Here is a 144179-nt window from a genome sequence, read left to right as displayed (position 1 = left end):
ACCAGTACTGAGTCCATGATAACTTGGCTGTATACTCAGGGTACCAGTACTGAGTCCATGATAACTTGGCTGTATACTCAGGGTACCAGTACTGAGTCCATGATAACTTGGCTGTATACTCAGGGTACCAGTACTGAGTCCATGATAACTTGGCTGTATACTCAGGGTACCAGTACTGAGTACCTGTATACTCAGTACTACTGAGTCCATGATAACTTGGCTGTATACTCAGGGTACCAGTACTGAGTCCATGATAACTTGGCTGTATACTCAGGGTACCAGTACTGAGTCCATGATAACTTGGCTGTATACTCAGGGTACCAGTACTGAGTCCATGATAACTTGGCTGTATACTCAGGGTACCAGTACTGAGTCCATGATAACTTGGCTATATACTCAGGGTACCAGTACTGAGTCCATGGTAACTTGGCTGTATACTCAGGGTACCAGTACTGAGTCCATGGTAACTTGGCTGTATACTCAGGGTACCAGTACTGAGTCCATGATAACTTGGCTGTATACTTGGGTACCAGTACTGTATGACTTGGCTGTATACTCAGGGTACCAGTACTGAGTCCATGATAACTTGGCTGTATACTCAGGGTACCAGTACTGAGTCCATGATAACTTGGCTGTATACTCAGGGTACCAGTACTGAGTCCATGATAACTTGGCTGTATACTCAGGGTACCAGTACTGAGTCCATGATAACTTGGCTGTATACTCAGGGTACCAGTACTGAGTCCATGATAACTTGGCTGTATACTCAGGGTACCAGGGTCCATGATAACCAGTACTGAGTCCATGATAACTTGGCTGTATACTCAGGGTACCAGTACTGAGTCCATGATAACTTGGCTGTATACTCAGGGTACCAGTACTGAGTCCATGATAACTTGGCTGTATACTCAGGGTACCAGTACTGAGTCCATGATAACTTGGCTGTATACTCAGGGTACCAGTACTGAGTCCATGATAACTTGGCTGTATACTCAGGGTACCAGTACTGAGTCCATGATAACTTGGCTGTATACTCAGGGTACCAGTACTGAGTCCATGATAACTTGGCTGTATACTCAGGGTACCAGTACTGAGTCCATGATAACTTGGCTGTATACTCAGGGTACCAGTACTGAGTCCATGATAACTTGGCTGTATACTCAGGGTACCAGTACTGAGTCCATGATAACTTGGCTGTATACTCAGGGTACCAGTACTGAGTCCATGATAACTTGGCTGTATACTCAGGGTACCAGTACTGAGTCTGTGTATACTCAGGGTACCAGTACTGAGTCCATGATAACTTGGCTGTATACTCAGGGTACCAGTACTGAGTCCATGATAACTTGGCTGTATACTCAGGGTACCAGTACTGAGTCCATGATAACTTGGCTGTATACTCAGGGTACTCAGTACTGAGTCCATGATAACTTGGCTGTATACTCAGGGTACCAGTACTGAGTCCATGATAACTTGGCTGTATACTCAGGGTACCAGTACTGAGTCCATGATAACTTGGCTGTATACACGAGGTACCAGTACTGAGTCCATGATAACTTGGCTGTATACTCAGGGTACCAGTACTGAGTCCATGATAACTTGGCTGTATACTCAGGGTACCAGTACTGAGTCCATGATAACTTGGCTGTATACTCAGGGTACCAGTACTGAGTCCATGATAACTTGGCTGTATACTCAGGGTACCAGTACTGAGTCCATGATAACTTGGCTGTATACTCAGGGTACCAGTACTGAGTCCATGATAACATGATAACTTGGCTGTATACTCAGGGTACCAGTACTGAGTCCATGATAACTTGGCTGTATACTCAGGGTACCAGTACTGAGTCCATGATAACTTGGCTGTATACTCAGGGTACCAGTACTGAGTCCATGATAACTTGGCTGTATACTCAGGGTACCAGTACTGAGTCCATGATAACTTGGCTGTATATACCAGTACTGAGGATAACTTGGCTGTATACCAGTACTACTGAGTCCATGATAACTTGGCTGTATACTCAGGGTACCAGTACTGAGTCCATGATAACTTGGCTGTATACTCAGGGTACCAGTACTGAGTCCATGATAACTTGGCTGTATACTCAGGGTACCAGTACTGAGTCCATGATAACTTGGCTGTATACTCAGGGTACCAGTACTGAGTCCTGAGTCCATGGCTGTATGATAACTTGGCTGTATACTCAGGGTACCAGTACTGAGTCCATGATAACTTGGCTGTATACTCAGGGTACCAGTACTGAGTCCATGATAACTTGGCTGTATACTCAGGGTACCAGTACTGAGTCCATGATAACTTGGCTGTATACTCAGGGTACCAGTACTGAGTCCATGATAACTTGGCTGTATACTCAGGGTACCAGTACTGAGTCCATGATAACTTGGCTGTATACTCAGGGTACCAGTACTGAGTCCATGATAACTTGGCTGTATACTCAGGGTACCAGTACTGAGTCCATGATAACTTGGCTGTATACTCAGGGTACCAGTACTGAGTCCATGATAACTTGGCTGTATACTCAGGGTACCAGTACTGAGTCCATGATAACTTGGCTGTATACTCAGGGTACCAGTACTGAGTCCATGATAACTTGGCTGTATACTCAGGGTACCAGTACTGAGTCCATGATAACTTGGCTGTATACTCAGGGTACCAGTACTGAGTCCATGATAACTTGGCTGTATACTCAGGGTACCAGTACTGAGTCCATGATAACTTGGCTGTATACTCAGGGTACCAGTACTGAGTCCATGATAACTTGGCTGTATACTCAGGGTACCAGTACTGAGTCCATGATAACTTGGCTGTATACTCAGGGTACCAGTACTGAGTCCATGATAACTTGGCTGTATACTCAGGGTACCAGTACTGAGTCCATGATAACTTGGCTGTATACTCAGGGTACTGAGTCAGTACTGATACTCAGGGTACCAGTACTGATAACTTGGCTGTATACTCAGGGTACCAGTACTTGGCTGTATACTCAGGGTACCAGTACTGAGTCCATGATAACTTGGCTGTATACTCAGGGTACCAGTACTGAGTCCATGATAACTTGGCTGTATACTCAGGGTACCAGTACTGAGTCCATGATAACTTGGCTGTATACTCAGGGTACCAGTACTGAGTCCATGATAACTTGGCTGTATACTCAGGGTACCAGTACTGAGTCCATGATAACTTGGCTGTATACTCAGGGTACCAGTACTGAGTCCATGATAACTTGGCTGTATACTCAGGGTACCAGTACTGAGTCCATGATAACTTGGCTGTATACTCAGGGTACCAGTACTGAGTCCATGATAACTTGGCTGTATACTCAGGGTACCAGTACTGAGTCCATGATAACTTGGCTGTATACTCAGGGTACCAGTACTGAGTCCATGATAACTTGGCTGTATACTCAGGGTACCAGTACTGAGTCCATGATAACTTGGCTGTATACTCAGGGTACCAGTACTGAGTCCATGATAACTTGGCTGTATACTCAGGGTACCAGTACTGAGTCCATGATAACTTGGCTGTATACTCAGGGTACCAGTACTGAGTCCATGATAACTTGGCTGTATACTCAGGGTACCAGTACTGAGTCCATGATAACTTGGCTGTATACTCAGGGTACCAGTACTGAGTCCATGATAACTTGGCTGTATACTCAGGGTACCAGTACTGAGTCCATGATAACTTGGCTGTATACTCAGGGTACCAGTACTGAGTCCATGATAACTTGGCTGTATACTCAGGGTACCAGTACTGAGTCCATGATAACTTGGCTGTATACTCAGGGTACCAGTACTGAGTCCAGTACTGAGTCCATGATAACTTGGCTGTATACTCAGGGTGGCTGTATACTCAGGGTACCAGTACTGAGTCCATGATAACTTGGCTGTATACTCAGGGTACCAGTACTGAGTCTTGGCTGTATACTCATGTACTAACTTGGCTGTATACTCAGGGTACCAGTACTGAGTCCATGATAACTTGGCTGTATACTCAGGGTACCAGTACTGAGTCCATGATAACTTGGCTGTATACTCAGGGTACCAGTACTGAGTCCATGATAACTTGGCTGTATACTCAGGGTACCAGTACTGAGTCCATGATAACTTGGCTGTATACTCAGGGTACCAGTACTGAGTCCATGATAACTTGGCTGTATACTCAGGGTACCAGTACTGAGTCCATGATAACTTGGCTGTATACTCAGGGTACCAGTACTGAGTCCATGATAACTTGGCTGTATACTCAGGGTACCAGTACTGAGTCCATGATAACTTGGCTGTATACTCAGGGTACCAGTACTGAGTCCATGATAACTTGGCTGTATACTCAGGGTACCAGTACTGAGTCCATGATAACTTGGCTGTATACTCAGGGTACCAGTACTGAGTCCATGATAACTTGGCTGTATACTCAGGGTACCAGTACTGAGTCCATGATAACTTGGCTGTATACTCAGGGTACCAGTACTGAGTCCATGATAACTTGGCTGTATACTCAGGGTACCAGTACTGAGTCCATGATAACTTGGCTGTATACTCAGGGTACCAGTACTGAGTCCTGTATGACCAGTAAGTCTTGGTATGTACCAGTACTGAGTCAGGGCTGTATACCAGGGTACCAGTACTGAGTCCATGATAACTTGGCTGTATACTCAGGGTACCAGTACTGAGTCCATGATAACTTGGCTGTATACTCAGGGTACCAGTACTGAGTCCATGATAACTTGGCTGTATACTCAGGGTACCAGTACTGAGTCCATGATAACTTGGCTGTATACTCAGGGTACCAGTACTGAGTCCATGATAACTTGGCTGTATACTCAGGGTACCAGTACTGAGTCCATGATAACTTGGCTGTATACTCAGGGTACCAGTACTGAGTCCATGATAACTTGGCTGTATACTCAGGGTACCAGTACTGAGTCCATGATAACTTGGCTGTATACTCAGGGTACCAGTACTGAGTCCATGATAACTTGGCTGTATACTCAGGGTACCAGTACTGAGTCCATGATAACTTGGCTGTATACTCAGGGTACCAGTACTGAGTCCATGATAACTTGGCTGTATACTCAGGGTACCAGTACTGAGTCCATGATAACTTGGCTGTATACTCAGGGTACCAGTACTGAGTCCATGATAACTTGGCTGTATACTCAGGGTACCAGTACTGAGTCCATGATAACTTGGCTGTATACTCAGGGTACCAGTACTGAGTTGATGTACAGGGGGATTTTCCCATAAAGGGGAAATTGCAAAAAACATTTTTTTTCCCTTTGTGAGACTCAGAACCCAAACTGGTGTTCAGTGGAGTCACCAGGATGTCGGGAGCACGGTGACCTATTTTCCCCTCCAGCCTGGTGGGTTGGCAAGGTGTAGTCTGCCTCTCCTGCTGCGTGTGTGATGACGAGAGGGGCGGGCCAAATACCTCCGGGTCACGAATCAAAGACACTTGGCGTGGTAGGGGACAGTTGGCGTGTTAGGGGACAGAACCTCTCTCCCTCTGCTGGCAACACTGCTCTAATCTGGAAAAATGTGGAAATAGCTATGAAAACACATTTCTTATCGGTTGGTTATCTAGATATTGCACTGGAGTGAATCACTGATTGACAGCTTAATGAGAAAAAACATTGATGCGAGAGAGAGAGATATTTAGAGAGCGATAGAGAGAGAGACAGATCTGAAGAAAAAAAACATCCTCAACAATACCACTTAATGCCCTATTCCTATCCAGAACCCAACAGGGGTCAATAAAATCTGATGTAATGCTTGTTGGAGTTGTGTGTAGAGGTGGCAAGCGGTCACCCACCCCAGGTTCCCAGGGCCCTGCTGCAGCCGAGAGGCAGGATGAAAGCGGGAGGCCCACGCCGTGGCCTGGGCCACATGTTGCCTTCACCTCTCCAGGTCACGCTGGATGTTGCTCCCGCTTCACGGAAATCAGTGCTGTCAGCTCCCTGACAGACAGGCCCCAGCCCTGACGCCATTGGCCAGTCCCCGGCAAAGTGGGCATATGATCAGAGAAAGGCCTTCCAAGGCCTGGCAAGTCTGGTATCATCTGGTCTGGGTCAGTGGGCTGTGTTTCCCACATCCACTCCATAAAGCCTCAGAGACTGAGAAAGAGAGAGAGACTGAGAGTCAGGAGACGTTCACAGAGGGCAGGTGCAGAGGTGAGACTGCTCTACCACTCTTTTCCAGTTTATTTGTCTTCACATGTGATCTGGATTACATGAAAACCGAAAAATATTGCAAAATCATTAAACATCCTGAAAATGTTTGACACGTCACCCTGGATTTTCTATTAGAACAACATCGCTGATAAACGTCTCTTCTAATAAGCTGACCGACTGTGACCGTTGATTTTATCAGCCGCCTGATAGACATAGTTGTATATCTAAATATGACGTTGGCCGACCATTTTGGCCATTGTCAATTTTAGTCAAAACTCCCTCTCAAAGTTATTGCTCGCCGGTTGGCCTGTTATCCTTCCCTGTTCTCTGATTAGTCACTGGATTCAATTATTTGCATGTGTGGCAAATGGCTTAATTTGTAGGTTGGACTCTTTCAGCATCCTTCCCCCATACCAGTCATTTACACGAGTACATGAGCTTTGCAGGCACGTCCCAGGTAACTATTGATTAATTCCATTTAATTTCAGCAACCCATGACACCCACCATCTCAGAAATTGTTCCTGTCGTGAGAAACAGGTAAGATTGGCATTACTGAAACTTTATTTTGTTTAAATGTAATTTGATATTGGAGAAATTAAGCTAATTGGTTGCACACAAATTGGCCATTTTATTTGATAGGATTCAGACAATATTCAATAAATATAGTACCAAACATCCGATTTGGACCAAACTTCTTCCTAACCATCAGTAAGACAATAATACATTTTAAAAAGCCACCCAAGGATCCCCCACACCTCACGCCAATCCCACCCCAACAACCAACATACAGTATCAGTTCTCTATGTTTAAAGACGTGGCTTGGAGTATTGCTTCTTCATACTATATAATGTATTCCCTGTGAATCTGGCAATGTTTTTTTTCCCACTGTTCAGAGAAATTTGTAGTTGAAGTCGCTTGCATTATTTACCAACAGAGAGAACTTTATAAACATAGAGAACTGGTAGTTATGTTATACTGATAATAATACTTCAACAATATAATGTTTCAGGAATTACCACCACCACCAATCATCACCACCACCTTCATCCCCTCCTTACATCCCCTTACCCTGAACGTGTGGTGAGATAAGAGAGAGAGAAAGTGAGAGAACAAGAGGAGAACGTGATGGAGATTTGACACGTCTTCTCTCTCTCCCTCTCCCCCTCCCTCCCTCCCTCCCTCCCTCCCTCCCTCCCCAATGTCCTGCAGTTATGAAGACAAGGTCATGAGGAGAACGAAAGTACTGATGCAACACTCATGAGGCTTCCTGGGGGCCTCCCAGTGTGCCTCAACCAAATAGTTCTCCCCAGAGCACTGGTGATTAGTTGCTTCCCCTGCCTTAATCAGAGGGGTTATTAAACTGCAGTGATACCACGCCGCAAAGCATTGGATTGTTTTTTAAAGGTCATTATTATACTGAGGTGATGGAAAGCAACCTGCTTTGAGATGCTAAGTGCTGTGTTTCTAGAGGGGGGTGTAAGGGAAGCCCCTTTTGGTTTGTTGTTCCCAGGTGCATGTGAATTCTAATGTTTCCATCTCTGTGTATGGCTCGTTATGGGAGATGCCATTTCCATGTTTTAATTGTTCCTGTGCTGGGTCAGTCAAGTCTATAAAAAGGCCACATGTTGCATTTTTGGTTAAAAAACTGTGAAAAACGGCTACCTCACATAAACCTACAGGCCTGTTCTCATGAACAAGGCCAAAACACCTTTCGGGGGGATATTTGGCTTGGGCAGCAACTTCTAGTTACTACCCTTTCGCTCTACCAGCACTGTAGCAACTTTACAGCGCAAGCATTTCATTGGCTCTCCTACACTTGCCACGCATGTAAGAGCCTCCTCCCAGCATAAAAAAGGCCCAGGCAGCTATTAGTCAAACAAGGCCTCCTAATTAAGTGGAACATATTTTTCACTACTTTTGATTAGGTTAGAGAGCCCAGGCTCCCAGTCCCTCTCAGCTGCAAATCATTCTTCTGATTTGGCAGTACGGGCATTATACCATTCTAATTATATGATGTACTCCAATTCTACAGCTGAGTCACAATGCCATAATTCTCTTTACGATACCCCCAAATACCTACTGCTTTCCCATTTTCTCAATGAGACTCATTTATGTGTGTCTCGCTTTGCCAGCGTGTAAAACTGAAGATGTTAAGGTAATTGTAGGGGTCGGGAGAGGGAAACAAGGGTGCAAAGTTAAGCCGGGTGAAAGTGTTAAGTACTTAAAAAAAAAACGAATAAAACTTCTTCTAATAAGGTGATGTCAAAATGACTAAATTGTCCGAAAGCCTCGCAGACATTTCTTGCTAGTCTTTTACACGTCATCTAGGGTGCCTTTAAAAGAATACCACCACTGCTGCACCCAAATATTATCCTTTAATATATGTTAATGGGAGAGAGCATATTTGGGATTTTCACTTTGATTAAGAGGTTTCATAGCTTCCTGCTTGGCTTTAACCCACCTGCCCCTGCTTTTTACATGTCAAAATCATTCCAATCTATTACAGATACTTCTAGCCCAGAAGTAGAACACATAGATATGTCCAGTGATGACTATTCACCGTTACAAATACAAATGTCTACACAGTCATGTCATGTTGTCCTATGTCTTGCAGAGCTACCTCGACCCAGGAGACACGGCACACAGTGACAGTGATGCCAGCCTGACTACAATATTGTCCCTAGTTAATTGTCAGCGGGATTGGAAAGGTCAGGCTGCTGGAATCACACAGAGACCCTCGCTGCTTTGATTGAAGCATTCGTTCCCAGCTCATGTTTTTCCTGGAAGTGTTTTTCAAAGCTTCCCAGTCAGATTAACTAGGTGACTTTCTCTCTCTCCTTCCTCCTAGACCAGGTTTAGACTGCTGTCAATGATAGATAATAGTCACAGTTTACTGTCCGAGTAGACAGTAAATCCTACTCTATTGCATGTGTGTGTGTGTGTGTGTGTGTGTGTGTGTGTGTTCGAGAGAGTGAGTGTGCGCGTGCACCTGTGTTTGTTTTGCCATGAAAAGTAGCCTCAGTGGTTTGAGGAGTGTATGCACCCTTCACTATGTGACGACCCTTAACTTCAGGAAAAAAGCCCATCAGCCGACGAGGAGGAGACAGTCATGCCTTTTCTCTATCTCTTACTTCAAAGACCTAGACCAGCGCGGTGCAGCCAGTCTGTGAAATCCTCCTTGAAGTTCAGGCACGCTTTGGATGTGTTGTGTAAAACACAGCACTATAAAGAAGGCATACACTGTGATATTGCTAATCCCGCCATTTACCATCAATCACCAACAAAGCACGGCTTTCTTTCCAGTGCTCAGCAGCTTGCCACTTGCGTTAAATGAGACTGCTTGAGTCAAAAACATGGAGACTGATCAATGCTTTCCAATGCTTGAAAACTGGGAGTTAGAGAGATACTTTCCAAGGGGTACTATGACAACATTGCCATAAAAACTTGTCAAGTTGACATTTTAGTCATTTAGCATAAGCTCTTATCCAGATCGACTTACAGTACCGAGTCCATCCGTTTTCATACTGGTATCCCTTGAGATACAAACCCACAACCCCTGGCATTGCAAGCACCATACTCTACCAACTGAGCTACACAGGACATCAGCACAAAAGGAGCTGAGCTGCTGCACCAGTGGAACATTAAAGCTCTGGTGTTAATTCATGCATTCTCTAATACACAGCAGTAGAGCAGCAAACCCCTGTGTACTGTAGCTGTGTGTTTGGGCCCTTAAAGCTGCAGTATGCATAAATCGCTCCGCCATTTCCTGGTTGCTAAAATTCTAATAGTTTGCTTAATTTCAAGACAAGCAAGTATAGTGCAGAGAATCATTCTACCAACTAAACTGCTGTGAAATATATTTTCATAATGAAAATATTGTATTTACAGCTGTTTGAAGCAGGTTTACAAAACTGAAAGAAAAAAACTAAACCTAAGAATACTAAGAACGAGAAGAATAGAAATAGCTCACATAGAATAGATCTACCACTTCTTAGACATACTTTCAATGAGTGACAGATCTATAACTAACATGTCTATGTGAATTTGGTCGGGTCACCCAAAAAGTTACATACGGCAGCTTTAAGTGGCACAATACGTAGGTTCCATGATTAAATTAAGTACATTTTTAATCGTTTTTGACTCAGTTACCTTTTTAAATCATGTTGTTCTTGATCTTAAAAACTATTTTGAAGGGTTGCATGGTTTCTAAAGTGGGGTCCTCGGTTGTAAGATATAGACGCTGTAGTTGATTGTAAACCTGTCTGTATACTGTATGGTGTGCCATTACATCAGACATACCTTCTGAAACGGAAAGCAAAAACATTTGCCCTGTTCTGGCCTCGTTTTCAGAACGTAGAATGTAAATGAAGATGATATTTCTGTGTCAGTCCCATCTTCGCACTTCGCTGAAAATCTACTTTCCGACACCGATAAGCATTCAGCGTGTGAAGAAACAATAACATTATGGGGCGTTCGGAGAAGCATTTACAAAACAATGCCTGTGGCAAGAAAAGAAAAGAAAAGTGAAGGCAAATAACTTAATCTTCCAAATAAAGGATAAGTCTGGTCTTTAAGTGGGCCCAGATTTAGAGCCTTAACCGGAGGGGGGCGGGGGGGGGGGTTACCTTCTTTACTGCTCCCACCCCTGCAGACATCTCCACTCAGCTTTAAACTCCACGGCCCGCTATCTCCCTGCAGTACTGCCGTCAGTACCCATGCCAACTTAAAGGCTTAATACGTATCACTACTCACTGCTTACTTTATGCTATTTAGCTATTTTTAAAGACCAAAGCTTCCATTGGTATGTAATGCTCTCTCGCAGCACTCTCCCGGAGAAAAGCATGTTGCACGCTATTCACATTTTAGTTGAAGCTACAGGAAGTATATTATTTAATTTATGGATAGTTGACAACCCTTACAATGTAGACTTCAAGAGTTGGCTACCTCCTTGACCAGGTTTACGGTTGAGTCTGATTTTTGGTGAATACAATGCTAATCTTATTTGACAACTGAGAAATTAACTACAATGAACTTCAATTGAAATGATATGGAACATATACACTACTGTATGTCTACAGTACAGATGTAGGATCTTCATTTGAGCCAGCTTGCTACATCAGGAAAATAATCCTGCAGAAACAGGAAATGTAAATTATTATGTGGATTATAATTAATGGACATTTTTGTAGGGGTTGCTACATTTTTTGTGAGGGCAAATCAAGTCTGACATTTTTAAGGGGAAATGACAAACTTTAGAACCCTTTTTAAACCTCAAATACACTACACTTTTGCATTTACTGCTATGCAGGGAAATTCATTCTCAGCAACAAAAGAATGATCAAATGAAGATCCTACATGTGTATGTCTCTTTGAATCTATGGTGAAAATCCTTCTTCACATCACATACAAGCCCACTCCACCCCCTCTACTTGCTATTTAGATATTGTACTTCTTTCTGGTAATCGGAGGTGCCACAATGAAATCAATTCAGCAGGTGATAACAGATTTCATATCACGTTATCCAATTGGCTTTGAGGAGCCTCCTTGTGCGAAGACAGCAAAAAACCTTCCTATTCATGCATCATCTATATATGAAAGATGGGAGTCAGGTGTTATATGGAGTTCCTCCATAATGCCTCTTGACAGTGTAGCATCTTGCATCTGTCTGTGACACATTGCTTCTTTGTCTACAGTGCCATTTCACTTTGCGGAAATCCTTTCTACATGTACATTTTAGTCATTTAACAGACACTCTTATCCAGAGAAACTTACAGGAGCAATTAGGGTTAAGTGCCTTGCTCAAGGGCACATTGACAGGTTTTTTCCACATAGTTGTCTTGGGGTTTCGAACCAGCAACCATAGGCTACCTGCCCCACTATAACACACCAGGAAGGCATACTCGTTACAAGGCCTTGAATGATACAACTGTCTTTTTTCCAATGACAAAACAGCAAGTAGAGACAATGCTAAAAACTCACAGCATTTAGCATATAATTAGGCTATAACACACTTAACATACAATATCGAAATCATGCATAAGGAAATAGAGAGCATCCTGTGCTTTGTCTTGTCTATCAACATTGGATACTATTGTACTTAACGCAACCACCAGTAATTGACTTGTGCGCTGAGTAGTTTATCACTGTACCAATTTGTTTCAGAGCGCTGCATGAATATCTATCTACCGTCTTTAACTGTTGACTGGGCATTTTCTGGATGAAAGCGAGCTCTCCCACGTGGAAAGAAGAACTTGAAGCGATCTCTCGTGTTTATCTGTGAGAACCTGAGAACTGAACGCAAATAGTTTAAACACTTCACATAGTGCGTTCATTCCCCTGAGGTTTGGTTGATGATGACTTTTAGTTTATTGTGACTTGATGTAGGAGATTACCGGCAACATTCTGAGACTAAATCTTTGGCGAATTACGCTCCACTCTACTCAAATCTAACAGTACAGGGGAGGGGAGGGAGAGACAGACTGGAAAGAAAAAGAGAGAAACAATTGATTATTTTCATGTTTCCTCTTTAGGCATTATATGCATGCCATTTCCCTGGGTACACACTACAAAGTGAATACCAAGCATCTTTGAGAACAGAAAGATGGCTAGACTTGTCCACGGGCCATTGCCTGGAGAAATATTAGGATGCACCTTCTCCCTGTTGTCTGACTCTTTTCACACTGACAAAGAGACACGTTATGTATTTAGTCTTTGTGTGTGTGTGTGTGTGTGTGTGTGTGTGTGTGTGTGTGTGTGTGTGTGTGTGTGTGTGTGTGTGTGTGTGTGTGTGTGTGTGTGTGTGTGTGTGTGTGTGTGTGTGTGTGTGTGTGTGTGTGTGTGTGCTGAGGTATGGAGAAGGTCGGGGAGACTAGAGCCCTGTTGAGAGAGGCTCTTATGTTCTCAGTCTTGTCCTAATGTGACGTTCCAGCATTCCATGCCAGGTCATTACTGGCCCAGCAGCCACTCTCTCCTCCTCTCCATCCAAACTTTCCATCTGTGCCCTTTACATGAGAGAGAGAGAGAGAGAGAGAGAGAGAGAGAGAGAGAGAGAGAGAGAGAGAGAGAGAGAGAGAGAGAGAGAGAGAGAGAGACCTTCTGTGTGTTTTGTTTCCAGGCCCTGAACTCTCCCGCTGTCGTCCTTCGTTATCTCTCTGTGTGTGTTTCCCCGAATATACAAGTATATCCTGTATATGTATATATACATGTTGTTGTTTCCAGGCCCTGTCCTCTCTTACAGAGGCCCGGGCGGTGGTAGTGGTGTTGGGGCTGATGAGGGTACACATTTGGCTCCCCCCATGCTCCCGTCAGAGCTGTCACCGCGGCGCTGGGGCAGGGGCTAGCACTCCTCCTCATCAGAAGCACAGCTCTGCCTCATTATGCCGCTACTGGCTTTGATCTGGTTTGCGAGGCTCTACCTGCATTACTGCAGCCAATGGCTCTTCCTTCAGGCCATCGTAGTTCCTGTCAACAAGTGAGTGTGCTTCCTTTGATATCCTCCTCTGTCCGAGGAGGTGGTGAAGCAGGAGGAGGAGGAGGAGGAGGAGGAGGAGGAGGAGGAGGAGAGAAGTGCTTGTGTGGAAAATGTGAAGGGGAGTGGAGAGAGGAGGTGTGTATGTGGGAGGGGGGAGTTTGGTGGGGTGGAGATGCGCGTGCGCACACACCCACCCACACACACACACACACCCACACACACACACACACACAAGCATACACACACATTCTCTCCCGCTACATACTGTATAACACCGTTATCAGTAAAAAAAATGTAAAAGAATCTGCCCATTACCAGTTTAACAAGTCTAAGCATTAATGGAACCATGTGGGAGTATACATTGATTTCAACATGCAATCTTGTGGTCCCTGAACGTGTGCATTATTTGGAAAGAATGTATTGTTTGTTTTTTGTAGACAGCATTCCGTAATAAACAAAGTAGGATGCCATTGAGAGGCTCTTATATCTCAATAGCATATGGTGTTGGTTTAATTTATCACATTAAAAGCTGTAAATATGTTTGCAAGTCTACTTTTACATCGGGGGAACAAACACGAGCATTAAATAATGGAAAAGCCATCTGACATAACATGGAAAAAATGTGCATGAGTAAAAAAGGGATGGAGGGAGGAGAAAATGTAGATTATGGAGGCGGTCACCAGCCACTAAAGGATGACAACACCATGTCCGGCCGCTTCCTCGTCTGAGCGTTTCTCCCTGTAACTGCCAGCTAGCTTTCTGTCTCTATCTCTGACAGACCAGTGTGCTGACAGCCCCCCCCCCCCCCCCCCCCAGCCCCTCCCCATGTGTCCAACCCCTTGTCTTACCCGATGCCACACCATCTCCTGCCTCCTCCCCATAGTGACATCATCAAAGCGAGCCCTTCAGGAGACTCTCACTCAGGCCCCACGCGGCTCTCCCATAACCCCCAGCACACCACTTACACATTAGACATTACACCACTCTGTGGCCCCCACTCTTCCCATTTTATATGGAAAGTACTTGTCAGTAATCAACAATCTACATTTTCTGCAAAGATTTAATTTGTAACACCTGGTACAAACTGCAGCTAAGGTATATCAGAATACTGGGATATGGGTAGAGTGACTGTTTATGATCACAGATACACCTGTCCTGTAAAGTTGTTATGGAATTGGAATTGGACACAATTGTAGACAAACCAAAATACACGAGTGTAGAATATAGACAAATGAGTTGTTGAGGAGACAGAAAGCAGAAGATTAAATCATAGTGTGGTGTTGGATCAGGAGGAGTACAAATGGGCCGTCAGTGGGAGTAATGGAGAGTGGCTGAGAGTGGGTTCCTTCTCTTAGTGGATCACATGGGAATTAATGGACAAAACAGCCACCTCTCCACTTACACAACCGCAACTTGCCAATGGTAGATTAAGAAACTCATGAGCCTTGATGTAAACTGTTGAGCGACAGTACGTCTTCTCTTACCGTTGTTGTTGAAACCACAGTTTTGCATCTCTTGAATTGCATGCTCAGTTGTTGTGAATGAACTATTCATTGGTTGGTAGATCCATCATATTGTGTCCCAATGTCCTTTTTAATGTAATCCCCACCAAAAACTGAAATGAACAATGATGTTGGTTATGATGCGCATGAAATCACTACTAGTATGTTCTTTATATATATATTCTGCATAAACTAAGTACCAGTCAAAAGTTTGGGTTTTTCTTCATTTTCACTATTTTCTACATTGTAGAATAATAGCGAAGACATCACAACTATGGAATCATGCAGTAACCAAAAAAGTGTTAAACAAATCAAAATATATTTTAGATACTGGGGAGCCGGGGTCCAATGATAATCCGCTTGTCATCGGTACCTGGAGGTGGTCTTGAGGAGTGCCGACCGGGCTCATTACCGGAGATAAATAACGAAGTACGCGCCCTCACCGGAACGCGCTACAAACACTACACCCAAAATGGGAGCCACTTAGAAAAACTACAAATTCTAGCTCATTTTTCAAAAAACAAGCCTGAAACTCTTTCTAAAGACTGTTGACATCTAGTGGAAGCCCTAGGAACTGCAATCTGGGAGGACTTCCTTTTATATTCCCATTCCCAGCCATTGTAATCAGAGGTGAGCTGGAAAAAAAAATTCTGGATGGATTGTTCTCGGGTTTTTGCCTGCCATATCAGTTCTGTTATACTCACAGACATTACTTTAACAGTTTTGGAAACTTTAGAGTGTTTTCTGTCCAACACTACCATTATAAAATTACTGCAATTATATGCATATCCTAACTTCTGGGTCTGAGTAACAGGTGGTTTACTTGGGGCACCTCATTCATCCAAACTTCCGAATACTGCCCCCTAGCCCGAAGAAGTTAAGGTCCAGGGCAGAACATTGGGACAGGACACCCCCCACTCTGACATCCAAAGCATAGGCCTCCACCACAAACTGACAGGAAGGTTCAAGATGAACCAAGATAGGAGCAGTGGTGAAGCAGTATTTGAGGTCCCAGAACTCCCCGAACCTTGATAGAGGTGAGTGCAGACAGGGGGAAAGCCAGGGTGCTGTAACCCCGGATAAAGTGGCGATAAAAGTTAGCCAACCCCATGAAACATTGCAGCTGCGCCCTGGATGTAGGCTGAGGCCAATCCACCACTGCTCTCACCTTCTCGGGATCCATCTGGACACACCTAGCAGAGATGATGTAACCCAGAAAGGGGATAGTGGAAAGATGGAACTTCTTCTCTTTCACAAACAGCTGATTCTCCAGAAGGTGTTGAAGAACCTGCCATATGTGGAGCAGTTGTTCTTGGGGGGAGCGGAAGAAGAGGAGGATTTCATCAATGTAGACGAGGTTGAACCGGTTCAACATGTCACGGAGAACATAATTTACCAGAGCCTGGAACACAGCAGGGGCGTTGGTGAGGCTAAAATGCATGACCAGATTCTCGTTGTGGCCGCTCGTCCCCCTCTCATATCCGTACCCGGTGGTAGGTGTTCCGTAGATCCAGCTTGGAAAACACGGTGGCCCCCTGGAGGAAATGAGTGGTAGCGGGTAACTGTTTTTAACAGTAATGCCATTGAGTCCCCGGAGCAGGGTCTTGTCCTTTTTCTCCACGATAAAGAACCCTGTGCTGGCGGCGAGGAAGAGGAACGTATAAACCCTGCAGCTAGGGAGTCCCCAATGTAGGTCTCCATAGCCTTAGTCTCTGGTCCCGACCAGAGTACAGACGTCCCCGGGGCGGCGAGGTGCAAGGGAGAAGATCAATCCAACAGTCATAGGGTCAGTGCGGCGGAAGCGAAGTGGCCTGGGGCTTGCTGAACACCTCCCGGAGATCCAGGTACTCCATGGGGATGTTGGAGAGGTCCGGGGCACCTTCCAAGCCCCCCGGAAGATGTCCCGGGGCAGGTTGCACTGACTTCAGACAATGGCCGTGGCAGAACAGACTCTAGCCCATGATGGCACCCGTAGACCAGTTGATTAGGGGATTGTTTCGCTGGAGCCAGGAGAATCCCAAAACCATGGGAATCTGAGGAGATAGTCTCGTTGTGATTCCCTGACCCCCCTGCTGGCGACAGCAGAGCTCCACCTAGTTGCATAGGCTCGGGAAGCGGTGACTCAGCCGTCTTCGGCGACTCTCGGTGGAGGTCAGGAGGCCTCTGGTTCTCTCGGCACCGGGACCGTCAGGGACTTCCAGGATGACTCGAAGGCAAGGGGCTTCCGGGATGACTCGAAGGCAAGGTGGAATCTCTGAAAGTGCGAGCAAAATTGAATTTCCTCTAGATATGGATAGTCATCGCGATGAGGGAATCGAGATCCGTAGTTAACACCCGGGCAGCAAGCTCATTCTTGTCTTCCTCCGAGATACCGTGCAGGAAGATACCGAACAGCGCTTCCTGGTTCCAAGCACTCTCTGCTGCCAGCATTGGAAATCCACCGTATAGTCTGCCACACTGCAGGAGTTCTCCTGAAGTTGAATTAGTTTCCGGGCAGCTTATCTCCCGGAGAACAGGGCGTCAAAAACCTTGTTGACCTCTCCCACAAACCTCTCCAGACTAGCACATATGGCCGGCTGTTGTTTCCTTACAGCAGTAGCCCAGGTGAGAGCCCATCAGCGTGATGAGGTAGGCTATCTTGAAGCAACCTGAGGGGAAAGAGGAAGGCTGAAGCTCAAAAACAAGGGCACACTGAGCCAGAAACGCCCGACAGTTTCTCAGGTCTCCATTGAAGAGTTCTGGAAGAGGTAAGCGGGGCTCCAGAGAAGTTGTAGTGAACGATGAGACAGCGCTGCTCACAGCTGAGTTACTGAGGGGCTGTAACCACTGTAACCCCACAGCCCAAACTCCATCCCTCCTCTCTCTCTCCCGCTCCTCCTCTCTCTCTCCCTCTCTCCCTACCACACCTCTATCTCCCTCTCCCCCTCTCCCTCCCTCCCTCCCCCTCTCTCTCTCCCTCCCTACCCCATCCATCCCTCCCTCCCTCTCCCCCCTCCCCTCTCCCCCCACTCGCTCCCTCCTCCTCCTAACCCCTCCAGATTCCAGTCTCACGCTCATACCGTGGAGCTGGTCTTCATTCCCGTGAGGAGTTTGCCCATGGTCGTGGTGGGACCTCTGACCTTGAACGACATAACGTTGCTGCTGCTCCTGATCAGATGAGGCTGTCAGCTAGTGTTTTGCTCACTGCCCTCCTTCACGTCTAACTTGATCATGGCTCTGGGAGTGTGGACAGTATTGGACCCGCTGGCCGTCTTTGTAGTGGGTGCCATCCTGGGGGTAAGTCACTTAAAATAACTTGGACACCCGTGCTCTCTTTAAATAGGAAGTTCACTTTATCTTGGCAAAGTGACTTTAGAAGTTAGAAAACACACACAGAAGGATCTGTATCTTTTTGTGGATCCCCTTGTCTGTCTGAAAGAACGCCACCGTCAAATGACTTTCAGTTGATTATGAGGAATGTGAAAACCACTGCATAGAGGTTGATAAAGGGTTCTTTGATAGCCACACAGTGTATTATGGTGTTTTATTAGTCATCCTGGGTATTTGCTCTTGAATTTCAATAACCACCATGCACCGTAAACAAACATAATTTATCATCCAAAGAGAACTATGTCTAACACACACATGTACTGTCCAATTTGATCCTATGGTTAATCATCATATTAATGAAGAGAGGGTAGCACAGTGTTGTATTTCCTCACATAATGGAATACCACAGAGGTCCTTGACAAATGCACGTCCAACCAAACCCTTTTACCAGGTTTCCTGCAGATTTCACTGTAGATGTACTGTCCTTTGCTTCAATGTATTTCATCTCGTATGCACAGTAGTATGCCCTATGTAAAATGTATGCATGCATTACTGTTGCTTAGGATAAAAGTGTATGCTAAATACCAAATATGATATTATATTTTACAGTAGATACAGACTCAGTTGATGATGGTGTGTCCAGCGTCTGTCCTACAGTGCAGAGTCTCCCATCAGTTGATGGTTGTATTATGGCAATGTGGTTGTATGGTGATGGTTTTCTGTCTGTCCAGCGTACAGTGCAGATTCTGGTACTGGTACTTCTACCGGACTGACCGTTCGGGCTGGTCATCACCCTCTTCCTCTACACCGTCCTCTTCCTCGACACCGTCATCTTCTTCGACAACGTCGTCCTCCTCCTCTCCGCCGCCACCATCCTCTACCTCTACTTCCTCAGGTCAGCACACTCAGTTCACTTCAGTTTAATTTATTGAATCTTTTCAGATATCTTTAGCAAAACATGTTTGAGGCATAACACTAATATAAATCAAGATACAGTTAATTTAGATGTTGAATTTGGCCTTCAGTCATAGATGCGTGACACATATGACACCATGGATGAATGTGTATCTTGCCTCCTCTACTGACAATGTCAGATGAAACTAGACATGTGTTTCTAATGTCTAATTTCATCTTTCACCTGCTTTTAATGATATTATGCTGTGTTTCTAATGTATAGTTTAATCTTTGGCATTATCAATAGAGGAGGCAAGATATACAGACATCCATGCGGGCATACATTATGGCTACCTAGTGGCATAGTGGTCTAAGGCACTACACATCAGTGCAAAAGGAAGTCCCTGGTTTGAATCCAGGATGTATCAAATCTGGCTGTGATTTGGAGTCCCATAGGGCAGAGCGCAATTGGCTGGGCTAGGCCGTCATTGTAAATAATAATTTGTTCTTAACTGACTTGCCGAGTTAAATAAAGGTAAAAAAAATATATATGTGCCATGAATCTATGACTGAAGGCCAAATTCAAATGATGATGTTTCAAATTAACTGTATCTTGTCACTACTTCGATTGATATGAGTTTAACATGTTCACCTCCGCAGGGCTAGGGTTTTCATGTAGCTTAACATCCACAGGGCTAGGGTTTTCATGTAGCTTAACATCCCCAGGGCTAGGGTTTTCATGTAGCTTAACATCCCCAGGGCTAGGGTTTTCATGCAGCTTAACATCCACAGGGCATGGGTTTTCATGTAGCTTAACATCCACAGGGCTTGGGTTTTCATGTAGCTTAACATCCACAGGTCTAGGGTTTTCATGTAGCTTAACATCCACAGGGCTAGGGTTTTCATGTAGCTTAACATCCCCAGGGCTAGGGTTTTCATGTAGCTTAACATCCACAGGGCATGGGTTTTCATGTAGCTTAACATCCACAGGGCTTGGGTTTTCATGTAGCTTAACATCCACAGGTCTTGGGTTTTCATGTAGCTTAACATCCCCAGGGCTAGGGTTTTCATGTAGCTTAACATCCCCAGGGCTAGGGTTTTCATGTAGCTTAACATCCCCATGGCTAGGGTTTTCATGTAGCTTAACATCCCCAGGGCTAAGGTTTTCATGTAGCTTAACATCCCCAGGGCTACGGTTTTCATGTAGCTTAACATCCCCAGGGCTAGGGTTTTCATGTAGCTTAACATCCCCAGGGCTAGGGTTTTCATGTAGCTTAACATCCCCAGGGCTACGGTTTTCATGTAGCTTAACATCCCCAGGGCTAGGGTTTTCATGTAGCTTAACATCCACAGGGCTAGGGTTTTCATGTAGCTTAACATCCACAGGTCTTGGGTTTTCATGTAGCTTAACATCCCCATGGCTAGGGTTTTCATGTAGCTTAACATCCCCAGGGCTAGGGTTTTCATGTAGCTTAACATCCCCAGGGCTACGGTTTTCATGTAGCTTAACATCCCCAGGGCTAGGGTATTCATGTAGCTTAACATCCCCAGGGCTAGGGTTTTCATGTAGCTTAACATCCCCAGGGCTAGGGTTTTCATGTAGCTTAACATCCACAGGGCTAGGGTTTTCATGTAGCTTAACATCCACAGGTCTTGGGTTTTCATGTAGCTTAACATCCACAGGGCTTGGGTTTTCATGTAGCTTAACATCCACAGGGCTAGGGTTTTCATGTAGCTTAATATCCACAGGGCAAGGGTTTTCATGTAGCTTAACATCCCCAGGGCTAGGGTTTTCATGTAGCTTAACATCCACAGGGCATGGGTTTTCATGTAGCTTAACATCCACAGGGCTTGGGTTTTCATGTAGCTTAACATCCACAGGTCTTGGGTTTTCATGTAGCTTAACATCCCCAGGGCTAGGGTTTTCATGTAGCTTAACATCCCCAGGGCTAGGGTTTTCATGTAGCTTAACATCCCCATGGCTAGGGTTTTCATGTAGCTTAACATCCCCAGGGCTAAGGTTTTCATGTAGCTTAACATCCCCAGGGCTACGGTTTTCATGTAGCTTAACATCCCCAGGGCTAGGGTTTTCATGTAGCTTAACATCCCCAGGGCTAGGGTTTTCATGTAGCTTAACATCCCCAGGGCTAGGGTTTTCATGTAGCTTAACATCCCCAGGGCTAGGGTTTTCATGTAGCTTAACATCCACAGGGCTAGGGTTTTCATGTAGCTTAACATCCACAGGTCTTGGGTTTTCATGTAGCTTAACATCCCCATGGCTAGGGTTTTCATGTAGCTTAACATCCCCAGGGCTAGGGTTTTCATGTAGCTTAACATCCCCAGGGCTACGGTTTTCATGTAGCTTAACATCCCCAGGGCTAGGGTATTCATGTAGCTTAACATCCCCAGGGCTAGGGTTTTCATGTAGCTTAACATCCCCAGGGCTAGGGTTTTCATGTAGCTTAACATCCACAGGGCTAGGGTTTTCATGTAGCTTAACATCCACAGGTCTTGGGTTTTCATGTAGCTTAACATCCACAGGGCTTGGGTTTTCATGTAGCTTAACATCCACAGGGCTAGGGTTTTCATGTAGCTTAAGATCCACAGGGCAAGGGTTTTCATGTAGCTTAACATCCCCAGGGCTAGGGTTTTCATGTAGCTTAACATCCACAGGGCATGGGTTTTCATGTAGCTTAACATCCCCAGGGCTAGGGTTTTCATGTAGCTTAACATCCCCAGGGCTAGGGTTTTCATGTAGCTTAACATCCCCAGGGCTAGGGTTTTCATGTAGCTTAACATCCCCAGGGCTACGGTTTTCATGTAGCTTAACATCCCCAGGGCTAGGGTTTTCATGTAGCTTAACATCCACAGGGCTAGGGTTTTCATGTAGCTTAACATCCACAGGTCTTGGCTTTTCATGTAGCTTAACATCCCCATGGCTAGGGTTTTCATGTAGCTTAACATCCCCAGGGCTAGGGTTTTCATGTAGCTTAACATCCCCAGGGCTACGGTTTTCATGTAGCTTAACATCCCCAGGGCTAGGGTTTTCATGTAGCTTAACATCCCCAGGGCTAGGGTTTTCATGTAGCTTAACATCCCCAGGGCTAGGGTTTTCATGTAGCTTAACATCCACAGGGCTAGGGTTTTCATGTAGCTTAACATCCACAGGTCTTGGGTTTTCATGTAGCTTAACATCCACAGGGCTTGGGTTTTCATGTAGCTTAACATCCACAGGGCTAGGGTTTTCATGTAGCTTAATATCCACAGGGCACGGGTTTTCATGTAGCTTATCATGTTCACATCCACAGGGCTAGGGTTTTTATGTAGCTTAACATCCACAGGGCTAAGATTTTCATGTAGCTTAACATCCACTGGGCTAAGGTTTTCGTGTAGCATAACATCCACAGGGCTAGGGTTTTCATGTAGCTTAATATCCACAGGGATAGGGTTTTCATGTCATTTCATTGTATACGTACTCTAGTTTATATAGTGCTCTAACAATATTGGTATATTCCATTGCTTCAGAACCCATGTCATAGTTGAATTCGGAATTATCATTGAGATATTTTGGGATGGACCAGCCTATGGGGACACCCTGCCAATGAAGACTAAAACCTCTCTGTAACACTCACACTCTTGTACCCACTCCAAGATAACTCCAACCCCCAGAACCATTCAATTGGTGTGTGCGCTTGTGCTTATGTGTGTGTTTTCCCTCAAACAAGTGTTGATCTAAATCGGTTTTGATTTTAGAGTGTTATGCTTAAAGCGAACTGCCACACACGGTTGTCAAATGAAACGGAGCTCCGTAGTCAGTCAGGGAAGATCTGAAGCATGGCTAATTCCGAACTAGGTAGATTTCTTTTTACATAGCGTGAATATGTAAAATCCTTCTATCACGCGATTAGTTGATATGGTGTGTGGCTATGCATGGTGGATCTTTGTGTGAGATCCATATTGAGGTGCCTTGCTGCTACAGTAGACGAACGGTGAACGTTTGAACAACGTTTGTGCTGCTCGTCAGATGAAGTCTATCAGATTGAGGTCACCCATGCTGGAACGTTAGCAGAACGTTAGCAGAACGTTAGCGCAGAACATCAGCCATTGAGAGTGGTGCCTTTCAATATATGTTTTACTAATTGAAGTTAGGGCTAGATGTCAATTAGTGGATGTTACACCTGAGGAGGTCAAAGTGAACCTGTTTTATACAACATGTAGTGTGGAATTGTTCTATTTGGCTCTCCTTCAGCCATTCATTTGTTCTCTGGAAGTGAGGCAACACTCTTTTACACAATGGAAATGCTTTCTGTGTGTGTGTGTGTGTGTGTGTGTGTGTGTGTGTGTGTGTGTGTGTGTGTGTGTGTGTGTGTAGTAAAATACTGTTTCATGACCATCCTCAAAGTTGTGTGTTTTCATACCCTGAAATTAGACCGAATTCCATTAACATCTCAGCATGTAAGATATCCTCGATTGAGGGAATCAGGTTGGAATCGGGTCCGAGGAAGAAAAAGAGGTTACCATCTAATTTTCATGTAAGCGGCCGCTTATCGGCTCGGTACTAAATGGACCAGCAGCCCATAATAATGATTTCTCAGTCGCCAGGCGGATTGTATTGAATGTAGGGCACGAGGCCGAGGAGGGCTGATCATTTTATGGGTTACACGTTATTATTGGCTGTCAGAGGGAGAGCTCTGACACAGCTCGTGACCTATATATTTTTTAAAAAGGCCTGGAGCTATATGTATAGATAGAATGAAATGTTTTCTTAATTACATTTTAGGCAGCCTTGATACATTAGCTGCAAAAAAAACATTATTATTATTATTTCTTTGTATTATTTTACACCAAAACTTCACAAATAGAGAGGATGTGATATGACATTGATAGTGCTGCAATTACATTGGAATGATTACAAGGTAAAGAAGAGGGAAATGGTCTCCCTTTTTGTATTGGTATTGAGAGGGGTCCTTTGAATGACCACTGACTGACTGTTTGTTTGTGTGTGTGTGTGTGTGTGTGTGTGTGTGTGTGTGTGTGTGTGTGTGTGTGTGTGTGTGTGTGTGTGTGTGTGTGTGTGTGTGTGTGTGTGTGTGTGCTAGGGGCTGAGACACACACACACACACACTGAATGGGCTGAACCATCTCTGCACCTCCTCTCTGGTTAGAAGGCTAACAGGGCAGGAGGTCAGCTATACTGTATGACTCCCTATGTGGGATAGAGATATTATAGAATTTAATGATTTGATCTCTGCACACATGATTTTTTTTAAACGTATATAATTTACATGATTGATACATATTAATTAGCAGCTACCATTTAACAGATAAGGCCCATGTTGGACAGAAGTTCTGCCAAACATATTGTGCATATCCAAGGCATTCCCACAATGAACCATGAATCCCTCTTAGAAAGAGGCGCATAAATGAATGAAAAGAGCATGTCTGATGAATGCAAGCTATTCTTATGTCTGGGATCAGAGAACTACAGATGAGTAGCAAGCTCTCCCCAGAGCTCTGGATAGGACTGATGCTGGGTTCAAAGCTCTATCTATCCAGTATCCTTGTATACAGCTAGCTATCCTTGATGTTAGTTTATTTGAGAACTGATTACCCCTTGACCGCAGAGAATCTCTCTAGTACGGGTAAAGGTTTTGCGCTTTTGATGATTGGCTGTTGTCTTTGTGGGCTGTCGGTTGTGGAAATAGCTTGCCGTGTGATGCTCTGTCACCTAGAGACCCTGATCAATACGGCTTCTGGCGTGGTCATATGACTCAGACCACCTCATCAGACGAATGCTCAATCAGCAGCCAATAGCAACCAATCCTCTGGCCGCCATCTTTGAAGTGCCTTCCTCTAGAGTCTCCTGTGATCTTGATTGTTCCATACCGCCCACTCACCCCTTAACCCCTTCTAACTAACAAGTAGCCTGACTCCCACTCACCCCGTCTAACTAACAAGTAGTCTGCCTCCCACTCACCCCCTTCTAACTAACAAGTTGCCTGCCTCCCACTCACCCCCTTCTAAATAACAAGTAGTCTGACTCCCACTCAACCCCTTCTAACTAACAAGTAGCCTGCCTCCCACTCATCCCGTCCAACTAACAAGTAGCCTGCCTCCCACTCACCCCCTTCTAACTAACAAGTAGCCTGCCTCCCACTCACCAAGGCTATGCCTGCATTCTGATCTTCTCTGTTCTGCATTGGATTCTACTGACAGATCATACTAAGTGTAGAATGAGATGCTTAATGCAATTAATCAAATGTTTTCTGCTACCCTGGTCGCCATGGCTTTAGATATAAGCACTAGATAACATAGAAACGTCGAAGCTTCATTCAATAGTGCCAAGGCTCGTCACATGAAATGGAACGTTGTTCTGAAAGTCAGGGAACCGGTTTGTGAAACGGTTGCCAACGTGACGTAAACGTTAGTACAACCAGGATGTGAGGTTGGTTTGTCATCTGACAAGCCGAGGAAACCATGGTTACAGTCATGAACTTTGACACCGGTGGGCGGAGTAGGGCAATGTTGTTGCTAGTTTTGACAATTGACCCTTGATGAACTTTTAAGGAAGAAAGAGTTGCAGACAGCGATGGTTCGTGGCTTGTCTCCTCCCGCCCCTTCTTTCCCCCCAGACTCCACGACGAGGGCCGCTTGCTGGACATCTTCCAACGCCTCAACGCGGCGGAGGGATCCTACTTCGTACTTCGGAACTTGGAGGTGTCCAACCAGGAACTGGATTACATCGTCCAGAATGCCGAGCAGTGGAGCGGCTTCAACGGAGAGAGACGCAAGGTGAGCCATTTAGCCCGCCTGGACCTACTGCACAAAACACACCAACCACTACTGTTGTACCTGTTTCACAATATTGTGCCGACCCCAACCAAGCTACACTGGCTCACATATTTTCCTTACACATTCTTCTTCTCAGGACGGTTCCAGCAACTATGGTGGCCAGCTAAGTACAGCTTGGTTTAGCTCCGTTTGGTTTGGCTCAGTTTGGTTTAGCTCCGTTTGGTTTGGCTCCGTTTGGTTTGGCTCAGTAGTGTAAAAAGGCCTTTCTGTTGGTTACTTCACCCCAGCCCAGGCCTCCTACTCTCTGCGATCCTCGAGTCCTAAGTGTTTAATTGGATTAATGGTTGTTTTCTTACTGAGAGGATGAGCAGAAAGGCCCTGTTGATTCTATTCCATTAGATTTTGCCATCTAACAGGCAGAGACATTGTGTTTGGTTGTCTGTAACCCGCAAGTCATGCCCACTAGGGTCTAGGACCAAGGGGACAAGGGGATTGCCTAGAGAGGGAACTAGAAAGAGTGGCCAAGATGGACGCCTTAACCAAGATATTAAGTCCTAAGAAGATACATATAATAAGCTTGTTTTTATATATTTTTCTTTAGTTACATTTCAGAAAGCCATCTCAAAGGTCTTCAGCTCCATTCTAATTAGTACAAGATAATTACCAAAACAGAAACTTGGATAACCTCGGCTGCCTGATTAGTCTGTGGAAACCAATTTCCAAAGATATTTCATTAAAGAAAGACTTCTCAATCAACACGCACGCACGCACGCACACACACACACACACACACACACACACACACACACACACACACACACACACACACACACACACACACACACACACACACACACACACACACACACACACACACACACACACACACACACACACACACTGGCAACAGGCATTTGGTTAATGTGAACTAAGCGTGGACAAATTGATGTCACAAGGTTGTGTGTGGGGGACATTCCAGTTTGCATAAAAAACAACGTTCCCATGAAATTATTCTCATCTGAGGGAAGCTGTCGTCTTCTGACGGACACTATGGGTTGACGAGGATGACATGACGATCACACCGTATTAGCATGTAACCACGTCGATGGGGAATCTATGCATAGTGATTGAAAATGTGACTTCTGTAGATAAGGAAATAGAACATGGCAATCCAACTCTCTTTCATTTAGTCTGTAGGATTTGTTAGTGGCGTACATCTCTTTATTAACCCTCTCTCTCTCTCTCTAGTTCATACACACCCAAACTGCTACAGCTTGTAGTCTAATACAGCCTCTAAAACTATTTAGTGGCTTTCTGATGACAGATTTGTTAATTGTCAACCAAGGTATATTCATTTGATTTGCCTGTAAGTGAAAGATCATCGCTGTTTCGTTTAGAAAATGATAATATTTTGATCTGATGTGATTAAAACATGTCTTGTATTTATACTCCATTTCTGTAGAACAAAGTATGTTGATGTTACCATGAGTCAATGAAACCACAAAAACTCCCAGCCCAGCAATGTGCCCTTATAACTTTTGGACTGTAATCTGTGCCATGCCAAGATGACTGACCGATAGGAGTATTTGTGGTTCTCACAGTCTTTTGTGGTTCTCAATGCCTCACTACGACTTCAGTGGGTTATTGAAAATCATTCAAAGACATTCTGTCCATACAAGTCAATATACACCGAACAAAAATATAAACGCAACATGCAACAATTTCAATTGAACTCAGACAAATTAAATGAATTCATAAGGCCTTAATCTATGGATTTCACATGACTGGGAATACAGATACAGTATGTATCTGTTGGTCACAGAAACCTTTAAAAAAAGGCAGGGGCGTGGAACAGAAAACCAGTCAGTATCTGGTGTGACCACCACTTGCCTCATGCAGCGTGACACATCTCCTTCACATAGAGTTGATCAGGCTGTTGATTGTGTATTGTGGAATGTTGTTCCACTCCTTTTCAATTGCTGTGAGAAGTTGCTGGATATTGGTGGGAACTGGAATACGCTGTCGTACACGGCGACCCAGTGCATCCCAAACATGTTCAATGGGTGACATGTCTGGTGAATATGCAGGCCATGGAAGAACTCGGACATTTCCATCTTCCAGGAATGAACTGTGTTTGTTGTCCGTAGCTTATGCCTGCCTATAACATAACCCCACCGTCACCATGGGGCACTCTGTTTACAACATTGACATCAGCAAACCGCAAACCGTACGCCCACACAACACCATACATGCTATTTACCATCTGGCTGGTACAGTTGAACCTGGGATTCATCCGTGAAGAACACACTTCTCCAGCGTGCCAGATGCCATCGAAGGTGAGCATTTGCCTACTGAAGTCAGTTACGACACTAAATTACAGTCAGGCCAAAACCCTGGTGAGGACGACTAGCGCACAGATGATCTCCCTGAGACGGTTTCTGACAGTTTGTGCAGAATTACTCGGTTGTGCAAATCCACAGTTTCATCAGCTGTCCGGGTGTCTTGTCTCAGAAGGTCCCACAGGTGAAGAAGCCAGATGTGGAGGTCCTGGGCTGACGTGGTTACACATGGTCTGCAGTTGTGAGGCCGGTTGGACATACTGCCAAATTCTCTAAAACGACGTTGGAGGCAGGTTATGGTAGAACATTTTACATTCCATTATCTGGCAACAGCTCTGGTGGACATTCCTACAGTCAGCATGCCAATTGCCTGCTCCCTCGAAAATGGAGACATCTGTGGCATTGTGTTGTGTGACATAACTGTTGCACTCTCGACAACCACTGTGATTATTATTATTTGACCCTGCTGGTCATCTATGAACATTTGAACATTTTGGCCATGTTCTGTTATAATCTCCACTGGGTACAGCCAGAAGAGGACTGGCCACCCCTCATAGCCTGGTTCCTCTCTAGGTTTCTTCCTAGGTTCTGGCCTTTCTAGGGAGTTTTTCCTAGCAAAATATTAGTCATCATATACTGTCATTGTCATGATGGAGCTAATGTGTAGGTGAGACTATGCTTCTACACCTGCATTGCTTGCTGTTTGGGGTTTTAGCCTGGGTTTCTGTACAGCACTTTGTGACATTAGCTGATGTAAGAAGGGCTTTATAAATACATTTGAATGATTGATTGATTGATTGACAACTACACATTTCAGAGTGGCCTTTCATTGCCCCCAGCACAAGGTTCAACTGTGTAATGATCATGCTGTTGATGTGCCACACCAGTTAGGTGGATGGATTGTCTTGGCCAATGACAACATGCTCACTAACAGGGATGCTAACACATTTGTGCCCCAAATTTGAGAGAAATCATATTTTTGTGCATATGGAATATTTATGGATATTTTATTTCAGCTCATGAAACATGGGACCAGCACTTTACTTGTTGCATTTACATTTTGGTTCAGTATAGTTCATCAATCACTGTCATTGTCATGATGGAGCTAATGTGTAGATGAGACTATAGTCACTCCTTGAACCGTCCTCCTGCCCCTCGCTGAACATTACAGGAGATGCAACCTCAGTTGGTGCAGTTACTAAAGTAATACTAATTTTGATAGGCATGTTGACTGGATAGAAATTGTGCCTCGCTTTCTTCTGAGACTTTGAGAGAAATCATCGCCCCATAGTTTGTGATTAAGAAAATTCTTACATTTAGCCTGATGACGTCTCACAGTTTTCCTCATACATGTCCCTACATTACATACTGTATATTTTCAAGCTGCACTGCAAGAATTACAGCATACTTCATATTGTCCCTAATTTGGCTTTATTGAACTGATAAAAAGCTAACGCATTAAACATTTTTGCCAGCGTGATGCAAATTTAGGGTTATTGCGTTTTATGATTTTTACATTATTCAGGCTGGGGATTTTTCACTGAAATAAGATGGGCTGTGGCATTATTTTATAATTATTGGAGCAATTTTTCCCATGCAAAAAAGGGTCACTTTCCTAACTCAGCAAAGACATATCCCTATTAAACTAATTTGCCTACATGCAAATTTGTAATTTTTCCCTCATTAACTATTTATCAGAGACAAGAAAAAATATATTCATGCAGGAGAGAGGGGAGCAGCCCGACAGAGCTGAAACTAATATTTTGCAACTCTAATGATTTTTTGCATCCTTAATTAGATAGAATAAGGTTGATATGATTAGGTCAGGATGTAGTGTTTTTCATTAAAAATACATTTTAGAAACTGTATTCCAAATGTGCCCTCGCAATTAAATAATGAATCCAACGAGTTTCTTATTACGGACCCAATTAATATGAGAGTGGAGGGCGTAATTTGAATAACAATGAGCCACAAGGCCAAGAGAGAAGGAGGGAAGAAGGGATAAAGAAAGAGAGGGAAACAGAGATATTCACAGGTACAGTATAGTCATTGTGTGACGGGACACAGAATGTTTTGAGGGTCAAGGTGATTCTCTTTACCGGTCCCCAGACACAGCTCATAATCTAACTATTTCTACACTATAAACAGAGATATTCACAGGTACAGTATAGTGATTGTGTGACGGGACACAGAATGTTTTGAGGGTCAAGGTGATTCTCTTCACCTGTCCCCAGGCACAGCTCATACGAGCGAGAATTTGAAACTAAGCAAAGACAACCTCAAAAAGGCAGACATATTTAGTTTTCTCTCTGATAGAATGTAACTACACGGTTCAACACTGACTCTGAACAAGGTTCAATCCAGCACAAGGAAATGGGAGAGGGTAATGGCGTCGTTGACTAAATCCAGTTTCCTCTCATGGTTCCTTCTGCCATATTTCGGACACAATCCTTCCTACCGTTTACTGTACATGTGACGTTATTTCCCTCAGCGCTAAAACAATAAAAGAAGAATCCATGTTCAGTAATAAATCTGCAAATGATCCTATTATTGTCGAACTTGTAATTCTCACGAGCCAATCGTAAAACATAATCTGATTGAACTTTCTTACCAATTAACTTTATGTTACTGGTCTACCAGGTCATAATGTGTACAATCTATTGCTGGAAGCCTTGGAGATACAGGTGGTGACATGAGATAAAAGTGCCAACCGTTGAGCGGATCCTATATGGATGAGTAGGCCTAGCTACACTTACTGTACACCTGAGAAGCAATTTGATCTGAACACTTGTGGAGGAAGCAGAGTTTCCATCAGTCTTATTACCTAGTTGATGGGGATGGATACACCCAGTCGCCGATTTCATCTCTTAGATCATCTACATCTACACCAATGTCCAAGTTCCTCTCATTTGGTTGCGTTTAAAATGTCTCTAGTTCCAGGGAAGTTACAACGGATGCCAGCCTGAGTACCTTCTGTGTTAGTTAGCACACGACTGTAGGAATCTACAGCAACCAAAAAACTCATAGTGGAGCTCAGCTTGGTCGGTAATGAGCACATTAATTATGTAGAGGCACTGATGCAGATGGACCTAATTGTCTGCCGTCACCCTCTTTGATTACTGTACCTGGAAGGGAGGTGTTCATTTCAGTAATACTTAAGCAGGTACGCAAACAGTTTTTTCAGAGTGGGGGCCGTGACAGTGACGGAGGAGAGCCCTACCTCACTGTAGTCGTCCTCGTAGTCGTTATTCACCAGAAGTTTCTGGGTGACATTGCGCTAATGGGAGTCGTCGTCTAGTTGATGGCCCCGGAGATGTTTTTGCAACCAAACGGCAGTCGACAACATCATGGCACCGGCGTTTGTCTCCGTATGTCTAGGTAATGGGTTACCGGGAGCGAATTTGGGGGAACACCCAAGGTGCTTTGCAAAACATGTTTGTGGGGGGGGGGTAAACCTGTCGAGGTAAGGATGGCACAGATTGGAGCTCTAATGATAACTGGGCCCGGGAGGCTCGCTGCGATCTCCCTCCTAATCTATACTAGGTTCCTCATGTTACCACTTGACCAGATTTCAGCCTCACTTTCTCACTCAACGTAACTTCTTACCTTGTAGGAATTACCATAACACACCTTTTGAATTGACCATTAAAATGTTTTTCTCTTTATCCTGTATCTGTTTCAGCCCTCTCAACAATGTCCTTGGATCTACTTAAAAACAATGCTGCAAACCCTCTGAGTCCAGAGAACTCCTAAGCAGGCGGTCAGATGATACGTGTCATTATTGATATTCACCAGACTGTCTGAACCTTGCCATCTCAACCCAACCTCGCTTATGTACAGTACAGTAAAACGAGACTGCATAGGAGTTCCGAGACGACCTCTTCCTCCACCCCCACTAAGGGAACAGGCCCCGTCACCGCAAAACAGGGGAGAGTTAGACCACAACGAGAAGTTCCAGGAACCGTTTATCACAGGAACAATAGCCCAGAGAGCCCCCTTACAGGAACCCAAAACAGGAACACAGGAAGTGGAAAAGAGCTGCCTTGGTAATAGAGGAGTGGTCATCTTGAATCGATGGGGGTAGTGGGGGGGTCACAAAGGGCAGCTCCCCCATCACCGCTCACACCCCCCCATAGAGTGGGGTGTGTGTGTGAGTGTGTGCGTGCCTGTGTGTGTGTCTGTGTGTGTTGCATTAGGTCTGAGAGTGGCTTCTTCAATTACAGGGGGCTATTAGTGGACAGTGCTGTGAGTCTCCGTGGCCCCGGGCTACAGCAGCCAGCCAGCCAGCTAGCCAGCCAGCCAGGCAGGCAGAGTGAACACGAGCACAACCGCTCCACTGGCTGCTGCATTAGAGTGCTCAATATGAGATGTGACTGCAAAGGGTACATGACTGTGTTGGTGAAAAGGTCACGGACTTTGGGGGGCAGTAATGTGTGAAAGCGCTGCAGTCGCACAATGGTTAAAGAAAGAAAGAAAACATATATAGAAGTCCCCCCCCCTCCCCACTCTCAAAACACTGCAGCTCTGCCTCCATTTGTTAGTACCTCTACATTCACCCAGGGCAACCATGTCGAAAGGGTTAGCAGCTGATTCACCGAAGATCCCTCACATCTCTGACAAAGTGTCTGTTTGCCTAAAAAGAGATGCAGCCGTTGTTGTAATTGTAGCTATTGTTGTAATTGTAGCTATTGTTGTAATTTCAGCCATTGTTGTAATTTCAGCCGTTGTTGTAATTTCAGCCGTTGTTGTAATTTCAGATATTGTTGTAATTTCAGCAGGAGTTGTAATTGTAGCTATTGTTGTAATTTCAGCCATTGTTGTAATTTCAGCCGTTGTTGTAATTTCAGCCGTTGTTGTAATTTCAGCAGCTGTTGTAATTGCAGCCGTTGTTGTAATTTCAGCAGCTATTGTAATTGTAGCTATTGTTGTAATTTCAGCCGCTGTTGTAATTGCAGCCGTTGTTGTAATTTCAGCAGCTATTGTAATTGTAGCTATTGTTGTAATTTCAGCTGATGTTGTAATTGCAGCCCTTGTTGTAATTGCAGCCCTTGTTATAATTGTCGGCTTGTTATGTGCAGTCCATGTATTTACAGAGTTGGGCCAACTCATTTTGAATATTTTCCTAATCCTAGACATTCAATTACAAACCATTATTTCAATATTCCTCGTGTATTGTTAATGAGACACTAACATGGCTGCCATACAATGTTGTAGTGTCATGTAAATTCATCATATTGCAGAATTCTCAAAGTGTCAACTCTCTAAATGCATGTCTCTGGGTATGTGTCCTTCTCTGACACTGAACCGTCCCTGTTGGCTGCTTGTGTTAGCTCCACATACCTCCTCCCAGTCCCAGGCCCGTAGAAACAGGCATCGGTGGAAAGGATCTCAGTGTTTGAACTCGTCCGTGTGAACGTTTAATTACTGGGAGTGTCAGCCTTAATGTGTCCCTCACCATTAATCCAGGAAGAGGATATTATTATCTCTCCTTCCTAAACCCTGGGCTGGCTTTTCTCTGGGAGCCCGGGATGGAGAGAGTCAGAGAGAAAGAAAGAAGGAGAGAGAGAGGGTTAGAGATAGAAAAATTACGAGATGGAGATAGACAGGAAGAGAATATGAGAGCGAGAGAGGGAGGGACAGAGAGAGAGAGAGAGAGAGAGAGAAATCCATCACATAATGAGGAAATGGGTCTGTCTGGTTAGCAGCCCCCACCCTGCACCCCCTGTCACATGACAGACAAATACAAACTAATACAAACACAGATTACTTTCCAAAGTGGATGTTTTCTACTTGCTGTTTTTTTTCTCACTTGTAAATATTTGGGGTGGGGGGGAATGGTACTTGTCTTTTCATTTCATCCTAATATGTTGTTTTCTCTGTCAGCTGTCAAAACAACGTCCAGCTGGAAGCCACAAAATGTAGTCCACATGTTGAAGTCCGGCCTCTCCCTCTGCCTGCCCGGCTCTAATGGATCCCTGGCCCATTCAATTGCAATCCATAATGCAAACCAGAAGGTAGAAATTGGACTGTCGGGAGGAGTGAGCAAGTGTTCTTTAGCTGCACACAGAAGAGCAAATGGGATTTTTAAAGAGAGCTCGTCTCGCACCGTGTTTGAGCATTTTGCGGCCTCACAGGATGAGTCTAATTTGTCTTGTGGTGGAGGGAAAGGAAATCATTTCATCTGAGGATTAGCAGGGAAGGTTTGCTTGTTCGGAGACCAATGAGATGTGCTCAATAATCTAAATAATTATTGTTTGCTCCGTTGACAAGTAGTTAATGAACAAATAATTCCTAGAAAACAGGAATTGATCTGTAGAAAGTGGTGGGGGTGGTGAGACTTGGTGGTGGAGAGTCAGTGGTCGTAGACGTTTGGATTTTATGTTAGCATTAGGATTATTCAAAGCAGTAAAATTATTAATACAATTCCGTATCCTTCTTTACAATCGTATGACACTACGAGAACTAGCATGTGAATCCATCAACTCTTTCACCTTCTGACCATCTGTTTGTTATTATTTTCTCTCCTCCTCCTGGGTTCCTTTAAAGAGTTTGACCTTGACTTTGTCCTGTGGCCCAGGGGGGGAGCAAGGCTGCTGATTGTGACAGGTGTCTAGTCTTAACAGGAACGGATGATGACATCCTCTGGAGAGATAGGTTGGAGGGACTTTAAAATCTCTTATCTCTCTCATAACCACATAGATAGATATACAGCACTGCACTGCCAAGGTGGCCCCACCATAAGCATAGAATCCCAGGTCTAATTTTGTTATCACCGGTTGTCCTCTGAAGCCTTGAAGGGCCGAACGGAATGAAACAGCTCTTAAGTGGCCGGAGAGAAAATCAAGAGAGATGTTTCACTTTAGCGCCTTTTTTTATTTTTGGCATCTCAATATCCAATAGTACAAAGTACAGTACCATAGCCTATAGGTATGTGGTACATCATGAAGAAAGCTTCATATGGGTGTGGATTTACAGGCTCCTGGTGCTATTTTGTGTGTTTTTCTCTGCTGTTTTGAACCTTATTTTGTACATAATGTTACCTCCATTGTTTCTTATGATCGAAAATAGCTTCCGGGCATAAGAAGAGTGATTACTCACCTCGAACTGGACAATAATATATTTTTTTAATGAGTTGGACGTGAAGGACCAGAACCTCCCGGACAAGGCCCAAATCCCCATCATTCGATATGAAGAGGAAACGCCGAGGTCAGAGAGCCGGATGCCTGGCGAGACTGCGTCAGCGAGTGGATATTCCGCCTTTACCTTCCGTTCTGCTGGCGAACATATAATCACTGGAGAATAAACTGGATGAGCTTTGTTCGAGACTATCCTATCAACAGGACATTCAAAACGGTACTATCCTATGTTTCACCGAGTCACGCCCTGACCTTGGAGAGCTTTTTGGTTTGGTCAGGGTGTGATTTGGGTGGGCATTCTATGTTCATTTTCTATGTTTTCTATTTCTTTGTGTTTGGCTGTGTGTGGTTCTCAATCAGAGGCAGCTGTCTATCGTTGCCTCTGATTGAGAATCATACTTAGGCATATTTTTCCCACCTGTGTTTTGTGGGTAGTTGTTTTCTGTTTTGTTTCTGCACCAGACAGGACTGTTTTGTTTTGTTCCATTTTGTTATTTTGTCTCAGTGTTCAGTTTAAATAAATTATCATGAACACGTACCACGCTGCGCTTTGGTCCACTCCTGCTTCATGCAACGATGAGCGTTACACAACGAGTCGTGGCTGAACAAGGACATGGATAATATACAGTTAGCTGGGGTTTTTTGTGCATCGCAAAATAGAACAGCAGCCTCCGGTGTGTCTCTTTGTCAACAACAGCTGGTCCGCAATCTCTAATATTAAGGAAGTCTCAAGGCTCTGCTCACCTGAGATAGAGTATTTCATGATAAGATGTAGACCATATTATTTACCAATATTTTTTTATCTATATTCTTCATAGCTGTCTATTTATCACCACAAACCAATGCTGACACTAAGACCACACTCAATGAGCTGTATACGGTCATAAGCAAACAATAAAATGCTCATCCAGAGGTGGCGCTTCTAGTGGCCGGGGACTTTAATGCAGGAAAACGGAGATCCGTTTTCAACCATAAGCCATGGCATGACAACATCTGCACTGAGCTAAAGGCTAGAGCTGCCGCATCAAGGAGAGGGACACTAATTCGGACACTTATATGAAATCACGCTACGCCCTCTGACCAACCATCAAACAGGCAAAGCATCAATACAGGACTAAGATCAAATCCTACTACACAGGCTCTGACGCTCATAGGATGTGGTGAGGCTTGAAAACTTTCACGGATTACAAAGGGAAACACAGCCCAGTCATTCGATCCAACCAGATGAGCTAAATGCCTTTTATGCTCACCTCGAGGCAAGCAACACTGAACCATAATTGAGAGCTCCAGCTGTTCCCGACGACAGGGTGATCACACTCTCCGTAGCCAATGTGAGTAAGACCTTTAAACAAGTAAAAATTCACAAGGCCGCGGGGCAAGATGGATTACCAGAATGTGCACTCAGAGCATGCGCTAACCAGCTGGCAAGTGTCTTCTCTGACATTTTCAAACTCTCCCTGACCCAGTCTGTAATACCTACATGTTTCAAGCAGACCACCATAGTCCCTGTGCCCAAGAACACCAAGGTAACCTGCCTAAATGACTACCGCCCGTACCATGTTTGTAGTCATGAAATGCTTTGAAAGGCTGGTCATGGCTCATATCAACACCATCTCAGAAAACCTGGACCCACTCCAATTCGCATACTGCCCCAACAGATCCACAGTCGACGCAATTGCTATTGGACTCTGCCCTTACCCTTTCCCACCCGGACAAAAGGAACACCTAACTAAGAATGCTGTTAATTGACTACAGCTCAGCGTTCAACACCATAGTGCCCTCAAAGCTCATCACTAAGGTAAGGACCCTGGGACTGAACACCTCTCTCTGCAACTGGATCCTGGACTTCCTGACGGGCCACTCACAGGTGGTGAGGGGTGGCAACAATACATTCACCATGCTGACCTTCAGCACGGGGGCCCCTCAGGGCATGCTTAGTCCCCTCCTTTTCACCCTGTTCACCCACAACTGCATGGCCATGCATGACTTCAACATCATCATTACGTTTGCCAACAACACGGCGGTGGTAGGCCTGATCACCAATGACGATGAGACAGCTTATAGGGAGGAGGTCAGAGACCTGGCAGAGACGCTCAGAGATTCTCCCTCAGTGTCAACAAGACAAAGGATGAGTACACCCCCATTCACATTAATGGTTCTGTAGTGAAGTGGGTCGAGAGCTTGACGTTCCTTGGTGTCCACATCACTAAGGGCCGATCATTGTCCAAACACACTAAGACAGTTTTAAAGAGGGCCTTTTCTCTCTCAGGAAAATGAAAATATTTGTCATGGGACCTCGGGTCTTCAAAAAGTTCTACAGCTGCACCATCGAGAGCATCACCACTTGGTATGGCAACTGCTCGGCATCCGACCTCAAGGCGCTACAGAGGGCAGTGCGTATTGCCCAGTACATCACAGCTTCCTGCCATCCATGACCTCTATACCAGGCGGTGTCAGGGGAAGGCCCTAAAATTTGTCAAAGACTCCAGCCAACCTAGTCATAGACTTTTCTCCCTGCTAATGCACGACAAGCTGTACTGGAGAACCAATTCTGAGACCAGAAAACTCCTTAACACGTCTACCCATCTACCCTACCCGTCTAAGCCATAAGCCTGCTGAACAGTTAACCAAATGCTACCCAGACTATTTGCATTCACCCCCTTATTTTAATATTATTTATTATAATTTTTTTGCACTGACTCTCTTGTACAGGCTCGTTGTACACTCACTGGACACACTCACACATACTGCACTGACACTCCAACACACACACACACGGACACACACACACAAAACACACACACACATACATATTGACACCACACATAAACACATAGGTTCACATTCCTTCACAATCTTCACATGTACGCTGCTGCTATTCTTTTTATTATCTATGCATAGTCACTTTACGCTACCTACATATTACCTCGACTAACCAGTGCACCAGCACATTGACTCGGTAACGGTACGCATTTTATACAGCCTCGTTATAGTAATTTTATTTTTGTGTTACTGTTTTTCCTTTAGTTTATTGAGCACATTTTTCATACAGGCTCGTAAGTAACCATTTATGATAAGGTCTACTACACGTGTTGTATTCGGCGCATGTGACAAATAACATTTGATTTGAAGATTTAATATCAACCATTTTGTTTGTCATCAGTTATAACTAGCTAGGGTCCTTTTTTTCGGAATTTCAGCCTGAATTTCCGCCTGACTGACGTGCCCAAAGTAAACTGCCTGTTACTCAGGCCCAGAAGCCAGGATATGCATATAATTGGTAGCATTGGCCAGAAAACACTTTGAAGTTTGTATAAATGTTAAAATAATGTACGAGACTATAACACAATTGATATGGCAGGCGAAAATCCAAGGAAAACCAACCAGAATTGTGTCTTATATTGGCTGAAAGCTTAAATTCTTGTTAATCTAAATGCACTGAGCGATTTACAGTAGCTATTACAGCAAAAACATGCCATGCGATTGTTTGAAGACGGCGCCCGACATCAAAATATTTTTCCACCGGCACAGGTTTCATACATTCACATAACGATTAAATATTCACTTACTTTTTTAAATCGTCCTCTGATTTGTCATCCAAAGGGTCCCAGGTATAACATGTAGTGTCGTTTTGTTAGATAAAATGCTTCTTTATATCCCAAAAAGTCGGTTTAGTCGGGGCCATCGAATTGAGTAATCCACTCGTTCAACTTGCAGAGAAAGTCATCCGAAAATCAACCCCTAATCTTTGTTTCATAGAGACAAAATACATAGCCTCAAATGTAATCAAACTATAAGATTTATTTTGGAACGAAGTATGTTCAATAGGAAACCGATTTTAGCAGGTGCTTAATGTCTTCATGGTGCGCGCAAACAATATTTTCCAAGACTTGTCCTTGTACTAAAATTGTTTTTCCTTATTAGTTTTTGAAGTTACAAGCCTGAAACCTTGGACATAGACTGCGGACACCCTGTGGAAGCCATAGAAATTGCATCCAGGGAGCTACTTTTCAATATGACCTTTCTCTTGCATTTCTAAGAGAATGGTATCTCAAAAACAAAATGTCCAGTTGATTTTTCTTTGGCTTTTCTCCTACCATATCTATTGTGTTGTATTCTCCTACATTATATTAACATTTCTACAAACTTTAAAGTGTTTTCTTTCCAATGGTATCAATTATATGCATATCCTGGCTTCAGGGTCTGAGCTTCAGACAGTTTACTTTGGGCACGTCATTCAAGCAGGAAGTGGAGAAAAAGGGGCCTAGCCCTATGAATTAATGTGTTAATGAGTGGTCGCCGTGCCGTGTAGCTTCTATGGTGTCATCGTATTGAGATAGTTGCCTATGGAGTATCCATAATTCTACAAACTATGCATTAGATGGATCAGATGTCACCTTCATCTCTCTCAGTTAATGCCATGACACCACAACACAACAACACCAACAACACACCAACAACACAACAAACTTGGAGAAACCATTAAAGGCATAGTGGTTCAGTTTTGGTGAAGGGTACTGCTATTGGAGTTGTTTGTGCAATGAGTTGTCATTATTTCCCCCCTGCGAGAAAAAAAGGAGATTAGTAACAGTGAATTATGCGTATTTTATTTCCTGGAATATCTCAAACTCGAGATGCTATCTCGCTAAAACCCTTTTAAAGTCATTACATTTATGCAGACTGTATGCAAATATTCATTGTTACTTGTTTATCTTTTTCTAGAAGTCAAATTTTAAAAGGAGGCAAAACTGGGTGTTTTATGAGCACACTGAAGTTTAGGATTATTCAAGTAGTTAAGAATAAATTGCCCCATACGCACAATAATGAGGGTGCAGAGACAAAAATAAACATGTAGTATACTGTATCAGCCCTACTATACATAATACCAATAGGTATGTGCATTTAACCAGACACATGCATTGTAGCCGAGCCAAATCAGACGAGCACTGGAGATGCGTCCATTTTAAAGCTGTCCCAATTACACAAACAGACTGGCCCCTTATTGAGCACAATGTCGACAATAATAGTGGATATATTTCCATCCTAATGGCTGGCGTTGGCCTGGGTTATCCATGCGTATGTATGGCCCCTCTCTGATTCCTGATCAGTGACTCTGCATGGGAGCTCCATCTACACAGCAGCAGTAGCAGCAGGCTTGGCGGCCCGGTCCTCTCCTGCCAACCTTTTCTCTGAATGCAGCGCTGGGGAAAAGAGCCTTGAACTCTCTGCCGAAGCACGGTGGAATTCTCAGCTCAGACAGCCTCCCCTCCTCCAAGGCCCACACGCCCTCAGATCCTGGTGTGTGATTGTGTGTGATTGTGTGTGATTGTGTGTGATTGTGTGTGTGTGTGTGTGTGTGTGCACGTGTGTGTGCACGTGTGTGTGCGCGTGTGTGTGCGCGTGTGTTTGTGTGCGTGTGTGCACTTGCGCGCGTTCGTGCACAATGCACATATATGTAGCTGGATAAGGATGTGTGTACAAAGGAAACAGACATGGCTGCCACCTCAATAATTGTCACTGATCCTCTATCTGTAAAGTACATTCAGAACTTACATGATTCGTTTCAGGAAACGCACGTCACAACTTCACAGGTTTAGGCATTTAAACGTGAACAAACATTTTAAAAATCAAAATCTGTTTTTTTGCAAGGAATTCCTTCTTAAACATGTGACCTTTCATGTGCCTTAACAACGAAAGTGTGTGCCATCTGAAATATGAATAAAACTGTTCAATTATGAGGATAGGTGGTTTAGCAACGGAAAAAGTCAGGAACCTTCCGACTAGCCATTATTGGCTGAGATAATGGATGGGCTTTTTTGAAAGATATCCTGAAGAACTGCAAAAGTGTTGCTACTGCGCTCCATTTTCTGGAGGACGATTGTGCCATGCTGACTTTCTCTGACTCTGAAAATGAACGAGACGATGAGTAAATCCCTGATTTAGGTAAAACCATTTTCATTGAACCAGACATTGTAGAGCCTTCTGAAACAGACATTGTTCTTCAACTGCAGTGCATGATCTATCATTTTCTAGCTCCTAGTCTCTAATTTTATCCACTGTAAAAATATATATACTTTTAACATTATTCTACATAGGACTGAATCGAGCCAGTCGGTCATATATATGTACTTGTCTTGGTATTGATAGCCTGTCTTGCCTCTCTGGATGGTGGTACAGTAGCCAGGGTGTTGTGCCGTGCAGCTCGGTGGATTATGTGAGCGGTAGGGGGACAGGAGCTGCCAGAGTATCCAGCCACCGCTGCCCATACAGCCAGACTAAGCCTGGGCAGCCAGGGCTTCCATCCTACATCAATGTGCGATTGACGCATAAATGACACAGCCTGTCCACCACCCAGGCAAATTCAAATGCACATGTCAATGTGATGAAGCACTCGCCCATAGGGGAGCATTGTTTAGATTTTTACTCCACTATTCGGGAAAGTGAAAAAGTTAAATTAACGACAAGTGGGACAGAACTGAGAACCAAAAGGGATCAACCAATGAATGGAAGGAAGTGAGCGCCACTATATAAATTGCATTCGGGGAAAAAAGCCAAGGAAAACAGGTGGGTGGTACTGATTAGGATGGTCAGCGGCTTTTGTCTCGATAAAAAGAAAGACAGGGAAAAGAGGGAGGAAAAGGAGAGAGATAAAGGGAGGAGGAGAGAGATATAGAGGGAAAGAGGGAGGAGAAGGGAGAGGGAGAGGGAAAGAGGGAGGAGAAGGAGAGGGAGACAGAGGGAAAGAGATGAACTGCTCACACAGGTTGCAGTGCACAGCGTGTTGTTGTGCTCATTACACCTGGGTCTTGAGATATTCAGCCCAGTGGAATACATTATAGCCCCACATTTTATATAATAATGTGCCAAAATTGCACCTCGATATTTGTTGTCCCGATGAGAGAGAGATTTCAACTTTAAGTTACCGAGATTTAATTAGTCCAAAGGGAAATGAAATTAGACTTGAAGAGGAATAACCTGAGTTTGAATGGTTGAGACGGCTATCTAGTTTGGATCAATCAGCCAGGTATCAGGGGAGGTGACAGGCCGGCTCGTGCCCAGGCCCCATGCTCCCGTCCTGGACGACGCCCAGCACGGCTCAGCCTGTTTTTCTGCATGTCCATGGAGGCTTCACCTCTCTCTCCAACCGCCAGCTCCGTGAGTCATACAGTATACCTTTACCTGGAAAACCGTTTGCTCTTGTGCATCACCTTACACTCTGGACAGACATCACTCTGGGCCGTATTAAGTTCTGTTGTTTATTCATCAGTGATGTAAAGCCTATGGCAGCGGTTTTCAAAATGGTGGTTCAGGACCCAATGGTTGGCTGTACTTCTAACCAATTCCTACAGTCTCAGCTTCTGACCAGACTGTGGCTGAGAAATAATTAAATTTTGGATGGGTCGTATGCAAATCTGGATATGGTAGGTCACGGGAGGAAAATGTTTGGGAATCGCTGTCGTTATCAGTTGCGTCACAGAGTCAGAAAAGGATAAGGTCGGCAAGGTATTCCTCTATTTCAATTATTGTCAACTTTAAAAGGCCGTTGTATTTATACATGCTATTTGCAAGTGTCAAGGTCGAGTTTTTTAAATACAAATGCACTCTATTCACAGCCATGCCTATTACTGAAATAGTTTATTGAAATAGTTATTACTGAAATAGTTTATTGAAATGGTTATTACTGAAATCATTTACTGAAATGGCTATTTCTGAAATAGTTTACTAAAATGGTTATTACTGAAATAGTTTACTGAAATGGTTATTACTGAAATAGTTTACTAAAATTGTTATTACTGAAATAGTTTACTGAAATGGTTATTACTGAAATAGTTTACTGAAATGGTTATTACTGAAATAGTTTACTGAAATGGTTATTACTGAAATAGTTTACTGAAATGGCTATTACTGAAATAGTTTACTGAAATGGTTATTACTGAAATAGTTTACTGAAGTGGCTATTAATGAAATAGTTTCACCTGGTGATATATATTTAGATATATACTGTGTTGTGTAGGGAATCATTGTACCATCTAAACTGCTGTGAAATATCTTTTCAATAACCAAAAACATTATATTTTCAGGTATTTTCAGGTATTTGAAATAACTTAAAAATGGGAAGTATAGAAATAGCACACATATCTACTGCTTCTTAGACTTGCTTCAATGAGAATGACAGATCTACTGCTTCTTAGACTTGCTTCAATGAGAATGACAGATCTACTGCTTCTTAGACTTGCTTCAATGAGAATGACATATCTACTGCTTCTTAGACTTGCTTCAATGAGAATGACATATCTACTGCTTCTTAGACTTGCTTCAATGAGAATGACAGATCTACTGCTTCTTAGACTTGCTTCAATGAGAATGACATATCTACTGCTTCTTAGACTTGCTTCAATGAGAATGACAGATCTACTGCTTCTTAGACTTGCTTCAATGAGAATGACAGATCTACTGCTTCTTAGACTTGCTTCAATGAGAATGACATATCTACTGCTTCTTAGACTTGCTTCAATGAGAATGACATATCTACTGCTTCTTAGACTTGCTTCAATGAGAATGACATATCTACTGCTTCTTAGACTTGCTTCAATGAGAATGACATATCTACTGCTTCTTAGACTTGCTTCAATGAGAATGACATATCTACTGCTTCTTAGACTTGCTTCAATGAGAATGACATATCTACTGCTTCTTAGACTTGCTTCAATGAGAATGACATATCTACTGCTTCTTAGACTTGCTTCAATGAGAATGACATATCTACTGCTTCTTAGACTTGCTTCAATGAGAATGACATATCTACTGCTTCTTAGACTTGCTTCAATGAGAATGACATATCTACTGCTTCTTAGACTTGCTTCAATGAGAATGACATATCTACTGCTTCTTAGACTTGCTTCAATGAGAATGACAGATCTACTGCTTCTTAGACTTGCTTCAATGAGAATGACAGATCTACTGCTTCTTAGACTTGCTTCAATGAGAATGACAGATCTACTGCTTCTTAGACTTGCTTCAATGAGAATGACAGATCTACTGCTTCTTACAAACTTGCTTACAAACTTGCAAGTCAATGTTCCCCAATCGACTTGTTCCACATTTTGTTGATTTACAAAGTGGGATTAAAATGGATTTAGTTGTTTTGGTCAACGATCTACACAAAATACTCTTTAATATCAAAGAGGAAGAAAAATTCCAACATTTAAAGAAATATATATATTATTAATAATAAAACAATATGAATAAATCTGGAATTGGATAAGTATTCAACCCCCTGAGTCAATACATGTTAGAAACATATTTGGCAGTGATAACAGCTGTCTTTGTGGGTAAGCTTTCCACACCTGGATTGTGCAACATTTGCCCATTATTCTTTTAAAATTATTCAAGCTATATCAAATTGGTTGTTGATCATTGCTAGACAACCATTTTCAGGTCTTTCCATAGATTTTCAAGCAGATTTAAGTCAAAACGTTTTTCAATTTTCACCTAAAAAACATACACAAATTTAACTGCCTGTAGTTCAGGACCATTTGAAAGGAAACACTTTGAAGTTCATGGAAATATGAAATGAATGTAGGAGAATATAACACATTAGATCTGGTAAAAGATAATACAAAGAAAAAACGTGTTTCTTTCTGTGTTTTTTTTGTAACATCTTTGAAATGTAAGAGAAAGGCCATAATGTATTCAAGCCCAGGTGCAATTTAGATTTTGGCCATTAGATGGGAGCAGTGTATGTGCAATGTTTTAGACTGATACAATGAACCATTGAATTACTGTTCAAAATTTTGCATCAAGACTGCCCAAATGTGCCTAATTGGTTCAATAACTTTTCAAGTTCATAACTGCACTCTCCTCAAACAATAGCATGGTATTCTTTCACTGTAAGTTTGACAGTGCATTTAGATGAACAGGAATTGAAGCTTTCTGCCAATATCGGATATGTCTATGTCCTGGGAAATGTTCTTGTTACTTACAACGTCATGCTAATCACATTAGCGCACATTAGCTCGACCGTCCAGAGGGTGGGACACCGATCTGTAGAGATCCTTAGCACTATTTCACACAGAGTCCATGCCACTTATGTATTTATAAATGCCATAACAAATGGGTTGAATACTTATTGACTGAGGACATTACAGCTTTTCATTTGTAATTTGTAAATATATTTCCAAAATGTAATCAAGTTTAAATTCAGGCTGTAACACAACAAAATGTGGAAAAGGTCAAGAAGTGTGAATACTTCCTGAAGGCGATGTATACTAGAGGTCGACCTGTATGTTTCACCCAGTGGGAAGTTTCTATTTCCATCAAATGTGTCTGCCCTCTTCTAAGTTTCTTTATATGGTCCATTGTTTTGTTAAGTTGAAAGACATAAATGTATGTAAGGGAACAATGTATGTGATGCATTGTAAGTCCTTTTAATTTGGGGTCAAATGATTTATTATAATGTTTTAACTCCCACTGTTCTTTCCTTTCTTACCTGAACGCTGAAACATTTTCAAGCATCCTCTCTTTAGTAAACATTTACTATTGCATGTAAATAATTGATATACTAAAACAGTATCTTATTAAGTATTAGTTTTGAACACTAACCTCGCTGACTATAGACATAATAATACTGAAAAACCATTGAGTTATATTCAAATTCAGACTTTTTGTGATCATCTTAGGGTTACATGCAGACTAATTTGTGAACAGTGGACCAATGGCAGCTGTTTGATTCTCTTCCTACATCCTGGATCTGCCGCTCTGTCTGGACATTTGCGGTAATGTGTACAAATCCGCAATTGATGTCCTTGCTGGGAGACATGGCTTGCCTTTTATAGTCCCTAAAATAAACAATGCTCGTCTCTCACCAAGCGAGTCAAGAGACTGATACAGACTCTATCAGATTTCCTACACGCAGACGTCAACGATAAATCTAGTCGAGATTGGTCGGAATTAGGTTAGCTCACTTGAATGCTATCTGCTTAACCCACAGCTGGTCGGCCTGCTACACCAAGGCATTGAATGTAAATCAGTCACTTAGTGCTATCAGATGGAACATTGGGGAAGAAGAGAGCACTCACACAGCCTCATATAGAAGCAAGGCAGGCCAGAAACAAAACCAGCCTTCTAATGCTCGCTGTCTCTCTCTCTCTCGCTCTCGCTCTCGCTCTCGCTCTCTCTCTCTCTCTCTCTCTCTCTCTCTCTCTCTCTCTCTCTCTCTCTCTCTCGCTCTCGCTCTCGCTCTCGCTCTCGCTCTCGCTCTCGCTCTCACTCTCACTCTCACTCTCACTCGCTCAAAGGGATTTATTGGCATGGGAAACATATGTTCATATTTGCCAAAGAAAGTGAAATAGATAATAAACAAAAGTGAAATAAACAATAAAAAATGTACAGTAAATATAATAAAGACATTTCAAATGTCATTATGTCTATCAGGAAGTGTTGTAACAATGTCAAATAGTTAAGGTACAAAAGGGAAAATAAATTCACATAAATATGGGTTGTATTTACAATGGTGTTTATTCTTCGCTGGTTGCCCTTTTCTTGTGGCAACAAGTCACTTATCTTACTGCTGTGATTGCACACTGTGGTATTTCACCCAAGAGATATGGGAGTTTATCAAAATTGGATTTCTCTCTCTCTTTCTCTCTCTGTCTGTCGTTCTCTCTGACGTTCTCACTCTCTCTCTCTTTCTCTCTCTCTCCCTCTCGCTATATCTCTGTCTCTCCCTCCATCTCTCTCTTTCCCGTTGTCTATCTCTCTCTTTCCCTCTCTCTATCTCTCTCTTTCTCTCTCTTTCCCTTTGTCTTTCTCTCTCTTTCCCTCTCTCTATCTCTCTCTTTCTCTCTCTCTCTCTACCTGTAGCTACAGTTCCCTCTGTGAACCACGGTGATACTGTACGTCATCCCCCTCATCTACCCCACAGGAAAGTAGGAGTAGGAAGCTATCAAATAGGCTACTCAATGATCTAAATATGAATCGATTCCTGTTATCGTGAATTGATTATTGGTTATTGGGGAAGTATGTCTCCAGATCACGATTCAAGATACGACGGAGCTAAAGGGTATAGCTAGGTACTTAACCGTAATGAATACCCGAATTAGAGTTAAAGATATGGGTCTCACTGAGTTTCCTTCCGTAAGTGTTTACGGCTGGTCTCTCAAACCAAAGTGACTCTCTGACATTTGTGACAATGAGGTCCTTTTCTCCAGGCTGTCTGCAGTGTGTTTAAAGCAGTTGTCTAATTACGAGTTGGTAATGACTTGGGTGTTTTCGAGTTGTGTTTGGCTAACTGTTTAAGTAGTTAGGAGAAAATCAGGACATCGATATACTTCTCCAAATGAAGTCTCTCCTTCAGCGTGACCCTGCCACGCAGGCCCTGTGAATGAGTTGGCTTTTCAGTGTTTTCTTAGACAAATCATAATTAAGGAGCCAATTAAGGGGTCACCTTGAGTTTATAAACTCTGCTGCCGGAAAAAACTCTGATGATTTCACCCAACCTGAACCTTCAATGTGCGTGTGTGTGTATGTGGGTCTCCACAAAGTGACTCATGCCTTAATTAGGTCCTTGCTCTGAACCTGGCAGGATGTGAGCCTGCCTCAGCTCGCCTGGCTCCCCCACCACACATTCAGTCAGCCAGGCTCCCCAACCACCACACATTCAGTCAGTCTGGCTCCCCCACCACCACACAATCAGTCAGCCTGCCTGGCTTCCCCCACCACCACACAATCAGTCAGTCTGGCTCCCCCACCACCACACAATCAGTCAGTCAGTCTGGCTCCCCCACCACCACACAATCAGCCTGCCTGGCTTCCCCCACCACCACACAGTCAGCCTGCCTGGCTCCCCCACCACCACACATTCAGTCAGTCTGGCTCCCCCACCACCACACAATCAGTCAGTCTGGCTCCCCCACCACCACACAGTCAGTCAGTCTGCCTGGCTCCCCCACCACCACACAGTCAGCCTGCCTGGCTCCCCCACCACCACACATTCAGTCAGTCTGGCTCCCCCACCACCACACAATCAGTCAGTCTGGCTCCCCCACCACCACACAGTCAGTCAGCCTGGCTCCCCCACCACCACACAATCAGTCAGTCTGGCTCCCCCACCACCACACAATCAGTCAGTCTGGCTCCCCCACCACCACTCAATCAGTCTGTCTGGCTCCCCCACCACCACACAATCAGTCAGTCTGGCTCCCCCACCACCACACATTCAGTCAGTCTGGCTCCCCCACCACCACACAATCAGCCTGCCTGGCTCCCCCACCACCACACAATCAGTCAGTCAGCCTGGCTCCCCCACCACCACACAGTCAGCCTGCCTGGCTCCCCCAACACCACCCAATCAGTCAGCCTGCCTGGCTCCCCCACCACCACACAATCAGTCAGTCAGCCTGGCTCCCCCACCACCACACAATCAGTCTGCCTGGCTTCCCCCACCACCACACAGTCAGTCAGTCTGCCTGGCTTCCCCCACCACCACACAATCAGTCAGCCTGGCTCCCCCACCACCACACAATCAGTCAGTCTGGCTCCCCCACCACCACACAATCAGTCAGTCTACCTGGCTTCCCCCACCACCACACAATCAGTCAGTCTGGCTCCCCCACCACCACACATTCAGTCAGTCTGGCTCCCCCACCACCACACAGTCAGTCTGCCTGGCTCCCCCACCACCACACAATCAGTCAGTCTGCCTGGCTCCCCCACCACCACACATTCAGTCAGTCTGGCTCCCCCACCACCACACAATCAGTCAGTCAGTCTGGCTCCCCCACCACCACACAATCAGTCAGTCTGCCTGGCTCCCCCACCACCACACAATCAGTCAGTCTGCCTGGCTCCCCCACCACCACACATTCAGTCAGTCTGGCTCCCCCACCACCACACAGTCAGTCTGCCTGGCTCCCCCACCACCACACATTCAGTCAGCCTGGCTCCCCCACCACCACACAATCAGTCAGTCAGCCTGGCTCCCCCACCACCACACAATCAGTCAGTCTGCCTGGCTCCCCCACCACCACACAATCAGTCAGTCTGACTCCCCCACCACCACACAGTCAGCCTGCCTGGCTCCCCCACCACCACACATTCAGTCAGTCTGGCTCCCCTACCACCACACAGTCAGCCTGCCTGGCTCCCCCACCACCACACAATCAGTCAGTCTGGCTCCCCCACCACCACACACTCAGTCAGTCTGGCTCCCCCACCACCACACAATCAGTCAGTCTGGCTCCCCCACCACCACACAATCAGTCAGTCAGCCTGGCTCCCCCACCACCACACAATCAGTCAGTCTGCCTGGCTCCCCCACCACCACACATTCAGTCAGTCTGGCTCCCCCACCACCACACATTCAGTCAGTCTGGCTCCCCCACCACCACACAGTCAGCCTGCCTGGCTCCCCCACCACCACACAATCAGTCAGTCTGGCTCCCCCACCACCACACAGTCAGCCTGCCTGGCTCCCCCACCACCACACAGTTAGCCTGCCTGGATCCTCCCACACCACATCTCAGAGGATGAGTCCTTTTACTCAGGCTGCCTGGTGCTCTGTCCCTCTGTTCCTTTACCTCTGTCTCTCTGTCTATATGTTCCTTTACCTCTCTGACTCTCTCTCTGTCGCTCTGTCTGTCTGTCTGTCTGTCTCTTTCTCTGTCTCTCTGTCTCTGTCTTAGACTGTCCCTCTGTTCCTTTACCTCTCTGTCTCTCTCTTTGTCTCTCTCTTTGTCTCTCTCTTTGTTTCTCTCCCTGTCTCTCTCTCTGTCGCTCTCCCTGTCTCTGTCTCCCTGTATCTGTCTCTGTCTCTCTTGGTCTCTGTCTCTCTTGGTCTCTGTCTCTCTTGGTCTCTGTCTCTCTTGGTCTCCGTATCTCTTGGTCTCTGTCTCTCTTGGTCTCTCTCTCTTGCTCTCTGTCTCTCTTGGTCTCTGTCTCTCTTGGTCTCTCTCTCTTGCTCTCTGTCTCTCTTGGTCTCTGTATCTCTTGGTCTCTGTCTCTCTTGGTCTCTGTCTCTCTTGGTCTCTGTCTCTCTTGGTCTCTGTCTCTCTTGGTCTCTGTCTCTGTCTTTCTGGGTGTTTCTCAAATTGCATACTACCGTGCACCGAGCATGTAAATTGGAGCACGCGAAACAGAGCAAGGAGGGAACTTCTCGATTGCATCGATGCAAGCTTCAATGAAAAGTATGCAAAGACATATGACGCAAACGTAAAAAGATATCTTGCAATTAATGTTGGCCATTACTTGAGCTGAAGCGAGGGAAAATACCCTCCAACTTTGGAATTAAATGTTGCCTATTCAAATCTCTTATGTTGCCTGACTGCAATATTTGAACTTCATATGTTAATAAATACATGCTGTGTTAATTTTGGCATGTTTACCTGCCTACAATGTCCACTGTAGTGTGATTGGGTCACAGGCCCATAGTAAGTCAACAGAGCTAACTGGCTAGCTACTACTGTTAGCTACTGCTGTTAGCTAGCCAGATAGCCATAAAGAATTGTTAGCTAGCTACCCACGAAGAATTGACATCGACCTTGGATAACATTGGTTTAATGTCATTTTTGCCTATAATACTCTCTGTTTAGCTACAATATGACAAATCACATATAGCTAGATGATTGTTATGAAGTAAAACATGTCTCTTTGTGTATATCTTGGTTTGTCTTTATTGTTGCCCTTGTCCTGGCTGGAAGAAGGTCCGTGAATGGGCAGATGCAGCGTAAGGTAATACAGTAGAGGGGAGTGCGAGTACTACTCATATTTAATGTTTTATGCATTTCTCAACACTCTCGTCCTCACAAGAACATAATCAAGAGAACATCCTCAGAGAATGCACTTGGAGCATGAGAGTGTGGAGTACGATAGTACGCATATTGAGAAAAACCCTATGCCTCTCGCTCATTCTCTCTCTCTCTTTCTTTGTCTCTCTGTCTCTCTCCCTCTGTCTCTGTCTCTCTTTCTCGCTCTCAGTTTCTCTCAATTCATTTGAATATACTTTATTGACATGAAAAGTAAACACTTCCATTGTCAAAGTAAACAGATAGTGATGATGGTGAAAGACCATTGGTAATGAAGCAGAAATAATGATAGTGGTACTCAGCAATTACAACAAATATGAATAAAGAATATGCAAATAATCACATTACACTTCTCACTGGCTGTCCCTCACCATGTATGTATTTAAGTTTGTCTTCATCATTTAGGTTTGCATTTATCATTTTTGTGAAGAATGTATTTGTTATGTCAGAATATTTGTCACAGTTAGACAGAAAAACCGCTATGTCTCTATTTCTTTGTGTGAGCCCAGGCTGTCCTCTCTGCGATGACTGTTCTTTATGGCCAGCCTGTCCTCTCTGAGCAGCCAGGTTTGCCTGAGACAACCGGTCTCTATGGCCAGCCTGTCCTCTTTGGGCAGCTGTCTCTATGTCCTGGCTGTGACATGTCTCTATGTCCAGGCTGTGACATGTCTCTATGTCCAGGATGTGACATGTCTCTATGTCCAGGATGTGACATGTCTCTATGTCCAGGATGTGACATGTCTCTATGTCCAGGATGTGACATGTCTCTATAGACAGGCTGTGACATGTATCTATAGACAGGCTGTGACATGTCTCTATGTCCAGGCTGTGACATGTCTCTATGTCCAGGCTGTGACATGTCTCTATGTCCAGGCTGTGACATGTCTCTATGTCCAGGATGTGACATGTCTCTATGTCCAGGATGTGACATGTCTCTATGTCCAGGCTGTGACATGTCTCTATGTCCAGGATGTGACATGTCTCTATGTCCAGGCTGTGACATGTCTCTATGTCCAGGATGTGACATGTCTCTATGTCCAGGCTGTGACATGTCTCTATGTCCAGGATGTGACATGTCTCTATGTCCAGGATGTGACATGTCTCTATGTCCAGGATGTGACATGTCTCTATAGACAGGATGTGACATGTCTCTATGTCCAGGCTGTGACATGTCTCTATGTCCAGGCTGTGACATGTCTCTATGTCCAGGATGTGACATGTCTCTATGTCCAGGATGTGACATGTCTCTATGTCCAGGCTGTGACATGTCTCTATGTCCAGGCTGTGACATGTCTCTATGTCCAGGATGTGACATGTCTCTATGTCCAGGATGTGACATGTCTCTATAGACAGGATGTGACATGTCTCTATAGACAGGATGTGACATGTCTCTATAGACAGGCTGTGACATGGCTCTATAGACAGGTTGTGACATGTCTCTATGTCCAGGATGTGACATGTCTCTATAGACAGGCTGTGACATGTCTCTATAGACAGGCTGTGACATGTCTCTATAGACAGGCTGTGACATGTCTCTATGTCCAGGCTGTGACATGTCTCTATGTCCAGGCTGTGCTCACTGAGCCTGTACATAGTGTTTTCCTCAGTTTTCTATCAGACACAGTGGTCAGATAGTCTGCTACCGTGTGCTGTCTGTTTAGAACCAATTAGCATTGACGTTTCTTTCCAGTAGGTGATATATATTTATTTTTGCGTCATGATAATTTGGTTGGGACAGATTTTCTGAGTGCTGTCCTGAAGCTTTGTTGGGTTGGTAGTGATTAGTGAATTGAGCCTCAGGACCAGCTGGCTGAGGGGACTCTTCTCTCTCTCTCTTTCTCTCTCTCTCTCTCTTTTACTCTCTCCTTGGTAAGAAAAGCCTGGAGGACCCTTGAAGCCTTGAATTATAAGAGAGGATAGATGATAAGCTTGTTTTTGTATATGTGTGTTTATGTCTGATTTTGGATGGCTTTTCAGTGTGTGTACGTGCCTGTGCATGTATGTTTGTGTGTGTGTTTGCGCTCAAGTCTGTGTGTCGACCTGTACGTCTTTCCTCAACATTCCCCCACCTTGTATCTTTGTGTGTGTGTCTGTCAGAGACTGTGTGTGTGTCTGTCAGAGACTGTGTGTGTGTCTGTCAGAGACTGTGTGTGTGTCTGTCAGAGACTGTGTGTGTGATGCAGTGGCAGACTTACACATGCTTCTAATAACAGGTGCCATCAGCCAGAGAGGCACCATGGTCTATCAGCCAGAGAGGCTCCACGATCTATCAGCCAGAGAGGCTCCACGATCTATCAGCCAGAGAGGCACCACGATCTATCAGCCAGAGAGGCACCACGATCTATCAGCCAGAGAGGCTCCGTGATCTATCAGCCAGAGAGGCACCATGATCTATCAGCCAGAGATGCTCCATGATCTATCAGCCAGAGAGGCTTCATGATCTATCAGCCAGAGAGGCTTCATGATCTATCAGCCAGAGAGGCTTCATGATCTATCAGCCAGAGAGGCTTCATGATCTATCAGCCATAAAGGCTCCATGATCTTCACACATGGATGCATTCGAGTTACATGACCTACATAACATGTTATATGCTCTGCTGGCTCCCCGTGTTGCCATAATAGAGGAGAGCGGTGCATTACAGGTCCAGCTGCAGAACCTGGCACGTACAAACAACGACGTCACCAGGGGATGTGTGTATGCCTGTGCCCTGGCACAACCTGTTCCCTTCTCCCATACCTGCTGCACCATCAGTCCCCACAGGACTAGTGAAAGAGAAAGGGTAATGTTATCCATTAAAAACTGGGTGGTTCGAGTCCTGAATGTTGATTGGTTGACAGAAGTGATATATCAGGCCATGTACCATGGGTATGACAAAACATGTCCTTTTACTGCTCTAGTTATGTTGGTAACCAGCTTATAATAGCTTCGGGGTTCTTGGTATATGGCCAAGAACCCCCAAGCAATTATCCTGCCTGAGAACAGCCCTAGCCAAGGTATATTGGCCATATACCACACCCCCTCGTGCCTTATTGCTTAATTATAGCATTGAAACATTTCCAATAACCTTGTAGATAGCAACTAAGAATGCTAAGCATACAAATTATCTCTACTTTTCTTGTGTCCATGTGTCTCAACAACAACTTGATCCTCAGCATTCTTACCTGTTTACCCTTTACGGGCGATGCTCGTCTTTGGATGTGAGGCAGGGGATTGCTGTTGACTGTTCTTTAAGAGAACTGAGCTGTGGTCACAAGATAGACAAGTTATAATTGAATTGAAGTGAGCATTTGTGCAGCTATGTGTCACTAAACCCTGTGTACTCTTTCTCTCTATCTCTCTATCTCTTTTTGTTTGTTGCTTTCTCTCTCTCTCTCTCTCTTTCTCTCTCTGTGTTGGTATAGAGAGGGAGTGAACCTTGACTGCTTTGACAAGCTCCTGACAGTGTCCTCCTGGGTGTCTGTGCTGAGTCTGACAGGGGGTCCCTGTGTGTGTCTCCCTAGATGGCAGTGACTACACCTGGACAGAGGAGGACCCCTTGACGGCGGGCTCTCACACACCTTACACTAACTCACACACCATACACTAACTCACACACCATACACTCACACACCATACACTCACTCACACACACCATACACTCACACACCATACACACACACACACACACACACACACACCATGCAGTCACACACCATGTACTCACACACACACACCCTGTACTCTCTCACGCAGGGGAGAGAGAGATAGCAGGAAGGGACAGAATAGGGTAGAGGTTAGCATGCTACTCTTCTCCCTTGTGACTCAGAGTGAGAGGAAAGGAACCGCCTCACTACACCTCCCTAGCAATGCTACACACAGACACAACAACAAGGTGCTACAGCCAAAACGCACTCCATTCTCCTTTCAAAGTAGCACCAAAGGAGCATCGGTCATGACTATTATGATTATCCCAGATAGCACCAATGCTAAATTCCTCACAGTATTTTTCTCCAAATGAGCATCCGCCCCAACTGCTATTCCCTCATTTAATTTTAGCAGCAATGCTAACACCCCTCTTTATTTGTTATCTAGGAATAGTGGATGCTGCGTGTGTTCTCCTACCGCCTGTCTTCCCCTGCCCTCGGCCTCACACACTCCAGCCCCCAGTCAGTCAGGACTGGGCAGACGGCCGCACAGATTGGCTGTCTAATTAAATGAACCACTGATTTGGCTTTGTAACAACTGCAACTCTCCCGATCACCCCCCCACCACCCCCCACCCCTCCCCCGAGAGCAACCTGGATCATCACCATTCTGACAAAAATTAATATTTTAAGGTTGGGCGTCAAAAGAGAGAGGGGGGAAATGGATTGATGCCGTAGCTGCGTCAACAGTTAGCTCTCGGCGTTGTGGAGTCGTCCTAATGGGTCCCGTCATATTTTGACGGATGAGAATGTGTGTAAACACACAGCGTTGCATATCTATTAGGTCGTGTTTTTTGGTGTGTGTGTGTGCATGTGTATGAGTGTGTGTGTATGCGTAATAGTGTGTGTGTGGCCTCAAACCTGTGTGTATCACAAACGAGACATCTGGGTACAGTTGTTTACTGAGGGACTTATGTGAAAAGTCTACTATATTGTGAAATGTTTATTTTTCACTATCTTCCAGAAGGAAATACTGTCACTGTAATTCACTCTTGGCATTTCTGCTGGAGAAAATCATTTGGCCCCCAACCCACCTTTAAACATGTTAACTGTAAGAGCTAAGGAACCAGTGACCTTACTTCTGTTGTTTACCTCAGAGGGTGGGAGTGGTGTTCCTGCCTGGAGAAACAGAGGAGAATGTCCTGCAGTGTCACCCTGTGTCCCTCCACTCCCACAGTGGCATGACAGCCACGCTGCTGCATGGGGTGGCACGTGAGAGAGTTGCCTGTGGCAGCCGTGTCCCCTCACCCCCGGCTGTGGTGTGTATACAAGGGTGAGGGGAGGGGAACGATAATGCCAGCTCACTAGCCCCGCCGAGCGTTCCGCTTTCCACCCTCCTTTCCCCTCTCCTCACAGCGGGGTCCCTCTTTACATATTCAAACTAATCCTCCATGAATATATAGACTGTTTTTTATGTATAGAGAGACTTCCAGGAACCCCAAAGGGCATCCCCAGCCCTCGGAAGAACACTTGTGCAGATTTTATTAGTGCTTTATGTAATTCTGACAGAAATATACAGTAAGTGTATGCGACGGGGGGGACGGGGGGGGGTGCAAACTGGCCTGCAGATTTAAGGTGACAGCTCCTCTGAGACAAATACTATTGAGGCAATCCTGCCTGAGCAAAAATAAAATCTCTCTGACTGTACAACTCAAATGGAGAGAGTGGAAAACATGGTGCACATGGTTCCGTTCTGAAGCCCTCTGTGTAAATATCTCATATAAATGTGTCTTTTATACCATATCACATTTCTTATTTTTACAGGAGACAACAAAAATTCTCCAAGCATTAGGACGGAATAATGTAGGATACTGTAGGTCACATTTAGCATGTAGTCATTCCTAAGGGTTATTAATGGGCAATAATTGACATGACACACAAATCACTTGTTCCTATATCACAATATGTCTATAATGTAACATTTTACTATATTTTGCTTTTTCATCTTACATCTTATTGCCCATTAACCCTTAGGAATGACTACATGCTAAACGTGACCTAGTATCAAAATGATTCAGTCCTGATGCTTAGTGAATGAAACGCCGGCAATGGCAGTATTTGTTTGACTTCTTTGAACGCTGAAAAAAAACGTTTCTTATCTGTCGCTGTCGGTTAAGGGATTTGTATGAATACCTAGGGAGAATTCCTTTGTTTATTTAAGCAATATTGACAGATGGGTAATTTTCACCTGAAGAGGTCGGTTTAATTCTGGCAGTGTCCTGGAAAGCCATGCCCTCGAGGACCAGCCCAAGCCTTAGACTAACATGACCACTGCCCCAGGCTCCTTATCTTTGCATGTTAACCCCAATTTATACTCAACATTAATATAAACGAACACCTAAGAGAAAAGCAAGCCCTCCGAGAAGTGCCCTGAGCTATAGACACTTTCCATGTTAATACAGCAGTTTAGTGTGCATATTTGTATTGTTATTGGGAGGGGGGAGGGGGGGTAGTGTTCCATGAATAAGCAAAGAACCGCTTGTATTGAACATATTGAATATTAATTTGCCTCAACCGTGTGGTTCCTACACCCGTATCCTTCTGGTTTTGGTGTTAATGTACCCATCACTCTTCAGTCGTGGCCCATCATGCATTGCAATTAAGGAAATTGATCGAACCATGTCTCTCTGTAATATTTAACTGGAAGGCGTTCTACTACTGTACCTTCCATATTAACCACGGCAAGCTGGGAAATGGCACTAAATGTAGGATTTAAAAGGTGGTGAAGTGTGCTTTTTTATTTTTTCTAAACAGTCATTATGTATAAACAGATGTTTTCCAGCTGCCAACCCACAATGCAGCGCTCTTAACAACATGGGATTCCTGTAAGACCCTCATAACAAAACAACTTCAGAGATAGGCCTATAACAGCTCCGTCTGAAGGAAACAAGATGGCTGACGAAATTCATGTGGGCAAAGTCATTCTGTTCCATACTAAAACCACAGTAGGTTTATGTCTCACTGTTTCTTTTTCCTCCCAGGCTAACATTTAAGTGTCTATGGCCTGCAAAAAAAAAGAGAAAAGATTGTAGGAACCAGCTGTGCGGTTGTACCATGCTGGCTAGGCTTCTGTAAAAGTCACATTAAAGATGCACAACTAAAGCTCCAACAGCTTGAATATTACCTCTCCGCAAATTATTTATGGCTTGGAAAAATGCTGATAAGCATCTAAACCACGTTCTAAATAAAAACACTAATTGTTTATTTTTTCACTTTTGAATTATTTTTCACTTGTGCACTTTAACCATTGTTGACATGAGTGTTCCTCACTCACAATCAATTTAATGAACTTAAAATAGCAAGGTGCTGTTCTTGAGATATAACTAGGAGGGGTGATTCCCATATAATTACAATTTGTTCTTGGCTAATTACAACTTTTTCTTGGCTAAGCGCTCCTCGTCCACAAATGACTCCTCGCTCGCCAATATTGACCTAACTCCAAATCCAGAATATGAAGAAGTTAACCTTTAAAAATCACCTTGCAGGAACATTAATTGACAAACCTCCCCCTCGTATTTTATGAGTACTCAATAACTGCATGTTTGATTGCCGCGGAGAACGCATCATAGACTATGAGGTCATCGTAAGCTTTCAGAAATATGAATATGATTGATCTTCTCTTTGCTGTTCGGTGCCGGGGTAGGACACGTCCTTGGTCTTTGTATGTTGCATAAAGAGATTAGTGCGTTCCCTGCCAGCCGTTTCCGCTTTGCGAGAAAACCATTTCCAAAGTGTAACCGTGTTTAATTATCCAAACGGATTATCACTAGTTTGATGAGATTTGTGGCACATTATGTCACACCCTGATCAGTTTCACCTGTCCTCATTATTGTCTCCACCACCTCCAGGTGTAGCTTCTTTTCCCCAGTGTATTTATCCCTGTGTTTCCTGTCTCTCTGTGCCAGTTCGTCTTTTATGTTTCCAAGTCAACCAGCGGTTTTCCTGTTCTCCTGCTTTTTGCATTCTCCTTTTCTAGTCCTCCCGGTTTTGACCCTTGCCTGTTTCTGGACTTTGTACCCGCCTGCCTGACCATTCTGCCTGCCTTGACCATTATGCCTGCCTGCCTGCCACTCTTTGGATGAATAAACATTGTAAGACTCCAACCATCTGCCTCCTGTGTCTGCATTTGGGTCTCGACTTGCGCCTTGATAGTTTACTTGATACTGTGCTAACTCTTTCTGCACAATCCTTTTTGCAGGTCCCATGCTTAAATATTGTATAACTGCAAAAACATTACAAAAATGGTAGTGAACTTGTCCACACCAACATGTAATTGTTGAAATAACTTCAACACTTCAATTTGTCTGACAGTTTGTTTCTTGTCTGCAGTTTGTCCCTGAAGGTGATTGGCGACATGAATGGGGCAGAACCTCCTCTCAACACAAGGCCTCACCCAGGTCACAGGTTACCAGAGGAGAACCAGGAAGACGAAGCCACAAGCTCTACCCTCTAACTCAAGGAGAGGAAGAGGAGGAAGCCTCTTTAGTGTGAGTCTAACACTCTTCATCTGTGCACAACTAAAAAGACAATTATCACCTGAACTGGCCACACCAACTGAAGGGACAGGGATTATAGACATACCTCAGTGACGGACAGTGACTGATACAAGTGGGATGTCTTTATGAATACACTTAAGAATACTCGCAGAACAGTTGAAATTCTGCCTGACGATTCGCATACTGATGATTCAGGCAGGAAGCTTGTCCCTTTTGTGATGCATAGTTTAGTAACATGGTCACATCATAGTAACATGGTTCCATTGGGCGGTGTGGTTCACATGATCACTCGTACAGCACAGTCAGAATCAGGAGGCATAAACAGGCTGCCTATGCAGATAGAGCTATTCATTTTCCAATAAAGAAAGAGACATAATGATTCTGTGGGGCAAATGAATGAGGGTCATCAGATCTTCATTGATGCCCTAAAACAATGAATCAGGGCCCAGGTGATAAAATATCAATATTGGCCCCACATTAAGCTGGATGATATTCAGTCTCTAGTTGATTTGTCTGGTGGCCGGTGCTTGACGTGCTGAAGTTGGCCACAAATCAGCCAGTAATGGCCATCTATTCATACACAATGATTCATTAAAGGTTGTGAGCTTATTAACATGTGTCGGTGGCATGTCGCGTGCGAGATGAAATCGGTTGGCACGTGGCTGGGCTGTAAACGTTTTATAGATGACCTATCATACTAAACCACACAGTCCCCAATATCAGATCTTAATAACTTGTCATTTTCATTTATGATAATTCCTCTATATGGTCGGCTATTATCGCACCCTCAACTTGTTGATGAACCGGCAGGGACCTTTTGGGACAGTGAACCCAGCCGGGGCCTTTTGGGAGACTGAACCCAGCCGGGGCCTTTTGGGAGACTGAACCCAGCCGGGGCCTTTTGGGACACTGAACCCAGCCGGGGCCTTTTGGGACACTGAACCCAGCCGGGGCCTTTTGGGAGACTGAACCCAGCCGGGGCCTTTTGGGACACTGAACCCAGCCGGGGCCTTTTGGGAGACTGAACCCAGCCGGGGCCTTTTGGGACACTGAACCCAGCCGGGGCCTTTTGGGAGACTGAACCCAGCCGGGGCCTTTTGGGACACTGAACCCAGCCGGGGCCTTTTGGGAGACTGAACCCAGCCGGGGCCTTTTGGGAGACTGAACCCAGCCGGGGCCTTTTGGGAGACTGAACCCAGCCGGGGCCTTTTGGGACACTGAACCCAGCCGGGGCCTTTTGGGACACTGAACCCAGCCGGGGCCTTTTGTGACACTGAACCCAGCCGGGGCCTTTTGGGAGACTGAACACAGCCGGGGCCTTTTGGGAGACTGAACCCAGCCGGGGCCTTTTGGGAGACTGAACCCAGCCGGGGCCTTTTGGGAGACTGAACCCAGCCGGGGCCTTTTGGGACACTGAACCCAGCCGGGGCCTTTTGGGAGACTGAACCCAGCAGGGACCTTTTGGGACACTGAACCCAGCCGGGACCTTTTGGGACAGTGAACCCAGCCGGGGCCTTTTGGGACACTGAACGCAGCCGGGGCCTTTTGGGAGACTGAACCCAGCCGGGGCCTTTTGGGACACTGAACACAGCCGGGGCCTTTTGGGACACTGAACCCAGCCGGGGCCTTTTGGGACACTGAACCCAGTCTGGGCCTTTTGTGACACTGAACCCAGCCGGAGCCCTTTGGGACAGTGTACCGGCCGGGGCTTTTTGGGACACTGAACCCAGCCGGGGCCTTTTGGCACACTGAACCCAGCCGGGGCCTTTAGGGACAGAGAAACCAGCCTGCAGACAGACAGACAGACAGACAGACAGACAGACAGACAGACAGACAGACAGTGTCATCTCCTCTGTGATCCACCCCAGAAGCTGTTAGCCCCCTGCCTTAGCTTATCAAACCTCTCCTCTCAGAAAGAAAGATATCTGGTCCAGGTTAACAGTACATACAGAATAATTTGCAGTGTTCGGTTAAAACGTTTAAATAGCTAGAAAAGTCTGTATGAATGAAGGTGTTGTGTTTTTTAGTGTACCACTCCAAACTGTATGGTGTTGACAGAAAGATGGATACCCCTGCACTGTTTTCTTGTGCAATGTTTTGACCCTGAGGTCTTCATCAGTCTTTGCTGTATAGTGTTCTAGTTTACAGTACAGCAGGCTACAGAAGAGGCTAGAGTTAATGTACAATCTAGTCCTCGCTGTGTGATCCGTCCACTGTCCTCCTATAGCCTCTGTTCCCTTGTTTCCTACCCCTGACAGTACCCAGAAGCCTGTGGAGCTAATCTGCTCCAATTAGAGATCACTCCATTAAGAGTGACAGCGTCACACCCACCAATTCAATCAACTACTCTAATGAACGCTAAGCAGAGCTCCCTGTCACTATCTGTCACTCAGGGACCATGAAGACCCATTCTCACAAACACACATGCACACATGTACGCACACACTTGAGCACACCGGCAGACAGGTGAGAGGGGGTTTGCAGAGCTGTATGTAAAATAGGATCAGTGTTGTATGTCAAAGTCTTGCTTCCATTCCTCTCCTCTCCCAACCTGGGCTTAAACCAGAGACACTCTGCACACATTGACAACAGTCACCCACGAAGCATCTTTACCTATCGCTCTACAAAAGCAACAGCTTTTTTATCGGTCTGGTGTGGCTTAGTTCCTATCGGTCTGGTCTGGCTTAGTTCCTACCGGTCTGGTCTGGCTTAGTTCCTATCGGTCTGGTGTGGCTTAGTTCCTATCGGTCTGGTCTGGCTTAGTTCCTACCGGTCTGGTCTGGCTTAGTTCCTATCGGTCTGGTCTGGCTTAGTTCCTACCGGTCTGGTCTGGCTTAGTTCCTACCGGCCTGGTCTGGCTTAGTTCCTATCGGTCTGGTCTGGCTTAGTCCCCATCTGTCTGGTCTGGCTTAGTTCCTATCGGTCTGGTCTGGCTTAGTTCCTACCGGTCTGGTCTGGCTTAGTTCCTACCGGTCTGGTCTGGCTTAGTTCCTATTGGTCTGGTCTGGCTTAGTCCCCATCTGTCTGGTCTGGCTTGGAACCTATCGGTCTGGTCTGGCTTAGTTCCCACCGGTCTGGTCTGGCTTATTTCCTACTGGTCTGGTCTGGCTTAGTTCCTACCGGTCTGGTCTGGCTTAGTTCCTACCGGTCTGGTCTGGCTTAGTTCCTATTGGTCTGGTCTGGCTTAGTCCCCATCGGTCTGGTCTGGCTTAGTCCCCATCTGTCTGGTCTGGCTTAGTCCCCATCTGTCTGGTCTGGCTTGGAACCTATCGGTCTGGTCTGGCTCAGTTCCTACCGGTCTGGTCTGGCTTAGTTCCTACCGGTCTGGTCTGGCTTAGTTCCTACCGGTCTGGTCTGGCTTGGTCCCCATCTGTCTGGTCTGGCTTAGTTCCTACCGGTCTGGTCTGGCTTAGTTCCCATCTGTCTGGTCTGGCTTGGAACCTATCGATCTGGTCTGGCTTACTTCCTACCGGTCTGGTCTGGCTTGGTCCCCATCTGTCTGGTGTGGCTTAGTTTCTACCGGTCTGGTGTGGCTTGGAACCTATCGGTCTGGTCTGACTTAGTTCCTACCGGTCTGGTGTGGCTTAGTTCCTACCGGTCTGGTGTGGCTTAGTTCCTACCGGTCTGGTGTGGCTTAGTTCCTACCTGTCTGGTGTGGCTTAATTTCATACCGGCCTGGTGTGGCTTAGTTCCTTCCGGTCTGGTGTGGCTTAGTCCCCATCTGTCTGGTCTGGCTTGGAACCTATCAGTCTGGTCTGGCTTAGTTCCTACCGGTCTGGTCTGGCTTAGTTCCTACCGGTCTGGTCTGGCTTAGTTCCTACCGGTCTGGTGTGGCTTTGTTTCTATTTGTCTGACAGTCGTTTTGGGTCTCAAATATACCTAAGTGGTAGAGGTGTATACAGATTTTTACTGTGAATTTAAACAACATATCTGGACGGCATGTCAATTCAGATGAAATTAGATATTTATTTGATCAGTATCTAAAGAAGTGTTTGGTATTATGCCAATATTTGATTCATTTTATTGTTCTGTAATGCTAGACAGCACTTAAGAGTGCATACTGTACGATTGGTTTGAATATTATGTATTGCAATTGTGCTGTTCATGGACATTTAAACTATGCACATCCACACATGAAAGAATGATACTGTATTTGTCTATCTATGAGTTTTAGTTCACACATAGTATTTGCTATGAACTCTTTTCTCCCCCAACAGGTATGTTTGTCCCTTCTCTTTCATTTGTTGACGGTTGTTAGTTTGGGATGCTGAGCAGTATTCACACATACGCAACATACGCAATTCATCAACATATTCCTCACCAGAGGACACAAGGTACTCCGAAGGTTCAAATATTTGATTGCTAATGACAAACACTATTTCACCACAATTTACATTTCAAATCGATCCCTAGGAGCAATTATGTTTTGAGGGGGGGGAGATACCCTCAGGTCTGTGCTGCTTCACATTTGCTGATTTAAGTTAAAAGAAAGCCTTTCTGCCGAGCTATCATAAAGGAACTGCAACTTTCTGAAGTAGGCTCGTACATCTGCATATTCCTAAAACCTGGGGATGTTGCTCGTGAACGGTGGAGGGGGGAGAGAAGAAATAACATAAAAAGAAATAACGCTTTCTCTAATTCTATATTTATGTACCCCTCAGCTTGTGTTATTCACATAAAACAGTTTGTGTTCAGAAGTGCTGCGGTGATCGTTACTGCGCATGGGAGACACAGGGTGACTCTGCAGGCTGTGTTCCTGGGCTGCCGTGCGCTCCATTCATTTGAAAGTGGTCCAACTAAATAAAAGGAATTCAAATGTGTACTTGACTGTCAGAGGTGTTTCTGAGGTATCTCTCTCTCTCTCTCTCTCTCTCTCTCTCTCTCTCTCTCTCTCTCTCTCTCTCTCTGTCTCTGTCACTGTCTCTCTATCTCTCTCTCTGTCACTGTCACTGTCTCTCTATCTCTCTGTCTCTCTCTCTCTCTGTCTCTCTCTCTGTCTCTCTCTCTCTCTCTCTCTCTCTCTCTCTCTCTGTCTCACTCTCTCTCTCTATATATATCTCTCTGTCTCTCTCTCTCTCTCTCTCTCCCTCTCTCTCTCTCTCGTAAACAGGAAAATCCTTTTGATGAAAAACTTTGCGTTTTAATCATATATGACTATTCAAGTGTTTTATGGATATTTAACCAACTTCATCTGCACCATTCAGTTTCATTTGATGTTAAATATAATTGTAACTCAGGAAGAAGAAAGGATCTGTCTTTGTTGTGGCGAGCCCTCAGATCAAAGAGAACAGGTGTCTTCCTGCAGACATCTTACAAGGCATATTCAATTCATATACATATGTACGTGGATATCTCAGCTCACTGTGAAGATACTGTAATTTGAAAAAAGCTGAATTATAACAGGAGACCTGTGGTTTTCCTTACACGTACTATGACATTCTAGCACCATGTTAATTTGTCCTTTTACTTCATATTCACAATAGTATTAAATGCTGAGGTCCGAGGAGTAACTGAGGTCATTGGAGCAGATTATTCATATAAGTCGCATATAAAACGTTACATTTATATACAGCCAGGTCATTCTAAAAATACACTGTAACACAAATGCATTTTCCAGTGGAGGCTGCTGAGGGGAGGACGGCTCATAATAATGGATGGAACGGCACACATGAAATGGCATCAAACACATAGAAACCATGTGTTTTATACCGTTCCACTAACTCCTCTCCAGGAATTACCACGAACCCGTCCTCCCCAATTAAGGTGGGTCATTAAAGACAGAGCATTTCTACTGTGGAAATGTACAGTTAGGCCCTCTCTAAGAACTACCTTAACACAAAAGTATATCAGACACCATTCTGGTGATTATAGTTCCTCACCACATGAATACTGTTATACAGACCATTCTAGTGATTACGGTTCCTCACTATATGACTACTGTTATACAGACCATTCTAGTGATTACAGTTCCTCACTATATGACTACTGTTATACAGACCATTCTAGTGATTACGGTTCCTCACTGTATGACTACTGTTATACAGACCATTCTAGTGATTATAGTTCCTCACCACATGACTACTGTTATACAGACCATTCTAGTGATTACGGTTCCTCACTGTATGACTACTGTTATACAGACCATTCTAGTGATTATAGTTCCTCACCACATGACTACTGTTATACAGACCATTCTAGTGATTATGGTTCCTCACCACATGACTACTGTTATACAGACCATTCTTGTGATTACGGTTCCTCACTGTATGACTACTGTTACACAGACCATTCTAGTGATTACAGTTCCTCACTATATGACTACTGTTACACAGACCATTCTAGTGATTATAGTTCCTCACCACATGACTACTGTTATACAGACCATTCTAGTGATTACGGTTCCTCACTGTATGACTACTGTTATACAGACCATTCTAGTGATTATAGTTCCTCACCACATGACTACTGTTATACAGACCATTCTAGTGATTACGGTTCCTCACCACATGACTACTGTTATACAGACCATTCTTGTGATTACGGTTCCTCACTGTATGACTACTGTTATACAGACCATTCTAGTGATTACAGTTCCTCACTATATGACTACTGTTACACAGACCATTCTAGTGATTACAGTTCCTCACTATATGACTACTGTTACACAGACCATTCTAGTGATTATAGTTCCTCACCACATGACTACTGTTATACAGACCATTCTAGTGATTACGGTTCCTCACTGTATGACTACTGTTATACAGACCATTCTAGTGATTATAGTTCCTCACCACATGACTACTGTTATACAGACCATTCTTGTGATTACGGTTCCTCACTGTATGACTACTGTTATACAGACCATTCTAGTGATTACAGTTCCTCACTATATGACTACTGTTATACAGACCATTCTAGTGATTATAGTTCCTCACCACATGAATACTGTTATACAGACCATTCTAGTGATTATAGTTCCTCACTGTATGAAAACTATTATCCAGACCATTTTCATGTCATGTGCCGTTGCCCACTTAGCATTATTTTATTTAAAACAGAAATAGATCATATGGTGCTGATGTCTGTCAAATGGTTTAACAACAGAATATAGAGCATAGAAACAGAGTGAGTAGAATGTGCTTTAGATCCCCGCCTTGTCTTTGTAATCATACATTCCACCTGCACTGACTCTTGAAACAACTCTGGAGGTCAACATCATATTTCTGAAGAGTACCAAACATCTGGATGAATCGTGTGTTTTTTCTAAATGTGGCAGAGGCAGATGTCTTGCTCGCTGAAAAATTATTTGAGTGAAAAATATATATGAATATGCAAATCGTGGAACCTTGTAATGACTAGGAAATGTTCTCTCCGTCTCCGTCTCTTCATTACGCAGAGGTCATTGCTTAATACAGACAGTGGGGATCGACCAGCTCTCTCTCCTTTTCTCCCCATGTCCCCCCTGTCATCTCACAGCAACTTGAACAAAACTGCAGCCTGGCACGAAACACACGGACAGGGATAGGCATGCCACACACACACAGCTCGCATGCCACACACACACACAATTGCACACCACACATGAGAGGAGAGGGGGGGGGGGTTCACGTGACTCAACATACTTGGCTTGTAAGAGATGCATCTCTCCTGTCTTTCTGTGTGTGAATTCTAGGACGTGTGCACATAAACCACACACCATACCTTTTTGTTTGTCTTCCTTTTGATCAACTCTCATCCATCCCTGCTCCTCTCACTCACTCTGCTGAGGAAGCTGTTGAGAGCTCTGTCTCTAGTGTACTAACATCTGTACTGAAGGCTAGCTGGCAACCACCCTGCATTACTCAGACTAGCGTTAATCATTATGCATGACATCGTCTCCTCTACAGATAATCCCATGGTTTGAATGCAAAACTGTAATGAACTTCACGGTTCAGCGTATCTGACATTTGCTTAATGAATGGGTGCATTTAAAGTACATAGGCCCCGGTCTTTGATTTATATGCATGATTTGCACATACAGCTGTTAGATCCTGTAGGAAAGTCATCACTCAAAATGGACACTTTTGTACTGATACTGCGGCGTAATGAGAGACTGTTCACCGCAGTAGCAGCCTGTGGGGAGGAGAAACAACCCAATTTGGTATAATCTTTTCTTCTTGGGAAACAGCTAGATAACACCAGTATCTTTATTGTCACGTTATTCAACTGGACGGTGTAATGGACGGTGTAATGTTATAATGAATCCGGTGGATCCCAGACAGTTTTTTTTTCGTAAAGCATTTTCTTTCCTCTCTTTCTCGACAAATAATGTTAAATGACCGACTTGTAAGGAGGCTGTATTTTCATCAGACGGTGCAGTGGAACGTCGAAACTTGGACCGAATGCCCATTAAGTCGAGCAATTGAAAACACTCACGCTAGCTAATGCTAACCTCCGTGGTTTGGTTTGTCGCCCCGTATTTATCAGCCTCCGCTCTGCAAAAGGCAGCTTACATTTTCCACCTGCCGGGCCTGAGTGAACGAGAGACAAGGATCAAGAAAGAAAGGGGAAGAAGCTGGCATGAATGAAAGCCACACACCACAGCTCGACGTGATATACAATTACTAGTCATGATGATGTCCCCCTCACACATTCTCCATTACTGTGCCTTCCGTAAGTATTCACACCCCTTGACTGTTTCCACATTTTGTTGCGTTACAGCTTGAATGTAAATGGCTTACAGTGAGATGTTGTTTCACTGGCCCTCGCCCAAATGCCCCAAAATGTCAAAATTCCCCAATTTTTCCAAATTAATAAAAAATAAAAAGTTGAAATGTCTTGAGCAAGTAAGTATTCAACCCCTTTGTAATGGCAAGTCTAAATAAGTTCAGGAGTAAAAATGTGCTTAACAAGTCATATAATAAGCTGCATGGACTCACTCTGTGTGCAATAATAGTGTTTTACATGATTTTCTACTGAATACCTCATCTCTGTACCCCACATATACAATTAGCTGTAAGGTTCCTTTGTTGAGTAGAGAATTTCAAACACAGATTCAACCACAAAGACCAAGGTGATTTTCCAATGCCTCGCAAAGGAGGGCCCCTATTGTTAGATGGGTAAAAAAAAGGGGGGACATGGAATATCCCTTTGATCATGGTGAAGTTATTAATTACACTTTGGATGTTGTATCAATACACTCAGTCCCTACAAAGATACAGACATCCTTCCCCACTGATTTTCCAGAGAGGAAGGAAACCGCTCAGGGATTTTAGAACAGTTACAGAGTTTAACGGCTGTAGGAGAAAACTGAGGATGAATCAACAACATTGTAGTTACTCCACAATACTAACCTAATTGACAGAGTGAAAAGAAGGAAGCCTGTAGAGAATACAAATATTCCCAATCATGCATCCTGATTGCAACTAAAGCAGGAATGGGCCCCCTTTTTAGGGCCGCGGACCAATTTCACATGTTACGGTGCGTGAATGAGGACCCAAAAGCGAATTAACTTAAACAGAGCTTCTTTAATTACCAAACATAGGTAGGCTCAGACGGACCGGCAGATTCCGACAGGACAAGACAAGGTTACAGCAAACATGACGACAGTCTGGTTCAGGCATGAAACACAACAAACAAGAATCCGACAAGGACAGGAACAAAAACAGAGAGAGATATAGGGGACTAATCAGAGGGAAAAAGGGAACAGGTGGGAAGAGGGGTGACGAGGTGGTTAGGAGGAGACAAGGCACAGCTGGGGGAAAGAGGGGGAGAAAAGGTAACCTAACAACGACCAGCAGAGGGAGACAGGGTGAAGGGAAAGGACAGAGACAAGACACAACATGACAGTACATGACAGTACCCCCCCACTCACCGAGCGCCTCCTGGCGCACTCGAGGAGGAAACCTGGCGGCAACGGAGGAAATCCTCGATCAGCGCACGGTCCAGCACGTCCCGAGAGGGAACCCAACTCCTCTCCTCAGGACCGTACCCCTCCCAATCTACGAGGTACTGGTGACCACGGCCCCGAGGACGCATGTCCAAAATTCTACGGACCCTGTAGATGGGTGCGCCCTCGACAAGGATGGGGGGGGGGGGGGGGGGGAGACGAGCGGGGGCGCGAAGGACGGGCTTGATGCAGGAGACATGGAAGACCGGGTGGACGCGACGAAGGTATCGCGGAAGAAGAAGTCGAACTGCGACAGGATTAATGACCCGAGAAATACGGAACGGACCAATGAACCGCGGGGTCAACTTGCGAGAAGCCGTCTTAAGGGGAAGGTTCTGAGTGGAGAGCCAAACTCTCTGACCGCGACAATATCTAGGACTCTTAGTTCTACGCTTATTAGCAGCCCTCACAGTCTGCGTCCTATAACGGCAAAGTGCAGACCTGACCCTCTTCCAGGTGCGCTCGCAACGTTGGACAAAAGCCTGAGCGGAGGGGACGCTGGACTCGGCGAACTGAGATGAGAACAGCGGAGGCTGGTACCCGAGGCTACTCTGAAAAGGAGATAGCCCGGTCGCAGACGAAGGAAGCGAGTTGTGGGCGTATTCTGCCCAGGGGAGCTGTTCTGACCAAGACGCAGGGTTACGAAAAGAAAGACTGCGTAAGATGCGACCAATAGTCTGATTGGCCCGTTCTGCTTGACCGTTAGACTGGGGGTGAAAGCCGGAAGAGAGACTGATGGAAGCCCCAATCAAACGGCAAAACTCCCTCCAAAATTGAGACGTGAATTGCGGACCTCTGTCCGAAACGTCGTCTGACGGAAGGCCATGAATTCTGAAAACATTCTCGATGATGATTTGTGCCGTCTCTTTAGCAGAAGGAAGCTTAGCAAGGGGAATGAAATGAGCCGCCTTAGAGAACCTATCGACAACCGTAAGAATAACAGTCTTCCCCGCTGACGAAGGCAGTCCGGTGACAAAATCTAAGGCGATGTGAGACCACGGTCGAGAGGGAATAGGAAGCGGCCTGAGACGGCCGGCAGGAGGAGAGTTACCGGACTTAGTCTGCGCGCAGACCGAACAAGCAGCCACGAAACGACGCGTGTCATGCTCCCGGGTGGGCCACCAAAAACGCTGGCGAATGGAAGCAAGCGTACCCCGAACGCCAGGGTGGCCGGCTAACTTGGCAGAGTGAGCCCACTGAAGAACGGCCAGACGAGTAGGAACGGGAACGAAAAGAAGGTTCCTAGGACAAGCGCGCGGCGACGGAGTGTGAGTGAGCGCTTGTTTTACCTGCCTCTCAATTCCCCAGACAGTCAACCCGACAACACGCCCCTCAGGGAGAATCCCCTCGGGGTCAGTGGAGGCTACTGAAGAACTGAAGAGACGAGACAAAGCATCAGGCTTGGTGTTCTTAGAGCCCGGACGATAAGAAATCACGAACTCGAAACGAGCGAAAAACAGCGCCCAACGCGCCTGACGCGCATTAAGTCGTTTGGCAGAACGGATGTACTCAAGGTTCCTATGGTCAGTCCAAACGACAAAAGGAACGGTCGCCCCCTCCAACCACTGTCGCCATTCGCCTAGGGCTAACCGGATGGCGAGCAGTTCGCGGTTACCCACATCATAGTTACGTTCCGACGGCGACAGGCGATGAGAAAAATACGCGCATGGGTGGACCTTGTCGTCAGAGAGGGAGCGCTGAGAAAGAATGGCTCCCACGCCCACCTCTGACGCGTCAACCTCGACAACGAACTGTCTAGAGACGTCAGGTGTAACAAGGATAGGAGCGGATGTAAAACGATTCTTGAGGAGATCAAAAGCTCCCTGGGCGGAAACGGACCACTTAAAGCACGTCTTGACAGAAGTAAGGGCTGTGAGAGGAGCTGCCACCTGACCGAAATTACGGATGAAACGACGATAGAAGTTCGCGAAGCCGAGAAAGCGCTGCAGCTCGACGCGTGACTTAGGGACGGGCCAATCAATGACAGCTTGGACCTTAGCGGGATCCATCTTAATGCCTTCAGCGGAAATAACAGAACCGAGAAATGTGACGGAGGAGGCATGAAAAGTGCACTTCTCAGCCTTCACAAAAAGACAATTCTCTAAAAGGCGCTGGAGGACACGTCGAACGTGCTGAACATGAATCTGGAGTGACGGTGAAAAAATCAGGATATCGTCAAGGTAAACGAAAACAAAGATGTTCAGCATGTCTCTCAGGACATCATTGACTAATGCCTGAAAGACAGCTGGAGCGTTAGCGAGGCCGAAAGGAAGAACCCGGTATTCAAAGTGCCCTAACGGAGTGTTAAACGCCGTCTTCCACTCGTCCCCCTCCCTGATGCGCACGAGATGGTAAGCGTTACGAAGGTCCAACTTAGTGAAAAACCTGGCTCCCTGCAGGATCTCGAAGGCTGAAGACATAAGAGGAAGCGGATAACGATTCTTCACTGTTATGTCATTCAGCCCTCGATAATCTATGCAGGGGCGCAGAGACCCGTCCTTCTTCTTGACAAAAAAAAACCCCGCTCCGGCGGGAGAGGAGGAGGGGACTATGGTACCGGCGTCAAGAGCTACAGACAAATAATCTTCGAGAGCCTTACGTTCGGGAGCCGACAGAGAGTATAGTCTACCCCGGGGGGGGGTGGTTCCCGGAAGGAGATCAATACTACAATCATACGACCGGTGTGGAGGAAGAGAGGTGGCCCTGGACCGACTGAACACCGTGCGCAGATCGTGATATTCCTCCGGCACCCCTGTCAAATCACCAGGCTCCTCCTGTGAAGAAGAGACAGAGGAAACAGGAGGGATAGCAGACATTAAACATTTCACATGACAAGAGACGTTCCAGGAGAGGATAGAATTACTAGATCAATTAATGGAAGGATTATGACAAACTAGCCAGGGATGGCCCAAAACAACAGGTGTAAAAGGTGAACGAAAAATTAAAAAAGAAATGGTTTCACTATGATTACCAGAAACAGTGAGGGTTAAAGGTAGCGTCTCACACTGAATCCTGGGGAGAGGACTACCATCCAGGGCGAACAAGGCCGTGGGCTCCTTTAACTGTCTGAGAGGAATGTCATGTTCCCGAGCCCAGGTCTCGTCCATAAAACAGCCCTCCGCCCCAGAGTCTATTAAGGCACTGCAGGAAGCTGACGAACCGGTCCAGCGTAGATGGACCGACAAGGTAGTGCAGGATCTTGAAGGAGAGACAGGAGTAGTAGCGCTCACCAGTAGCCCTCCGCTTACTGACGAGCTCTGGCCTTTTACTGGACATGAAGTGACAAAATGACCAGCGGAACCGCAATAGAGACAGAGGCGGTTGGTGATTCTCCGTTCCCTCTCCTTAGTCGAGATGCGGATACCTCCCAGCTGCATGGGCTCAGCACCCGAGCCGGCAGAGGAAGATGGTAGTGATGCGGAGAGGGGGGCGACGGAGAGCGCGAGCTCCTTTCCACGAGCTCGGTGACGAAGATCAACCCGTCGCTCAATGCGAATAGCGAGTTCAATCAAGGAATCCACGCTGGAAGGAACCTCCCGGGAGAGAATCTCATCCTTTACCTCTGCGCGGAGACCCTCCAGAAGACGAGCGAGCAAGGCCGGCTCGTTCCAGCCACTGGAGACAGCAAGAGTGCGAAACTCAATAGAGTAGTCTGTTATGGATCGATTGCCTTGACATAGGGAAGACAGGGCCCTGGAAGCCTCCTCCCCAAAAACAGATCGATCAAAAACCCGTATCATCTCCTCCTTAAAGTCCTGATACTGGTTAGTACACTCAGCCCTTGCCTCCCAGATTGCCGTGCCCCACTCACGAGCCCGTCCAATAAGGAGAGATATGACGTAGGCGACACGAGCAGTGCTCCTGGAGTAAGTGTTGGGCTGGAGAGAAAACACAATATCACACTGTGTGAGGAACGAGCGGCATTCAGTGGGCTCCCCAGAGTAACACGGCGGGTTATTGATTCTGGGCTCCGGAGATTCGAAAGCCCTGGAAGTGGCCGGTGGATCGAGGCGGAGATGGTGAACCTGTTCTGTGAGGTTGGAGACTTGGGTGGCCAGGGTCTCAACGGCATGTCGAGCAGCAGACACTTCCTGCTCGTGTCTGCCTAGCATCGCTCCCTGGATCCCGACGGCTGAGTGGAGAGAATCCGAAGTCGCTGGGTCCATTCTTGGTCGGATTCTTCTGTTACGGTGCGTGAATGAGGACCCAAAAGCGAATTAACTTAAACAGAGCTTCTTTAATTACCAAACATAGGTAGGCTCAGACGGACCGGCAGATTCCGACAGGACAAGACAAGGTTACAGCAAACATGACGACAGTCTGGTTCAGGCATGAAACACAACAAACAAGAATCCGACAAGGACAGGAACAAAAACAGAGAGAGATATAGGGGACTAATCAGAGGGAAAAAGGGAACAGGTGGGAAGAGGGGTGACGAGGTGGTTAGGAGGAGACAAGGCACAGCTGGGGGAAAGAGGGGGAGAAAAGGTAACCTAACAACGACCAGCAGAGGGAGACAGGGTGAAGGGAAAGGACAGAGACAAGACACAACATGACAGTACATGACATCACATATTTAAAAAAAAAAAAATACTAAAAAGCAAGCAAAGAAACAAAAACAACAAATATATATATATATATATATATATACAGTGCATTCGAAAGTATTCAGACCCCTTGACTTTTTCCACATTTTGTTACATTTCTAATTTTAAAAATGAATAAATAAAATAGATTGCTCAGCAATACCGATAATGACAAAGAAAAACAGGTTTTCAGGAATGTTTACAAATGTAGAAAAACTAAAAAACAGATTTACATACACTACCTTCCAAAAGTTTGGGCTCACTTAGAAATGTCCTTGTTTTTGAAAGAAAATCACATTTTTTGTCCATTAAAATAACATCAAATTGATCAGAAATACAGTGTAGACATTATTAATGTTGTAAATGACTATTGTAGCTGGAAATGGCAGATTTTTTTATGGAATATCTACATAGGCGTACAGAGGCCCATTATCAGCAATCATCACTCCTGTGTTCCAATGACGCATTTTGTTAGCTAATCCAAGTTTATCATTTTTAAAGGCTAATTGAGCATTAGAAAACCCTTGTGCAATTATGTCAGCAAAGCTGAAAACTTGTGCTGATTAAAGAGGCAAAAGAACTGGCCTTCACAGAACAGCGCAAACTGGCTCTAACCAGAATAGAAAGAGGAGTGGGAGGCCCCGGTGCACAACTGAGCAAGAGGACAAGTACATTAGCGTGTCTAGTTTGAGAAACAGCATCCCGGAGTCCTGCCTCTTCACTGTTGACGTTGAGACTGGTGTTTTGCAGGTACTATTTAATGAAGCTGCCAGTTGAGGACTTGTGATGTGTCTGTTTCTCAAACTGGTCTCTGAATGTCCTTAACTGGCTTAGTCAATAGAGACTAAATGTATAGAATTGCAGGAAATTAACTTCTTGCTCCTACTTGAGACGCAGATGTCTCAAGTAGACACCTGGAAATGCAAATGCGCTACGCTAAATGCTAAATGTACTCGTTAAAACTCAAACGTTCATCAAAATGCACATGCAGGGTATTGAATTAAAGCTACACTCGTTGTGAACCTAGCCAACAAGTCAGATTTTTAAAATGCTTTTCGGTGAAAGCATGAGAAGCTATTATCTGATAGCATGCAACACCCCAAAATGCCTGAATGCGACGTAAACAAAGATTTAGCTTAGCCGGCGCTACACAAAACGCAGAAATAAAATATAAAACATTCATTACCTTTGACGAGCTTCTTTCTTGGCACTCCTATATGCCCCATAAACATCACTATTGGGTCTTTTTTTCGTTTAAATCGGTCCATATATACCCAAAATAGCTTTCTATGGAAGCTGTGTAATTCAGAAAAAAACATTGTTTTAAAACGCAGCGTCATTTTTTTAAATTAAAAAAGTCGACGATAAACTTTCACAAAACACTTCGAAATACATTTGTAATCCAACTTTAGGTATTAGTAAACGTTTATAATCTATCAAAATGATTACAGGGCGATGTGTATTCAATAGCTCCTCGTCTTCAAATCAATGGCTGAAAATGTGCACTTCACAACATAGTGGCGGAGACCGGAAGAAATTGAATCCAGTTAGTTGGATTTACCAACAAAAAAGTCCCTGGAAAATGACGACAGTGGCGACATCGTGTGGAATAAGTAGGAATTGCATGCAGGTCCATAATTAATTTTGTGCCCTTTTAACAACTCATGAAAGTGACGCATGGAAATTATTTTTAGCTTTCAGAGAGCAGTTTTTCTTGCGCTTTTCGATGAAACACACAATCTGTTATAGTCACAGCCGTGATTTAACCAGTTTTAGAAACTTCAGAGTGTTTTCTATCCACACATACTAATCATATGCATATACTATATTCCTGGCATGAGTAGCAGGACGCTGAAAAGTTGCGCGATTTTTAACAGAATGTTCGAAAAAGGAGGGGGTAGACTTAAGAGGTTTTAACCTTAAAACGTAAATTGGTTCTATACACTGTATATATATATATATATATATATATATATATATATATATATATATATATATATATATATATATATATATGACATTTGTAATGTCTTTATTGTTTTGAAACTTCTGTATGTGTAATGTTTACTGTTAATATACAAAAGTGAAATAAACAATACAAATTATCTACCTCACTTGTTTTGGCAATGTTAACGTATGTTTCCCATGCGAATAAAGCCCCTTGAATTTAATTGAATATATTCGCTGTCACGAGGAGGGGCACTAAATTGTTTTGCTCTCAAGGTGGAGGGGACCCACGAGCCACTGCAGCCCCTCATGATGACGTCCAGGGTTTTCTGCGGCCCCCACCCGCATCAAAGTTGTCAATTCTTGCACTAAAATAATACTGCAAAAAAATGTGGCAAAGCAAATAATTTGTCTTGAATACAAAGTGTTATGTTCAGGGAAATCCAATACAACACATCGCTGAGTATCACTCTCCTTTTCAGGAGTAGTAGTGCCAGCATCATGCTATAGGTATGCTTGCAATTGTTAAGGACTGAGGAGTTTTTCAGGATACAAAATAAATGTAATGGAGTAAAGCACAGGCAAAATCCTAGAGTAAACCTGGTTCAGTCGGCCTTCCACCATCCACCAGGGAGATGACTTCAGCAGGACAACAACCTACAGTTCAATGCCAAAACTACAATGGATTTGCTAACCAAGAAGACAGGTTATGTCCCAGAGTAGAGATTTAAATCTACTTGAAAGTAGATTATTGTTCTGAGAAATAAATGCTGACCTGAACATAGTTGTTTAGCAATGATCAACAACCAATGTGAAGGAGCTTGAAGAATTTTGAAAAGAATAATGGGCAAATATTGCACATTCCAGGTGTGTAAAGCTCTTAGAGACTTACCCAGAAAGACTCACAGCTGTAATCGCTGCCAAATGTGCTTCTACAAAGTATTGACTCGGGGGTGTGAATATTTATGTAAATAAGATATATTTCATTTTCCAAAAATGTGCAATAATGTGTTTTAACTTTTTCATTATGGGGTATTGTGTGAAGATGGGTGAGGATTTAAAAAATATTTAATCCATTTTGAATTCAGGCTGTAACACAACAAAATGTGGAATAATTCTAGGGATATGACTACTTTCTGAAGGCTCTGCAGAGATAGTAATATATTACTGTAGTGCTTGGTCCAGTGGTGTAAGGCCATCATTATCAGTAGATGTTGTGGCAAGGTTTTTCGGGCCGCTGGCCTCTAAGCATTATTTGGAGTTGGGACAGAGAAAACCTTGGTAGAGCTCGGATCAATCTCTCACCTGGGGAATGACTGCAGCATATTCTTATCACCAACCTATTGATTTTTCCTTCCACAAGCCCCTTATGTGCAAGAGGTGTTTTCATGTGCACGGCGCAAAGGGGAACGCTGCCTGCAGCACGCACACACACACACACACACACACACACACACACACACACACACACACACACACACACACACACACACACACACACACACATTAATTTCTGTAGACACCCATAGGCATATACACACAAAATGCACACACCAGCATATTTAGTGGCTTTCCCACACATACATACATACATACATACATACATACATACATACATACATACATGCATACATACAGTTAAAGTTGGAAGTTTACATACACCTTAGCCAAATACATTTAAACTCAGTTTTCCACAATTCCTGACATTTAATCCTAGTAAAAATTCCCTGTCTCAGGTCAGTTAGGTCACACCTGCATTACTTGCTGTTTTGGGTTTTAGTCTGGGTTTCTGTACAGCACTTTGTGTCATCAGCTGATGTAAGAAGGGCTTTATAAATACGTTTGATTTGATTCCCAGTGGGTCAGAAGTTTACATACACTCAATTAGTATTTGGTAGCATTGCCTTTAAATTGTTTCATTTGGGTCAAACGTTTCACAAGCTTCGCACAATAGGTTGGGTGAATTTTGGCCCATTCCTCCTGACAGAGCTGATGTAACGGAGTCAGGTTTGTAGGCCTTCTTGCTCGCACATGCTTTTTCAGTACTGCCCACAAATTTTCCCATGATGTCAAGCAAAGAGACATTGAGATTAAAGGTAGGCCTTGAAATGCATCCACAGGTACACCTCCAATTGACTCAAATGATGTCAATTAATCTATCAGGACTTTGTTGTCCTTAACCACAACTTTGGAAGTATGCTTGGGTGTCACGACTTCTGCCGAAGGTGGCTCCCCTGCCTGTTCGGGCGGTGCTCGGCGGTCTTCGTCACCGTCCTACTAGCCGCCACCGATCCCTTTTTTGTTTGTCTGTTTGTTTCGTCTTATTAGTTTCACCTGTGTTTCTGTTGTATGGCTTAATGAGCTTCCCTATTTTAAGTACGTGTACCCGCCCTTGTTTTGTGCGGGATTGTCTTTATGTTACGTGTGTGCGTTTTAGGTAGAGGTGGTTATATTTTCTGGACTTGGCACCCTGTGTTTTTTGGGTAGTCACTTTGTTGTCCGCGCCCTGTGTTGTTGTGCTTGTCATTTTTGTGTGCCGTATTAAAGAGCACTTTTCCCCAGTGGAACTCTCTGCGCCTGATTCCTTCACCCACCTAGTTCCGCGTGACATTGGGGTCATTGTCCATTTGGAAGACCCATTGATGTCTGATGTCTTGAGATGTTGGTTCAATATATCCACATAATTGTCCTTCCTCGTGATGCCATCTATTTTGTGAAGTGCACCAGTCCCTCCTGCAGCAAAGCACCCCCAACATGATGCTGCCACCCCCGTGCTTCACGGTTGGGATGGTATTCTTCGGCTTGCAAACTTTCCCCTTTTTCCACCAAACATAACGGTGGTCATTATGGCCAAACAGTTCTATTTTTGTTTCATCAGACCAGAGGACATTTCTCCAAAAAGTAGGATCTTTGTCCCCATGTACAGTTGCAAACCGTAGTCTGGCTTTTTTATGGCTGTTTTGGAGCAGTGGTTTCTTCCTTGCTGAGCTGCCTTTCAGGTTATGTCGATATAGGACTCGTTTTACTGTGGATATAAATACTTTTGTAACTGTTTTCTCCAGCATCTTCACACGGTCCTTTTGTTGTTCTGGGATTGATTTGCACTTTTTACACCAAAGTACGTTCATCTCTAGGAGACAAAATGCGTCTCCTTCCTGAGCTGTATGACGGCTGTGTGGTCCCATAGTGTTTATACTTGAATGTGGTACCTTCAGGCGTTTGTAAATTGCTCCCAAGGATGAATCAGACTTGTGGAGGTCTACAGTTTTTTTTCTAAGGTCTTGGCTGATTTCTTTTGATTTTCCTATGATGTCAAGCAAAGAGGCACTGAGTTTGAAGGTAGGCCTTGAAATAAATCCACAGGTACACCTCCAATTGACTCAAATTATGTCAATTAGCCTATCAGAAGCTTCTAAAGCCATGACACCATTTTCTGTAATTTTCGAAGCTGTTTAAAGGCACAGTCAACTTAGTGTATGTACACTTCTGACCCACTGGAATTGTGATACAGTGAATTATAAATTAAATAATCTGTCTGTAAACAATTGTTGGATAAATTACTTGTGTCATGCGCAAAGTAGATGTTCTAACCGACTTGCCAAAACTATAGTTTGTTAACAAGAAATTTGTGGAGTGGTTGAAAAACTAGTTTTAATGACCTAAGTGTATGTATTCTTCCGACACACACACACACACACACACACACACACGCACACACACACACACACACACACACACACACGCTCTCTCCTTAGACCTTACTGGCTATACTTATTAAAGCAGTGGGGTCAACTGTTTCTGGACTGAGGTGCTACCCTAATCAATAAGGACTGAGGTGCTGCCCTAATCAATAAGGACTGAGGTGCTACCCTAATCAATAAGGACTGAGGTGCTACCCTAATCAATAAGGACTGAGGTGCTACCCTAATCAATAAGGACTGAGGTGCTACCCTAATCAATAAGGATTGAGGTGCTACCCTAATCAATAAGGACTGAGGTGCTATCCTAATCAATAAGGACTGAGGTGCTACCCTAATCAATAAGGACTGAGGTTCTACCCTAATCAATAAGGACTGAGGTGCTACCCTAATCAATAAGGAATGAGGTGCTACCCTAATCAATAAGGACAGGTTCTCCCCTAATCAATAGAGACTGAGGTGGTACACCAATCAATAGGGACTGAGGTGGTACACTAATCAGTAGAGACTGAGGTGGTACACTAATCAATAGGGACTGAGGTGCTATCCTAATCAATAGGGACTGAGGTGGTACACTAATCAATAAGGACTGAGGAGGTACACTAATCAATAGGGACTGAGGTGGTACACTAATCAATAGGGACTGAGGTGGTACACTAATCAATAGGGACTGAGGTGGTACACTAATCAATAGGGACTGAGGTGGTACACTAATCAATAGGGACTGAGGTGGTACACCAATCAATAGGGACTGAGGTGGTACACTAATCAATAGGGACTGAGGTGGTACACTAATCAATAGGGACTGAGGTGGTACACTAATCAATAGGGACTGAGGTGGTACACTAATCAATAGGGACTGAGGTGGTACACTAATCAATAGGGACTGAGGTGGTACACTAATCAATAGGGACTGAGGTGGTACACTAATCAATAGGGACTGAGGTGGTACACTAATCAATAGGGACTGAGGTGGAACACTAATCAATAGGGACTGAGGTGGTACACTAATCAATAGGGACTGAGGTGGTACACCAATCAATAGGGACTGAGGTGCTACAGTAATCAATAGGGACTGAGGTGGTACACTAATCAATAGGGACTGAGGTGCTACAGTAATCAATAGGGACTGAGGTGGTACACTAATCAATAGGGACTGAGGTGCTACCCTAATCAATAGGGACTGAGGTGCTACCCTAATCAATAGGGACTGAGGTGCTATCCTAATCAATAGGGACTGAGGTGGTACACTAATCAATAGGGACTGAGGTGCTATCCTAATCAATAAGGACTGAGGTGGTACACTAATCAATAGGGACTGAGGTGCTACCCTAATCACTAGGGACTGAGGTGGTACACTAAAAAATAAGGATTTAGGTGCTACCCAAACCAATAGGAACTGAGGTGATCCGGGGCCCCTCCCCGGTCCCGGCACCACATTAAGACCAGTGGATATGATTGCTTTGGTCTGCGTCACTTTGATTCAGAACTGGGACTGTTTTATTGTCATCCATAACCAGCATAGACAGGAGAGGGTGATATGTATTTAAATAATGTATTAGTTTTGCAGCGCAACATCCACAATGCCTTGCAACATATGAAATGTAATAACTTATCATTGCGTCTATGTGTTCCATGGAGATGCCTGTCTGGAATTGAGTGTATTTGAATGCAAATCTTGCTGTGTAACTTTTGATGTAGTCAGATGTTGAATGGTAGGCGTGCTATCATGTATTGATAAGAAGAGAGGTAATATAATCAGAGATGTTAACCCTTTTATGTTATCAAAACACTGGAAAACACATTCAGTTCAGCTTGATTCAGCCGTGGCACTGGAACGAGGAAACAAAAGGGACAAATAAACGAATGCGCTGGAATTTGTCAAAAGCCAATAATCATTCTCACATCAGAGGGACCCAATCAATATCACATTACTTTGAGTAGAGTATATACAAGACTCATCAAATTGATTAATTTTGATGCTACAATGACAGTTTCATTTGCTCGCCAACAAAAACATTGACGACAACCACTGTTTAATTACCTGACCTGCGTGGCACGAAGGGAAAAAAACACAACAAATAAGATAAATGGATATTTATTTGACTAAAAATAACGCCTTGGACGTAAAGAGAAATGAGGAATGATGTGTCATATTTGTACTTACATTTCATAAATATATTTCCAAAGTCCTGGAAATAGAGAATTCATCATTAAGTTTGTGTGGGCCATAATGTTACGTTAGGGATTATTCCATTTCCTAATGTATTGTGCATGTCACTATGACTTGTGACGCATACCTCCACGACCCCTTGAGAGGGAATGTGTGGGGAGTACATTACTGGGTGGCAAAAGACAGATACCAGAGTTTGAGGCCTCAAATCATGAAACTAGTTAAGAAATAAAACTACTCATAATGCTAACCATGCCCCAACATTTCTTTAACAAAGACTGTCACCCTAAATATGACTGTTCTTAACCACTACTTTTCCATCTAGGACTTTTCCGTTTGCGAAGGACGGCTCCTGGTTCCTAATGGCTGAAAGTCTTCAACAGGGCTCCTTAGATGATTAAAAAGTCCTTTTCAGAACTGTTCTCCTAGGATTATTATTATTTTTTTTATATTAAATTGCTCCAATCAATCCTGCTCGTGGTGCAGTTTGTACTGCTGTTCACATGGTGTGTAGATATTTGTCATCGTTTTCCTTTGACGCTTTTCCAACTGCCCTGATCAACAATTAATGGTTGAGACGTCTCCACTGTTACCTGTGGCGGAATAGGCAGATGCAGGTTTGCAAAAACTAGGGAATGGAGCTGGACAGAAAAAAAAGGTCTCAATGTTGAATATTCTCGAGGTGCTGTATATACGTCACAAATAATATTAACACATCTCTCTATTGACTTACTGTAGTGTTTTTTCTTGTTTTTTAAAGATTAGTAATTATTTTACAATAGTAGCAAAAACATTGTTGAAAATAGAGAAGCAGAAATAAAGAAGTATACATTATGGCATCCTCCTAAACTATTTATTTATTTATTTGCTATTTTGCAGGATGAAATCTCTTGCAGGATGAGATCTCATTTTCAAAAGTTTCCAAATAAAATATTTTTTATGAATACAAACCATAGCTACAACTACTAATTCACCAAATACAAACTACTGCTACAACTACTAATTCAACTAATAAAAACCACTGCTACAACTACAAACTACTGCTACAACTACTAATTCAACTAATAAAAACCACTGCTACAACTACAAACTACTGCTACAACTACTAATTCAACTAATGCAAACTACTGCTACAACTACTAATTCAACTAATACAAACTACTGCTACAACTACTAATACAAACTACTGCTACAACTACTAATTCAACTAATACAAACCACTGCTACAACTACTAATTCAACTAATAAAAACCACTGCTACAACTACAAACTACTGCTACAACTACTAATTCAACTAATGCAAACCACTGCTACAACTACTAATTCAACTAATACAAACTACTGCTACAACTACTAATGCAACTAATAAAAACCACTGCTACAACTACTAATATAAAACTACTGCTACAACTACTAATTCAACGAATACAAACCACTGCTACAACTACTAATTCAACGAATACAAACCACTGCTACAACTACTAATTCAACTAATAAAAACCACTGCTACAACTACTAATATAAAACTACTGCTACAACTACTAATTCAACAAATACAAACCACTGCTACAACTACTAATATAAAACTACTGCTACAACTACTAACACGACAAAGTACCTCTAACATATAGGGTGGTAGGTAGCCTACCGGCTAAGACCAGTATTTATGTGTATATATCCTCTGCAGCAGAGGTAACTCTGGGTCTTCCTTTCCTGTGGCGATCCTCATGAATGCCAATTTCATCATAGCGCTTGATGGTTTTTGAGATTGCACTTACATTTTTTTTAACGTTTTTGAAATGTTCCTTAAAGTAATATCTTAAAGTAATGTCTTAAAGTAATGTCTTAAAGTAATGTCTTAAAGTAATGTCTTAAAGTAATGATGGACTGTTGTTTCTCTTTGCTGTTTTGAGCTGTTCTTGACATAATATGGACTTGGCCATTTATCAAATAGGGCTATCTTCTGCATACCAATCCTACACAACTGATTGGCTCAAACGCATTAAACAAATGAACTTTTAACAAGGCACACCTGTTAATTGAAATGCTTTCCAGGTGACTACCTCACAAAGCTGGTTTAGAGAATGCCAAGAGTGTGCAAAGTTTTCATCAAGGCAAAGGGTGGCTACTTTGAAGAATCTCAAATTTAAAATATATTCTGATTTGTTTAACACATTTTTTGGTTACTACATGACTCCATATGTGTTATTTCATAGTGTTGATGTCTTCACTATTATTCTACAATGTAGAAAATAGTAACAAATAAAGAAGTTACTTGTGTCTAAACTTTTGACTGGTACTGTATATGTATGTATGTGTATATAGAATTACAATATATCTGCAATATTAAAGCAGGTCACTGGTTCAAAACCTGAGTCGGCTAGGTGTGCGCTTGAGCAAGGCACTTAACCCTCATTTCTCTTTTAAGTCGCTACATGACAAAAATGTAAATATATACTTACATACATATTTACAAATATATTCACACGGTGATATTTCTATTGGTAAAAACACATCTAAGTAATCTAACTTTCATGTTAGTACCTTCAGTACAAAACATACAGTACTGCAGTGTACACTCTATTTCTAACACACAGTAACACAACAATTCCCAGTGCTCTGCAACATCTCCCACCAAATGACCTTTAGTGTTCGCCCCATCTGAGGACAGAGGGCCCTGGATTCGGATAGAATCAATATTCTATTATGATAGTGCGTTGAGGTGTGGAGGTTTACTACTTGCCCATAATAGTCTCACTATTTCATCCTATGGCAGGCGGACCAGGCCACTGCAGGCTGTTGGGTCCCAGCATTAGGCCTAACACTAACGCTGCCCACTAACGGCAACCTCCAGTCCTATAACATGGGCTATGGCCTCAGCTCTGCAATCCAAGGGCATGTTCACTAGGCTAATGTTTTTTAGAGATAGAAATGTCATAAATAGAGCTGATGTGATTCCTGATTCAGTCAGGAAAGGCAGGGGTTTGTTCAATGTGGTATATTTCTGTCTGAATGTTCCACAACGTTGTGTCCTGCTATAATGGTTGTTTATGAGGGGAGGGGCTTGGGGAATATGGAGGGGGCACTCCTGTCAGAAGGGAGGGCCTAGGGGACTATGGAGTGGTTGTTCATGAGGGGAGGGGCTTGGGGAATATGGAGGGGGCACTCCTGTCAGAAGGGAGGGCCTAGGGGACTATGGAGTGGTTGTTCATGAGGGGAGGGGCTTGGGGAATATGGAGGGGGCACTCCTGTCAGAAGGGAGGGCCTAGGGGAGTATGGAGTGGTTGTTCATGAGGGGAGGGGCTTGGGGAATATGGAGGGGGCACTCCTGTCAGAAAAGGGAGGGCCTAGGGGACTATGGAGTGGTTGTTCATGAGGGGAGGGGCTTGGGGAATATGGAGGGGGCACTCCTGTCAGAAGGGAGGGCCTAGGGGACTATGGAGTGGTTGTTCATGAGGGGAGGGGCTTGGGGAATATGGAGGGGGCACTCCTGTCAGAAGGGAGGGCCTAGGGGAGTATGGAGTGGTTGTTCATGAGGGGAGGGGCTTGGGGAATATGGAGGGGGCACTCCTGTCAGAAGGGAGGGCTAAATGTCAGTGTTAAGTCATTAAACGGCAGGCTAGTCCCCATAAAAGACTAATTCCATTATGGCCGTCGTCTCAAATAATTAAATAATGTGAGTATTTTATGCAGCCAAACGTTGTTACTTTTTAGAAATCCTGGCGTTTAAATATCCTCGGGGCACCGAGTTTATTGTTTGTGATAAACATTATAAAGTTAACATAGTAGAGGAGGGTTGTAACTTAATATTACCTTTTCATTATAAAGTTAACAGGACGCTACATAGTAGAGGAGGGTTGTAATATTACCTTTTCATTATGAAGTTAACAGGACACTACATAGTAGAGGAGGGTTGTAATATTACCTTTTCATTTCTGTCAGGAACTCGATTACGATTTGAAAGAACTTTGTTATAAAATACCCTCTCTCTACATACACTGATACACTGAGTATACCAAGCATCGAGAATAACTTCCTAATATTGAATACTACAATTTTGACAGCTTTTTTAATATAAGTGAATTTGTCCCAATACATTTGGTCCCCTTAAATGAGGGGAGTATGGGAGAAGAAGAAAAAATGGCTGTAACTTCTAAACGGTTCACTAGATATGATTGAAGATACCCTCACAATAAAGCTGACAGTCTTCACTTTAACCTCACAGTAATTGTATCATTTCAAATCAAAAGTGCTGGAGTACAAAGCCAAAACAATGAAAATGATGTCACTGTCCCAATACTTTTGGAGCTCACTGTATACCTATCTGTCACAGGCGGCTGGTGAGTGGATGATGGTTTATAATTATAGCTGGAATTAAGTTAATAGAGTGGTATCAAACAGATGGAAACCCTTTCGTTCCAGCCATTGCTATGAGCCCTTCCTCCCCATTTAAGGTTCCAAAAGCCACCTGTGCTATCTGTTGTGAAACAAATAGTCAAAGTGGCCAAGTGTTTTTTTTTCTGCATACTTATGTGGGAAAGAATATCAATCAGTCCCTCCTCGTGAGGCGTGCAGCAGCGCCCTCTTCAGTCTTCTTCTAACCTCGTAGCACCCTTCACTCCTTACACAATCAGTCCCTCCTCGTGAGGCATGCAGCAGCGCCCTCTTCAGTCTTCTTCTAACCTCGTAGCACCCTTCACTCCTTACACAATCAGTCCCTCCTCGTGAGGCATGCAGCAGCGCCCTCTTCAGTCTTCTTCTAACCTCGTAGCACCCTTCACTCCTTACACAATCAGTCCCTCCTCGTGAGGCATGCAGCAGCGCCCTCTTCAGTCTTCTTCTAAACTCGTAGCACCCTTACATCTTTGTTCCTAATCATAGTTTCTATGGTGATAATTCTTTTCAATACACAGCTTTGTTAACCCCGTTCATTTCCAGCAAGAATTAGTTTACCCATCTACTTCACAGATATTAGCCCTACTGTAGGCCTACCCAGAATGCTTTATGGAGTGTAGTGGAGTGGGAGAGATCGTCCATATCCACCGCAGAGTAACATGACCAGCGTTGACACAGACCAGGTTGCTTGGTCATCGTGGGGTTTGATGTGGAGAGATCCGCACGTCGGTGCAGGTAGGGTCTGATGTGTTTGCGCGATGTGCGGCATGGCGGGAAGCTGTGTTTTGACTGTGTCAGCCAGCATCAGCTCAGGCAGAAACTTGGATGACCATCTCTCCCTTTAGTCTCCATTGCAGTCATGTCAGCCAGATGCATTCTTGGGGTCCTTCAGAGTGCTAGTGACAGCGGAAACCTGCAATGGAGGTACATGAGATGGCACAGGGATAGACAGACACTTATGGCCTTTACCTAGGAGCTGTAGCTAGGACCTTTACCTAGGGGGCTGTAAGAAGGGCCTTTACCTAGGGGGCTGTAAGTTGGGCCCTTACCTAGGGGGCTGTAAGAAGGGCCTTTACCCAGGGGGTTGTAAGTTGGGCCTTTACCTAGGGGCTGTAGCTAGGGCATGTACCTAGGGGCTGTAGCTAGGGCCTTTACCTAGGGGCTGTAGCTAGGGCCTTTACCTAGGGGGCTGTAAGAAGGGCCTTTACCCAGGGGGTTGTAAGTTGGGCCTTTACCTAGGGGGCTGTAAGTAGGGCCTTTACCTAGGGGGCTGTAGCTAGGGGCTGTAAGTAGGGCCTTTACCTAGGGGGCTGTAAGTAGGGCCTTTACCTAGGGGGCTGTAAGTAGGGCCTTTACCTAGGGGGCTGTAAGTAGGGCCTTTACCTAGGGGGCTGTAGCTAGGGGCTGTAAGTAGGGCCTTTACCTAGGGGGCTGTAAGTAGGGCCTTTACCTAGGGGGCTGTAAGTAGGGCCTTTACCTAGGGGGCTGTAAGTAGGGCCTTTACCTAGGGGGCTGTAAGTAGGGCCTTTACCTAAGGGGTTGTAAGTAGGGCCTTTACCTAGGGGGCTGTAAGTAGGGCTTTTACCTAGGGGGCTGTAGCTAGGGCCTTTACCTAGGGGGTTGTAAGTACGGCCTTTACCTAGGGGGTTGTAAGTACGGCCTTTACCTAGGGGGCTGTAAGTAGGGCCTTTACCTAGGAGGCTGTAAGTAGGGCCTTTACCTAGGGGGCTGTAAGTAGGGCCTTTACCTAGGAGGCTTTACCTAGTGTAAGTAGGGCCTTTACCTAGGAGGCTGTAAGTAGGGCCTTTACCTAGGAGGGCTGTATAGCTATGGCCTTTACCTATGGGGCTGTAAGTAGGGCCTTTACCTAGGAGGCTGTAAGTAGGGCCTTTACCTAGGAGGCTGTGAGTAGGGCCTTTACCTAGGAGGCTGTGAGTAGGGCCTTTACCTAGGGGGCTGTAGCTAGGGCCTTTACCTAGGGGGCTGTAGCTAGGGGCTGTAGCTAGGGCCTTTACCTAGGGGGCTGTAAGTAGGGCCTTTACCTAGGAGGCTGTAAGTAGGGCCTTTACCTAGGAGGCTGTAAGTAGGGCCTTTACCTAGGGGGCTGTAGCTAGGGCCTTTACCTAGGGGGCTGTAAGTAGGGCCTTTACCTAAGGGGCTGTAGCTAGGGCCTTTACCTAGGGGGCTGTAAGTAGGGCCTTTACCTAGGGGGCTGTAAGTAGGGCCTGTACCTAGGGAGTTGTAGCTAGGGAAGGGAGGCTTAGATTAAAGGGAGGCTTAGAGTTCAGGGGAGCGTTCAGGGGAGCGTGCTCTAAACACACTACGTTGAAGAGTGAGAGGAAACCAATGTTAAACTGTGAGAAGATGTCACTATATCACACTTAGCACCATCCCCCCCATCACCCAGTCTAGGTTTGTATTCTTCATGATGAGTGGTAGACCTGACATCATTAATAATCTCCTTCCTTCAACACGCTAAGCTTACAACAACGGAGATGCCCGTGTCCACAGCGGTCAGGCACTTATGGGATCGTATGACTCAAGGCTTCTCAGGGGTCTAACGAAGTTCACCGACCTCTCAACCACTCATCACCTTCCTGACTGTACCGCAATATCAGAAAAACGGTCTTATTCTGTTTAAAATGGCATAATTTACTAGATAATTTTTCAAGATTTGTGGTGTAGGTCCTTAACCCTAAAAGCCATAACTCATTAAGATAATTGTTTTAACAACTTTGTTTGAAGTCTAACTTTGAGTTGTTTCACACACGGTATTCAGACTATGCTAAATTAGGCACAATTGAATTTTTTTGTTCGTTTTGAGCCAAGCAATGTTAACGCTAGCCTGTAGTGGCTGTAGCTAGACAAAGTAAGCCTTATCATAGGTGGCAGTTACTGCCCACCCATAGACTACTTCCAATGATACAATTAGCAAGTTTAAACATTTGGGTGAATTATCCCTTTAAGATGTGCCAGTTATAGTCTCCCTCCAATACAACGCGAGTGATGAGTACAAATTGTATGCTCCTGGAACTAGTTCCTTGTTCCTGCATTCTCCAGAACACAGACAGTAGTGATGTGCTTCATTTCTCCGCAGACGCTCCACCGCTCTGCAGAAGCTCCACCGCTCTGTAGCCGCTCCACCGCTCCGTAGCCGCTCTACCGCTCTGTAGCCACTCCACCGCTCTGTAGACGCTCCACCGCTCCGTAGCCGCTCCACCGCTCTGTAGCCGCTCCACCGCTCCGTAGCCGCTCCACCGCTCTGCAGACGCTCCACCGCTCTGTAGCTGCTCCACCGCTCTGTAGCCGCTCCACCGCTCTGCAGACGCTCCACCGCTCCGTAGCCGCTCCACCGCTCTGTAGCCGCTCCACCGCTCTGTAGCCGCTCCACCGCTCCGTAGACGCTCCACCGCTCTGTAGCCGCTCCACCGCTCTGTAGCCGCTCCACCGCTCCGTAGCCGCTCCACCGCTCTGTAGCCGCTCCACCGCTCTGTAGCCGCTCCACCGCTCCGTAGCCGCTCCACCGCTCCGTAGCCGCTCCACCGCTCTGTAGCCGCTCCACCGCTCCGTAGCCGCTCCACCGCTCTGTAGACGCTCCACCGCTCTGTAGCCGCTCCACCGCTCTGCAGCCGCTCCACCGCTCTGCAGCCGCTCCACCGCTCTGTAGCCGCTCCACCGCTCTGTAGACGCTCCACCGCTCTGTAGCCGCTCTGCAGCCGCTCCACCGCTCTGCAGACGCTCCACCGCTCTGTAGCCGCTCCACCGCTCTGTAGCCGCTCCACCGCTCTGCAGCCGCTCCACCGCTCTGCAGCCGCTCCACCGCTCTGCAGCCGCTCCACCGCTCTGCAGACGCTCCACCGCTCTGTAGACGCTCCACCGCTCTGTAGCCGCTCCACCGCTCTGCAGCCGCTCCACCGCTCTGTAGACGCTCCACCGCTCTGCAGACGCTCCACCGCTCTGTAGCCGCTCCACCGCTCTGTAGCCGCTCCACCGCTCTGCAGCCGCTCCACCGCTCTGCAGCCGCTCCACCGCTCTGTAGCCGCTCCACCGCTCTGCAGCCGCTCCACCGCTCTGCAGCCGCTCCACCGCTCTGTAGCCGCTCCACCGCTCTGTAGACGCTCCACCGCTCTGTAGCCGCTCTGCAGCCGCTCCACCGCTCTGCAGACGCTCCACCGCTCTGTAGCCGCTCCACCGCTCTGTAGCCGCTCCACCGCTCTGCAGCCGCTCCACCGCTCTGCAGCCGCTCCACCGCTCTGCAGCCGCTCCACCGCTCTGCAGACGCTCCACCGCTCTGTAGACGCTCCACCGCTCTGTAGCCGCTCCACCGCTCTGCAGCCGCTCCACCGCTCTGTAGACGCTCCACCGCTCTGCAGACGCTCCACCGCTCTGTAGCCGCTCCACCGCTCTGTAGCCGCTCCACCGCTCTGCAGCCGCTCCACCGCTCTGTAGCCGCTCCACCGCTCTGCAGCCGCTCCACCGCTCTGCAGCCGCTCCACCGCTCTGTAGCCGCTCCACCGCTCTGTAGACGCTCCACCGCTCTGTAGCCGCTCTGCAGCCGCTCCACCGCTCTGCAGACGCTCCACCGCTCTGTAGCCGCTCCACCGCTCTGTAGCCGCTCCACCGCTCTGCAGCCGCTCCACCGCTCTGCAGCCGCTCCACCGCTCTGCAGCCGCTCCACCGCTCTGCAGACGCTCCACCGCTCTGCAGACGCTCCACCGCTCTGTAGCCGCTCCACCGCTCTGCAGACGCTCCACCGCTCTGCAGACGCTCCACCGCTCTGTAGCCGCTCCACCGCTCTGTAGCCGCTCCACCGCTCTGTAGCCGCTCCACCGCTCTGCAGACGCTCCACCGCTCTGCAGCCGCTCCACCGCTCTGTAGACGCTCCACCGCTCTGCAGACGCTCCACCGCTCTGTAGCCGCTCCACCGCTCTGTAGCCGCTCCACCGCTCTGCAGCCGCTCCACCGCTCTGTAGCCGCTCCACCGCTCTGCAGCCGCTCCACCGCTCTGCAGCCGCTCCACCGCTCTGTAGCCGCTCCACCGCTCTGTAGACGCTCCACCGCTCTGTAGCCGCTCTGCAGCCGCTCCACCGCTCTGCAGACGCTCCACCGCTCTGTAGCCGCTCCACCGCTCTGTAGCCGCTCCACCGCTCTGCAGCCGCTCCACCGCTCTGCAGCCGCTCCACCGCTCTGCAGCCGCTCCACCGCTCTGCAGCCGCTCCACCGCTCTGCAGACGCTCCACCGCTCTGCAGACGCTCCACCGCTCTGCAGCCGCTCCACCGCTCTGCAGACGCTCCACCGCTCTGCAGACGCTCCACCGCTCTGCAGACGCTCCACCGCTCTGTAGCCGCTCCACCGCTCTGTAGCCGCTCCACCGCTCTGTAGCCGCTCCACCGCTCTGTAGCCGCTCCACCGCTCTGTAGCCGCTCCACCGCTCTGTAGCCGCTCTGCAGCCGCTCCACCGCTCTGCAGACGCTCCACCGCTCTGCAGCCGCTCCACCGCTCTGCAGACGCTCCACCGCTGTCGTCCGTATGTCGAGCACTGTGAGATGGTCATCCCTCAAACTAGGACCCCTATGATGTAGTCCAGAGACCATCTGCCCGGAAGATAACTCACTCGTTTTCTCCTAGCATTCCATCATCGCTCATAAACGGAGTGAGGAAGTTAGGGTGGAGGACGCCATTGTTATAGGTCATTAGGAAAGGAACACAAAGAAACAGAACACTGTTAGGTGCACTGTAATTGGACAAACAAAGTTTTGACCTGTAATGGGGTCTTTATCTGAACACTTGGGATATGCTATTTATTACAGCCACGTTATAATTGGAATGGAGCTCTTGTATTATCAGGCTCTGATGTTAACATGTTTGAGTGAAAGGGATCGTTTTTCTTTTTTAAATGAGACAGCAGTAATGACTTTGATGTGCTTCACTCGGTTCTAAACAGAGGCCTGTTTCAGTCATAGCCCTTACACTGAAATACGGGACATTTATTTGACGAAGCACCACTCTTTACCTTCATCTATTGTGTTTAAATGATCATTTAATAGCCATAAACATTGAATATGTTAATTCCTGACATGGTTAGAAACAACTGCGTCAAGAATGAGCCGGTTTTGTCTGCGAGCACTTTTGGTCATAAGGAGCGGCATTAATTGTTTACCAAAAAAAACGAAAGCACCATCCATTTCTCAATATCGTACTCACTCTGTAAACAACAAAGCCTGCAACTTGTTTATCACAACAACTCCGCGGTGAATGGCAGCGACATTTTGCAAGCCCCCCCCCCCCGGGGATACGACATCTCTAAGAGGCTGACGACCAAACGAGGGACGATGAAAGACGATGGGGATCATCCATTTGTCACACTCTCCACAACAAACAGACATATTTGGTGTTATGGAGGCACAGCTGACCGGCATGTTTTGCCAATCCCTGTCATACAAAGTGAAAGTTGACTGCAGAGCTCCAGTCAAGTCAATGAAATGGGCGGCATGGAAACAGAGTTGGGTGTTTTGACCATAACTGGCATCCAAACGTTTTGGATGTGCTCCCTGTTCCTCAACACAGTCCGACCTCATCTGTTGTACAGCCCCTGTTTGTTTGGAGCTGCTTGAGTTGGGTCCCACTCGGCAGTGGGAGAAACAACAACCCTGGGCGACTGCGGACGAGGGTTTTAGAGAAACCGACGTGAAGCATGCAAAGGCCGGCGACACGGTCAACACGGACATCAGCAGGACTTTTGATTTTGTCATCTCGCCCTGAAAATAGAGCTTTGGCAGCAGTGGCGTGGAGATGAGAGTAGAAGAGAAGAGGGTGGGAACCCTTCTGGGTGGAGGCCGGAGGTTGTGTTTGTATGGGTGTTGATAACCGTCCCTCAGGTGTGACAGAGGTGACACCACCATCAGACCCACCGCTTAGCATGTGGAGGTCAGGCAGGGGATAGGGCCATCCATCCCCTCTCTTCCCCTCGCGCTGCCCAAGATCAGGTGCCCATCGTGGGGTGACAGTGCTCAGTGCTGGGGGATAGGATGGAGAGTGGTAGGTCTATAGATTGGGTGTTGGGGAGTGTCCCATCACGTCCCTCTCTGATTGAGTCTGATGCATGCTGATTTGCGGCGAGGCTGTGGTTGTCAGCGGTGAGGCGGTGTCTGGTGAAATTAGCTGGCACCGATGGAGTGCCTATAGAGGAGTTCTTTAAGCCATCCCGGCACAGAGGCAGAATGACATTCACACTTGACACACACATCACCCCCTCCAACCCCTTTACCTCTCTGTCCCTGTCAGAACCCGCAGCTCAAATTAACTACCCCCTCATCCCTGTCAGAACCCGCAGCTCAAATGAACTACCCCCTCCAACCCATTTACCCCTCTGTCCCTGTCTGAACCCGCAGCTCAAATTAACAATCTCCTCTGTCCCTGTCAGAACCCGCAGCTCAAGTTAACTATCTCCTCCAACCCATTTACCCCTCCGTCCCTGACAGAACCCGCAGCTCAAATTTACTACCCCCTCCATCCCTGTCAGAACCCGCAGCTCAAATGAACTATCTCCTCCAACCCATTTACCCCTCTGTCCCTGACAGAACCCGCAGCTCAAATTAACTATCTCCTCAAACCCATTTACCCCTCTGTCCCTGACAGAACCCGCAGCTCAAATTAACTACCCCCTCCGTCCATGTCAGAACCCGCAGCTCAAATAACTACCCATCCATCCCTTTATCCCTTCGTCCGTCAGCCGTGAACCCCCTCCCCCATTCCTCTATTCCTCCGTCCGTCAGCCGTGAACCCCCTCCCCCCATCCCTCATCTCCTTCTCTAGATGTGTGATGCTCCGGGGACACGTTCACAAACAGCACACTTCCTAAGTGATGTGTTCTGGGTAATACACTGGGTAATACACTGGGTAATACACTGGGTAATACACTGGGTAATACACCGGATCAACCGACAGGTCGGGAAGCCTTGAGGCCCTGGTTGGTTTCCCAGGCGTTCCCCAGCAGGGATATATGAAACAACAGGAGTGTGAAATGAACCGCCTCCACCCCGAGGGGTGGGTGGGTGGGTATGGGTGTGTGTATGCATGCATATTCGCATGTGCGTACCTGTGTGTATGTGTATATGCACACTGATCAATCAATCAAATGTATTTATAAAGCCCTTTTTACATTAGCAGATGTCACAAAGTGCTGTACAGAAACCCAGCCTAAAACCCAAATCAGCAAGCAATACAGGTGTAGAAGCACAGTGACTGGGAAAAACTCCCTAGAAAGGCAGGAACCTAGGAAGAAACCTAGAGAGGAACCAGGCTCTGAGGGGTGGCAAGTCCTTTTCCGGCTGTGCCGGGTGGAGATTATAAGAGTATATGACCATTAAGGCCAGATATTATATATAAATATATACCATTACGATGTTCAAGCGTTCATAGATGACCAACAGGGTCAAATAATAATCACAGTGGTTGTAGAGGGTGCAACAGGTCAGTACATCAGGAGTAAATGTCAGTTGGCTTTTCATAGCCGAGCATTCAGAGGTCGAGACAGAAGGTGTGTGTGGTTTCTCGCCCCTCTAATTCCAGTCCAGGTAGTGTAGGCAGAGGGAGGCAGGTATCACTGGTCAGCACAGAATGTGCATTAACACTCTGTTAACATCAAGAGAGCCTATTGTTCCCAGCTGGGTGCAGCAATCCATTCACATTACCTGTGAGTTTGGCATAATTCCAGATTTACTCTGGCAGGTGAGAAACTGTTTTCCATGGGCCGTGGTTTACCCTTACCACCCCCTCCCACATCCACACTGTGTGTGTGTGTGTGTGTGTGTGTGAATTCCCTCTTGCTCACCTCTCCCTTAGCAACACAAGCCAAAAGCATTGTGTCCTTCACGTCAGTGACACATCGTTTGATGACGTGGTCTGTCGTTGGTATGTTGACTGTTAGTCAGCCCTGACTTTTTAAATCCCAAACTATTATGAGTCAATTAAAACTGTTGTAAACACACAAGTTCAATAAACGTCAGAGTACACTTCATAAACCAACAATAACAATAGAGAAGTTTGTGTACTAAACACAATCATGGTCGAGTGAAGGGTGAAGGCTTTGACTCGCTTGAGTACATTCACTCCCCTGAGATCTTCCCTAATCCACTGTGTCCCATTTTAGGACCAGAACGTTACATATCTAGACACACTGTAGTGGAGGATTAGCGACGTTACTTACGAGCTAAGGAACACTATTTCACGCACATCTCCGCCCCGGCTAAATAATCCAACCGCAGCTTTTAATAGCTGTTACTAATATTACAGGTCATAGATGATGGCTCTTCAGACTCTGGTTGATCACACGCGGATTATCTCTGTTATTTACGGTTGCATATCACTTCGGCATAAACACATACTTATGGAAATACGCTCACTATTCTCTACGGTAATGCACTTTATAATGATGTATGCTGCAATGAATCAACAACAAACATCCAGCAATGTGTTTCTTCCAGTTTTTTCCCCCTCGATAGTAGTTTTAAAAAAAAATCTTGACAGGACAATTATACTTGTAAATTGGTGTTATTCCGTTAACTCACATACATCGTTTAGAGACACTGTTTGAAATGCAACTGATGCTTGGCACATGATGGCTCCACATGTACCAATCAATTAAATTCTGCAGTAAACAATCTGACGTATGTCTAATTACTCGCAATCCAAAGGGAAACGTGCACACACACACACACACACACACACACACACACACACACACACACACACACACACACATTCAAACACATTGTCTCAGGTAACATATTGGCCAATTTCAAAAAAAGTGATTACCAAGTTGACTATGTATGTGTGTACGCATGTGCACATGTGTGTGTGGGTACCGCTACACTACAGCCTTCACATTGCCCTCAGCAACACAGTAAGGACCCAAACAGCCTTCATGTTGCCCTCAGCAACACAGTAAGGACTCACACAGCCTTCACGTTGCCCTCAGCAACACGGTAAGGAGCCACACAGTCTTCACGCTACCCTCAGCAACACAGTAAGGACCCACACAGCCTTCACGTTGCCCTCAGCAACACAGTAAGGACTCACACAGCCTTCACGTTATCCTCAGCAACACAGTAAGGACTCACACAGCCTTCACATTACCCTCAGCAACACAGTAAGGACTCACACAGCCTTCACGTTTCCCTCAGCAACACAGTAAGGAGCCACACAGCCTTCACGTTGCCCTCAGCAACACAGTAAGGACTCCCGATAAGGAGAATTTGTACAAACTTGGGAGCTGTCAATCAGTGCCAATTAAACTTTAATCTAGGCCTGAAACAGGCACAAATAAATTAAACCCTTTTGAGAGGCAATGTGCACTCCCCAGATAATGTGGGATTGAAGTCGTTTCTGGGGATGTGGAACAGCCTCTACCATGGCATTGGTGCTGAGGGAACAGACTGGGGACAGGGGGGGGACTGAAACTCACAAAGTTGGGTGCCTGGCTTACACACACAGAGAGAGAGAGAGAGAGAGAGAGAGAGAGAGAGAGAGAGAGAGAGAGAGAGAGAGAGAGAGAGAGAGAGAGAGAGAGAGAGAGAGAGAGAGAGAGAGAGAGCGCTTTAGCTAATACCCAGAGCTCTGGGTGTATTTAATAATGCCAGCCAGGGGCATACACATGCAGAACATGGGGCTTGGCTCTCTCACTGCACTGCTTGCTCAGATGATGTGTATAAGGAGAGGGCTCTGATTGTAAATGCATTTCCACAATCGTGGGCATGTATCGTGATATTGGACCTTAAAGTGTGGGGGGCATTTGATAACCAAACCGAGCATGACGCTCCCAGTACAAATATAAATTATATTTGGAAATATGCTCCAGCCAACTACAATAGAGAGAAAATGGCCCAATGAAGAAAAACATAATGTCCCTTTACCATCAACCTTTAAATGTTGTGATATTCCAACGTGTGGTTGTCCACGACCTGCGCTGAGGAGAAGGGATATTTCATTAATATATTTAATGAATTAATACTCTTATCTCCTTCCCCATGCCCGACCTGTAGACTGGTGTTTAATTCTAAAGTAATTTTCTGTATATATGAGCATGGATTTTTATGTATTAATGTCATGGCCCACGTCTGTGAATGACATGATTTATTCCAGAATGACGGCAGCCACATCCATTCAATCTCACCACAAAAAGCCCCAGAGAAACAGAGAAGTGAAACAATAATATGAACAATATTAACAGTAATAATGGAAAAAATGATGAGGAAAACTATTGACGACAATAGTAATCACACGTAGGGAAATACCTTAGTGTTTGACCGAATCGTACAAAATGATCATGCATGTGTATATAATATAAATCATTATATGTCTGTGTCTCCTAGCCTGCGGCAATCAGCATAGAATCACTTGGGTATGTATAATACATCTGAGAGAAACCCATGAATAATCCAGGGGCCAGGGGCCAGGGAGTGTACCAGTGACTGAGAGAACCATGAATAATCCAGGGGCCAGGGAGTGTACCAGTGACTGAGAGAACCATGAATAATCCAGGGGCCAGGGAGTGTACCAGTGACTGAGAGAACCATGAATAATCCAGGGGCCAGTGAGTGTACCAGTGACTGAGAGAACCATGAATAATCCAGGGGCCAGGGAGTGTACCAGTGACTGAGAGAACCATGAATAATCCAGGGGCCAGGGAGTGTACCAGTGACTGAGAGAACCATGAATAATCCAGGGGCCAGGGAGTGTACCAGTGACTGAGAGAACCATGAATAATCCAGGGGCCAGGGAGTGTACCAGTGACTGAGAGAACCATGAATAATCCAGGGGCCAGGGAGTGTACCAGTGACTGAGAGAACCATGAATAATCCAGGGGCCAGGGAGTGTACCAGTGACTGAGAGAACCATGAATAATCCAGGGGCCAGGGAGTGTACCAGTGACTGAGAGAACCATGAATAATCCAGGGGCCAGGGAGTGTACCAGTGACTGAGAGAACCATGAATAATCCAGGGGCCAGGGAGTGTACCAGTGACTGAGAGAACCATGAATAATCCAGGGGCCAGGGAGTGTACCAGTGACTGAGAGAACCATGAATAATCCAGGGGCCAGGGAGTGTACCAGTGACTGAGAGAACCATGAATAATCCAGGGGCCAGGGAGTGTACCAGTGACTGAGAGAACCATGAATAATCCAGGGGCCAGGGAGTGTACCAGTGACTGAGAGAACCATGAATAATCCAGGGGCCAGGGAGTGTACCAGTGACTGAGAGAACCATGAATAATCCAGGGGCCAGGGAGTATACCAGTGACTGAGAGAACCATGAATAATCCAGGGGCCAGGGAGTGTACCAGTGACTGAGAGAACCATGAATAATCCAGGGGCCAGGGAGTGTACCAGTGACTGAGAGAACCATGAATAATCCAGGGGCCAGGGAGTGTACCAGTGACTGAGAGAACCATGAATAATCCAGGGGCCAGGGAGTGTACCAGTGACTGTAGATGTTTGTCTTTGGACTGAATCAAAGTGAAGATGCAATATCGTGATAATCCATAGTTCAAGGCAGACTTGTTTAAATTCTGCGGTTTTCCAGACATGGGCCTCTGGAATTGAGTTTCCAATAACATTGTGATTATCCACCCTGTTTGATAATTGAATCCAATAAAAAAAAAATCTTAACATTCCAATATTGTAGATGTGTGATTTGCATGTAGATTTCAGTGGCTCTCTGGAACTCATCACTTTCCTCTTAATGTAACTTAATTTACTATATTGTCATTGTCATTATTATTGTAGTTTAACAAATGACGGAACGCTCTTTAGCTATGAGGACAGTTATGAGGAGTAAATTATTGTTAACGTTTTTTATACCAATTTCACCAGTCTCTGTCTTCAGGTATTAAAGAGCCTCCCAAAAATTCTCAAAATTCTATCCAACCTTAACCTGTTTACCATTCTCATTATACGTTCAAAAGTGAATATTTCTTTTGTTGAACTCATCAAATTCAGATCAGCGCCGACATGTTCACATTTTCAATGCTATCAAACTTAGATATCCTGGCCCCAATTCTCAGCTGTTACATAATGCAGACAGCAGTGGTACGAGTGTGAATGTAATTTCCATTCGCCTGATAGGCCCCCTACAGAGTACTTCCTGTTCAGAGATACAGAGTGGAGTCAGAACGTAGGGCTGGCTCCTGAATATGGGAGTATTGCAGCTCTCTTCATACACAGAAAGCATCCAGAATTCATGAACCTCCCTCTTTCTCTCGCCCATGCTTTAGGTATGAACCAAGACTTGGCTTCTCTCTTCCTCTGGTGGATACAATTATTTTTTTTACGATAGCAGAAGTGAAGAGAAGTAACAACGCAACAGATCCTGGACGAGCCCTCAGAAGTGGGGAATTATTTACCACCGCCTGCATACATCAGACTGCTGCCATCGCATCACGCTGCAAACCAAGAAGCCATAGACCTTTGTCTGTTCTTCAGCGCAACGCTGCTAGAATAGTGATCAGTGGGTGGTGTTTAGTGCCTGGATAGCGTTAGCTCTGACGCTCTGAGCTGTCCTCGCTGTCAGATTGAGGATGACTGGTCGACTAGTCGCTTTGAGCCACTGGGCACAGGGGGCTATGAATGGAGCGGGGGGGGGGGGTCCCTTTACTTCTACTCATTGCTGTAGCCACAGGGCCCAGTGTGGATGGCACCAGCCAAAACATTATACTGGGAGTTTAGGTTTGTTATTTTATATAAATGTTGAATCACACTAGCATGCTGTTGTTATAGCCCACCTTCACTGCTGGTAATATTGATTTAATTATCTTCTTATGTTAAAATAGTCTCCCAGGACATTATTTGATGAGCATATTACGAATATGAATACAACTCTGCTATATTAAACTATAGTGATTGATTTCGCATAGCATCTTGGGATGGTGGATGTAAAGTATATTCCTCTGTATGGGGAAAGAAAGCAGAAAGGTTGGAACACCTTTTAACAAAGCATGACATGTGAACGGGGCCCTCGGCCTCATTTGCATACGCTGACATTTGGCTGAAAATATTTCAACGTTAGACCGAGGTGTAATGAAACGCTGCCACCAGCCAGTCAAGGAATAATGTTACCATAAAGGTAACCTGTCCAGATTCCCTCCCGGAGAGGGATGTTGGAGAGGAGAAACGGACCATTTTAATCCCCTTCCTCCTCCACATTACGACAGTACAAAAGGATATTTTTCTTTCCTTTTGCTCCATCCGTCTTGCCCAATACTGATTTAGTATATTTCCCAACTCTCATTTACAGGCTAATGCAGCACTGGTGAATTTGTTAGTGGTGACACTTCAGCAACCTATCGGGAATGCTTTTCATTTCTGGGCCAATGTCCAGGAACATCAGATATTATTAGCTGTCATTAATCTGCCTTTATATAAAGGAGGAGAAAAGGAGAAGGGGAAAAGAGGACACAAAGAAACTAGTATGATGGCGGGCATTGGCTGGTACGTTGAGGTCAGAGGTCACTGGAACTGTAAAAAGGCAAAGCGGGAGCCAGGTGGACTCTAAGACACGATAATATCAAAGATGATCTAATTTTGTTTCTATTCGTTTCTATTGTAACATACTGGTATCTTAATATATATTTTATTTGGGTTGTGAAGGGTTGTGTGTTATGTAGGCTCATATTTTGGTGATAAAAATGTTGAACAAAACACAATGAAAGGCAAAGAGACAACATTTAAATGCTTGCTTGATGTAATTAAAGGTTTTTACATAGATATTTGAAACAGCAAGGTGGGTAATTTTATATTTGCTCTCTTCACTGAGAACAACAAGGCATTTACTTTTGACGAAGGTTCCTAAGCTGGTGTATTTTGTCAATAAACCAATTCTAAGATGTTTTTGTCATATTGCTGTAGCTGGCTTTTTGTTCCCAAATCCGGTTTAAATAAAATCATTATGACAGCCTTTAAACTCGATTCCCAGTCACAATTAATTTTATTTTGCTCTGGTCCAAAACAAAACAAAATTCTACACGTACATTTCATTTGATACAGCATCTTTGGCTGTTTTTCCCGCGCAACTACGCCTGAAGACGGCTATATGCATACTAGATAGGATTACACCTTCTAAGCAGATTTTTGTTAGGGAAGGGGCTAAAACCGATCCCCTTGCCTTGGCGAACAATCATGGCCGTCATTTGAAGGAGAAAGAGCCAACCCAGTCCTCATCAAGGCTGTGCGTGGAAGCAACACACGGCCTCCTGCCGCTACACCCTGCTCTTTGAGCAATGCGCAGTATATGTCCCTAATGAGTAAAAGCTCCTCTATAAAATGTATACAGTGCAGCGCCCTGCAAATTGAGTTTCCTCTTTGTGCCAATTCAGTGTGGTTTATATAAGCTGTGGGGAGTTCCTTTGAACCTCTCATTCCAAAAGCCTCTGAAATCCGGGGTCACCCCCAGCCCCCTGTTCGCCGGTAAAGATGGAGGAAGAGGAGGCTGCATGTCGCAGACGCTCAAATTCATGCCACATTGTGCAAAACAGCTCCGTTGCACCGGGGTGGGACATCTCAAAATGAGTTTAAGAGGCAGGTGTTTCTCCTCCCTTTATGGGTAAAAAATGATTTTGTAAATGGGATTTCATTAGATTAAACTTTCAAGCTCTGTTTACATTAGGCCAAGCCATTAGGTGGGGGAGGACTTCCGCTATTTAAAGTGGCATCTTTATAGGGCTCAGATCAAGTTTCCTTTATTTCTTAACTGGAGGATTTGATAAGCCCTTAAACATTACTAGCTTACCCAAATGAAAGTTAGGTAAATGATACTTGTGTGTCTCGAGGTACACGTGGCTATATTCAATAAACTATGTCTGTCATTCACGGAATTAGTTACCAATGATTTATCTGGACAAATAACGGTCAAATTAACATGATTGAAAAACAACCTCACAAGATGTATTAAGTAGAAACAAATAACGTTCAATATCAATTGCTTGCAGACCATCTGCAGTTGTGGTGAAATCTTTTGTCCTCCATCCCTTCCTTAGTCTATGTCCATGCCAACAGAGAGAGCGTGTTGGCGAGGCTCCCATCCCCATTCTAGAGTGCCGGGATGCCCAACTCCAACAGACTAAGTGAATAGGATTGTTTTCAATGTCAGAGGCATGAAAGAAGGGCTCATTCTGCAGTAATCAAAGCCCCCCCAAAAGGTCTCTCTATAAATCCCAAGTCTTCTCCCCCACCCCGCCCCTTCAACCCCTCTCTACACTGCCATAAATCTAATGCGCTTTCATGATCTGTGCAAGCCGAGTACATAAAACGTGTTTCCCGGATTTGCATACAAACATACTTATTCTAAATCCCCCTCAGAAGTTGTAAATTATTGTCTTTTCCTGAAATACATCTCAACAAATTGTATTTGGGCATGTTTATGAATCCTATTACGGCGTGGATTTTATCATATTTTGTGGACAGCGATGGCTTCCACATCGTAGCTGTTAAGACGCACAGGGCCCAGGGCGATAGATTTTGTCATTTGTTTCAAGATGGGCTTCGGATTTACTCAATGGCAGGTCCATACTGGCACGATGGAGCCTCATAAGTCTCCAAAAGAGAAGTTACTCTATAACCACTGTCATGGGCAAAGAGGGCCACACTGAGGCTCCTTGTAGCACTGTTTCAGTCTGCGCATTTTCATGCATTCATTGTAACAGTGCTCATTAAGTTCCCACAAAAGACCCATCGGAAGAAACAAAATAAAGAATTCCGCTTTGTTGGTGTCTTGAAATGACCTTTTAAGTGATAATGCCCGAGAAGGCGCTGTTTGGAGGATATATTGGCACGGTTTTGCCTCCAAACAGCGGCTTCGGGGGCATTTTCACTTTTATACAACGGGTTACTAACGTATTCAAATAATGAATGACACATTTTCATTAAAAACGTTATTTTGATGCATTTATTCATACTATTTCATCCTTCCACAAGATATAGTCCTGACACAAATCTAGGGTTGCTACCCAAGCCGGCTGGTCGTTCGTTCTATCGGTTTGGTTGCCAGAGAAGCGACCCAGTCGTTCAGTGTTTTTTGTTCCGTATCTATGGACCACGACCCAGTCGTTCGTTCTGAATGTTCCATTGCCATACTGGCTGGCAACATTTTTGTTCCTTGCTTGCTAGCTAGTCAACTACGGCTAACATACAGTCACGTCAAACAGTGCAGACAGAATAACAACAGTAGCTGCATTTGTTAAAGCTGTTTTCTAGTGACATTTATTTGGATACATCCCATAACAATGAGCCAATGAGGTGCAGTTTCACCTGGCGTAGAAAATGTGCTCTCTCGTCAGGACACTCTTGTTCAGAGGAGCTAACCAACAACACAGCTAACACAATCACTTCAAACTGAAGCTGGAAAGACTGCAAACTAGCTGCACTTCCTTTCATTTGACCTTTTTTCAATTGACATTTCTTTGTATATATCCATAAAAATGATGCCAGCTGATTCATGAGTTCAACTTGCTGAAAAATGCTGTCTGCCTCTCTCTTTCGTCCCGACTCCTGACCCCATACACCTTCATTACTATGGGACAGCTGGAGATCAAATTTGAATATAGAAACTATGTTGAAAATGTCGGAGAGACAGGCGGCAAGGTTTATACAAATCTCCGCTGATGGAAACTAAATGTTACTCTCAAAGAAATGTGAGATAATGTGAGATAATGTGAGATAATGTCTAGATGCTCTTATAGTGGAGATTGGATTGCATAGTCACATGGAACAGAGTCATTTTAACATCATAGATTTAGCAGGTGGTAACTTGTGGAATAGACACTGGTTGGAATGCGCTTTTAACCAATCAGCTTTCATGATTAGACCCACCTGTTGTATACATTTTTATAACCGAGCCTACTGAGTGATGTAATCTTGAAAAATGTTGCTTAACAATGCCTCTGACTATTTATCTTCCAATACTATCACTTATGCGGTTCCCGAGTGGCACAGCAGTCTAAGGCACTGCATCTCAGTGCTAGAGGTGTCACTACAGACCCCGGTTCGATTCCAGGCTGTTTCAACCGGCCGTGATTGGAAGTCCCATAAGCGGGCAAAATTGTCCCAGCGTCATCCGGGCAAGGGTTTGGCCGGGGTAGGCCGTCACTGCAAGTAAGACTTTGTTCTTACCTAACTTTCCTAGTTAAATTAAGGTTCAGTTCAAAATGTTAAAATTAAAAAAATATGAGGAGCTGCAAGCTGCAGGGAGGAAAGAGGAGAAATGCCTTGACAGCCTATTGGCCCAAACCGCCTTACATTGTAGTGAGGTGAAAGTGCTCATGGGTACAAGGAAGTAGGAAGTGGTCTTGACTGAAGTTACCACCCTTCACCTGGCACCGAGCCAGCTGTGGCCCCAGGTGCCGCCTCAGACTCCACTACGACAATTTGGTGAGTGCGGGAGGGTCATAAACATTTCAAGAGTTATAAAACTTCCATTAAGATCTCACCATATTGCTCCAGTGGATGACCTTCCCTGATCTCTGCTCTCTTTTTTTTTATTGTGTTCTGGTAGAGGGGCTGAAGTGGGGAGCTGACTCAGACTCACAGCCCAGCATCCAGGGAACAAGCCTCTGCTTTGTGGCGAGGAGGCTTTTTCAAAACTGTCTCAGCCTATTGACACGTCCTAAGCCAGAGATCAGTGCTAAGAGAGTGTCAAAACAAAGGAACCACTTTAATGAGATTGTTAAACAGAGCAAAGATGAGGGAGGAGGTTGGGGGTTGGGGTGGATGGACTGCAAATTGCCAGGCTAGACTGGTCCATTTCAAAAGGTATTTTCAGGATTTGCTCTAAGCCTTGTCTCTATGAGCATAAAGAAATCAAAGGAATGCCATTGCTCCAATAGATTTGGGACCTAAGGAGGAAAGATGTGAAGTGGGTTGGGTCTACTATTGAAGTGGGTTGGGTCTACTATTGAAATGGGTTGGGTCTACTATTGAAATGGGTTGGGTCTACTATTGAAATGGATTGGGTCTACTATTGAAATGGATTGGGTCTACTATTGAAATGGGTTGGGTCTACTATTGAAATGGGTTGGATCTACAATTGAAATGGGTTGGGTCTATTATTGAAGTGGGTTGGGTCTACTATTGAAATGGGTTGGGTCTACTATTGAAGTGGTTTGGGTCTACTATTGAAGTGGGTTGGGTCTACTATTGAAGTGGGTTCGGTCTACTATTGAAGTGGGTTGGGTCTACTATTGAAGTGGGTTGGGTCTACTATTGTCCACACACAAAGACCATAGAGGCACAATGTCTTCCACATAGTTGACATTCCTTGAAAGCTCTGCTATTTATTGTTAAAAGTTTGAAGTTTCCGTTATGCGGTTGAATATAAAGTGATTGGCATTACCATTGTAATTGTTACAACTTAGTTGGTTTTGATGGGTCACTTTTTGACTAATCACCCTAATCATTGTGCTTGATTGAAAACAAATAAATCAATGGAAAAAAATAATTAATTAGACATTTCAACTTGAAGTCTCTGATAAGTTCATCTCAAAATGGAAAGGGCAAGAAAAATAGTCCTATATAGTGATCTTGAAAAAATAAACCACCCAATTATGATATTCGTTAGGCATGATTGCTTGATAAATAAATCAAATCAAATCAAATCAAATGTATTTATATAGCCCTTCGTACATCAGCTGATATCTCAAAGTGCTGTACAGAAACCCAGCCTAAAACCCCAAACAGCAAGCAATTCAGGTGTAGAAGCACGGTGGCTAGGAAAAACTCCCTAGAAAGGCCAAAACCTAGGAAGAAACCTAGAGAGGAACCAGGCTATGTGGGGTGGCCAGTCCTCTTCTGGCTGTGCCGGGTGGAGATTATAACAGAACATGGTCAAGATGTTCAAATGTTCATAAATGACCAGCATGGTCGAATAATAATAAGGCAGAACAGTTGAAACTGGAGCAGCAGCACAGTCAGGTGGACTGGGGACAGCAAGGAGTCATCATGTCAGGTATTCCTGGGGCATGGTCCTAGGGCTCAGGTCCTCAGAGAGAGAGAAAGAGAGAAGGAGAGAATTAGAGAACGCACACTTAGATTCACACAGGACACCGAATAGGACAGGAGAAGTACTCCAGATATAACAAACTGACCCTAGCCCCCCAACACATAAACTACTGCAGCATAAATACTGGAGGCTGAGACAGGAGGGGTCAGGAGACACTGTGGCCCCATCCGAGGACACCCCCGGACAGGGCCAAACAGGAAGGATATAACCCCACCCACTTTGCCAAAGCACAGCCCCCACACCACTAGAGGGATATCTTCAACCACCAACTTATCATCCTGAGACAAGGCTGAGTATAGCCCACAAAGTCCTCCACCACGGCACAACCCAGGGACGGCATGAGAGAGCCCCAGTAAGCCAGTGACTCAGCCCCTGTAATAGGGTTAGAGGCAGAGAATCCCAGTGGAAAGAGGGGAACCGGCCAGGCAGAGACAGCAAGGGCGGTTTGTTGCTCCAGAGCCTTTTCGTTCACCCTCCCACTCCTGGGCCAGACTACACTCAATCATATGACCCACTGAAGAGATGAGTCTTCAGTAGAGACTTAAAGGTTGAGACCGAGTTTGCGTCTCTGACATGGGTAGGCAGACCGTTCCATAAAAATGGAGCTCTATAGGAGAAAGCCCTGCCTCCAGCTGTTTGCTTAGAAATTCTAGGGACAATTAGGAGGCCTGCGTCTTGTGACCGTAGCGTACGTGTAGGTATGTACGGCAGGACCAAATCAGAGAGATAGGTAGGAGCAAGCCCATGTAATGCTTTGTAGGTTAGCAGTAAAACCTTGAAATCAGCCCTTGCTTTGACAGGAAGCCAGTGTAGAGAGGCTAGCACTGGAGTAATATGATCAAATTTTTGGGTTCTAGTCAGGATTCTAGCAGCCGTATTTAGCACTAACTGAAGTTTATTTAGTGCTTTATCTGGGTAGCCGGAAAGTAGAGCATTGCAGTAGTCTAACCTAGAAGTGACAAAAGCATGGATACATTTTTCTGCATAATTTTTGGACAGAAAGTTTCTGATTTTTGCAATGTTACGTAGATGGAAAAAAGCTGTCCTTGAAATGGTCTTGATATGTTCTTCAAAAGAGAGATCAGGGTCCAGAGTAACGCCAAGGTCCTTCACAGTTTTATTTGAGACGACTGTACAACCATTAAGATTAATTGTCAGGTTCAACAGAACATCTCTTTGTTTCTTGGGACCTAGAACAAGCATCTCTGTTTTGTCCTAGTTTAAAAGTAGAAAGTTTGCAGCCATCCACTTCCTTATGTCTGAAACACATTCTTCTAGCAAGGGCAATTTTGGGGCTTCACCATGTTTCATTGAAATGTACAGCTGTGTGTCATCCGCATAGCAGTGAAAGTTAACATTATGTTTTCGAATAACATCCCCAAGAGGTAAAATATATAGTGAAAACAATAGTGGTCCTAAAACGGAACCTTGAGGAACACCGAAATTTACAGTTGATTTGTCAGAGGACAAACCATTCACAGAGACAAACTGATATCTTTCCGACAGATAAGATCTAAACCAGGCCAGAACTTGTCCGTGTAGACCAATTTGGGTTTCCAATCTCTCCAAAAGAATGTGGTGATCGATGGTATCAAAAGCAGCACTAAGGTCTAGGAGCACGAGGACAGATGCAGAGCCTCGGTCCGATGCCATTAAAATGTAATTTACCACCTTCACAAGTGCCGTCTCAGTGCTATGATGGGGTCTAAAACCAGACTGAAGCATTTCGTATACATTGTTTGTCTTCAGGAAGGCAGTGAGTTGTTGCGCAACAGCCTTTTCTAAAATTTTTGAGAGGAATGGAAGATTCGATATAGGCCGATAGTTTTTTATATTTTCTGGGTCAAGGTTTGGCTTTTTCAAGAGAGGCTTTATTACTGCCACTTTTAGTGAGTTTGGTACACATCCGGTGGATAGAGAGCCGTTTATTATGTTCAACATAGGAGGGCCAAGCACAGGAAGCAGCTCTTTCAGTAGTTTAGTTGGAATAGGGTCCAGTATGCAGCTTGAAGGTTTAGAGGCCATGATTATTTTCATCATTGTGTCAAGAGATATAGTACTAAAACACTTGAGCGTCTCTCTTGATCCTAAGTCCTGGCAGAGTTGTGCAGACTCAGGACAACTGAGCTTTGAAGGAATACGCAGATTTAAGGAGGTGTCCGAAATTTGCTTTCTAATAATCATAATCTTTTCCTCAAAGAAGTTCATGGATTTATCACTGCTAAAATGAAAGTCATCCTCTCTTGGGGAATGCTGCTTTTTAGTTAGCTTTGCGACAGTATCAAAAAGGAATTTAGGATTGTTCTTATTTTCCTCAATTAAGTTAGAAAAATAGGATGATCGAGCAGCAGTAAGGGCTCTTCGGTACTGCACAGTACTGTCTTTCCAAGCTAGTTGGAAGACTTCCAGTTTGGTGTGGCGCCATTTCCGTTCCAATTTTCTGGAAGCTTGCTTCAGAGCTCGGGTATTTTCTGTGTACCAGGGAGCTAGTTTCTTATGAGAAATGTTTTTAGTTTTTAGGGGTGCAACTGCATCTAGGGTATTGTGCAAGGTTAAATTGAGTTCCTCAGTTAGGTGGTTAACTGATTTTTGTCCTCTGGCGTCCTTGGGTAGACAGAGGGAATCTGGAAGGACATCAAGGAATCTTTGTGTTGTCTGTGAATTTATAGCACGACTTTTGATGATCCTTGGTTGGGGTCTGAGCAGATTATTTGTTGCAATTGCAAACGTAATAAAATGGTGGTCCGATAGTCCAGGATTATGAGGAAAAACATTAAGATCCACAACATTTATTCCATGGGACAAAACTAGGTCCAGCGTATGACTGTGACAGTGAGTGGGTCCAGAGACATGTTGGACAAAACCCACTGAGTCGATGATGGCTCCGAAAGCCTTTTGGAGTGGGTCTGTGGACTTCTCCATGTGAATATTAAAGTCACCAAAGATTAGAATATTATCCGCTATGACTACAAGGTCCGATAGGAATTCAGGGAACTCAGTGAGGAACGCTGTATATGGCCCAGGAGGCCTGTAAACAGTAGCTATAAAAAGTGATTGAGTAGGCTGCATAGATTTCATGACTAGAAGCTCAAAAGACGAAAACTTCATTTTTTTTTTGTAAATTGAAATTTGCTATCGTAAATGTTAGCAACACCTCCGCCTTTGCGGGATGGATGGGGGATATGGTCACTAGTGTAGCCAGGAGGTGAGGCCTCATTTAACACAGTAAATTCATCAGGCTTAAGTCATGTTTCAGTCAGGCCAATCACATCAAGATTATGATCAGTGATTAGTTCATTGACTATAATTGCCTTTGAAGTAAGGGATCTAACATTAAGTAGCCCTATTTTGAGATGTGAGGTATCCTGATCTCTTTCAATAATGACAGGAATGGAGGTGGTCTTTATCCTAGTGAGATTGCTAAGGCGAACACCGCCATGTTTAGTTTTGCCCAACCTAGGTCGAGGCACAGACACGGTCTCAATGGTGATAGCTGAGCTGACTACACTGACTGTGCTAGTGGCAGACTCCACTATGCTGGCAGGCTGGCTAACAGCCTGCTGCCTGGCCTGCACCCTATTTCATTGTGGAGCTAGAGGAGTTAGAGCCCTGTCTATGTTGGTAGATAAAATGAGAGCACCCCTCCAGCTAGGATGGAGTCCGTCACTCCTCAGCAGGTCAGGCTTGGTCCTGTTTGTGGGTGAGTCCCAGAAAGAGGGCCAATTATCTACAAATTCTATCTTTTGGAAGGGGCAGAAAACATTTTTCAACCAGCGATTGAGTTGTGAGACTCTGCTGTAGAGCTCATCACTCCCCCTAACTGGGAGGGGGCCAGAGACAATTACTCTTAATTATTAAATAAAATTGTCAAACTGCACAAAAAGGAACAACATTCTTAATTCACGTCCTAGGCTCTGGAGTCCATTTGGACTACCTGCCCTGCTGGTTTTATTGTGATACAGCAGTCACGTATCTCCTCTCGTGTAACTGCTCGTGTTTGACCACTCCCCAATCACCATTAAAAGAGGAAGGAATGAAAACAACACAAAGTTTTGGCTGATAACCATCAGGGCCCTGACCCCCATTATCTAGCTGCCCCTGTCCTCTAGCAAGTGTGTCAGAGTCACACCCTGTTCCCCAGTAGCCCTGAGCTGTTGACCTGATGGAACAATCAGCATTCTAATTCAGATGAATTACTCTCCTTAACGCTAGGAATTGTCCAGCTTGACCTCTCCCTGCCCTGACTACCCCAAGACCCCTCCTATTAAAACGTGGAGGAGCCGTGTGCCTAACCTTGTATCCTAACACCCCTTTCAGCCAGACATCCCTTAGAATAATGGGAGAATATTAGAGCTGGGCTTAATGATGTTGTTTTAATGACACCACCTTTCGTGTTTTTCATTGAGACAGAGAGCGAAAAAGAGAGAGAGAGAAAGAGATCCGCCTGACACAGAACCACAGTATAGTAAAACCGTGGAAATTGTACCCCATTTTAATGTTTATAGGAGAGTTAAGTTCCTTCCGCAGCCCAGGTGTCTGTAATGGGTGTCTGCTGCCAGTGTCATTCACAGCTGCTTCTTTTATGTTCTTTAATTTGCTTCAAGGAGAAAATAAAGCGTGTGTCTTTAGGACCTAGGACTCGAGACCAAATGAGACCCAAATACCAAAAGGTTCCTCATAGGTGCACTGTAGTTAACCATTGTAATTAACAAGAACACAAGTAATCAGCGAGGCAAGTATGTCATTAAATGGCATCCCCGATGATTAATTTGCCGCTCGTAACGTTGAAATGAACCTCTCTCTCGTGTCCTTAATGACCCTGGTTAATCTTTTCAAGAAACAGGCAAAGGGATAAGAACGTCAGGGTATCAGCCCCTGACATCTACAGCACGCTACGGAATCTGGAATCAGCCCCTGATATCTACAGCACCCTACGGAATCTGGAATCAGCCCCTGATATCTACAGCACCCTACGGAATCTGGAATCAGCCCCTGATATCTACAAGCACCCTACGGAATCTGGAATCAGCCCCTGACATCTACAGCACCCTTCAGAATCTGGAATCAGCCCCTGACATCTACAGCTACCTACGGAATCTGGAATCAGCCCCTGACCTCTACAAGCACCCTACGGAATCTGGAATCAGCCCCTGACATCTACAAGCACCCTACGGAATCTGGAATCAGCCCCTGACATCTACAAGCACCCTAAGGAATCTGGAATCAGCCCCTGACAAATACAGCACCCTACGGAATCTGGAATCAGGACACTGATATCTACAGATACCTACGGAATCTGGAATCAGCCCTTGACCTCTACAAGCACCATACGGAATCTGGAATCAGCCCCTGACATCTACCAGCAACCTACGGAATCTAGAATCAGCCCCTGACATCTACAGCTACCTACGGAATCTGGAATCAGCCCCTGACATCTACAAGCACCCTACGTAATCTGGAATCAGCCCCTGACATCTACAGCACCCTACGGAATCCGGAATGAGCCCCTGACATCTACAGCACCCTTCAGAATCTGGAATCAGCCCCTGACATTTACAGCACCATACAGAATCTGGAATCAGCCCCTGACATCTACAAGCACCTTACGGAATCTGGAATGAGCCCCTGACATCTACAAGCACCCTAAGGAATCTGGAATCAGCCCCTGACAACTACAGCTACCTACGGAATCTGAAATCAGCCCCTGACAAATATAGCACCCTACGGAATCTGGAATCAGCCCTTGACCTCTACAAGCACCATACGGAATCTGGAATCAGCCCCTGATATCTACAGATACCTACGGAATCTGGAATCAGCCCTTGACCTCTACAAGCACCATACGGAATCTGGAATCAGCCCCTGACATCTACAGCTACCTACGGAATCTGGAATCAGCCCCTGACATCTACAGCACCCTACGGAATCCGGAATGAGCCCCTGACATCTACAGCACCCTTCAGAATCTGGAATCAGCCCCTGACATTTACAGCACCATACGGAATCTGGAATCAGCCCCTGACATCTACAGCTCCCTACTAAATGCATAATCAGCCCCTGACATCTACAGCACCCTTCAGAATCTGGAATCAGCCCCTGACATCTACAGCACCCTACGGAATCTGGAATCAGCCCCTGACATCTACAATTACCCTACGGAATCTGGAATCAGCCACTGACATCTACAGCTACCTACAGAATCTGGAATGAGCCCCTGACAAATACAGCACCCTACGGAATCTCTAATCAGCCCCTGACATCTACAGCTACCTACGGAATCTGGAATCAGCCCCTGACCTCTACAAGCACCCTACGGAATCTGGAATCAGCCCCTGACATCTACAAGCACCCTACGGATTCTGGAATCAGCCCCTGACATCTACAGCACCATACGGAATCTGGAATCAGCCCCTGGCATCTACAGCTACCTACGGAATCTGGAATCAGCCCCTGACATCTACAGCACCCTACGGAATCTGGAATCAGCCCCTGACCTCTACAAGCACCAAACGGAATCTGGAATCAGCCCCTGACATCTACAAGCACCATACGGAATCCTGAAACAGCCCCTGACATCTACAAGCACCCTAAGGAATCTGGAATCAGCCCCTGACATCTACAGCTACCTACGGAATCTACAGCACCCTTCACAAGCACGGAATCTTGAAACAAAACATGTCCCGAGTAGAAGCATCCGTAGAAGCAAATTGACATTTAGAGGTCCACAAAGTGGTTCACTACACTTTTCAGTGTTTTTTTTTTTGGTAAACTTTTGAAATGCATTCAAAGAATTATGTGGCTTAAGTACATTTCTCAGGGTTGAAAGAAAGTGTTTGAGTACCCTTTCAGAGTGGTTAAGTGTACTTCAATCTGCAGAGGATCTGTCCACATCACACTGGAATAATCCTTTTATAGAGTCACGGTCACAAAGGAAGTAGCACATGGCTACTTAGAATCTGACACTGTGTACTTTAAAGTGAAGGTAGAATTGGACATTAGTCCGGGACAAAGGAGCCCTATTATATGGCCTGTTGCATAATTTAATTCCCCTGTTAATTTATTATTCAGTGGAATACATATGTGTCTTTGTAATTTTATATCTGAAACCGCGATAATGCGGAATTAACCATTTGAATTAATCATGTGACCTAAGTATTTTTGACATAACCCTGACGTCCAGCTGCATTGGTCTGGTTAACACCAGAAGTGTTGAGCATATGCTTGTTGAAGGAGGGCGGAGGGACGTTGGGTGGGCAAGTCTCTGTGGAGTTGCACCCAACCATGAAACACAATATCCCCTCCTTCAGACGCGTGCAACGACTTAAACACTCCATTGTATGGCATATGAATGAAGTGCCATTGTCCAGCCCCAGTGTGCGTGGGGAGACAGTGTTGTCGATTAGCCACATGATTAAGCAGATGACACGGTGAGGTCCACTGAAGGTAATTACAGGCGGCCTTCTGTCACTTCCTCCCCAGGGCCCCCGCCCAGGCCCCACAACTAACTTAGCCCTGTTAAAGCCAAGTGAGTGAAAAAGTGATAATGTATCCTCGTGAAAACAGCTGAGTGAAGGGGGGGGGGGGGGGGCAGTGGGATAGGCATTGGGTGGGAGGCGAGAGGGGGAGTTTGATTCAAAAAGGATGAATAATGTAGTGATGGTCCATGTCAGGTGTTTATTATCACATTGCTGGATTTGCATGTGAAAAAGAGGCACTAACCCGTCGCTCGCTAGGCTCTCTCTCTCTCTGGGATCTGATTGGCTGACGGGGGCGGCTGTACAACGCTGTGGCAAAGCCCCCCTGTGAGGAGTGCACAAACTCACCCTATGGGTCCTCAGAATGGGCCCAATGTGTCAAACGGTTATTAGTTGGCAGACGCACCAAAGAAAACAAATAAAGCAGACTGGATCCTAATGAAAGGAATAGGTCCGTTTTAATCAATTCTAATCATTAATCATTGTTATCAATTTATACAGGGCAAAAGACTCAACAACAATCATATAACCTCCCATCTTAATAGATACATAATTAAATACATCAGTGGGCGGGCAAAATGTCAAAAACTATTTTTTTATTAAATAATTGTTATATACTCAAAACACATGAGACAATATTGACATAAAAAGCATCACAGCAGTAATATCCAACACCAGTCATTACACCCTACTGTTGAAAACTATAGTTCATCTTCAATACTGCAGTCGTCACTATTCAACCTTATTTACTTGATGTGTACAGTGTCAGTAGTCTAGTGTTTGTTCCATGTCCATATCAGCATAGCACTTAGAATTCACGCCCCAATACATTGCTTCATTCTCAGTGGTATGTTAGTGCGGCTCCCTAACTCTAGGCTTTATGAATAGGCATGCCTTCTCATTGAGGGCTATTTAGTAGTGACTGTAAATATTCCAATTCCTGCTTTAACGACACCAAGCTACTAAACCTAACTGCTGTCCTCTGGTCTCTGTCTCGCCCTCCTCTATTCCGTGGCGAGACATTCAGGTAACTAATCTGCCTTTAAATATGTCTCGGAGGGAACGCCAAGCGCTAATTAGTATAGAAATTTACTGCTTTTCGTTTTATTGACTTGTCCTACTTCTCCGATAATTAACTAATGAGTAAAGTAATGAGCGATGTCATTCAGTCATGCTGTTCAATTAAAGTACAGAATCAATTATTGAGAATAGTTTGGGATGCCATTGCAAGCCTGCGGTCCAATTGCGTGCAGACAGTTGGCGGCCTAATGTCCGATGAAAGAGATCACGGACAACTTTTGCAACTCAGAGATAAGGAGGCAGAGACCTAGGACGAGAAAAGGGTGGTGTTTGTTACCAAAGATTAGTAATTGTCAATGTAGGGATGCTATTGTTGCCACTGTATGTTTCCCCCTAACATGCTTATAATAGGAAAGTCTAGATGCATCATATTGCAACTGCGGTATCATTCATTAGCATAACTGTCATAAAGGGTAATGAATAATGAATTTACACAGGGGTGCTAAATGACATTTTCTAGGTAGTCTTTGACCCCACACAAGCCACATCATAGAGCCCCATGGGCCCAAGATAATGCATCTTAGTGATCAATGTGTCACTGAAGGAATCTGGCGCTTTGACGAAAACACAGGCTTCATTATAGAAAATTAATTAGAGAATCACTCTCCCAAGTGTTTTGTTAGATAACGAACTCTATCTCATCAGACCAATTTACTCTGGCAGGGATGATCATTCTGCTTACATCAAAATCAAGTCACTTGTTGATGGAATGTATTTTAGTTAATCATCTGCGTTGTTGTTTTTAAGGGAATCCGATAACTTTATGTCGAACCCTTTTGAACACAAATAGAGTACTTCTATTTTCTAGGTCTGCATTCATGACAAGGATAAGTGAAAGATTCCAGAACATTAGGAAAGATTGTGAAAGATTCCAGAACAATAGGAACTATTTTGAAAGATTGTGAAAGATTCCAGAACATTAGGAAAGATTGTGAAAGATTCCAGAACATTAGATTGTGCCAAATGTTCCAATAATACAAAAACTATCCAGTTGTGCTGATGATTATGCAATGTTTGTACAAAGCATTTCCCCGAAGGTGCAAGAACGTTCCCAGAACACGTCTTCTGTTCTTTAAAGGTTCCCAGAATGTTTCATGATGCACAAAACATTTCCTCAATGTTATTAAGTTTTGAACAGTCCATAGAGATTTTTCATGTATTAGCTTATTGTTGAGAAAGTAAGTTGAACAACAATCCATGTAGAAACACATAAGGCAATTATTTGGAATCACATGACAATTTATTTTTACTGTACAAACATAGTCACAAGCGGGGATTGAACCTGAGAGCTTTGTAATGTTATCCCTGTAATTAATCTACTGTGCAACTGGGATGGAACTAACACAAATATAAAGCTATTTACACATTTACTCTGACTTCCAGGTTGTGGTCTTTGTCTTTGGAAAAGAGAGGATAACTAGAGAGGATAACTAGATCTAGAAATCTTCTTTATATACTGTAAAGTTGGGATGTTTTGACTTTTATTTCCACTACAAATTTGATTTCAGAAATCATGTTAAATAATTGCCTGGCAGATTTCAATGAGGTGTACATAGATGTGTATTTGTACTAAGACATGCAATGCATTCGGAAAGCATTGCTTGCTGTTTGGGGTTTTAGGCTGGGTTTCTGTACAGCACTTTGAGTTATCAGCTGATTTAAGAAGGGCTTTATAAATACATTTGATTTTATTTGATACTGTGATTACTGTGGTATAGATTATCTTACATCTATCCAAATATGCAAAACTACCTACAGAGTACCCATGTCTCCTATCTAGCTATGTAGCACAGTCCCAAAAAAGTACCAGGAATACCAGAGATCCCAATTTCGGATCCCCGAAACATTTTATCCAGATCTTCAGGAGAGGTCAACAGGTTGCAGATCCCATCCTCGTCGCCAAAAATGTAATGGAAATTCATGTTATTTCTTCAAACAATCATCTTTATTTAATATCGATTAATTATTGCAATAATGAAGCTGGTTGACCACACACTTCTGGGTTCATCCTGTGGTCATCTACACCCGGCGCCGTTTTAAACCCACCCGGCTAAGTTCCCCAGATGCCAGGATGATTAGGAACAATGAGGGTTTTGTTCTACTCCTCCGGGCTCTCTCTATCTCAGTCAAACCCACCACATCTTACTCTGTGAAATGCAGGCTGGAACTCAATTGTCAGCTCAAGCTATCTCTAGTGAACATATGCCTAGATTAGCTGCTGGGAGCTAGAGTGGAGACTATAAAAGTACAGCATTAGTAGAACAGAAATTACTATTGTTAAGTATTTAATTGGTAAATATCAAATAAATCAGGTAAATACATAATTTTCTCTCACAACTGTCGCAAAGCTAACTAAAAAGCAACATTCAACAAGAGAGGCTAGCTTTCACTTCAACAGTGAAAAATTCACAAACTTCTTCGATGAAAAGATCAGGATCATTAGAAAGCAAATTACGGACTTGGCTTTGAAACTGCTCATTTTTCCAAAGCTTAGTTGTCCTGAGTCTGCACAGAACTGCCAGGACCTAGGATCAATGGAGACACTCAAGTTTTCTCATCCTGTATCTCTCAACACATTCATGAAAATAATCATGGCCTCTAAACCTTCCAATTGTATACTAGACCCTATTCCAACTAAACAAGTGAAAGAGCAACTTCCTGTGCCTGGCCCTCCTATGTTGAACATAATAAATGGCTCCCTATCCACCGGATGTGTACAAAATTAACAAAAAATTGCAGTAATTAAGCCTCTCTTGAAAAGCCTAAACTTGGCCCAGAAAATGTCAAATCTATCGGCACATATCGAATCTCCCATTCCTCTCATTCTTTTCTGAAAAAGCTGTTGCGCAGCAACTCACTTGAAAATAAAAGAGAGCCGCACACTCTAAGAACTCAGATGCAAAAATTGAATTACCAACGTTTCGACAGCCAAGCTGTCTTCGTCAGAGTATAATCACAAACACTGCGGGATGACTCGTTTATGTAGTGTCAAAAGACACAGGTGTCTGTAATCATGGCCAAGAGTGGCCTAATATCATTGGTTAATTATCAAACATTAAAATGTCATACAAAGAACAGCATACAAACAACAAATGGATAGCAAACGATCATAGATTCATTTGACTACAAAAGCTTACAAACAATTACAATGGCAGTCACAATAATCACAAGAATGGCTTCAGATCAAAGTCTACGTTGAGACCGAAGGGCGCAAGGGTCTTTAAGTTAAATATCCAGGCAGCCTCTCATTTTAACAATAAATTATCAAGGTCACCCCCTCTCCTAGGGAGGGTGACATGTTCGATGCCAATATAACGCAGAGACAAAATCGAGTGGCCTGCCTCCAAGAAATTGGCCGCAACTGGGTAAGTCAAGTTTTTACACCTAATGGTGCTACGATGCTCTGAGATACGTACTTTTAATTTGCGCTTTGTTTAACCTACATAATTTTTACCACAAGGACAAGTTATAAGATAAATAACTATCTTAGCATGTAATAACACCTTTGATTGGGATCGATTTCCCTGTTTGTGGGTGTTTGAAGGATCTACATTTATAGGTGCCATTGCATTGAGCACAGCCATTACATTTGAAATTTCCATCCAGTAGGGGCGCAAATAGACTCACTGCCTTCCTGAAGATAAATAATGTATACATAATGCTTCAGTCTGGTCTTAGCCCCCATCATAGCACTGAGACTGCACTTGTGAAGGTGGTAAATTACAGTTTAATGGAGTCAGACCAAGATTCTGCATCTGTCCTCGTGCTCCTAGACCTTAGTGCTGCTTTTGACACCATCAATCATCACATTATTTTGGAGAGATTAGAAACCCTAATTGGTCTACACAGACAAGTTCTTGCCTGGTTTCGATCTTAACTTTCGGAAAGATATCAGTTCGTCTCTGTGGATGGTTTGTCCTCTGACAAATCAATTGTACGTTTTGGCGTTCCTCAAGGTTCCGTTTTAGGACCACTATTGTTTTCACTATATATTCTACCTCTTAGTAATGTCAATCGGAAACACAATGTCAACTTTCACTGCTATGCGGATGACACACAGCTGTACATTTCGACGAAACATGGTCAAGCCCCAAAATTGCCTACCCTGTAAGCCTATGTTTCAAAGTGGGTGTTTCAGACACTAGTTCTAGGTCCCAAGAAACAAAGAGATCTGCTGTTTAATCTGCACAATTAATATTGATGGTCGTACAGTCGTCTCAAAAAAAACTGTGAAGGACCTCAGCGTTACTCTGGACCCTGATCCCTCTTTTGACAAACTTAGAATATTTCAAGGACATCTTCATAACATTGCAAAAATTAGAAACGTTTTGTCCAAAAATTATGCAGAAAAACTAATCCATGCTTTTGGCACTTCTAGATTACACTACTGCAATGCTTTACTCTCTGGCTACCAGGATAAAGCACTGAATATACTTCAGTCAGTGCTAAACATGGCTACTAGAATCTTGACAAAAACCATATATTTTTTATCATATTACTCCAGTGATAGCCTCTCTAAGTTGGCTTCCTGTTAAGGCTAGGGCTGATTTCAAGGTTTTACTGCTAAACTACAAACCATTATCTGGGCTTGCTCCTACCTTTCTCTCCAATTTCGTTCTGCCGTACATACCTACACGTACGCTACGGTCACAAGACGCAGGCCTCCTTATTGTCCCTAGAATGTCTAAGCAAACAGCTGGAGGCAGGGCCTTCTCCTATAGAGCTACATTTTTATGGAATGGTCTGCCTATCCATGTGAGAGATGCAGACTCGGTCTCAACCTTTAAGTCTTTACTGATGACTCATCTCTTCAGTGGGTCCTATGATATAGTGTAGTCTGGCCCAGGAGTGTGAAGGTCAACGGCAAGGCACTGGAGCTACGAACTGCCCTTGCTGTCTCTGCCTGGACGGCTCCCCTCTCTCCTCTGGGATTCTCTGCTGATTCTCTGCTTCTGACCCTGTTACGGGGGCTGAGTCACTGGCTTACTGGTGCTCTTCCATTTTGTCCCTAGGTGGGGTGCTTCACTTGAGTGGGTTGAGTCACAGACGTGATCTTCCTGTCCGGTTTTGCGCCCCCCTCAGGCTCGTACGGTGGAGGAGATCTTTGTGGGCTATACTTACCCTTGTCTCAGGGTTGTAAGTTGGTGGTCTGTTGATATCCCTCTAGTGGTGTGGGGGTTGTGCGTTGGCAAAGTGGGTGGGGTTATATCCTGCCTGGTTGGCCCTGTCTGGGGTTATTGTTGAATGGGCCACAGTGTCCCCTGACCTACCCTTGTCTCAGTCTCCAGTATCTATGCTGAAAAAGTATATGTGCTGGGGTGCTAGGGTCAGTCTTATATCTGGCGTTTTTCTCCTGTCTTATCTGGTGTCCTGTGTGAATTTAAGTATGCTCTCTCTAATTCTCTCTCTCCCTCCCCCCCTGGAGGACCGGAGCCCTAGGATCATGCCTCAGGACCTGACCTGACCTGGCCAGGACATGCCTGGCCTGATGACTCCTGGCTGTCCCCAGTCCACCTGGTTGTGCTGCTGCTCCTTTGCTAGCTGGGGTTTTAGGGTTTTAGGCTGGGTTTCTGTATAGCACATTGTGACATCAGTTGATGTAAGAAGGGCTTTATAAATAAATACATTTGATTGATTGGTTGTTATTACATTACCTGGAATCCTAATGAGAACGTTTGGGGAATGTTCTGTGGTGGTTATTACATGTGTTGTGCACAACTTTTTAGCGAACATTGGGAGAACATTCCATGGGTATTTAATTAGAAAAAAATGATGAAGATTTTTTTTTAAATATATATATATAATAACATTCTTTGATTAAACCCTAACTGAAACTTAATGGGACTGTAATATTCTGGGAATGTTCCAGGTGTGCTATGGTCCCATAAATTGTAATCAATATTCCATTATCTTCAGTATTTATTTATTTCTTAGTCAGTAAATTGTATTTCAGATCAAGGTACCGAATTACAATATATTACAAGCATGATACTGAAAAGGTAAAAACTGATCCAGTAAAAAATGGAGGCAGGCATCAACCTAGTGGCGTTGCATGTTTATTCAAAGACTCAATCATGGACACTCTTACGGACAGTTGTAGTTGCTTCGCGTGATGTATTGTTGTCTCTACCTTCTTGCCCTTTGTGCTGTTGTCTGTGCCCAATAATGTTTGTACCATGTTTTGTGCTGCTACCATGTGCTGCTGCCATGTTGTGTTGCTACCATCTTGTTGTCATGTTGTGTTAATATCATGATGTGTTGTCATGTGTTACTGCCATACTATGTTGTTGTCTTAGGTCTCTCTTTATGTAGTGCTATTGTCTTAGGTCTCTCTTTATGTAGTGCTGTTGTCTTAGGTCTCTCTTTATGTAGTGCTGTTGTGCCTCTCTTGTCGTGATGTGTGTTTTGTTCTATATTTTTCTTCTTAATCCCAGGCCCCTGTCCCCGTAGGAGGCCATTTGCCTTTTGGTAGGCCACCACTGTAAATAATAATTTGTTCTTAACTGACTTGACTAGTTAAATAAAGGTTGAATAAATAAACATGTTACCATTGAAAGCGATTGTGGGTTATGCCAGCACTAGTTGGTGTTACTGCACTAAGATACATTTTCCAGCTGCTGTTGTTTAGCAATTATTTTCAATTAAGACACAATGTCCACAAGAAGGTACTTGCATATGTAGCTTATGTAAGAGTGAGTGAGTGAGTGAGTGAGTGAGTGAGTGAGTGAGTGAGTGAGTGAGTGAGTGGGTGAGTGAGTGAGTGAGTGAGTGAGTGAGTGAGTGAGTGAGTGAGTGAGTGAGAGAGAAAGGGGGAAGACAAATAGAGATGGAATGAGTGAGAAGGGGGGGAGAAAGTGAGAGAGGGGAAAAAGAGGGAGACAGAGAGAAAAAGAGAGAAAGCTTGGCATCTCTCTCTCTCTCTCTCTCTCTCTCTCTCTCTCTCTTTCTCACACAGATTTCAGCTGCTGAACACTGACCATAAAACCTCAGTCGGATAATTGAAGCACTAAACGCCTATATTTTTTGCTTAATTAATTTAATGAGAGGGCGAGGTAGTAAAAATGTGAAATTAAACCGCCCCGCATCACAGGAAACGGTGTCGGGATAAAAATAAATAAAACGAAGAAGAGACAAAATGCAATGAATCCCTCAACAGTGTTCTTCTGGCTGTATCAATATTCTATTAATACTCACAGCATGCCAGAGGTCTTGGCTGGTACGCCAGTCAACGCTGAGTGGATCTGACAGGCTTGCAGAAAGACGCAAAAGCCAAGGACATAAAATTCATCCTGACAGCAACCTTGGAGATCATCCCGGGCCAAAGTCTGCTGCGGTGCTAAATCAAAGAAATAAACTCAAAAGAACAGAATGGAGTCGACTCGTGTCATTATTATGACAAGCTGCTATATTTGCAGTGCTGTATGTGGCTGGGCCAGTACAGAGTGCCTGGCTGGCTGGGCCAGTATGAGCAACTGGCCCTGAAAGCCTATGTGGCATCAATAAGAGTAATTTATTCAATCAAGATTGACTACAAAGTGTAAATAGGATCATTTTGGTCTTAATGTCAGTCTAGTCCAAACTGAGTTTTGTGAGACTTGTGGTCGTGACAGAATCACAACGTAAGTGAAGGTTGTGTTTGTCTCAATCCTGCCCGCAGCTGCAATTCATAATGCAGCTGCATGCGTCCAATCGTAATGCCCATGGCAAATGTGGTTTCACTTTGGATATCCTTATGTGACTAGTTTGGGAATCATCAGTAAATTACACAATGTACAAGGGACAATATGTTAAAAGGACTTTAAAACCTCAAACCAACTATAAATTGTTGAAATTCATATGCAAATATTGAAAGCAACAGGGGAAACCATTCAAAAATGGACATGCCTTCCTAAAACTGGTTATAACTCCAGTTCTGTTTGTGATATTAAGATTCTAACAATTGCAGTGTGTTATGTAGACGTATTTGGGACAAGTCAAGAACGGAGGGGGGCATGACTTTAAAAATGGTGGAGTAATAAAAAAATGAACGAATTTACACTACCGGTCAAAAGTTTTAGAACACCTACTCGTACAAGGGTTTTTCTTTATTTGTATTATTTTCTACATTGTAGAATAGTAATGAAGACATCAAAACTATGAAATAACACACATGGAATCATATAGTAATCAAAAAAGTGTTAAACAAATGAAACCTTTTATATTTGGGATTCTTCAAACAGCCGCCCTTTGCCTTGATGGTGTCAGGGGCGGCAGGTAGCCTTGTGGTTAGAGCATTGGGCCAGTCACCGAAAGGTTGCTAGATCGAATCCCTGAGCTGACAAGGTAAATAAAACTGTCATTCTGCCACTGCCAGTTAACCCACTGTTCCTAGGCCATCATTGTAAATAAGAATTTGTTCTTAACTGACTTGCCTGGTTAAATAAAATAAAAATGACAGCTTTGCACACTCTTGGCATTCTCTCAACCAGCTTTATATGGAATGCTTTTCTGACAGTCTTGAAGGAGTTCCCACATATCCTGAGCACTTGTTGGCTGCTTTTCCTTCACTCTGAGGTCTGACTCATCCCAAACCAGCTCAATTTGGTTGAGGTCAGGGGATTGTGGAGGTCGGGGGATTGTGGAGGCCAGGTCATATGATGTAACACTCCATCACCTCTCCTTCTTGGTCAAATAGCCCTTACACAGCCTGGAGTTGTGTTGGGTCTTTGTCCTGTTGAAAAACAAATGACAGTCCCACTAAGCGCAAACCAGATGGAATAGCGTATCACTGCAGAAAGCTGTGGTAGCCATGCTGGTTAAGTATGCCTTGATTTCGAAATAAATTCCAGACAGTTTCACCAGCACCCCCACACCATAACACCTCCCCCACCATGCTTTACGGTGGGAAAAACACATGCAGAGATCATCCGTTCACCCACATCGCGTCTCACAAAGACACTGCGGTTGGAATCAAAAATGTCTAATTTGGACTCCAGACCAAAGGACATATTTCCACTGGTCTAATGTCCATTGCTCGTATTTCTTGGTCCAACAAAGTCTCTTCTTCTTATTGGTGTCCTTTAGTAGGGGTTTATTTGCAGCAATTCGACCATGAAGGCCTGATTCACAGTCTCCTCTGAACAGTTGATGTTGAGATGTGTCTGTTAGTTGAACTCTGTGAAGCATTTATTTTGGCTGCAATTTCTGAGGCTGGTAACACTAATGAACTTATTCTCTGCAGTAGAGGCAACTCTGGGTCTTCCATTCCTGTGGCAGTCCTCATGAGAGTCAGTTTCATCATTGCACTTGATGGTTTTTGCAACTGCACTTGAAGAAGCTTTCATAGTTCTTTAAATGTTACGTATTGACTGAACTTCATGTCTTAAAGTAATGATGGACTGTCATTTCTCTTTGCTAATTTGAGCTGTTCTTGACATAATATGCCATAATATGGACTTGGTCTTTTACCAAATATGGCTATATTCTGCATACCACCCCTATCATACCACCCCTGCGTACCACCCCTAACTGATTGTCTCAAATGCAATAAATTACACAAATTAACTTTTAATTAGCACACCTGTTAATTGAAATGTATTCCAGGTAACTACCTCATGAAGCTGGTTGAGAAAATGCCAAGAGAGTGCAAAGTTGTCATCAAGGCAAGGGTTACTATTTGAAGAATCTCAAATTTTAAATATATTTTGATTTGTTTAACATCTTTTTGGTTACTACATGATTCCATATGTGTTATTTCATAGTTTTAATGTCTTCACTATTATTCTACAATGAAGAACACAGTTCAAATAAAGACCCTTGAATGAGCGTTGTGTTCTAAAACTTTTGACCGGTATTGTATATATTTTTCATTACTGAGCAAAATGACTGCTTTAACCCGTTCTAGTGTTCATGAGTAAACTAAATGAAAATATTGTCTCATTTACATTGTGTAAATTTATTGACGGTCTCTAACTAGCCCTGGAGAATCAAACCCACTTTTCCACGATCAACCATCAGCCACCTCAAGCTAATTGGCATAATCATTTTCCTAACTCTTCCCACCTGTGAACACACACGAGACACCCACATCAAAACACACCTCAAAACCAACTCACGTTTGAGTTCAGTCATGGCCGCTAGCATTTTATAAACCAAATCTATAACTACAAAGTGCAGTTGTCTTTTAACTCTCGTTAAACAGAACCATTTAACCCTATTTTAAACACTACCAGCGATACTGTGATAGATGCATGATGACAGCGTTACATACAATTCAACATGTATGACGTTTGTTGTATGGATTGCGATTTAAACACTGACCCGATGCCAAGATGTTTGAATTACTGATTACAACCACAACCCAAGAAATAAAACAGGAGTTTATGGCACTATCCGTTTAGCCTGAAGCTAGGTTTCTGCAGGCTTTATATTTCTCAAAGGAAAGGTTGGCAGCACCTTATCACTGTTGTTTCAATTGGAATAGTATACATTACTGACAGAGGACAGGGTTGAGATATTGTGAAATATTTGGCAGTTTTACATGTAACCATACAGCAGTCAGAAACGCTACAGTTCAATTTAAACACATTCAGTGTCATTCTAAGATATATGTCATAACAAGACGTTGAATTTCATTTAATTTCAAATTACGATTGGACTGATCCCTCTTCGTTTTGTCATCTCCCTCTTACACCTCTCTCAGTGCATAGACATATGGACTTCTGACATAGCATGTTAAACAATAGGCTCCTGTGTATAGCCTATGACCTTGCTGTCTTGACCAATGACCTATTTACCATTCCAGCTCTCGCTGTTGAGTTGACTGGTGACACATTCACATCTCAGAGAAACGGAACCAATGTACACATGTTGACGTTATCCCCATCCCTACGCCTCTGTGTGTGTCCACTCTGAGCACATGTGAGCAGGTGACAGCGTCTGTGGAAGTGTGAGTGTATGTTTACCTGGGAGTGTGTTCACCATCATCTCTCAAATGTCAATCAAAGGGACTAGGATTGTATTGGGGGAAGGAGGGGTGAGGTTTGGTTGGGGTAATGGTGGAGGGGGCGATTATTATATATTTTTTTGTGTGTGGGGTGGTGGGGAGGTTGGTAATACCCCATTTTCCTCACAGGGCACAGCCAGGTCACACCTGTCGCTGACTGGCCTCGCCCACCCACCAATCCAGACTCAGCAAAACCTTCCAGAGCACCAACGAAGTAGTCAGCACAAAAAAAGGAGGGAATCAGCATATGTCCACTCGCAGGACAACACCTCCAAAGACAACTGTCCGATGGAAGCGGATTGGTTCTCTCTCTTTTCTCTGCTTTGTGTTGTCAGAGAAGGGAAGATGGATCAGAAAAGGCGGAGTTGTATTTTTTGGGCCAGTTTGTCCCCAGGGAACCTGCTCTGGCTCCATAAGGGCTGTGACATGAAAGGCTTGATGCCAAAATATCTGGGGGCCTGAAATTCCCAGATAATTAATTTCATGTGGTGTACTATAAACATCATCATTCTGGCTCGGTTGGTTTGTTTGTTGTTTTGTTGTTTCTATATTCCACGTCACTTGCTGTGATTGCTGATCCATCCCCCGCTAATCAACGTAAATAGCATTACAATTACCAAGCGAGTCGAGCATCCATCTATCTATCACTGTTGGCTATCTATCACTGTTTTAGTCTGCAATATTCCCCAATTAAAGCGTTATTGTACCCTACTTCATCAACAGGGCTAAAGTAATCAAGATTAATCTCAGTTAGGCTGACACGTGCTCTTTGCTTAGGAACACACAATACAATTGCTTAAGGCAAGCATCATTAGGAAACGCAATAAAATTAGGCAAACTGATTATATTTCCAAACTCAGTGGCAAAATAAAACACAATTTGGCGGCCGCCAATTAAGGCAGTTGTACTTGTTGAATGTCGGCCATTATGTTGTATTGTTGTAATGCTCGGGCACACTTTGGTAAGGGGATGGGTAGTGAGTGGGGGAGCAGCCTGTAGCAACCGTATAGGGCTCCCAGACAGCTATTGACACTAAATTACACCTAGCCAAGGGGTACACCAGCCATTTTGGGCTCTGTTGTCAGTAGGAATCTAATAAGGGTTAAATGTTTTGAAATCTGTCTTTTGAATTGGGAGGAAAACATTTATTCTGGAAGGCAATGTATCATTTAATTACAGTTCAAATGGGATATAGTACTGTATGTGTTGTATACTGTATGTGTGTGTGTGTCTGTGTGTGTGCGTGCGTGCGTGTGTGCGTGTGTGTGTGTGTGTGTGTGTGTGTGCGTGCGTGCGTGTGTGCGTGTGTGTCTGCCTACCATAGCTAGCACCAAGGTTTTCCAGGACAATCTATTTATTGTCATTCACGACCAGTCTGAACAACAGTCTGAAACACACACTGTGATTTGCCGGTTAGCATTTCAAATGCTTATTAATCTTGCCTTGAGGACACTTCCTCCTCCTTAAAATGGAAAATGAATGAAAAATACATGGAAATATGAAAATTCCTTATCTTATCACTATGTGGAAGTCATTTTATGTGATCCCTCCCTGAAATAGCTGTGACATTCTGAGAATATATTTGGAATATTCATTGATGTAGAATTGACTTACGGTAATACTGGATGCATTCCTGACGCCTGTCCCCAGACTGTGTATTTGTAAACCAACATCATGACAGGTTCTGAACCTAATTTCCTGTGTCACACACAGCAAATAGAGGCTAAGCTGAAACACTGCGTCTCACAAAGCAGATACAGACTAAACTGTAACACTGTGTCTCACACAGCAGATACAGACTAAACTGAGACACTGTGTCTCACAAAGCAGATACAGATTAAACTGAAACACTGTGTCTCACACAGCAGATACAGGCTAAACTGAAACACTGTGTCTCACACAGAGGATGAAGGGTAAACTGAAACACTGTGTCTCACACAGCGGATACAGGCTAAACTGAAACACTGTGTCTCACACAGCAGACACAGGCTGAAGTGAAATTACAGACATGATAGGTAGGCAGACTAGAGGTATGTCGGTGGATGCCAATGTCCCTGAGGTATGTGTGTGTGCGTGTGTGTGTTCCTTATCCTCCAGCTCGCCGCCTTGGCTTTCCATGGCTTTAGAATTCTAAGAGAGACAGAGAGAGAAGTATATTTTAGTTTGAGGTGGCCCTGTGCAGGCAATGTCCCAAAGAGAACCTCAGTAAGGCCTGACCCCAGATCAGATCAGTCCCTCATTAAGGATGTCATACCCTTTCAGGTGACAGGGGGGACCATTCAAAGAGCAGAATGATACTGTATACTGTATGTTTTCTATACCCAGATTCCTGGGTTTATGCATAAACAAAACTGTTATTGACTGTTATTTTATTAATCCACGTTTGAATGTGACATGTCACAACTGAAATGTGTGTTTATAATACTAGTATAAATTATATTATATTAAGAAGATACGAAGGCCTATGGGTAACAACACACTACTGGACCAATTCAGATGATGCACAAATGCCACTGTATGATACTCACAGTTCTGAAAACAATCAATGGTGCTCATAAAATGTATAAACCCTTTTGATGCATAATGACCTTTTGAATTCTGATTAACCTTGTCCTAATGACCACGCTGACCTGTGCAATGGCTTCATGAATTATAAATGTGATTGATTATCATAGTCCGTTCATTTAGGAGTACCATCCCCATATTTCATCATTTTTTCTCCTCAATTTTCTCTCCCAAGCGAGTAGATTCCGTAGACATTATACTTCTAAAGCGTTTTGGTTATCAAATACAATTTGTCCTTCCCCCATGCCTCACGCCTCCTTTCATCGTTTTTACGTATTTCTTATACCTCCAGTGTTGTATTCTTAGACCTCCAGTGTTGTATTCTTAGACCTCCAGTGTTGTATTCTTAGACCTCCAGTGTTGTATTCTTAGACCTCCAGTGTTGTATTCTTAGACCTCCAGTGTTGTATTCTTAGACCTCCAGTGTTGTATTCTTAGACCTCCAGTGTTGTATTCTTAAACCTCCAGTGTTGTATTCTTAAACCTCCAGTGTTGTATTCTTAAACCTCCAGTTTTGTATTCTTAAACCTCCAGTTTGGGGGATGGGAGCACAGAGAAATAGTGGTTGATGGCCTAATTCCAAGACCAGAATAAAGCCATTTTCTAAGTCTGTTGATTCTCAATTTATTCGCTAATAGAAACATTTATCCCAAAAAATCTTGTTATTTGCCAAAGCAAAAATTGCATTTTTAAACCTTCATTAGGGCTGCCATGCATACATAATCCAATTGAGTAAATACAGTGTACGAATGAGAAAATGTAATCTCTGTCCTTCCTTCCCCTGGTAAAGTGGAAGTTGAAGGAGCTGATAGTGGCTCACTTGCCTTCCTACATAGGAGACAGTTTAGGACTAAGAGAAAAAGACCTGTGGAATAGCTTCTGATTTCCTGAAGACCAAAACAGGCTTTGAAGGTCGGAGACATGAAACATTATTACATTTGTTTGTTCTGTCCTAGTTTAAATCAGACATATTCCCTACGTGTGATTTTCCTTTCTCATTATGAGAACCATGAGGGAACCATTTTGCCTGGTCATCTTCTTTGTGAGCAGTACAGTACAGCAGCACAGTAGCAGAGAGAGAAACGTGAATAAAAGCCTTTTGTTGCCTGCCTGGGCAAGAGGTATGATGTTGTACTGTTGTTCGTCTAGGTTTTTGCCTGTATCAAACAGGAGTCATGTCTTGTTACCTGGCAACCATCCCACTAGCCCCAGTCTCGGTGTTCCAGCAGAAAGACAGCTTTAATCACCTAGCAAATTTCCAGCGCAAGAAACAGACAAGGGCTCTCTGCTTAATCTTGTTAGCATGATGAGGCCGTTTTCAGATAGCACCGCAAATCAAATCATCCCAAAGACTTTTGAGCTGGGGGTTTTCGGCGGGGTTGGCGGGGTTGGCGGTGATTGCGGTGATGTGTGTACGTGTGCATTTAAAGGGAATATGTACAGTCAGGTCCCAAATGATTAGATCCCTTGATAAACATGAACTAAAAAGACTATAAAATAAGTAATAAGTATTTTCTGCTATTTATTTTGTGAACTTGATATTATTTTATACCAGTACAATTGCTCAGAGAAAGAGATTTTGTTTAACAAGTCATGTTTATTTTTCTTGAAAAGATAAGGGACTAAAGTATTGGCACCCCTGTTTTCAATACCTTTCAATACCTCACCTTGTGAGGATAACAGCACTGAGCCTTTTTCTAAAATGGTAAAACACATAAGGAGGGATCTTAGACCTATGATCATACAGAATCTTTCCTGATCCTTGATGTCCTTGTTCTGCACTCTTCAATTCATACAGCAGGTTTTCAATGGGGTTCAAGTCCAGAGACTAAGATGGGCATTACAAAATGTTGATCACCATTTATTTGGGGGGTTTTGATGTGCGCTTGGAGTTATTGTCTTGCTGGAAGATTCACTTGTGGCCACGTTTCAGCCTCCTGGCAGAGGCAAACAGGTTTTTGGCAAAAATGTTCATGATTCCGTTGACCTTAACAAAGGCCACAGGACCAGTGGAAGAAAAACAGTCTCAGAACATCAAAGATCCACAACCATATTTTACAGTAGGTATGGGGTTATTTTCTGCTTATGCATACTTATTTTGACACAAAACCAACCCCTAGTGTGCATGGCCAAAGTACTCTAATTTCATGTCATCTGAACATAGCACTGGTTCCAATCCAAGTGCCAATGCCGTTGAGCAAACTCTAAGCATTTACATTGTTGGATGACAGGAGAATAGAGCTCTTTCTCCACGCACACCAGTGGTGGGTTTTGCATCAAAAGAAGAATGCAGAAAAGAACCCGGTACACTCTTCCTGGGGGCCTTGTTAAGGTCAACGGCATCATGAACTTTACCCAGTACCAGGACATTTTGAACCTGTTTGCCTCTGCCAGGAGACAGCAACTTGGATGCAAGTGGATCTTCCAGCAAGCCTAACCCCAAGCTTGTAATTCTAATGACCATATTCAACTGTTATCGCTAGATTTGTTTTCTTCTTTTGTTTTACTCTCCGAAAGTACTCCCCTTCCCCGACCCCCTCACACATTGCTCTAAGCACCACTTCCCACCTCCCCTCTTTGGACATGAGCTCACCAGAAGACTCCCCACTCTGTGCCCAGGAGAACTATGCAAAACCTGTACAAAACATAAATATTGTACTTTGATGGCCTCAGTTACTGTATCTACTGGAGCGCTGATCCAGAACCTGTGGAAACACGGTATCAAGGAGTCGAGGAGACAGGAAGGATAAGAAGTGGGCATCTATCTAATCTGATGGTTAATTCACCTCACCCAGTCAGCCCATTTACACCTTAATAGATCTGTCTTAAACGGAAGTACAGTGTATGAGACAAATGAGAACGAGACACTCCCATGGGTGAAATCCAAATCCAACCGAGAAACACAGCAAGTACTTTGTACAGTAACTTGAATTTTGATCTATATTATTATAATTGTTTTTATTTTATTTAATCTTTATTTAACCAGGTAGGCCAGTTGAGAACAAGATCTCATTTACAACTGCGACCTGGCCAAGATAAACCAAAGCAGTGCAACAAAAAACCACAACGTGGGATTGTCACGCCCTGACCTTATTAGAGAGCTTTTTTTTAATTCTCTATTTGGTTAGGTCAGGGTGTGACTTGGATGGGCAAATCTATGTGTTCTATTTCTTTGTTGGCTGGGTATGGTTCCCAATCAGAGGCAGCTGTCTATCGTTGTCTCTGATTGGGGATCATACTTAGGCAGCCCTTTTTCCCACCTTCTGTTGTGGGATCTTGATTTTGTATAGGTGCTGGGTAGCCTGCAGAACTTTACATCCGTTTTGAATTTTGGTTGTTTTTTGGTGTCATTTAAAATAAATAAAAAATGTACGCGTGCCACACTGCACCTTGGTCCAATTCATCAAACGAGTGTAACAGGGATAACCAAATATACAGTCAAATAACACAATAAAACATCTATATACAGTGTGTGCAAATGTAGTCAGATTAGGTAGGTAAGGCAATAAATAGGCCATACTGGCTAAATAAATACAATTTAGCATTAACACTGGAGTAATAGATGTGCAGATGATGATGTGCAAGTAGAGATACTGGGGTGCAAAAGAGAAAAAATAAATGACAATATTGATTTTTATTTTTATTTCACTTTTATTTAACCATGTAGTCCAGTTAAGAAGAAGTTCTCATTTACAACTGCGACCTGGCCAAGATAAAGCAAATCAGTGTGACAAAAAACAATAACACAGAGTTACACATAAACAAAGTACAGTCAATAACTATAGAACAATCTATATACAGTGTGTGCAAATGAAGTAAGTAGGTAAGGCAATAAATAGGCCAATAGTAGCGAAGAAATTACAATTAAGCAAATTAACACTGGAGTAAAATATGTGCAGATGATGATATACAAGTAGAAATGCTGGTGTGCAAAAGAGCAACAAAAAGTAAATAAAAACAATATGGGGATGAGGTAGGTAGTTGGATGGGCTGTTTACAGATGGGCTGTGTACAGCTGCAGCGATCGGTAAGCTGCTCAGATAGCTGATGCATAAAGTTAGTGTCCAACTTCAGCGATTTTTGCAATTCGTTCCAGTCATTGGCAGCAAACAACTGGAAGGACAGGCGGCCAAATGAGGTGTTGGCTTTCGGGATGACCAGTGTGGTGACCAGTGAGCTGAGATAAGGTGGAGCTTTACCTAGCATAGACCTACAGATGACCTGGAGCCAGTGGGTCGGGCGACGAATATGTAGCAAGGGCCAGCCGACGAGAGCATACAGGTCGCAGTGGTGGATGGTATACAGGGCTTTGGTGACAAAACGGATGGCACTGTGATAGACTGCATCCAGTTTTCTGAGTAGAGTGTTGGCTATTTTGTAAATGACATCGCCGAAGTCGAGGATCGGTAGGGTTGTCAGTTTTACGAGGGTATGTTTGGCAGCGTGAGTGAAAGATGCTTGATATGAGTCTGGAAGGAGAGTTTACAGTCTAGCCAGACACCTAGGTATTTGTAGTTGTCCACATATTCTAAGTCAGAACCGTCCAGAGTAGTGATGCTGTCTCCCCCTTTGAAGAGGGGCTTTCCAATCTTTAGGGATCTCAGACAATACAAAAGAGAGATTGAACAGGCTAGTAATAGAGGTTGCAATAGGGGTTGCAACAATTGAGCTTGATAAATTAGACGTTAGCCAGACACCTTGTAGTTGTCCACAAGTCAGAACGTCCAGAGTAGTGATGCAGGCAGCGATTGGTTGAAGAGCATGGAATTAGTATTACTAGCATTTAAGAGCAGTTGGAGGCCACGGAAGGAGTGTTGTATGCCATTGAAGCTCGTCTGAAGGTTTGTTAACACAGTGTCCTATGACGGGCCAGAAGTATATAGAATGGTGTCGTCTGCGTAGAGTTGGATCAGAGAATCACCAGCAGCAAGAGTGACATCATTGATATACACAGAGAAAAGCCGACCCGAGAATTGAACCCTGTGGAACCCGCATAGAGACTACCAGAGGTCCGGACAACAGGTCCTCCGATTAGACACACTGAACTCTATGTGAAAAGTAGTGGGTGAAGCAGGCGAGGCAGTCATTTGAGGAACCAAGGCTGTTCTGTCTGCTGATAAGAATGTGGTGATTGCGGAGTCGCATGCCTTGGCCATGTCGATGAAGACAGCTGTACAGTACTGTCTTTTATCAATGGCAGTTGATCAATGCCCGCCATTTACACGGCATAAGACAAAGACAACCACAACACACGTCCGACTGCTACGCCATCTTGGAATGTAAAGGTTTGAATTACACATGCTGATATCAAGTTATATGATAGTTATAAGATTTGGCTCCATCGTGATGCTTTTGTGTCCAATAATATCCTACCCCGCCCTGTAAAAGGTGAGATGAGGAGATAAGTGCTTCAACTAAAGAGCTTGTTGTCATCAGATTAGGTCCCAACTTAATGTTGCATTGTTGTCCAGAACACTGGAAAGGGCCACACTGTTCTGTTCGGCTCCACCTTCACCACAGAGGAGAAGAGACAATTCATCTCCTAGTTGAGCCGTATCAAAGCCTCTCTACATCTTGAAATGCTTCACTACAATCCCCACCAGAAAGACGACAGCTCTTAATACTAATAATGGCTGTGGTGTTTTCATGCTGTTTTGATTGTGTGATTAGCCCAGACCCCTCTGTGTTCATTGAGATTAACCTGACTGAATGATAAATGTAGTGTTTACATCATTGGACTCGCTACTCGCCCTCTAACACTCCCCGTGCCAGGGAATCCATTGGCTGAAATAGGTGAAGCAGTCCATCCTCACACTGGTGGAGATAACATACGTCTGTGTATGGATACCGACACCCCCCTTTCACTGTCTTCCATCCACCACCCTGTTATTACATTCATTATTTCTGAGGGTTCAGTGAATTAATGGACCAGTTGAGAGCAGCAAGGAGGACCCAGCCACCACCAGTGGTGGGCGTCAGTGTCCCCACTGTCACCCCAGCCAGGCGCTGTGTTGGGTCCCACCGGGGCCCCCTCGTACTCGGGTACTGGGCCGTCACTCAGAGCTCCAAACCCGGGAGGCGGGCCTGTCCATCAGGGTGGGCGGATGGAAAGGATGTGGAGAGACGGTGGAGGACATTAGCTGCCAGTTTCCCCCCAGTGTCCATAAATGTACTCCCCATTTACATTTCATCAGTTGGGCTAGCTAGCCCCGGTCAGCGGCTCATTAGCACAAAGGAAGGGCGGCTGGGTAGGGGCTGTGGTGTCCAGGGGCCTTTTCAACACCAGAGGGCCCCTCTGAGGGAGAGCATTGAGAGAGAGAGAGAGAGAGAGAGAGAGAGAGAGAGAGAGAGAGAGAGAGAGAGAGAGAGAGAGAGAGAGAGAGAAAGAGAGAGAGAGAGAGAGAGAGAGAGAGAGAGAGAGAGAGAGAGAGAGAGAGAGAGAGAGAGAGAGAAAGTGAGAGACAGAGAGGAAGAGAAAAGCACAGAGAGAGGCCTGGAGAGAAAGAAACCCGGCCTCAGATCAGATTAAACAGAGATGGGATTTAAATCGATATCTAATAAAGTCAGCCGCCGGGTCTCTGGGCAGGCAGGCGTGAGGATTTCCTTATTAGAGAGAGAGAGAGAGAGAGAGAGAGAGAGAGAGAGAGAGAGAGAAGGTGGTCTCAGCTGGCCCAAGACACATGACTAGAACACTTTCCCTTTATCTCAGACAGTACTTACAAAGCAGTCAGGTACCCACAAAACAGTTTGTGCTCACAAAACAGGTTAGATTCCCACAAGGTTCACACAGAGAGCAAGAGCAAAGTGCTGAGACAATGACTAAACGCATTGGCTAGATTCCAGTGTCCAACAATGAAACTAAAGCAAAGGGACTCGGGAGAGGTTGTGTGTCTCACTTCCTTTCTGATGGATCTAGCTAACAGTCGCAACAAACAGGAAGTTATCTATATGTTGCTTTATCTGACTGCAGGAAAACTAGTTTTATACTGTTGCATTATTTTTCATCATATTTCAATGTCCACATTTCCGAGTCTTTGTTTTGGTCTCAGTGCTGCTCAGGGTTAGATTGAATAAGTGAATGAACTGAACATAGGGTTAACACAGATTGCCATGTGTTAGCTTACTGGTACTACCTGTATACCCATGGACGAATCAGATTATTCGGACGGACAACAGATGTGTTTTGACCAGCAGCGACACTTCCTGTCCTAATCATGGATTGTGATGCTGGCAGTATTAGCGCAGAGAAGAGACAGACAGACGGACAGGCTTTCTGTCCAGACTCACGTAGCATCCTCTGACAGTCACAGCTTCTCACAGCTGCACCTCACACTGAGAAGAGAGAGAGATAGGCCATATCCACAGTATATTAATTCAAATGAGATTAAATACAGTGTGCCTGCCCTCTCCTGGCCATCACCAGCACAAAAGACACTGTCACTCCCCTACGAGGAGAGGGGGAAAGGGGGGGAGAGACAAAGTCCAGCTCCATGCAAGGCAGAGGCACACACCCACCCCAGGCTGATAGTCGAAGCAGGCTTTGACTACAAAATGGACTTACAGCTTCACAAAGGATAATTTGTTATTATTGTTTATTATTATTATTGTTATTAATGAATAAGCGATCAATAAATAGTGTTCACTATAAATTGGCCTTGTTGCTCTGATAAGCTAACTCTAAATCATGATAACTCTAAATCTCTGCGTACCCCGTTACAATTTCCCCATTTATCCAATATAATTTGTAATAACTGAACATTTCCAGCAACAATGTAAACACGGCACAGTATATCTAATATGTAATTAAACATCCCTGCCACACACTGCTATTTTCATTATTAATAAACCAGCAGCTTGATTATCAGGAGGAAAATACCCCAATGGAAACGATTCCCATTTTGAAACCAGTCACTGTTGTTTGACTGGCAGCATTGTTTCATAATCTTATTAGCAACAGAAAATTGACTGCAAATGATGAGCACCACATTCCTAATATTACTAATTGACTTTAGCGAGGCGGTGGACGGTGTTTCTTTGGGCCCTGCCGTGTGTTTGTTTGACCATAATTGGCTCCTGACAAAAGGACAGTGGATGAATAACACACAGGCTGCAGGGCTGTGGAGAGGCCCTCCCAGCACCCTTAGGGCCACAACGCAACCCTCTGGGTGCTGAAGGTGCTGGAGGAGCTGGAGGTGCTGGGAGCAGGTGCATGCCCAAGAGGCTGGAGGGGGAACTCAGAGAGTTTGCTGGAGGGAAGGTGAAGAGAGGAGAGTTAGTGAGAGGTGACCTGGGCAGTGCTCTCTGTATCAATATCATGATTCGTCCATGTATGCCAACACAGTCCTGTCTGGGTGTCTGTAATGGCTCAGGTTGTCTGTGGCAATCTCATCCGGTAACATGTTGGATAACTGCCAAGTCCCTGACAAGACATACCACCAGGTCTGTTTGTGTGTGTGTGTGTGTGTGTGTGTGTGTGTGTGTGTGTGTGTGTGTGTGTGTGTGTGTGTGTGTGTGTGTGTGTGTGTGTGTGTGTGTGTGTGCATGTGTGTGCATGTGCATGTGCATGTGTGTGTGCGTGCGTGAGCCTATGTTTGTGTGTGTTTGTGTGTGTGTGTGTGTGTGTGTGGTACGTTCCCTTGGGCTTTGTGGGTAAACCGGCTCCTTGCTCCTCATCAGTGTGTTATGTGTGTCTCGGGGCTCTGGGGTGAGCTTCCACCATGGGGACCCAGAGACCAGGGGGACAATCACTGCTGGCGCATAGCTCCAGGAAAGAGACACAGCAAGAGAAAAAATAGCATCAATTTAGGGGAGGGGGGAGGGGGGGGGTTGTTCACAGTGTATTTTAAGGTATCAGCTTTCTGTCAACACTTCCTCATCTGCCAAAGCCAGGTCACATGACCAGGGCTGTCACACGGCTCTGAGAGACTGACTTCTTCCTGCTGGGAGATCCCAGAGTGCCGGGAGGATAAGGCTCACCTTCCAGGTCCATTGTTTTCCCCCATTCTACCCCACCGGCTAATCACCTCTAAATGACCACACTACAACACATTTTCATGGTTGCTCCTTGTGCTTTAACCTATAGAGGTGAACCTATAATTTTATCTGGTTCCCCACATCCTAAAAAAGTCCTACAGCTGCACCATTGAGAGCATCCTGACCGGTTGCATCACCGCCTGGTATGGCAACTACTCGGCATCCAATTGTAAGGCGCTACAGACGGTAGTGCGTACGGCCTAGTACATTACTGGGCTTCCTGACATCCACGACCTATATACTAGGCTGTGTCAGAGGAAGGCCCAAAAAATTGTCATAGACTACTGTTCTCTCTGCTACCGCACGGCAAGTGGTACCGGAGAGCCAAGTCTAGGTCCAAATGGCTCCTTAACAGCTTCTACCCCCTTCTACCCCATTCTACCCCCTTCTACCCCAGTCTACCCCCTTCTACCCCCTTCTACCCCAAAGCCATGCTACTACTCACATGTACAAATGACCTCGACTCACCTGTACCCCCGCACATTGACTTGGTACACATTGACTTGGTAACTCTTGTATATAGCCTGGTTTATGTTATGTTATATATTGTGTTACATTTTAGTTTATTTTACTTTAGTTAATTTAGCAAATATTTTCTTAACTCTATTTCTTCAACTGCATTGTTGGATAAGGGCTTGTAAGTAAGTGTAACAAATACATTTGGATTTGATTATTCATATACAGCCCCTACAGAGGTGAGGCTATAGTTGTATTATTCCCGTGCAGTCCAGTGTATTTGGTCGCGTGAATAATTCAGTCCATGACTGAAATATCTCTGGACAGTTGAACGGATAGAGCCCTATCCTAGTCATCAAATCTTCGATGCATGTTGTTTGCTGGTGTTTGTCTCTCAGTTTTTCTTGTTTGGCCAGGTCAGGGTTGCTGCTGGAGAGGCTGTTTGTGTTTGAATCAAAGTGTCTGTATTTTAACTCAGGCCCAATGTCCCTTCTACAGTGTCTCATGAAAAACATAATCAGCATTCAGCTGCAAAAGACAGATAAATGAGGGATGAAGACACCAGCCTTTCATAACATTCAGGAGACTGGCCAACCAAGATCTAGGTATAGAACAAATAGATTGTACAGTACGGTAGATCCTCTTATCCCATGTCCCCTTTTATCATCAGCTTGACTCTAGTGCAGCAGCTCTAGTTCATACGTTTCTGAATTAAAATAGTATTCAAGCGGTTGCTCAGTACGGCTCTATATGTCGATGCTGGACAAGATATCGTTGTTGATGCTAATGATCTTCCTCTGCAAATAATGTAATAAGGGGGGTAATCGAGTTGCCATGATTTCTGTTAGCTATGTTTACACTGAGAGGGCTTCGGGGGAGTTTCATCTCAATAACAAGGATCAGTGAAAACATTCCGAAACATTTGTTGCACAAGTATATGAGGTGGCTAACTATGATAATCAACTAACTCTCACGTTAAGATGGATCAAATTTTGCTCAAAGGAATAAACCAGAGACCGTAAATATTTTGGGCAAATCAATGAAGTGGTTAAGGATGAGTAACTAGACAAGTTAAAGTAACTGATTTGATTGAAACTGAATATTCTACGATTGTAGCACACTATAGTTGAAGAGGATCAACCGGGTCCGTCCCACAACAGCCGGATTATTCACAGAGTGATTGTTCTCGCTCATGTAATGATTGTCTTTTGTTTTCTGTCTGGTACAGTTCGTGGTGTCGCACTGTGACTTTGAAAGTGTTTCCAAAGCACCATATGACAGAGTCATCTGACACATGATAGGTTGAACAGCGCTCGTGAAGGTTTTTGCTCGGACAATGGCCACCAAATCACAGTGACATCACCAGGATGAGGTTACCTCTCGCTCATGTGGGAGTCAAAGTTGACCTGACCGTTGAACTTTAGACCAAGTTGACACACACCTCAATGCAGAGCAGCATGGGTATTCTATACCTCACGTTTAATCCTATTGTTCTAGATCAAATAAAAAAGGGAAACGTGAAGAGGGCAGATTGGAAAGAGGGCAGATTGGAAAGAGGGCAGATTGGAAAGAGGGCAGATTGGAAAGAGGGCAGATTGGAAAGAGGGCAGATTGGAAAGAGGGCAGATTGGAAAGAGGGCAGATTGGAAAGAGGGCAGATTGGAAAGAGGGCAGACTGGAAAGAGTGCAGATTGGAAAGAGGGCAGATTGGAAAGAGGGCAGATTGGAAAGAGTGCAGATTGGAAAGAGTGCAGATTGGAAAGAGGGCAGATTGGAAAGAGGGCAGATTGGAAAGAGGGCAGATTGGAAAGAGGGCAGATTGGAAAGAGGGCAGATTGGAAAGAGGGCAGATTGGAAAGAGTGCAGATTGGAAAGAGGGCAGATTGGAAAGAGTGCAGATTGGAAAGAGGGCAGATTGGAAAGAGGGCAGATTGGAAAGAGTGCAGATTGGAAAGAGGGCAGATTGGAAAGAGTGCAGATTGGAAAGAGGGCAGATTGGAAAGAGGGCAGATTGGAAAGAGGGCAGATTGGAAAGAGGGCAGATTGGAAAGAGGGCAGATTGGAAAGAGGGCAGATTGGAAAGAGGGCAGATTGGAAAGAGTGCAGATTGGAAAGAGGGCAGATTGGAAAGAGGGCAGATTGGAAAGAGGGCAGATTGGAAAGAGGGCAGATTGGAAAGAGGGCAGATTGGAAAGAGGGCAGATTGGAAAGAGGGCAGATTGGAAAGAGGGCAGATTGGAAAGAGGGCAGATTGGAAAGAGGGCAGATTGGAAAGAGGGCAGATTGGAAAGAGGGCAGATTGGAAAGAGTGCAGATTGGAAAGAGGGCAGATTGGAAAGAGGGCAGATTGGAAAGAGGGCAGATTGGAAATGGTGTAGATTATTACTGTCTGACAAGTGTCTACAGTATACAATAAACAGTTATGTGATCTGGCGGCAGGTAGCCTAGCGGTTAAAGCATTGGGCCAGTAACAGGTTGGGTCGCTAGTTTGAATCCCCAAGCTTGTATAAGTGGGCTGGACGATTCTCTTCTCATCACTCATCTTGAAAAAATGTATACTAAAAACGTGGAAATCATTCAATCTGCCATCAGTAACACAATGGAAAAATCAAATGATTTATTATTGACATTTTGAAATAACGTGGGCGACTGAAAAAAAACGAATTGACACAATTTAAGTCCAAGTGGCAAACAATAATGCAGGCACTAGATGGGGGGTGAGAATGTGGGTCTGGGCAGATGAGAAGTAGTCATTGTTTGTGTGCGTCTTTAAGTTGTTGTTCATCTATAAGTTTGTATGTGGAGTAAAACATGTTTATTTATATATGTATATATATTTTAAATTAATCATATGATAAGGAATTTTTGAAAAATATATAGATGTGCCCTTGAGCAAGGCACTTAACCCTAACCCCCATTCTCAAAGGGTCATGTGTCATGACCCCATTCTCAAAGGGTCATGTGTCATGACCCCATTCTCAAAGGGTATTTTGACCCCATTTTATTTTTTTTAAGAAAGTTGTTGAGCTCCGTACGCTGTTCCCATCCTTAGTCTTCATCTTGCCATAGTGTAGGTTGTGAAATACGCTATCATTACTGCCTTCCTTCAGTCAATGAGTCGAGTGAGTGAGTGAGTGAGTGAGTGAGTGAGTGAGTGAGTGAGTGAGTGAGTGAGTGAGTGAGTGAGTGAGTGAGTGAGTGAGTGAGTGAGTGAGTGAGAGTTGTCAATTCGGCTTTGAGAAAACCAAACAGATGCAAATTCAGAAACCAAAGAAAATGGTTTGAAAACAAATGTAAAACAATTAGAAAACACTTAAGACAAATGTCAAATGAAAAACATAAGCAGCAAAACAACCCGGAGCTCTGAAACTCTGAACGCAAGAAATTTAGCAAGACAAAGCCACATGAACAAGTCAAACTTATTTTGATAATCTATACAAAAACATCCCACAAAAAATACTTACAACATAACCAAGTAGAAATTCAAGAGAAATTTAACATCCTTGAATCAATCATTAAAATGTCCAAAATGTAAATCCCGGGTTGTAGTGGGGGAAGTCAGGCGCAGGAAGCAGAGAGTTCAGGGTAGTGCTATAGTGTTTAATGCACAAAACCGGTGAACATACATAAACCCCACGGAACACAGGGCGCACACCAAAAACAAATGCCCCAAACACGGGGGACTTAAACAGTCCAGCAAAACCCAAGAACATGGGCAAACCGAGACACACAGATGTGTACACACGTACACCAAACAATCCCGCACAACCAGCAGGCGGGCCTGCTGGATAAAAAAGCCTGACCAATCAGCCTAATATGAACACAGGTGAAACCAATAAACAGAAAGGGGGAAAAGGGATCAGTGGCAGTTAGTAGGCCGATGACGACGACCGCCGAGCGCCACCCGAACAGGAAGGGGAGCCACCTTCGGTAGGAGTCGTGACACAAAACCCATTAGATTACCCAATAACCCAACAAGAACTAAAATAAAGCTCAAATCTCTAAAACCAAAGAAGGCTAGTTGTCTAGATAACATCAGAAATGAAATGCTGAAAAACAGCACACCTGTGTTGCAAAATGCTGTGGTTAAATTGTTCAACATGGTTTTAACTTCTGGCTACTTCCCTGATGTGTGGAACCAGGAGTTCATCTCCACTACCCACAAAAGTGACCCCAATACTTACAGGGGAATTTGCGTTAACAGCAACTTGGGAAAGGTTTTCTGTAGCATTTTGATTTCAAGAACTTAAACTTTTCTTAATGAAAAAAATGCAATAAGTAAATGTGAAATTGGATTTCTCCCCAACCATCGCGCTACTGACCATATATACACCTTTTGTACACACTAATTAATAAACACGGTCACCCCAAAAAGAGAGGGCAAAATCTTTGCTTGTTTTATTGACTTTAAAAAATTATTTGATTCTATTAGGTACGATGGGCTATTCTACAGAATTCTCCAAAGTGGGCTTTGTAGTAAGGTGTATGACGTGATAAAATGTATATACACAGAAAACGAGTGTGCAATAAAAAATAAAAAACCAAGAACATAATTATTTTCACAACGTTGAGGTGTGAGAAAAGGCTGCAGTTTGAGTCCAAACCTTTTCAACATTTATATCAATGAATTAGCAGACATGTTGGACCACCCAGCCCCAGGACTCACATTATTTGACACAAAGGTAAAATACCTGCTATATGCTGATGACTTGGTACTTCTATCACCAACCAAAGAAGATCTCAACAGAACATTCTAGAGACATATTTCCATAATTAGGCCCTGGCAGTACATTTAAAATAAACGAAAATTATGAATTTCCAGAAATAACCCAGATGTCAGAAACACAAATATAAATTTACCCTGTATGCAATAAAAATGAAATTATTCAAAATCAACATCCCAATTAGAATTTAGACCAACATTGTTGATAGTGTAATCCTACCAATAGCTATTTACGGAAGTGAAGGTTGGGGGCCGCTCAATAAACTGGACTTTAAAATGTGGGACAAACATCCAATTGAAGCCCTACATGCAGAATTACGTTGTAAAATTCTACAAGTCCTAAGAAATACACCAACTAATGCATGTAGGGCAGAATTGGGACGCTTCCCAGTGGTAATGAACATACAGAAAATATAATTTAAGTTTTGGCTACATCTAAATTCAAGTCCAAATTCAAGTCTGCAATTTAAAGCACTTCAAACCCAAGAGCTGAGCCCAGAAACGGGCCCTATCAGTCAGCTGGTGTTGGACCTAACCAACCAAGCTGACACCAGCACTGCTTCAAAAGAAATAATTAAAATAAACTAAATCATTAACCAATCAAAGGACTCACATTTACAACATTGGAAAAACTAAACAAAATCCCAAAGCCGACTAAATTGCTATCTGGCCCTAAACAAAGAATATGAATTGGCTGATCATCTCTACTCTGTCAGAGATACGAAGCAGAGACAGATCCTTACCAACTTCAGACTGACAGAGAGACACAGAGACAGATCCTTACCAACTACAGACTGACAGAGAGAGACAGAGACAGATCCTTACCAACTACAGACTGATAGAGAGAGACAGAGACAGATCCTTACCAACTACAGACTGATAGAGAGAGGCAGACGCAGATCCTTACCAAATACAGGCTGAGTGACCACCGATTGGCAATAGAAACCAGCAGACATAAAAAGACATGGCTACCCAAAGAGGAGTGTGCATGAGGTCACTGCACAACAGGGGAGGTAGAAACAGAGATGCACTTTCTCCTTTACTGTGATAAATATTCCTCACCAAGAGATTCATTACTCACAGAAATGACTATATTTATTCCAAGTTTTAACTTGTTAAACCCAGAGGAAAAACTAAAAGTACTCATGGGCAAAGGAGCAATGGCTCCTCTAGCAGCCAAATATCTAGTTGCCTGCCACAGCCTGAAGGGCACTGAACAACAATATCTGCAAAACGTAGTTATTATTAGTATTATTGTTATTGCTATTATTGCTATTATTGTTGTTGCTGTGATTATTAACCCAAACAGCAGTGATATGGGTAGTAGGGGTGATGGTAATGATAGCAGTTTAGTGATGATGGTTGAGGTAGTAGTAATGATGTAATGGTGAGGATGACAGTTAGTTAGATATAAATTTGTTATTGTTTCATTTCCCATGTTTAGCTTTTTATATTTAATATATTTCTACTACTGAC

The sequence above is a fragment of the Oncorhynchus clarkii genome, chromosome 11, assembly GCF_045791955.1.
Source record: "Oncorhynchus clarkii lewisi isolate Uvic-CL-2024 chromosome 11, UVic_Ocla_1.0, whole genome shotgun sequence".
NCBI classification, from domain to species: domain Eukaryota; kingdom Metazoa; phylum Chordata; class Actinopteri; order Salmoniformes; family Salmonidae; genus Oncorhynchus; species Oncorhynchus clarkii.
Note: the sequence above shows the minus strand (reverse complement) of the source record.